General features: G+C 40.5%; 8 protein-coding genes and 4 non-coding genes across 13 annotated transcripts; 6 read left to right on the forward strand and 6 right to left on the reverse strand.

Moving 5' to 3' along the window:
• Nucleotides 1–5,840: 5,840 nt before the first annotated feature.
• On the reverse strand, nt 5,841–26,411 carry LOC119734391 (ER degradation-enhancing alpha-mannosidase-like protein 3). The gene is made up of 20 exons (XM_038207889.1): nt 26,188–26,411; nt 24,498–24,543; nt 24,249–24,349; nt 23,547–23,699; nt 23,080–23,233; nt 19,152–19,274; nt 18,459–18,564; nt 18,114–18,211; nt 17,403–17,528; nt 16,393–16,476; nt 16,068–16,151; nt 15,469–15,593; nt 14,577–14,760; nt 13,814–13,974; nt 12,498–12,624; nt 11,857–11,938; nt 11,384–11,493; nt 10,224–10,343; nt 9,112–9,340; nt 5,841–8,110 (listed from the first exon to the last, which is right to left on the reverse strand). Exons 1-20 carry the CDS (start codon nt 26,292–26,294, stop codon nt 6,396–6,398), a joined length of 4,035 nt encoding a protein of 1,344 aa, XP_038063817.1. The 5' UTR covers nt 26,295–26,411; the 3' UTR covers nt 5,841–6,395.
• Nucleotides 26,412–30,217: 3,806 nt separating this feature from the next.
• LOC119734368 lies at nt 30,218–42,333 on the forward strand. Of its 2 annotated transcripts, XM_038207859.1 has the most exons (8): nt 30,218–30,318; nt 33,129–33,315; nt 34,381–34,563; nt 35,249–35,361; nt 36,549–36,746; nt 36,954–37,068; nt 37,958–38,062; nt 39,240–42,333. In XM_038207859.1, exons 1-8 carry the CDS (start codon nt 30,286–30,288, stop codon nt 42,146–42,148), a joined length of 3,843 nt encoding a protein of 1,280 aa, XP_038063787.1. In that variant the 5' UTR covers nt 30,218–30,285; the 3' UTR covers nt 42,149–42,333. The 2 variants fall into 2 exon arrangements, with proteins under 2 accessions (XP_038063787.1, XP_038063788.1); XM_038207860.1 differs by lacking the exon at nt 37,958–38,062.
• A 4,864-nt stretch (nt 42,334–47,197) lies between these two features.
• On the forward strand, nt 47,198–57,392 carry LOC119734448 (histone-lysine N-methyltransferase SMYD3-like). The gene is made up of 12 exons (XM_038207952.1): nt 47,198–47,624; nt 47,988–48,048; nt 48,975–49,088; nt 50,237–50,318; nt 50,905–51,103; nt 51,954–52,056; nt 52,587–52,700; nt 53,498–53,579; nt 54,980–55,096; nt 55,509–55,689; nt 55,938–56,046; nt 56,762–57,392. The coding sequence occupies exons 1-12, from the start codon at nt 47,452–47,454 to the stop codon at nt 56,924–56,926; spliced, it is 1,500 nt and encodes a 499-aa protein (XP_038063880.1). The 5' UTR covers nt 47,198–47,451; the 3' UTR covers nt 56,927–57,392.
• Nucleotides 50,436–50,508, forward strand: Trnaa-ggc. Its single transcript has one exon. It is a non-coding gene; the product is annotated as a tRNA-Ala (tRNA).
• Nucleotides 57,393–58,637: 1,245 nt separating the features above from the next.
• Nucleotides 58,638–64,961, reverse strand: LOC119734188 (60S ribosomal protein L7a-like). The gene is made up of 7 exons (XM_038207542.1): nt 64,862–64,961; nt 63,146–63,269; nt 62,825–62,974; nt 62,154–62,374; nt 60,012–60,142; nt 59,388–59,457; nt 58,638–58,974 (listed from the first exon to the last, which is right to left on the reverse strand). The coding sequence occupies exons 1-7, from the start codon at nt 64,862–64,864 to the stop codon at nt 58,873–58,875; spliced, it is 801 nt and encodes a 266-aa protein (XP_038063470.1). The 5' UTR covers nt 64,865–64,961; the 3' UTR covers nt 58,638–58,872.
• On the reverse strand, nt 59,246–59,326 carry LOC119734639. Its single transcript, XR_005272086.1, has one exon. It is a non-coding gene; the product is annotated as a small nucleolar RNA SNORD36 (small nucleolar RNA).
• LOC119734643 lies at nt 60,935–61,020 on the reverse strand. Its single transcript, XR_005272090.1, has one exon. It is a non-coding gene; the product is annotated as a small nucleolar RNA SNORD36 (small nucleolar RNA).
• On the reverse strand, nt 63,616–63,703 carry LOC119734642. Its single transcript, XR_005272089.1, has one exon. It is a non-coding gene; the product is annotated as a small nucleolar RNA SNORD36 (small nucleolar RNA).
• A 102-nt stretch (nt 64,962–65,063) lies between the features above and the next one.
• On the forward strand, nt 65,064–69,254 carry LOC119734190 (mediator of RNA polymerase II transcription subunit 22-like). Its single transcript, XM_038207544.1, has 4 exons — nt 65,064–65,140; nt 67,085–67,228; nt 67,951–68,031; nt 69,032–69,254. The coding sequence occupies exons 2-4, from the start codon at nt 67,097–67,099 to the stop codon at nt 69,248–69,250; spliced, it is 432 nt and encodes a 143-aa protein (XP_038063472.1). The 5' UTR covers nt 65,064–65,140; nt 67,085–67,096; the 3' UTR covers nt 69,251–69,254.
• A 1,867-nt stretch (nt 69,255–71,121) lies between these two features.
• LOC119734189 (ATP-binding cassette sub-family F member 1-like) lies at nt 71,122–85,951 on the forward strand. The gene is made up of 24 exons (XM_038207543.1): nt 71,122–71,502; nt 71,997–72,161; nt 72,595–72,732; nt 73,763–73,831; nt 74,106–74,203; nt 74,652–74,771; nt 75,490–75,590; nt 75,873–75,958; nt 76,783–76,859; nt 77,584–77,646; nt 77,980–78,045; nt 78,242–78,324; nt 78,511–78,594; nt 79,087–79,175; nt 79,424–79,459; nt 79,744–79,805; nt 80,679–80,729; nt 81,105–81,279; nt 82,029–82,103; nt 82,791–82,861; nt 82,970–83,074; nt 83,343–83,504; nt 83,956–84,028; nt 84,533–85,951. The coding sequence occupies exons 1-24, from the start codon at nt 71,340–71,342 to the stop codon at nt 84,688–84,690; spliced, it is 2,370 nt and encodes a 789-aa protein (XP_038063471.1). The 5' UTR covers nt 71,122–71,339; the 3' UTR covers nt 84,691–85,951.
• A 1,064-nt stretch (nt 85,952–87,015) lies between these two features.
• LOC119734477 lies at nt 87,016–94,888 on the reverse strand. The gene is made up of 4 exons (XM_038208003.1): nt 92,880–94,888; nt 89,108–89,213; nt 88,057–88,608; nt 87,016–87,697 (listed from the first exon to the last, which is right to left on the reverse strand). The coding sequence occupies exons 1-4, from the start codon at nt 94,058–94,060 to the stop codon at nt 87,686–87,688; spliced, it is 1,851 nt and encodes a 616-aa protein (XP_038063931.1). The 5' UTR covers nt 94,061–94,888; the 3' UTR covers nt 87,016–87,685.
• A 1,461-nt stretch (nt 94,889–96,349) lies between these two features.
• On the forward strand, nt 96,350–115,287 carry LOC119734248 (DNA-directed RNA polymerase I subunit RPA12-like). Its single transcript, XM_038207623.1, has 5 exons — nt 96,350–96,433; nt 110,443–110,625; nt 112,935–113,038; nt 114,064–114,173; nt 114,813–115,287. Exons 2-5 carry the CDS (start codon nt 110,487–110,489, stop codon nt 114,835–114,837), a joined length of 378 nt encoding a protein of 125 aa, XP_038063551.1. The 5' UTR covers nt 96,350–96,433; nt 110,443–110,486; the 3' UTR covers nt 114,838–115,287.
• The last annotated feature ends 488 nt before the right edge of the window (nt 115,288–115,775 follow it).

Raw genomic sequence — 115,775 nt, forward strand, 5'->3', positions numbered from 1 at the left:
GACAGCAACAGTGACAATGAATTGGACAGCTTTGCTGAATATGATGACGAGCTTGAAACGATAGCTGAAGAATGGACTGAGAGGTTGTACAAATGTCATAAATTCTCAACAGGCAACAGAAGACACAAGCCGAGGAACAACAGGCCAAAGAGAGCAGCCAAGGAGAAGCAACTCAGGTCCAAGGACATCCTAAGAGGCAGTACCGGGCATCCTCTTATAATGGTCATCGTGAAGCAAGACATAAGCGCAAGGAAGGCAGCAAGGAAGGAACAACTAGCAGATGCCTTCGCAGCAAAGAAGGAAAACATTGAGAAGAAGCTGAAAGCATTGAAGCTAGAAAGGAGAGGACCACCGAAGAATTGTGTTGTTAATACCACAGCAACAGTTAATCTAGCGCAGCAGAAACAGCAGTCACAACCGGTAAAGTACGAACTTAGAGAGGGTGACATCTCCCAGTTTACGACTTCCGAGGACGAGGCACAGCTTCTGACAGTTCTGGCTCTGATACAACATCGGGACTTGCTTCCGGAGGACTACGACCTCTTGCTCCGTCTGGATGAGAACATCTCCAAGAAAACTTTTGGCTCCAACCGGTTGAGGAGCCTGCGAACCAAACTCTTGACCGACGAAGACGTGAAGGACATTATGAACTCGGACTTCGCAGGTGCAACCTGCGCCGTCTGCATGGAGTGTTACCATGCCGATGAGGTTGTCAAGTGGTTGCCATGTGAACATGTCTTCCATAGCAACTGCATCGACACATGGCTGAGTGAAGCAGGATCAATTTGTCCCCTTGATGGGCTAGAAGTCTGACGGTCTGCAATATTTAGGACAAACCTGGGAAGGGCAGGGGTTTTTCTCTGGGATTTCATTGAAGAGTTATTTTTCTGTCTGAAAAATATTCACAATGCCGTCACTGTGACATCCGTTGGCAGCTCAGTTTTAATTGCATGACATAATTATGAGCCTAACATATGAAATATTTCCCCTTCCACTGCATGCCAGGGAGGACATCGATCATTGACGTAAAACTATTTATTTACAATTTTCAGATTTGTAAGTATTTTTGTTGGGATTGCAGGACCACAAAGTCTGATGCAAATAACTCGTTAAAATAGCCTGGACTTGTTCAAGATTTGAACAATTTCATATAAAGTTATCTAAGTGACGCATGCTTTGCATTTTTGAATTCAATACAAATCAAACTTTGAGAAAACATGACAGATATAACACAAGTTGTTTTGAAAACAAGATAATTGGCAGTATAATACTTAAGCTGTGTGCAAGTCCCTGGATCCATGATTAAAATGAGCAACTTATTTGTGAACAGAACTAATACAACTTTTGTCTTTGCAAAATGATTGGTATTAACTGGTCGGAAATAAATGGTAAAAGTATTATTGATTTTGTTCCAGAAGTTGAAACTCGAGCTTCCAAATATTGACAAATGCGCAATTGACCACAATAATTGTTTTGGTTTGTTTGTTTGTTTGTTTTGTTTTGTTTTGTTTTTTTGTTTTTTTTTGGGGGGGGGGATTTTGAACGTTGATGTTTTAATGGGTTTTGAAGAATGTTATGCAGCGAGATACATGAGTGGTCCATCTCTTTCCAACACTATGCTCGACGGACAGTTGGGCCCAACTCATCAAGTCGTCATGAATATGAATGAATGAAGAAGATGTTTCTGATTTTCAAAATACTGCTGAAATCAAAATTTGGGATCTCAAAAGCCGATGGATGATAGGTGGTCAAACACATAACTTAACACAAATCCTCTCAAAAATATATTAATTAAGGTTTAAACAAACGTTTTGTGTACAGAAAACAAATTGCAGAATGCACAAGGTTAGAATTTGTTAGTTAATTTATTTTTATCTGATCCCATTTTCCACTTCAGTAATTCACAGACAGACATTTTTTCTTCAAATTCACAGTGTTTTAGATGACAAGACCAACAAAAAATAGTTCTGCTTCTGGTTTCCCTACCTACCCTATTCTGACAGCCCCTATCCTAACTTTTTGTTTAGAAAAATGAGAAAAAAAACCACTCAAAACCATCAATTACTACCTTGACTACTCGCAGACGCCTCCATATGATCGTACACAAAAAAATTGCCCCCCAAAAAATCCATACCTTCTTACCCTATTTTCAAATGTCATGTAATCGGAGCAGAACTATTTTTTGTTGGCCCAACACAAAACTGGTGTACCACATGCAGTATTACATTAAAAAAACAAAAATATGTTTTTCGAGACAAAAAAAATAAAAACATAGGCCTACATCACGTTGTTTAATTATGTGAGGTGGGTTCCATATTACCAAAATAGAACAGCTATATAAATAAAAGTTGATCACATTAATGTGAGTAAATTGAATGCATAATAGAGCATATATCTTGACAATATACATATAGCAGTTAAAAGAAAAACATCTTCAAATAATAAAAGCAACAGGACTAAAACAAGCATGAACTGCTAAAACGAGAACTGGCCAAAATACAAGGGATTCAAACAATATTCTCTTGAAATTATCACTCGAGTGTGATGCCCAACAAACAATTATGAAAAAACAGAGAAATCTCGAAACGCAATGAAGAAATTTGGAAATATACCGATTTTTGACAGCCACTGGCAATTTAAAAATTTGGTCTTGAAACAGAAGTTACTATTTGAGTAAATTTACTCATCTTTAAAAAATATCCTCACAATCACCAAGCTTCATCCTTAATGGTAATATACAACATTTGCTTTTGCTGTAAATTTCAGAAATGGTTGGATTTGGGGGTTACACGTAGTAAATTGTTACATTTGTGTTCATAGGTGCTGGAAAAAACACCCCAAAACAAATGCTGCTCTCGTAGTCTGGTTTCCTGACCCTACTTCAGACGAAACAACGCAATTCATAGACGTCGGGGAATCATCAGGTCAGGGAACCAGACTAGCTGGCTTGCACACGTTCATGGATGTGTAATTGATTGTAAACAAAAATAAAGACAAATAAATTTGGTAAATTGGGGGCAGTATTGGAAAAAGAAAAACAGTTATTTAGCCCCAACAATTGTCGGCCGACCATCATTGGAAATTGATACTCCACTTCCTTGATGATGACAGCACACCAGGTGCCAAGACTTTTTACAGGATGCCTGACTTAGAGTCTAGTAAGGCATTTCACAAATAATTTGGTTCTTTTGCTTTTTGAGGTTTGCAAATGTTGTATACCACCTGTAACCAATAATGCAATGCTACTCCAAGTGACCAAAATATGCATTGCGAATGCTGGAAGTTTCTGCCTGGCTAAAATTTTCGGAGCTGTTGACATATTACAACTTTTTTCAGTGAAAAATTTCTACACTATGAAAAGCTAGAAACATTAGAATGTACATGTACATATTAGCAGAATATATTACAAACGGAATTTTACCCACGTCCATGATTATGTAACTGCAAAATGGCAATTTTTTTTGTTTATATAATTTTACATATTTACAGAATGCTAAACCGAAATTTTTAAACGAAATTTAAAATTCAACCAAAAATCTGTAACGCTTGTTTTTAATAGATAAGACTATAGATAAAATAAGACTCTGTGATTTTAATTGAAACAAATTGGAAACTTAACGTTTTCTTTAAGTTACGTACACTTGGAAATTAAAAATTTCACCTGAAAAGAATATTAAAACAAAAAATAACTACATTTGTACTCAAAAAGGTAAATGTCACTAAATAAGACTTAAATATAACCTTTCACTCAAACTTAACCAGTTCGCGCTGGAATTACATGACCGGACCCAGGCGCGGGATTGTTTTTGATGAACCTCGATGCAAGACGGGTTCAGGCTGTCATCTAAGGATAGCATTCCCGCCATTTCCGGCCTGGCTCGCTGCGAGCGGATCAGGCAGATATTTCCAGCCTCGCTCATTGCATGTTTATCCAGTTGAGTCTCGATAGTCCGAAGTCTCATTGGTCAAAAGTCCCATTGGTCCGAAGTCCCATTGGTCCGATGAAACATAATACTGTGTAGTTTCACTTGTTCAGGTTGACTAACCCTAACCCTAACCCTTAGCCTAACCCTAATCCTATGAGGCGTCGGACCAATGGGACTTCGGACCAATGAGACTTCAGACCAATGGGACTTCGGACTATAGAGACGTCCCCGTTTATCCGTCACCCATTCTGAATACCGTAAAAATTCTGCAGGTCATCCGATAAGACCCTTACAGTAGTCGAGTAGGGAAGTCTGTCACAATTCATCCTCCAGTCCCAAGTCAAGTCACAAGCTATTCAAATGAACTTAGAGAAAGGCATTCCATAGTTACTGTTCATCCACTGGTTCTTGTGACTCGACTTGTGACGTATCTGAAACTAGACCACAACTCTGCTTTCAGTCAATTTTTTACACAATATATTACAGTGTGATATGTGCAATTACAGCATTTCAACAAAACATAATTTCCCTTCACTGTAAGAATAATACATGGAGTAAACGTGTGAATGTAAATAAATTATTCATACTTTTGACATTTCATGTGACATGCAGTTTACTTCAACACACCTGCGAATTCCTGCTTCACCTCCCCCACAAAAAGCAACCCCCTCCCCAGAAAGGCAACTTGAAAAACATTACATCTTGACGTATATGGCAATTACAATAATACCGGAGTCTTATATAGCGCACATATCTACCAACAATTAGGTACTCAAGGCGCTGGAGATTATTGTCTATTTTTAAAGACAGGCAAATGAAGTTGTGTCACATATACCAGCTAGAGAACATCAGTACTATGCATGATATTTTTTTAAATGACAAAAACCCAACAAAGTAGCTTTGCACTCCTGATTTAACCCTAACACAAACCCTACCCTACCTCCCCCCCCCAAAAAAAAATAATGTTTTGCTATTTTATTAATTGATCTGTTCGAACATAAACTGAGGAATATTCTCATTTTCTTATCATGCTTAAAAAAACAAGGATATATGTCACATTTGTTTTTTAAACTTGGTCCAAACATTTTATTCCAATCCCCACTCCCACCACCACACCCCCCCCCCAAAAAAAAAAAATCTGTACAGGTCTTGGTATGTCACATGAACCAATTTGTTCTAAAATGTACTCAACAGCTAGCAAAAAGTTTAAAATAAAACAAAAACAATCACGCAACATTTCGACTTAAATTTAAAAATGTACCCCAAAAAGAAAAGAATACTCTTTGTTGTATTGTACACATTACCCTTAATCATTGCACTGAAATGATGTCATTATTATTACCAAAAAAATGCAATAAATTAAATTTCCATCTGGCTACATTAAACATGGATAAGACTTCATTCCACAAAACTGCCGACACAGTCGGCAAATTCTGAAAATACCCAAAGATTAAAGTTACATTTCAAATATGATTAAAAGCTCAAAGTTGTTTAAAATACTGGTTGAGTGTCCAGGCACAATTCTGGACTGCTTGAGGAAAGCCCATACAACCATCCGTTCAGCAAACCATCTTCCTAGTAATGGAAGATCTGGGGTCTTTTTTTTTAATCAATCACTTTTAATATGCGGATCGCATATTAAAAGTGATTGATTAAAAAAAAAGACCCCAGATTTTCGGACTAAGGGGGGCATCTGCCCTGTGGGTACCCAACCACCAATTTTTCTAATAGATTTCCAAGTGTAAGTTTGGTAAACATCTTTAACCCTTAACCCCCTTGAGTGATTTACTAGGAACCTTCCTCACTCTTGCAAAATCAAACACCATATGGTAAACTCTACACCCAAACTGTTGGACTCTGATTATGGTGGTATGCCTGACCCCATGTAAAGCATAATAAGTTTACTAGTGCAGTCCTCACTCCAACAGATTCCAACAGATTCCAACAGATTCCAACAGATTCCAACAGATTCCAACAAACCCTGGTGTTGGAGTTTGACTGGATGGGGATTGTTAGGGTTCATGCATACATGAAACTTTGATCACTAAACGCCCATTCACTTGATCTTGCACACTTTTGTACCAAAGTGGCAAAGGTCTCAAAACTTTGGCACTTACTTTTTTCTTTCAGTTCAAAGGAAGACAATTTATTTTTAGGAGGTGGTGTTACAGTTAGGGTGAAAAGCGAAAGCTTAAAATGCACTTTTAATTGGATGGAGACTTCAGTCAAATTCTGATTTAACTTCAGTATCACTGTCCGATGATAATTGATTATAAATCCAAGTAAATTTTGGATACCGAGTTGGAAGGGCACTTTTTTTCTCATAAATTTCACGATACATTTATGCTCATTCGCTAAATGAAGATAATCTACATTCTTTTACACTTGTGTGAAATTTTTTTTTGGATCACCACACTTTTTCAAGGCAAAGACCTAAAACGAAGACATACTTGATTTTTTTTTAAGGCTTCATATTTTGTTCTGTTTGGAGTCGTCCGTCTGGGTGTCTGGTGAGGGGTTTGTCCGGGTGTCTGGCACTGTTTTTGTCTGGGTGGAACCATCAGGGGACGACTGAGAGCTGGCTGTTTGCTGATGAGCACGTTGCATCTGCGCATCATGCAGGTGTCGCGCCTGGTCCTGCAGCGCCTGGTTCTGTGCAGCCTGCTGCTGCAGCATGTCACGCTGCCGTTGTTGGCGCTCCCGCGCCTCCTGCAGTTGCCTCTGCACCTCCAGCTGGCGTGCATCAGGCTGGCCACCTGGCCCTTGTCTCTGTACTTGCACCTGCTCACCAGCCTGCATATGTGCACCTGCAGGTGCAGTCTGCCCCTGTGCACCTGCAGGTGCAGTCCTTGGTATACTACTCTCCTGAGAAACACCTGTAGCTTCCTGGACACCTGCCACTGCATTCCTTTGCACAGGTGCTCCTGGCTGAATATTCCTCTGCTGGTACTTTGGCATATCACTAGCACTGGTTTGCTCAATACTTTGTTGCCCTGATTTTTCCTGAGATGGGATTGGAGTCGGCTGCAGCACTCGTATATGCTGATCAGCTTCTTGGAATGTGCTACTAGTTCTTCCGGTTTCTTTGTTTTGGTTTGTGTTCAGTTCTTGTTGTTGAGTGGCTCCTACTAGTGGCTCGATACTATTTAATAGAGATTGTAGCTCCTCTGGAAGCTGATCTAGACTTAGCGGATTATCTCCATCAATCCCTTCATTGTCAGCATGAAGGGGGTTTAGTTTGTCCAGACCCAGCCGTATGCTCTCGAATTTCATGAACTCTTCTTGGATCTGCTTAAGCTGGTCCTGCAAGTCTTTGCTCGGTACTTGGGCTTCTTGTTCTCCAGTTGCTGGACCTGTGTAGGCGTCCATGCTGTGCTTCAGGGCGGCTTCGGCTCGCCGCTGTTGGTACAGCTGCCCGTTTTCAGTCCTCAGGTAGTCCCGCATCAGGCCGTCAAAATGATTTTGGAGCTCCTCTATCCCGAGAGTGGTGCGGATCTGTTGACTCTCTTCCTCGGACACTTTGGAGTCGCCAGCACCGTTAAGAGAAATCTTGCCTTCTTTGATCAAGGTGCGGATCAGAGTCTCAGCCTCGGCACCTTCAACGAAGAGTTTAGGTGGTTGTTCATGCTGCTGCTGCTGCTGAGGTTCAAGAATATTGTCAGCTGCGGACTTGGTTGCCTCTTGGTCCAATTCCTGCTGTGTGTGCGTGACAACCTGAGGGTAGTGGATGGTTGCCTGCATCTTTAAGGTACCGCTCTGCTGTTGCTGCCGTTGCTGTTGCTGCTGTTGCTGTTCCTGCTGTTGTTGAACTGACCGCTCGTGTGACTGATCCTGACACTGCTGCTGACCTTGCTGCTGCTGCTGCCGCTGCTGTTCCTGCTGCTGCTGCTGTTGCAGACACTCTTGATCCTGCTGCTGTTGCAGCTGCTCTTCCTTACTCTTTGCTACACAGCTCTCCTGCCCGATCTCCTCTCCCAACTCACTCTTCCAATCCTTGCTATACATGGCCTTGTTGATCTCTACAATCTGATCGTCCACCAGGACTTCAACGTGGACATTCACCGAGGGTTTTCCCTGGGCCGAGGCCGTGGGCAACCCAGTCTCTTTGGTGTCTGCTTTGGGTGGTGGAGTGGACAGATTGATGCCAGATGCTGCAAGGTTCTCCATGTACTTCTTTATGTCCTCTGTTTGGTAAAAATAAAAGGTTAAGCATAAATGAACCTTTCATTGCGTAGTAAAACAAAACAATGTACATTGTATAAACACTTTGTCTATTTGTACGGCGTTTGGTTGCACAGAGGTCAGCAGAGTTGTCATGGTAATCATGTTTTGATTTTAAAAATACTGTGAGTAGAAGATGACAATGACAATGACAGAGGAATACATTTGCCACAGTTCATTTGTGTAGCTTGCCACTGACTTGAGAATGGATTAGCGATGTGACTTGCGATTGACTTGTGATGAAGGGATTGTACTTATGTCAAGGAATACAAATCAAATCTCCCCTTTCTTGAAAATGCTCGTAGGAGGTTGAGACATGCCCTCTAAATATTCCCAGAGTTCATCTGCAGGTGTAAGAGTCTGCAGGGATGCCAAAAGGGCTCTGACCTTTATGCAGAGAAATTTGAGCTACACAAGAAAAGGATATGGCGCCAATGACCTGTCTGCAATTTAGTAACAGTTGGTATCCCCATTATATTACAACTCTGACGTTTATATATGAGGCGTTCTGGCAAAAATGAGACAGAACTGGGCAGAGGTTGAATGGAGGGTTTGCGGGTATTAGGCAAAAGAATATAATTCTCCTTGCAGTACTGTTTGTTGCACTTCAATTGGACATTCTGTTGACAACTTATGGCGGTTTCAATTTTGCATTTATTGCCGTGTCAAAAAAAGTAAAATACTGAGAAAAAGGGCTTTAAGGTTTCGAGTTTTGTATTCGTGAAAATGAAAGATGCCAATTGTTTTTTGTTAAAAACATTTATATTCCAGATATTTTATAGTATATTTTTAATATAATGTGTAGTAGACATATCAAAGATTACAAATATGAATAAATCTGAAAATCAAAAATATAGATCAACCCCATTCACTTTTTTTTTCATTTTTCTCCAGTACAGCCTGTGCCCATTTCCTCACATATGTCAACTTTCAAGAGTTTCCCCGAAATCCATTTTCAACGAACCTGCAGTTTTAGCCTTGTCCAGGAGCATAACTTGGACCTCCCCCTCGTTGCCCTCCACCATGTCCTTGATGAAGGCCCCCTCCTTGGAGAACAGGAACACCATGGGGATGGTTACGTCGGTGCTGCCGTCACCGGACATGGAGAACATGGCGGACTTCTCGCTGCTGGAATCGCCCACATTGTCCATGACAATGCCGCCAATAGCCCCGGCTTTCTCGATGACCTTTCCCTGCAAAGGAATTGTGGGATGGGAATTGAGAGTGAAGTCAAATCTGGACTTTTAAAGGTTGCGTGGATGTAAGGATGTACGCACTTGCTTACTGTGGCCAGTCTTGTGATTGTCGGAAAGTGCTATGTGTACCAGATGATGTGGTCACTTGTCCATTATGGCTCCTCATCTATTCTGGTTATGCATCTGTTGTAGCCATCTGTCACTTGTGACTATCCTTTGTGGCCACCTGTCTATTGGGACCACCGGTCTGTTTTTAACACCTGTCTTCTGCGGCCAATTGCTACTGTAATCATCTGTCTGTTGTGGACCCTGTCTACTATCACAACCTGTTGTGGTCACCTGTCCATCTTGGCCACCTGTCCATCTTGGCCACCTGTCTATCGTGGCCACCAATCTACTAAGGAATACCTGTCTACAATGATCACCTGTCGATTGTGACCACCAGTCTGTTTTGAACACCTGTCTACTGCAGCCAATTGCTACTGTAACAATCTGTCTACTGCGGATCCCGTCTACTGTGACAACCTGTCTATAATGGCCACCTGTGAGCTGTGGCCACCTGTTCATCTTGGCTACCAATCTACTCAGGAACACCGGTCTACTGTGATCACCTGTCGTTTGTGCCCACCAGTCTGTTTTGAACACCTGTCTATTTTGGCCAATTGCTACTGTAACCATCTGTCTATTGAGGCAACCTGTCCATTGGGGTCTTCCTTTTATTGAGGCCACCCTGTCCATTTTGGCCACCTATTGTGGTTGCATGTCTACTGTGGCCACCCTTCTATTGTGGCCACCTGCCTATTTGTGGCCGACATCCTATTGCTGTCATTTGTTTTCCTCAAAAATTAATCGGGGATGTTTTTTTATTTTCGGAGCTAACCTTATCGATAAACATGCAGTCTCCTCGCTGTAGGAGGGCAATCTTTCCCCGTAGTTCCTCCTTGTTCTTGGGCTCAACGCAAGCAGTGAGGGGATCCACCATCACCACAGCCCCTGGCACCTGTCAAAAAGGAGACCAAAAAATGAACATGCAGTACAAATCGGGGGAAAAAATGGTGAAAAAGGTTCTCCCAATGTTTACTGCTTACATTGCTCTGCAATTCATCACAAGTCCTCACGAGTTCCTCACATGTCAATCACAAGTCTTCCAGGGATGTAGCCGAGTCCATCACAAGTCCATTCACAAGTCCAGTCACAAATCCAGTCACAAATCCAGTCACAAGTCCAGTCACAAGTCCAGTCACAAGACCAGTCACAAGTCCATCACAAGTCCATCACAAGTCCAGTCACAGGTCCATCACAAGTCCAGTCACAAGTCCAGTCACAAATCCAGTCACAAGTCCAGTCACAGGTCCATCACAAGTCCAGTCACAAGTCCAGTCACAAGCCCATCACAAGTCCAGTCACAGGTCCATCACAAGTCCAGTCACAAGTCCAGTCACAAGTCCATCACAAGTCCAGTCACAGGTCCATCACAAGTCCAGTCACAAGTCCAGTCACAAGTCCATCACAAGTCCAGTCACAGGTCCATCACAAGTCCATCACAAGTCCAGTCACAAGCCCATCACAAGTCCAGTCACAGGTCCATCACAAGTCCAGTCACAAGACCAGTCACAAGTCCGTCACAAGTCCATCACAAGTCCAGTCACAGGTCCATCACAAGTCCAGTCACAAGTCCAGTCACAAGTCCATCACAAGTCCAGTCACAGGTCCATCACAAGTCCAGTCACAAGTCCAGTCACAAGTCCATCACAAGTCCAGTCACAGGTCCATCACAAGTCAGGTCACAAGTCCAGTCACAAGTCCAGTCACAAGTAAAGGTGGATCAACAGTAAGAAAGGAATGCCTTTATCAAAGCTCATTTTAATAGCTTGCGAGTTGAATTTGGACTTGAGGACTTGTGATGGACTTGAATACATCCCAGAAGTGCAGGATACAGTTGTTATTATTTATCCCCTGTTACTTGTGAATAGACTTGTAATGGAATCAACTACAACACTGGATGAAGGCAACCTTAACGCCAGCCTTGGCCCAACTTACCCCCTCGTGACCGGTCAGATCCAGACCAAACTGGGCAGGGCCGGCTGTGGCTGTCACGCCACTCAGGAACGTTGGGGAGAGAATCTGGACAACCCTGGGCTGGTACTCCACTGAGGAATGGACGAAAATGAAGGGTAAAAATCAAATCACGTATGGACTTTGTAGATGTTCAGTAGATGAAGAAACTGTGTGGCCTACTCACGAGTTTTACAGGTAAATTTGTCAGGTAAATTGAGGCGATTCACAATGCAGTGCACCACCAAGAGTTTACCATGGAGAGTTCATTTTTCCCAGTGCATTGTGGAAATTGGTCGACAACACAGACTCCGAACTTGACAAAGATGACGATGATTAGAACTAAAACTCAAGTCTGTTTGCAAAATAAGCATGAAGTTAGAGACATGATCTTCTACGTGTATGACTTGTAGATGGGGGCTACGTGTGTTCTTAAAATAAGTTTATAAGGGACTGACCTTCGGCCTGTTGCGTCTTGGACAACTCGATCATCTCTTGCATGAACAGCATGCCATCCTCAGCATCCTCCGTGGTAGCTGCCTACTCAACAAAGCAAAAGGTCAAAATGGATAAGAACAGATTCAGACATTCGAGGACATGCAAGAGAAACAAGCTGAACCAATTGACTTAGTAGTACATTTTAAAAAATTACACATTTTAACACTTTTAGGAACAGCAGCACTCAAAGTCAGCTCAGTGGGTGCAATGTTTTTAGAAAACCGTAAAAACCAATGCAAAATTTCTTTGTAAAACCAATGCAAAATTTCTTTGAAGGATGTCTACACACATTTTTGACGATAACTTTCTAAGCTGATCCTTACACTAAATTTGGCCCAAGAATCATGTCTGTCAATGAGGGACCACATCCAGCCTCATGTGATGGGAATTTACTGCAGCATCCCAAACTGAATCCGGCCCTGAATCGGGCCCTGAATCGAGGACCCAAAATCAAACATTCTGAGTGAAAAGAGCTGAGGGTGTGAGTGGGGCCCAATCTGAATCCGGTATTTTGCGACTATGGCTTCAGGTCTTCCCATTGGCGTGATACAGTGCATAGTCGTAGCCACAGACACGTTTGGGATATGGTCCCAGTTCTGACCTGGGCAGCTGAGTGCATGAGTTGGACGCGGCCGTCTTTCATGGTCATCAGGCTGATTCCCATCCGTTTCAGTAGCTTCATGTGCATCTCATTGCCGGGGACAAAGTGCGTTGCTCGCAGTCGAGATCTGAGACAAAAACAAACAAAAACAAACAAATTTGAAAACTTTCTCGAGCTGAAAGTTTCCCGAGCTGAAAGTTTCCCAAACTTTAGCATCACATCCGGAATTTGCCACTGTTAACCCTAAACGCCCCAACTCCATCAAAATTCATCCCCCATTTTGCTGGATTTTGGGGGACTTGGTCCAGGAGGCCTGGCGTGACTAAATATTGATGGAGTATGATGGACTTGGGCCTAATGGCCTGAAGCAGTGCTAGGGGTTATCTGATTGATTTTGCCTAGCTTCCTGTACTGCTATTGTAATAAAAGCCATGTGTAGCAAGTCCATGAATGACAACCAGTGCGTCAGTGGTGGATTTCATTCTCTCAAGTACAGATTTGTATTGGAAGCACAGTGATTGATGGATTGTGATGGACTTGGTCCAGTTCCTAACAAAGGACGCTAGGGAGTTAGGGTTAAGGAAATTTCTGCCTGTCACTCAAACGAAAGTCTCTTTTTGTGTTTACACCAGCTTGAAATAACAAAGTAACAACGACTTCTTAGTGGGAAGTCAATATTCAGAGTAATATGTAAAACCCTTTCAAAACCCTGCAGGTCAGTTTCAGGTGAAGGGATATGAACTGTTAAAGTAACTGTGTCACAGAGAGAGTCACTGCACACAAAAAACAACAGCACTGTGGAGAGCAGTGAAGTGTGACTGAATCTGCCTGCTTTCCTGGTGTGCAGGGATTTGAAGTATTCTGTACTCTACAGAAGATTACCTCAAAGGAATTTGAAGTGTGGGTGCCAACTCTACGGGCAAAAGTGGTTTTGCAAAACTTGAAGGATGGTGGAGAACAGAAGACAAAGAGAGTTAAAGCCCGAGTCCATCATTTGCAGCTATCCAAAAAAGTAACTGGCGTAATTATTGTTGAAAAACATACTGGTTGAAAGATAGTAAGGGGACTAAACTCCCTGTGAAATTATCCTTTCTGGCAAGCTCTCATTTTGAAGAAATCAACGAAAGAAGGCATTTCCAACGGTGCTTCTTAAAAAGCACCGTAGGAATATACAGCTGAAGCTGAGCTGAAACTTCATCAGGTTAGTTGTTCAGTATCCTTCATTAGATTTTGAACACTTTTGTTGCTTCAAACGAACAAAATGCACAAATTACAAATGATGGACTATATCTTTAAGCCAATGTTAATGACAGTACCTTCCTCTGCCGATGGTTGTCGGGCATTTGTCCTCTCTGGTTTTCAGCTGCAAGGCAGCTCGGACGGACTCCGCAAAACCCTGCCCGTCACTCATCATGTAGTTGTGGTTGGGGCAAGCTTGCATCTCAACGGTAGCCACTAGGGGAGAATCGTGCTCCTCCTGGAGGCATGAAGACAAAATACAAGGTGTTACAGGGCTCAAAGTCAACTACCAGGTTGCAGATTTGAACATTTGTGAGGCGTTCTGGTAAAATGAGACAGAACTGGGCCACAGGCCGTAGTGGAGAGAAATGCAAACTGAATGGGGGGATTTTTTTCGATTTTCACATTCATTGATATTTGTAACCATTTATATGCCTACTACACATATTTTGAAGACATAGTGTGACGATTGTGGAATAAAAAACCTTTTTTTTTTTAAAGGACAAACAATTGGCATCTTTCATTTTCACGAATACAAAACACGAACTTTAAGGCCTTTATCTCAGCATTTTACTTTGTTGACATGTCAATAAATGTGAACTTTAAAACAGCCATACCTTGTCAACGGAATGTCTGAATGAAGTGCAACGAACAGCATTTTATTCTCTTTCCTAATACCTGCAAACCCCAATTTTGATCTCTGCCCAGTTCTGTTTCATTTTGCAAAAACGCCTCACATTTGTGCCACAGTTATTAGTGTCGTTTACTTTTTATCCAGTAATTGAATTATGCACACCCTATCATTCAAAATAAGTCATGCTTAATGTTCTGAGCCCTTACCTCGTGGTCCGTGCTGTTAACGGAGGAATCGTTAGCGAGGTTCTTGACCCTGGATAGGGTCAGGGGAAGCAGATGGGCCTCCGTGGTGAAGACGTAATCGTCGATGGGTATCAGAAGGTCCTCAGGTTCGGCGAAGAGGAGGTAGAGGTACTTGAAAGTCTCGGCAAGGAAGAATGAGTCCATCCTGTGAACAAAAAGCAATAAAGGAAGAACACTGAGTCACAAATTAAGAAGAAAAACAAGTCAGTGTGTTGACATTCAATCTTATTTAACCTTATTTTCAAATTTCGTTTTGCAATTTTCTACTCTTCTTAAAATGTATGAAAACTATTTGACGTCCCTTTTTGGTTAATTTTTAGTTAATTTTAGGATATTTTGGTGCCTTTTTGTTTTTTATGCTAATGAGAATTTCCATATTCATGAGTAAAACTGTGACGTCATTCCGGGCAGAAACCTCAATGTTACAGCGGTTTCAGCACAAAAAGTTGCATGAATTTTGGTGATTCGTTGTGTCAGTACATGACAGTAAGCCAGTGAGCAAACTTTTCTCACAAATATTTTTCAACGAGCACATTTTGGGTTCACAGTTTGACCAGAAAACCCCTTAACTGAACAGTGTCTTCCTGTAATGACATCTTTATAGCAACAATGCGCTCAGTTGTATGGAAAAAGCATGGACAATTTTTAAAAGTTTAAATTAAAAGCACTTATCACTCAAATTAACCAAAAAGGGATGTCAAATAGTTTTCATACATTTTAAGAAGAGTAGAAAGTTGCACAAATCTCCTAAGAAAAATTCATTTCATTCTTTGCATTCAACGCTTAGCACATTATGTTTTCAGCTTAGGAGCCCCAGGAAATTGGCCTAATGTTCAGGGTGCTGGCATCCTACCTGTCTTCATGAGTTCCAGTGCGGACGTCTTTGATACCAGCAAAGCCACAGCCCACCCTGGCATGTAGCTGAAGACTTTCCACTATCTCCTTGCCTACTTCCAGGTAGTAAGGGTCACCGGTGGCCTGAAACATACAGACAGATGACAATTCATTAGCTTAAAAGGAATATACAACATTTGCTTCTGCTGTAATTTTCAGAAATGGGTGGATTTGGGGGTTGGTATTTAATAGTAAATATTGTTACAGTGACCTATTTAAAGTGTTCTTGGATGCTGGAAAAATGCTGTTTTGGTAGTCTGGTTCCCTGATCCTACTTCAGACGAAACAAAACAACTTATAGACGTCAGGGAATTGTCAGGTCTGGGACCAGACTAGCTGGCTTGCAACTGTTCACGGATGTGTAACTGATTGCAAACAAAATGGGGACAAACTAAATTTGGTGAATTAGGGGCAGAATTTGAAAAAAGTCAGTCTTTTTTTTGTATCAATTTCCAACGATGGTCGGCCCACCATCGTTGGAAATTGATAGAAAAATTCCACTTTTCTTGAAAACGACATAATTATCCATTATCTCATGAGAAAGATGACTACTCTTACTTTGTACAGAAAGTAGTTACTTTCGGCAAACTCAGGACGGAGAGGGTGTTGGCCCCAGTAGACATCAAAATCGGTGGTGAAAGCCTGCAAAAAGAACGAGATAAACCAAGAAAACGTCTAAAGATTTGCAATCGAGTGGGGAAAGTAATGAAAGCAAATGGTCCAGTACTCGAAAGATTTTATGAGATAGGGAGTTAAATTTTGGAAAATGAAGCAGTCAGCATACACTTATTTGAATTATTTATGTTTATATGATATGAGTCAAAGTTGAGAAAGTACAATTTGAAACCCTAAATCAGAATTTTCTTGTTAAAGTGTCTCATACCTCTGGAAGAAAGTTGTGTCTCTGCGTGACCTGGTACAGCATCTCGTGAGTCTCAATGGCGGGCTTGATGTCCCCAAATAATACCTATATGATAAAAAAATTACTATTATGATAACCACAAACATACACAGAAGTATGACATTTAATCCAATCGGTGTTAACGTGTGTCATTTTACTCATCACCAAGTATGAAACTGATGGCACATTACAACGTACTTGTATTTTACAGTAAAGAGCATAGATTAAACAAACTGTCGTAGACTTTTACATGGAATCTTTGCTACAGACCCAGTGCTCACTATTAAAGTGGATGCTTTTGAGCCTTAAAACAGAGATAAAACTGGCCTTTGGGGGGAAAAAAATCGGAAAATAGGCCGAACAAAAATCTGGGTCCGAAATCTGGGCTGCGCAGCATACACATACGTATGTACAATACACTTCATGCCCAATTTCCGGACGCCGCCTTCTGTTTTATTTTAGACCCAAACAAAATTTTCACAATGAGAAAAATGTTCAGTGTTTCAATAAAATTATAAAGCCTGAATTCCGGCTAGAGCAACAGACTCATCAACAAAGAAGTTCACTTCATACTTGAGAAAGTCAAGGAAAAACTCTGAAAGACAATCCTGAAAGACACCTTTCATGGCACTGTACATGTACGCGGAAAAAAAATCAAGCATTATCGTATTTTACTTCCAACACTACCAGTAAAATGCATCACTAATCACTTAAAGATTGTTAGAAAAATCAGAATTTTGGAAATAAATTTGAAACAGTTGGATTTTCAATTAAAATCAGAAAAGTTTCATCCCTGTTAAAAATGAAGACCAGTGAAGTGCTCTTGAATTTCATGCATGTTGTCAATTTATTTAACAACGAAATGCAAAGTGAGATAGGCTGGTTTACTGGTCCCTTCATTACATTCTAGAAATCAAAATGACACAAGGAAAATGTCTTACAGTGACGGCAAAGTCTGACATTTTGAGCACTGAGGTGAACGGAGTACATACCTGTAGTCCAGGCCAGAATGCCAGCAGAGAATCCATGAATGCCTTGGTCCTTGTGTTAGGTTTGTGCATGTGGACGTCAAGTAGCATGGGGCCATCGCTGATGTACTGCATTACGGCATCGTAGTGCTGCAAAGTATTACAAACAGAGGAGTCACAAAATAACATGGCACACTTCAACTTTTCTCCCAATTTCTTGTAGGAGTGTTGCCTTAATTCTTTCATCATGTTTTGATGGCCTCCAACATCATCAAGGTAAATACTGGTACCATTTACTATGAAAATCATCTGAACAATTTTAGGTTCTTGAATATAATCACGAATGTTCACATCTTCACAAAAAATTGGGCACTATATCGGGCTAAGGGTCCTAAAAGTAAAATCTCAAGAATGCTGTAGAACTGTGCCACATAAAAACATGTACATGCATAACAAAACAAATCTGCAGCGGAGAAAGTCCGGTTTGTTTTCTTATGAACAAATTATACTGTTCCTTCTTACGAATAACAGTGAAGATAAAAACTTTAAAAGAAAGCAAAAATCTAGAGCCTGCCTCTGGTCGACCTGAGATTTGCTTGCACCGCTGCTAGTGTTTATGGATTTTGCAGCCATATACCGTCACGGATGATCGACAAGCGCCTTGGCCAAATCTAGTTCTGGCACGGCGCAACCAAAACGCAGGTCGACCGGAGGCCACCTATAAGGCCCACTTACTGCTGAGAACTTGTTCAAGTAACTATCATCGCCAAGCAGGATGTAGCCCTTCAAGAGATATTCATAGTAGGAATCGATGCCTGCACCGACTCCACTATCTGCGAACAGAATTTTACAAAAACGACACTTACGATGACGTTACACAATTTTCAGTTCTGTAACTTCTTAAGTTCTAATTACAGCAAAATTATCTTCAAATATTTGAGCAGCTCAAAAGTTTCCACTGGATTTTAATTTAATAAAGAAAGTTCACTTTGAAACTTAAAATGGCTACTGAACAGCGCCCTCTATCGGTAATGTTACTGAAATTAACATTGGTGAAGAAAGACACAAGAGACAACTGACCTCTTCTGACCCAGTCACCGTTATGAATATTGATGACCGTGCCCACTAGGTTGCTATGGCGCTGACGCTTGGACCATAGAGTTCTCATCACGTGCTGGGCCTTTTCCTGTGGAGAAATTCACCAGAAAGTTCAGAGGTTTTGCCATACTTTTCAGATAGTGTTTTCAACTAGAAATAAAGGGATTCTTTCTATTGATACAGTGAAGTCATTCTAGAAATGTGGTTGGTTTAATAAATATATTCTAACAAAACTTCCAACAACTTAGTGCACTGCTGAAGATGTTTCTGTTTTTTTAAGTCTCTTAAAGTTTTGAAAAGTTGAACAAAGAAATTGACTGGAGCGGGATTTGAACCTGCGACCTCCGGATAACCGTTCCGGTGCTCTACCAACTGAGCTATCCATCCCCATGTCAGTGGTTCCCCAATTCGTCAATGTCTTTGTTCAAGGGACGCAAGTCAGAAGCCATAAGCCAGTATATGCCAGGATCACTCTCAAAGTCACAATGTAGACTTGGGAATTTTGTCAGATCATCTTTAAATGTGCTTCCTATAAGAGCCAGACTTTTCACAGATGGTAACCATTCCAAAACCCTAATCTCAAACGCTGTAACATCGGGGAATAAATACATATCCAAATGCCAAGATTAAATCCAAGTTTAGAGTGAATATTCTATCTCTTGTGGTCGGTCTTACCTCAAAGATAGAATCACCAGTCAGCCTACTGAGGGCAGCAAACTCCAGTATCATGGTGCCGGCGCAAGCCGTGCACGTGTCTTTCTCTTTACGACCTTTCCCTAGACCGTACTTCAAATTGACCTGCAAATAACAACAGGTGCAGACAATGTCACAGCGCCCTCATGTGACAACACTTGAAATGTGACAGGCATGAAGCCACTGACAATATTTCTATTCCACGTGGAGTCCAGTGTTTTAGCCAGGATTTAGGAAACTAGGAGTGCAAATCAAAAATATGTGAGTGCAACTTTCCATGGCCTCACACAATGCAAACAAAAGTGCAGGACGGTGTTTCTGAATAAAAACACATTATGGTATACATGGACAAGCATTACATTAACTGTGTGGACTTCTAAACAAAAAATGTCTACAAAAGCCAGTTTTCAGATACGTTGTGTGGACCTGCACACATCCACACAAGGTTTTCTCCTCTCTAACAAACAGGGTTAGTGGCATTTTTGGGTTAGGTTTATCCATTGCAAAATGAAGAGAAACATTCAAGGGAATCATAGAAAAAAAATTGGGTTGAAAGAGTTTTCACAGTTTGAGTAAAATGAGTTTTTTTAACAGGTTTTTCTTAACTACACAAAACAAAGAATGTCCACACTAGGTTTGTAATGTAAACATGTGTGTACATGTACATTGAAAACACGGTTGCGAACAGAGTGGCGTTATCATGATACTTTGACGATAATTTTAACTTAAGCCTATTTACATTATAAAAAGATTCTCACTTTGTAAAAAACGAACTTGCACACGCCTTGGATGCTCGACAAAAAAATTGGCCGAGTTTTTAAAAATCTTGCCGTGTAAATCACGGTTGCACGGCTCATCGGTAAAAACACAGCCCTGGACCAAATGTCACTCTGTTATGTCCACTGCAGTGTCTAATTTCTTGGAGCTGCTCAGCAAGCAAAAGCTGCTTAGTATTTTTTTTATGTACCATGGAAAAGTCAGCTGACCGTGTTAGCAGCCTCACAAATTTTGCCCTTGGAATAATCTACCACTAATGCTGGTACCCATGTCTACAGCTTGGTTGAGAGGGAAAATTGGGATAAAGTGGCTTGCCCAAGGACACCAAGCCAGAAAGACATAACTTAATATGTTTTCAGACATTTGCATGTAGGGCAGACAACAGACTAATAGTGTTTAATTTGAATAAATCCATATGTCTAGTCATAAAAAAACTGTTGTAATAAAAATTTATTACCATTGTTACCATTTAGATATATGTAATTTACAATTCTGGTGTATATGTTGAAAATGTGAATGGCTGTAGATTTTGTACATGCGTTGCTGATTGAATACATCTGTCGATAATTTAAATCATCACATGTTCAAGAATTGATATTCTAATTATATTAATATTCTATATATATTAATATTCTAGAATTAATATTCATATGAATGGCAGTACATCACATGTTCAAGAATATGAAGTTTACAAACCATTAAGTTTAACAACACCGACATGCATGACTAATATTGCAAAAATTGCACGAGTACAAAAATTGTACAGAATGGCAAATACATGTATTCTTGCCAAAGCATTAATTTTAACAACAATGACATGCATGACTAATAGTTTTTCTTTTTGTAATTTTACAGGTACAAAAATTGCACAAGTACAAAAATTGTACAAAATGACAAATTTTACATTCTTGCCAAACCATTAATTTTAACAACAATGACATGCATGACTAATATTTTTTCTCTTGTGACTTTACAAGTACAAAAATTGCACAAGTACAAAATTTGTACAAAATGACAAATACATGTACTCTTGCCAGGTTGTATATCCCCCCTCCCCTCCCCCTCCCCCCGAAACGAGATTGCGGTAAAATTCCCATTAAGAGCAGACAAAAGCCCTGTTGATTATACAAGTGAAAGAAATATTGCGTAAAACACCAAATGCATACTATATTATATTACATGTAGTTTGTTCATGCACATGTACATGTACTGTATTTGCAAGGTTAATATTGCCACTACCACAAGTTGTGGTTTGTTTTTTTATAAAAAGCATCGTAAAATGTAAGTGCCAATAAAATAATTTTCCAAATGCAATACAATTGAGATGCCAGGGTCGTGAGTATTTGGAAGAAATGGTTAAAATCTTCCATCAATAAGCCTACATGAATTTTTGTGAAAAAAATTGGTCTGGCAAAATGCGCATAGCATTTTTTTTTTATGGTAATTGAAAATATATTCACTACGTTTATGTTCTGTAATTTTTTTTTTTTTGGAAAATTGAAAGAAAAGGTCTGAAATAGGAAAGTGTCTTAATATAAAGCAAGAGGCAAACGCTTGTTTTATTGCTAGCAAACAAATCAGAGAATAAAAAGCCTAGAAATCTCTTTAAGGTATAGCGGGAAATTTTAGATATTTTTGTTTTTTTCAAGCTCAAAGTTTTAATAATGATTGTTTTCAAGAAAGACTTGGAGTAACAATGTGTATTGTTATGCACGTACATTGTACATGTGCAGTCTGTAAGAAACTTGTTGTTTCAAGCTTTTCATAGACAACGCTAAATTACCATGGTAACAATATATCATTATGGAATCTGTTGTTTCAAAACTGAACATGCACACATAAATGAAAGCAACCAACACAGGAGAAAAGCACACAGGTTCTCTACAATTCTTGAGTTAAGCATTTAAAAAAGCGTCTGTCCAGTCTTTGTAATTATAATTAGCATTTCCACTGCCCGCATGCAAATTTAGTAATTGTCTTTGTCCATCCTGGCATGCCAGCACTTTAATTTAGTTTTCGTTTCGAAATGCTACATTTTGCTTACACTATAATTAAAAGTTAGTATGATTTTTTTAATCAAGGAACAGAAACTGAAAGTTGAATGAGAGAATGGACACATCCGTTTGCGTACAAGAATAAAATAACAGACCTGACTTTATTTCCATTTCAAGGCAAAAAGTAAAATTACAGTAGGTATCCACTTCAGTACAATACAAAAAGTGCGAGTGCACAATAAGCAGTGGCCTGGTTCATGTCTCACTTCATACGCAAAATAGACGCGCATGCGCATCGATCCAGACAAATTGACGTGTTCCCAAAAGTTTCGCCAAGAGTGCATTTACTGACGACGACATTGCATTTGGTCATTTTTTTGTCAATGGGTAGTTGTATTTTATGGGAAACTTAGGGGGCTCTATTTTGGTCCATTTTCCGGGGACAGACCGACCGACCAACCGACCAACTGACCACCAACTGACGTGTAGAAGCTCCTCCCTGAGTTTAAAAACCTAACAAATAAATTAATCAGTGTTCGTGGAGTAAATAAAGAAAATGTTAGCAGAGATGGGAGAGGGGCACAAGAAACAAGGCTTATCGAGAGTGAGAAACACTGCCGCACACACATGCTGAAATTTGTATCCTTGTGGAGACATTTCTTTGTTCTCGTGTACTAAAGTTTTCGAGTGTGAAAGTACAGTTTCAAAATGCTCTTATTTTTACCAGAATTAATATCCTTTGCTGAAATTCGGGACTTAATATCCCTTTTCTAAAACTCTTCCATTTGCGACAGATCAACATACCTTGGAAATTCCTAGTTTTCGAGTAAAATCCACATATATATTTCGTGAAAACCTTGTGGAGACGTATTCATCTACAGAAATTGCCCTGTGGAGACGTATACAATCTTGTGTTCCCTATTGTGTGCATGTCTCCAGAGGACACGGTGTAACAGATCCCTAGGGAAGTGCAAACACAGTCCAGACTATTTTCTTATGATGTTAGTGTGATAAAAACACTGTAAAATTTCTTCTGTCCACCCACATGGTAAATGGTTGGAAAATATCAACGTCCGACCATCATTTCACGTTCTACGTTTCACAATACATAACAAGAATTCTTTCTGAAACACGCTTACCCTAGGATAAGGCATTCCTGTGGAAGTATTGAAAGCTGGAAGTAATCTGTAGCCGATGTCTCGTGCCATCTCCAACAGCTCGTCCCTGTACCACTGCATCCCTTTCCCCCTGGCTTGTAGGTCCGAGGCGACCACGTGACCACCAAGCAAACCCCTGCAGGAAAATACAAATACCTTAGGGCAATTCCATAAACTGGACGTATGTTGGAAAAGTGAATGTGATACATTTACTAATATGTGACATTTGAAGGAAATGTACAACAATTGCTATTACTGTAATTTTCAGTAATGGATGGATTTGGGGGGTTAGTATTTTATAGCAAATATTGTTACACTGACTTGTTTGAAGTTTGAAGGTTCGTAGATGCTGGAAAAACCAAGAAAAACAATCATGTTCTTATAATGCCTTTTAAGATGGGGGAAGGCTAGGGTTACACTATTCTCAAGTTCTTGCCATTGCAACTTACCCCAAGACCCTGATGTTGGTTTCAAAGACGGACACGTCGACGTCGTTGTCGAAGGAGACATCGCGGATGACGAGTTCCACCGCCTCCTCAAATTTCTCCTCCAGACCCAGGACAGCCAAGGTGTCTAAAGCATCGATGAGAGTCAGGGAAAACCTGGCCAAAAAAGAAAGAAATAAAATTTAACAAATAAATAAATAAGTAAATAAAATAATCATTCAGATAAGGCCAAAAAAAAAAATAAGTCGGTCTCTGGTCAGCGCGCGCGTTGATTTTAATCATGCGTGTCGATCTTTTTTTTTCTCCAAAATGTTCCGCGGTAGCTCCAACAGCGCCCTCTATTTCCGCACCTCCTCAATTTTTTTTACCAAAGAGCACCAAGGAATGGGAAATTGCACCAAGGCAAATGATCGAAAGCACCAAGGCAAATTATGGAGGACACCTTGTCTGTACAATCCAAGCTTGAAGAAAAAAAAAAAAAAAAAAAAAAGCCGCGTGGCCGCGTCAATTCCGGAACTTTGGTCTGACCAGAGACCGAATATTTTTTTTTTGGCCTAACTTAGAACAAAAGCTTCTTAGATTAAAATTCTAAGACAGTGTTTTGTTTAAGAAAAGGGATTTTTTTGAGAGCATTTCTTCAACTACATTGTAAGACAGACATTTCTAAGTCTAGTTAAGGTTTATTTTTTAAAGCTTTTCACTTACCCTCCGAGAGCATCGTCAACATCCCCCCTGCTAGGCTCCACCCCCCGTACCCTCCCCCTGCAGCTCAAAGGCATCAGCTCATCTGCTGGGTAGGCATATGTCTGTAAGAATTCAAAGGGACCGGTGTAAAAATACCTATATTTTGTTTAATTTCTGTTGTTTTCTTTCAACATTACAATTTTCTTTCATATATAATGCTTTTCAAAATACATCTACTTTCTTCTTTTGTAGTTTTTCAATGACACTCACCATGTATGAGCTAAATGCATGGTTGAACATCTCAAGTACTTCTTCCCTGAAAAAAAAACCAGTGAAAAAAGTAGTTAAGAGTTTTACATTATACTTTCATTGATATAACATGGACACAGATCAGTACTGTACTTCCAGACTCGGACCATGAGTGCAGAAACACATGCAAAACAAATTCAGGCCAATTTTACTCACCCTTTAGCTGACAAAATTCTCCAAAATATTCTTTAGGCAAAGACAAGGCCCTCAGTATTTTATCCGCCAGTTTGAGGTCTCAATTCAATATTTTAAAGGCGACTTTTCTTTAACATTTTGCACCTGAGAGTGAAGCCAAGCGATTTCTATTTGAAGCCTAAGACTAGACAGTAGTCTGGTGGCAAGACTATGGAAATGTGTAGAAATAGAGACTGAGTACCAGATGTTTCTTTTGTCATAGTTGATTAATGCAGTACTAAAGGGTGTTGGACTGGTTGTTTCATGTGCCAGTCTATTTTCTTGTATTGAATGTTTTAACTATCTTAAGTTTTGGGACTCTCGTACTCAGTATTGAAATTCTGATTCGTAACTCTTGAGGTTTGTTTTTTAAGGGAAGTAGCCTCAAGTCCAAAATTGCAATAGGCCTAAGTCTGATAGTGATACCCATTTCCTGAATAAAAAGTCAAAATAACAATGCAAGCACGGAACCAGACAACGGTTCCTCACGGTAACAAAATTTAAGTCCCAAAAACATTCACACCAAAATTCTGGCTATGCCCACCGTGCCCAATGCAAAGACTAGGAAACCTCACATTATCATATATCAATAAATGTCATGGTTATACATGTAGGGATTAAAGGGACACTACGTGCTAGAAAGTGCCCAACTGGGCTACAAAATGCATTTTAATTTAAGTGAAATGATATTGATTGGAAAGAGCATTTAAAAATACAACTGGGAATTTAGGAAAATCGAAGAAACTCTAAACCACACAAGACTATTTGTACAGTATTTTTCAATTTGTAATGGCATTCATGAGAAACAAAAAATGAAGAAATCAGCGGATCCGAGGAAAAGTTGCATGCCTGGCTGTACAATATAAACATTCGCACTTAACCAACACTGACCAAAACTGGCCGGTTTTGTGTCATTCTTGGGAGGGCGGATTTCGGGGGTCAAAATTGTGACTCTCAAAAATCGAGCTGTTTGGGTGCTAGTCGCACTGTCTTGTCGCACATATTTCACCAGTAGACCTACATCGCATGCTGCAGACATGCAGGAAATAACGTGTATTGTTGCTGTGCGTATTTGTACATGTAGTATTATAGGCCTAAGACATGGCCCGAGTAACTGGGGTGTGGTCTGGTGATGGTAATTAGTACTACATGTTTATAGTAGTAGAGCACAAGTTGATGTTACTAGCGTTTCAAATAATTAACTATCCAACCTGACCATTTGGTTGCCAACAAAAACATCGGATTTTACATTCAAATAAGTCAAAACAACCACAGAATTACATAATAATAATGTCAGGATGTTATGCCCCTTTCAACAAGCACTTGAATTCAACAGTAAATGATGTCCTTTGACGTACTAAAACTGAGACCCTGCCTATAGAATTCCACAAAGCAAGGTCATTTTGTCAAATGACTGTACATACAAAACAACATTGCATTAGATCATTGATAAGAAGTTCGGTAGGCCAAGGCTTACTTGAGTGCTGATTTATTGACGGTAGTTTTCCCGGCTGTGAAGACAAAATCTGAGAACAGAGGAAGCATCCATAGGAGTTGACATTGTAAGGCTTTCCCTGGCCCCATCTTGGCCCCCTCCCCGTCTTCGAAATGACGACGAAATGTGGAAAATCTGGCTCGGAGTTTAAGTCATCGTGACACGTCGACGCGACTGCGATTGGAATCGACCGTGGCCGTATCCACCGTATCCGTCCCGTACGATGAATGATACCGGCGAACGAATGAGGGCGCAATATAAGATTAATGGTCACGCGGAAATGTCCAATCGGGGTGGGGTGGCTAGTGATGTAGTGAGGGGGTGGTCATTAGACTGGTCAATGGAGGATTTTGTTGACCTAATGTTAGAAATAGTGGATTCAATCATCTAATTTGTTTCAAAATCTCAATGGAAAGCAAACTGCATTGCTAATAATGGAGACTATGGATATGGGAGAAAAATAAGTAAACTCAAAATTAAAAACACTACCGGTACACATAGTTATTAATAAGATCCGACAATTTTGCACATGTACTTAGTTTTGGCCGAATAAATAATAGGGCTGAGTCAATTCGAATAATTGAATATTCGAATATTCGACCTTCCAATCGATCGAATATTCGAATATTCGGTTATTTGGCCATTCCAAATTCCCTCCAAAGCAAAAATATGCCATACATGTACATGTAGTCAACGTACGTGAGCATGCCATGCATGATTTCTTCACAGGTAAGTCAGGTATTTGACAACAATCAGTTGTTCTTCAGTCATCAGTAATTTAAAGATTAACAATAACCAGAGAAGCTAGAGTGAAGGATTCCTTGTTTGCATGGGGGACGTATTAAGCCGTGAACCCCAAACACGGCGGGTGGCGTCAGCTATTGTGACTCTCCGACCCTTAACTCGCAAACAGGAACCGAGTATATCCATTACTGGAAGCTTCTTGAAGTCTACAAAACGGTGTACTTCCTAGTCACAGTATTGAGGGGAAAAAATCACTTTTATAATAATAACTCGCACTTTTGTCACCAAGAATTGAGGAAATGATTTTATATCATTTTAAATAAACTTATTCTCAACAACCAAAAACTCAAAGAAAAAAACCTATGATATTTAATGTCTTTATTCAATGAAATATGGGTCTTTGAATTGTAAATGCATATTTAAGTTTATGCAAATAATGGGCGTGGGCGCGGCATACACACGCCCCAGCTTGACACGTGCAAAGCAGTATTTCCTTGTTTGCCCACAGGGGATGTATTATAAGCTGTGTACCCAAAACACGAAGGGAGACATTTCAGCAAAAAAAAATTAAAAATCGCCAGCCGAGCTCCGGCGGGCGCATTGTTGGCGGGCTAATTAGGGCACAGGTGCGCTGACCCGGTTCTTTTGTCTGGCTAAGTGCGTGCTCTGGAGATAACTTTCTAACAAATAGGCCACTAAAAGGTTTGGATATTCCAACTTGCAACATTTTGATACATTTTGTCTAGCTGTGGTTTTCTATGCTGGGAATCAGGGGTACGGTGCGGTGAGTTGACCGCAAAGTCTGTCTGGCGAAATAAATGAGAGCTCTTTTGAGTTTGAAATCCTCTCTGTTGTCTGCACTTTTTCTTGCGTTTTGCTCAACTTGGAGGACATAAGCCAGAGGTTCCCGCTATTATTACTGAAAGTATAATTGCTGAACTAGTTTTTGAAGTGTTTATGTATGTTTTATTTGTGCAAATATTGGGTGCAATTAGCAGACTAACCCAGCGAACAAAGCTGACTGACAGCGAACGAAAATGTGTTCGATAAAAGGGTGCTCTGATCAGTTGAGAGAACTAGATTATTTTGCACATGTACATGTATATAATTACGGAGGCATTGAGGCGAACATCTAACAGCCATAATAAATTTACCCCTAAAATTAAACAAGAAATTCTTTTAGAAAAATCCTAGAGTCCGTAACGTAAATGAACCAAGGTTTTCAAAACGTTTTAATGTAATGTTGGGGTTCATGACAAGTTTTCTACAACACCGCCACGTGCTGTGAGCAGCATACTGCGTGCAAGGCGATTCCCTATAACCACGTGCATTCGACACGATTGAACAGGCGATGGAAAACTTTGGGGGAATTGGCTTCGCTGTATCAGTGTAATGTACCGCTTCTTGTGCGACCCTGTGCGAGCAGTACGTCCTCAAAATAAGTACATGAAAACGGAAAATACAAAGGCCCACACAGAAAAAAGAAATCAAGTTCTTTGCATGAGATTGCAGAGGTCTTCTACATCGATGTTGGCATGCCATTTTCGCGATGTCAATAGCCGATCCAGTAAGCCCCTCCCACTGCGCACGTGGGCAAATTAACACGTGCTCCTCTCCAATGCCACGCTGCATTTTCCTATGCTGCACACATGTACATGTAACACCAACGCGCGGGGAAACTTGCCAGGATCACATCGGGGAAAAACAGCGGCGGTTTTCTTTTGAAAGTAGGGATTGTAAGTAGGACAACAACAAACAAAAATACGGACAACGGAAACGTTACTACTCATGCTAGAAGTTTGATATGAAAAGGTGTCAGGAAGTGTTTTGTGAAGACATGAAAGACAAAATGTCTTGTTTATCTTGTCGGAAGCATCAGCGATTGGTGTTGCAGTCCGGCACTAAAAAAATGGGTTGGCTTTACTGCAAGCACTCCCAAAGCAGAAGTAATATATGTATGGCATTATTACTTGGCATATATACAAGCTACTTTTATGGGTTTTTTTGGCAGCAACTTGAAACTTAACTTTGAGAATACACTTTTATTGTTAAAAAAAAAAGTTTTTTCCACCTTTTTATTTCATTGCACATCACCACCGAATATTCTTATTCGAAAATAAATATTCGAATATTCGTTTATCGATCGAATAACCGAATATCCGAATATTCGGCACAGCCCTAATAAATAACCTTATAACTATTATATTGCACCTGTATACCGCCAAATGTTACTTTCGTTTCTCCCAAAGTTAATGCAGATTTTGGGAAATCAGGAATGAATTAGTAGACATTTAAATTTTATAAACCCACTCACTGTTTTGTGTTGCCTTTCCATCCAACATTCTTGACAACGCAATTGAATTTTTAACTTGGAAAAAGTTCTTTCCCAGGTGCTCTGCAACAAATTCGAAAAACTATTTTTCTCTAAATAATGTTTCAAGTTTTATGTTTTATTCCAACCTCTCCCCCTTTTTTCGGGGGGGGGGGGGAGGAGGTAGGAGCTGGGGGTAGTGGTGGGGGGGGGGGGGGCGTCTGCAAACCTCTAGGGATAAAAAGGTCAATATTTCGGGCAGAAACGGATATCCGCTTAACCGTAGACTGGTTCCCGGACACCGGTCCGCGCATTATCAATATACTGATCGTTGGGCGGGAACCAGCCTTCCAAGCAAAAAGGATTATTGTCTGCCAGCCAATAATTCGAAATTGTAAAGTAATAAATAATTCAATACCTAAACATGAGCTGATTTCCTTAGATCAATGTCTCAGAATTAAGTGAATAATTTGTGCTGTATTGCTAGAAAAATAGAAATTTAGAAAAGGATGAAACCCCTAAATAGCATCTTTAATGATACTCTAAATAATTACGTGTAATAATAAACTAGTATTAGACAGACGCGCTGAACATCGGAACTTGCAAAAGTTGAGAGACCCCCCCCCCCCCGCGTGCACGTGCGCTACCCCGCAACCACCCCCCCCCCCGAAAAAAAATGTGATTCGTCATCTTTTCAAACGTTTTGTAGTCTCTCCATGGTTCCAGAGGGAAATTTTGAATTTAATATGTATATATCCATCCGTTAAGAATAATCGATAAAAAAGGAAACATGCTGCATACCGCGAATTATTGATTACAATACATACTTGACGTCCTAAAGAATAACAATGTATGACGTCACACATTGCGCAGCCTCTGAAATGCCACGGTCAAGGTCAACGAACTCTTATTTCCTCCATCATCAATAGTCTGGTTCCATCACATCTGTCTCGTTGCGCACGCAAAACCCGCTTAAGACGTTCGGTAATGCCACCGAAAGGGCAAAGGTCACATAAACATGAGAAATGGCCGACGGAACGGTGGAAGTCATTTACAAGGTGGGTGTGTTTTATTTCGTTTCATATGTTGTTCTAAAAAGATATGAATTAAGAGAAATCACATTATTTGTCAATCGGAATCTTGGTTATTTATTGTAGTGTGCCAGTTTTGCGATGAGGTAGTATTTGACGATGTTCGAAGCGCTTCTCGATCTCTCATCAAGTGCAATTGCATCTTGCATAATTTGCATTGCAAGTGCATTGCAATAATCAACGAAGTGGCTATCGTTACGGCAGCCGTTGTTTAGCGCCCTCTACGATACTTTTTTGATACGCACGCAGGTACCGTAATTTTCGGAATATAAGCCGCGGCTTATACGTTGAATTTGCCCATGAAAATGTTTACTGCGGCTTATACACAGGGCGGCTTATACAACGAGACTTGAAGAATAAAAATGAGATTTACATGTGTATTTAATGTACTGGTACAAGAAGAGATGTGTTGCTGAAATAACTATCAATTAAGAAAGTCATTATTAACCGAAAGCACGTCCCACAAAAAGATACCGAGCGGTAAAAAGTACGGCTGGTGAAAGCTGTCCCTTGGACATCGACAACCGGCCGTGATGCTGCCCATGCTGCATGCATATGCTGCATGGATTCCCCATGGACCACACCATTTGTGGTAATAAAGGGGTGCACTTTCTTGGGAACAATAATTACCAATAATTATTTCCCCAGTTTCAAAAAAGGAAAAAGACAACTAATACTTTTTATGGAGTTTGAAATATATATGTATTTGATAATCAGTTGTTCAACGTCACAATATAATTTTTTTTCTTGAAATGTATTCAAGAAACGATGTAAAACTCAAAACAGGGGTGAAACCACCCCTACAAAATTAATGGATTCGTCCATAAAAATCTCGGCATCGCGTTGACTGTTTTCAAAGAAAGTTACGATCCAAACTTGAAGTTTGGACGTTACTACTCGTTAGTAATCACAACAATTTGATAAGTTTTGCTGTAAAAACGGACTTGTTTATCCTTTAGGACAAAACAACTCAGCGTCTGTTGCCACAAAGCAGGATTTGTAGCGCTCCAGTCAGACAACACATGGTGGGTTGCATACTCTCTCAAGTGCTGGGGGAAAATAATGTCATTCGCCGGCACAGGCTCACTGACGAGCCAGCCGGCAGCAATTCCCGTTTTTTATTTCTCATCATCAATTTCCATATTTGTTTGTAAGAGTAATCGACTGTAAATGATTTGACAAAACATTTGTGGCCCTTTTTATAGCTTTCGTAGTGCAAATGGAACTGGTTCAGAGCATTTTGACTAGAATTTGGAGGCCTTACAAAATTGAACCGCTGCGGTTGGTGCGGCTTATACGCCGATGCGGCTTATACGCCGACTTCAAATTTTAATTTGCAGATTTTTGCGTGCTGCGCGCTTATACGCCGCGCGGCTTATATTCCGAAAATTACGGTATATAATTATTTGTTTTCCCACGTTTTAGCGAGCAGTGCGACAGCTCAGTCGATAGAGGGTAGGATTTTGCACCGCGAGGTTGCGGGTTAGCATCTCAGTTTTGCACTCGAATTTTTTTCCTTTTCTAACCTGAGGCTTTGGAGGATTTTTTTTTAAAAGGGAAATAAAGTCCGAATTTCATAACGTTCAAATTCACTTTTTTCCTTCTAATTTATATTTTCTTCTCATGTTTTTATAAAAGTTGCAGTACTACCGTAACGATCATGACGATAGAAAATGGGAAATGCGTTACGGCTGCCGTTACGATAGCCACTGCGAATAATCAAATGCATATGCAGTAAAACTAATGGCCGTATATGACACACTTAGGAAATATGTTGTGAACTTATTACTTATCATGTCATTCTGTTATTTCGCCCACTATTCACTGCAAACTACAGAGTATATTTAATCTTATTTGTCCTTGCTCCATCATTTGTCCATGTGAGTTTATGATGGGCAATACGTTTGCTGTAGAACTTGACGTCATGCGGGGCAGTCTCCTACATGCATGACATGTAGTAAAAGAGTAGTAGTTAGTTGTTTATTATTAATCAATAATTTTAATCTTATTTGTCCTTGCTCCGTGAATTTATGATGGGCAATACGGACATCACGCGGGGTCGTCTCCTGTACTGTAGCTACCATTCCAAACAATGTCTGTTTTACAGTTTTCACCATGCAAAACATATCTATGAGAGATTTAGGTGAACATTTTCCAGTTAAGATTTCTCAGACATTAAGAATAAATAAGACTGGGCTTCGTAGCTGACTGTATTCATCACTCGGAATGAAACGGATGCCGTTATTTTTTATTTTCCAACGCGTAAAAAAAATGGTGAAAAAGTGGGCCCCGTGTTTGTGTGAAACGGTCGTTACGAGTAACGCGTGACCTTGGTGGTGTATGACGTAACCACTTCTACGGTGTATTCCATGCAAAAGTGGATATGCATCATTCTGTTACCGACCTCATAAACGAAAAGAAGTTTGGAAAGCGTTACATACCTGGACATCACTTGACACCCTGTGCACAAACCCTATGAGTATGAGACTGGTCTGAAAAATGTCTGGAATTCTTCCCAGAAGTTTTTCAAATAATAAAAGTGGAGGAAGTGTTTCAAAAAGTGAAAGTGGCAATAAAAGGTAGCAGTAGGCTACTAGGCCTACCTTTTATTTCCACTTTCATTTCCACTTTAATTTTTTGATTACTTCTGTTCGTTTACGAATTACAAATTAACGTGAGATCAGTAACGAAATGACGCATGTCCACCTTTTGCATGGATTTGCCCTGATTATGGCCACGATCAACGATAATGTAATTTTTATTTTGCTTTGCAAAAGGGGTGGCTAAAAAAAGCCATCACTTCCGAAAAGAAGAAGAAGAGTTTTCTCAATCGTCAGAGCAGCACGCCGTGGAAGAAGTATTACTTTGTGCTGCTGCGTAAGCATGATGAAGAAGAGGAGGAGGAATGCCCATTTGTTTGGACCTACGAGAAGGAACCAACAACAGAGACAGAAACGCCCAAGGGTAAGAGAAAATAGAAGAAGGATAAATTCTACACTTCATGTCGGAAATGGAATGCGTGACATGAGGACTGTCATCATAAAGACAAATTTACACTGATTTAGAGTTAAGCAAACGCCCTTTCATCATTTGACAGCCCTCAGAATCTCAGAATCTCAGAATCTCAGAATCTCAGAAAGTTGACTGGATATCGCCGCTAGGCATCATCATCCAGTTTGACTTCACGCCTTCACGCCGGTGCCGTGCAAGCGTGCAAGCCCTATATTGACTTAAAGGGAACATGCGATGGATTTTTGTTAGGAACACATTTTATGCAACTTTCTTATCCTCTTAAATGTATGAAAACTATTTGACATCACTTTTTGTTTAATTTCTTTGAAAAGTGCATTTCTTTAAACATTTAAAGTTTTCCATACTTTTCTCGACAAATGGGGGCGCTGTTGCTGTGACGTCATTTCAGGAAGACATTGTTCAGTGTAGGGCTTTTCTGTTCAAACTTGTAAAGCCAAAAATGTGTTCATTGAAAACTTTTGTGAGTAAATTTTCCTCATTTGCTTACTGACATGTGCCGACACAACAACAAATCACCAAAGAGAAGAACATTTACGACAGCAAATTATCCAAAATTCTGGCAACTTTTGGTGCTCAAACATTGTATCATTGAGGTTTCTACCCGGAAAGACATCACACTTTTGCTCATGAATCTGGAAATGTTTGCATTAGCATTAAAACAAAAAAAGGTACCGTACCAAACTACCCTCGAGAATGGCAAAATGAAAATTAAAAATAAGGTTAAATAGGACACAAAGGTGCATTTTCAAGGACTTCACTGAAAGAAATGGCATTACATGGGCCTTTAAGTAGTATTTTTTCCCAATCTTTTATTAACACATGTATTTAGATGCTATGAAGCATTGTTTCAGTAATGTGGAATCTATTAAACTCAGATGCATTTTCCCCAATATTAAAACTCTTTTTTCAAGAGAGAACTTGCTGTCAAACCTCCACTTGCTAAAGAGAAACGTAAAGTTGGGAGGTCATCAGTGTTTTATCTTCATTTTTCTGCAGCCTTGTTGAAGCTTTGGCCCCACTACCGCGTGGACAAGAAGCATGATGAGTCCGGCAAACACTATATCTTTGAGGTCCGCACTCCGCTAGAAAACCTGCGGCTGATGTCGGAGTCGGAGACCAACATGGACCTCTGGGTCTTCTACCTGCAAATTCAGACCAAACTTAGGCACGACTTTCCAGGTGGGTTCGAATCAATCCCTAGCAGAAAGTTTATAAGATTTCCATTCCCTTCCTGTTTCTGTGTTTTTTCCCCTGAAATCTCATTTCAAGGTTTTCCTCCCACCATTGAAACGAAACAGTTTTTCATTGTCTCCTCTTTAGTTTCAGTCTTTGTGTGCTCAGAAAGAATTAAACCTAACCTTTCCAAATCCTCCAAAATCCTCTTTGCAAAATGGAGGATTTTGCAGGATTGAGGCTATATGTCAAAAAGATGTGGCTGATTTTGGAGGATGCACTATGTCAAGGTCTTAGGCTGGACCTGCTCAGCCGTGCATAAATTAAGGCCTAAATTATATTTGAAATCCTCCGCACTGCTCCAGGATGTCACTGGCTCTGCCTCAACATACTGGCAGTGATTGCTGGAGGATTTTGCAGGATTGAGGCAGTGGTCACCCCTCCGAGGACCACATTCAAGAAATAACGGATGATTTTGGAGGATTGAAGCTATAAACAATTTTTACATGGAAGCAGTCGGGGGATTTTGCAGGATTGAGGTTACATCCTAGCAAAAATGCTAGGGAGTTAGGGTTAATGTTAGTAACACAAAGCAGCATAGATGATACCCTCTTCCCCAGCCCATCCCCACGCCCTTCTCAATCTCCATCAGACGTCAACTTTTTATAACTATTGTATGTTTCTGTCAAAGGTTACTGTTTTGAGGTGACCCCAGACGAGTCGCATCCAATGAGCAGAATAGGAGCCAAGGGGTCCAAGTGTCTGCTACACATCTCCAAGTGGGGCCTAACCTTAGCTCTCAAGGTAAGACAACGACTGGAGCATAACCTTGAGAAGACTCTTGTTCCACGTGGGAGACACTGTAGCTCATTAGAGATCAAATTTATCCCGTGTTATGCTTGCCTGAAAGGTAATATACAACATTTTCTTTTGCGGTAATTTTCAGAAATGAATGGATTTGGGGGTAACATTGCATAGCAAATATTGTTACACTGACCTGTTTAAAGTTCTGTGTTCATATAGATACTGACAAGAAAAAAATGCGGTTCTTGTAGTCTTGTTCCCTGACCCTACTTCAGACTAAACAGAGAAACGTATAGATGTAGGGGAATTGTCAGGTCAGGGAACCGGACTAGCCGGCTTGCACCCGTTCACGGATTGTGTATTTGCAAACAAAATGTGGACTAGCTATTTGTGGGCAGTATAAAAAAAATTGAACGAACAATCCAATTATTCACTTACAGTCAAGTAACGTATTTTATAAAATAATGTGGTACTTTTGTTTTTTGACGTTTGCAAATGTTGTATATTACCTTTAATTCTAACTTTCCACGATCCTTCAAAATCTACGGGGACGTTTTGGGCGATTTTGCAGGATTGAGGGAGACAGAGTCAAGCCTGTATTAACTACTTGTGGGACATGATTTGACAAATGTTGAACGCTTCCTTGTAAACATGCCTACGGAGTTTTGGTCACAAAATGAGAATTAATTGGCAAAATGTTTTTTTCTTTCCTTGGGGGATTCAATGAAGTGGGTGCTCTACATTTGTGCACCATTTTATAAAAAATGTCAAGTAAATAATTTTGCCAGAATCCACCAATATTATGGAGCCCTGTTTTTTTGTCATATGATGTTAGAGTCCCAAAAATCTTATTTAAAATTGTTGGGGAGTGTGGCCTAGTGGTTAGAATTCATGACTCTTGATCAGAGGGTCAGGGGTTCAAATCCAGCTGCTGGCCATATGTGTGTCCTTGGGCAAGCCACTTTATCCCACTTGCCTCTCTCCACCCAGGAGTATAAATGGGTACTGGCATTAGCTGGGGAGTAACCTGCGATGGACTAGCATCCCATCCAGGGGGGGAATAGAAATATTCTCAGTCATTTCATGCTACTGAAACCAGAGATAAACGTCGGCCTGGTGGGCCATATTGGGTCGTTACAGAATATACTTTACTACCATCTTTGTGTTCTATTCCTTTGTGTCCACAGCGCACCAGGTCTCTCCTTGCTCAGTGGCCCCTGAAGAGCATCCGCATCTTTGAGAGCTCGGAGACGGGGGCGTTCTCCTTCGAGGCGGGCCGTAGCGCTCCCATGGGGGAGGCCCGGTACCTCTTTGGTACCAACCCTGGGGAGGACGGGCGCATGTACGACCTGTTGGATGAGTTTACCACCGAGATGCAGAAACAGGTATAGATATGGGAAAATTCTAAAAGCAGCAGTAGGATATCCAATCAAATTCAGTCGCAACAAACAAATTGGTTTTGAGGGAGCGACTTTAATCTAAACCTTCCTTTTCCCTTCGGGTTGTTCCATTTTTGGAACACTTGCTTGACCCTTGATGTTAGTTTGATTTTTACAAAAAAAATATCTTGCTCTTTTTCTGTCTCTTTTCAGAGGAACGACGGGTCGACTGACCCCAACCAGCCAGCCACAGAGGAAGAAGTGATCAAGGAATATGAGAAGCTGAGATTGGCCACGTTTGGCCTGCTTAGCCAAAGATCATCATCAGGTCAGTACGATAGCTTGGCCCAGTCTGTGCTTCAATGTGCTTCAGTGTTTTTAAGTTTTCAAATTGAGCAAAGAGTTGTCAAAATGTGGGGTCGTTTGGGATGGACGCTCCTACGTGCACCCCTAACAATTAACCTCTCCCCCCCCCCCAAAAAAATCTTCTTTTCTCACCATTTTACACTTTGAAACTTAACAATATGTATAAAATGATAGCTATTGCTATTAGTAAACTCAAGATATTCTCAAAAATGATAAGTTTGATGAGAAAGTTAATTGGTAGAACCCTGTATTTGTCACAGCTGTTAGGAAACCACATGTGATGTTACGTTCACATCAATCAATAATATTGTGGTGTTCTTCTAAAATGGTAAATCCCGAAGCAGAATAACTCAAAAAAAATGTGTGTTGTTCGTGTTCTTGGGATTTTGGGTTCTGGGCAAGAGTTTTGCACTGGTGCACATTTTTCACACACATGCACACTTTTGCACAACTACCGCCATCTTACCAATCATCTTTTTGTCATCACACAGAAAACACCTTTAAAACAACCTCGCATTTCACTTGACCGCAGTGTGCCCAAATAAATAATCGCTGCTTCAAAAACATGATCCCTGCTGTGTTTGTGCTGTTTGCATGTAAAGAACGGCGCCCTCTATAGACCCTAGATGGAGTCCAATTGCCTTACCAAGATATTCAAAAGGGTGCAGACTGCTTAGCAAAAAAACAAATCAGAATTTCTAAGCAAAGCTTTCCAAGCAGTAAGCACTTATCAAACCTCACTCAGAACAGCTTCATTTAACCTTTTGCTGTGGTCATTAACACATACTGACTGTCTTCCCTTTTCCCCCGTGCTTTTGCCCCCCTCTCTGACACCTTTTTTACTGAATCAGTTCGGAGTGCAGGCACCCCCTCAGCCAGCGTGGCTGTCCCCGTTCCCGTACCCCACAGCCGAGGGCCAGCAGTGGGTTACGATCACCTACATAGAGGACAAGAAGGTTTGTGTCAAAAGTCTCAAATGCCTTTCAAAATGTCAACGTACTGTAACATTACAACCCATAATATTAACTGCACATCGGTCGTTTTATAAATTTGGGGTCCACTTGTTTCCCAGTCCCTGTTACATCTGACAGCTATGATTTTATAATTCTTATGCATTCTTAAAGCAGTCGTCCTCCAAGAGTGATTATGAATATCAAACTACCTACCCAACAAACAATAAATCATATGAAGTCATTCTTAATGATACTTAAATGGCAAATTACAAAGTACCAAGGTAACAGGGACACACAAATGTCACACTTTTGACCCTACATTTATAAATGACCCATATATCTTGAAACTTTACTAACAAACTACCACTTGTGAAAAAAAAAACTAAAGCAAAGACTTGACTGTTACAAAATACCCTGCTAAGTTTGAAATGACGAACACTTGATAACATTTAAATTTTTGTCCGAAGATAAGGCAAAAGCTGACTTGCGTATAACTTGCTTTGCCGCCTAGTAGAGGGTGTGAAAGCATTAAACTTCAGAGCAGGGGTTTGAAACTTGTGGCTATCATTGCTTGCACAGGTTTACTAACTTAGTGTGTTTTCTGTCAGTCGTCACACACAGACTATAGACGCGTTAATGCTTTCATAATCCTATACATGCCATACATGGGCTGTGTTGTTCGGTGTTCAGTTTTCCGGGGTCTAAAGCTGAACTGTACAAGGCACTGAAAGAGATAAAGACAGATTTTATTGTACTTATTCATGCCTTGCCACTCTCTGTATTATAATCTTATTTTTATGCAAATGATATGTTAAATCCTAACTAGGATTCTTATATATATATATCTATTATCCAAAAAAATAATCAGGGTATGGAAATTACCTGCCAATTTATTTCTCGCAGCAGTCAAATAAGTGCTATTATAATTGTGTACATCTTTGCCATGAAATATGTGTTGTGTCTTCGTGGACAAAAATACCAAATTGTGTTGAGTAGAGAAACTGACGTAATTGTTGCCGATTCGGAATATAATAATCAAACTGATGTAATTTTAATTAACAATATCCTTCCAGTAAGGGTCAAGTGAATGCATTTCAGGGCAAAGACCTTTCAAGTACACTTTGAATTTTTTTTTTTAAATCGCAGTAAATGTTTTGCTATAATTTCTATTCCTCCCCAGAAATTGCACGGCAACGTTCAGAGAGGCTTCCTGGTGCCACACCTACTCGGACGCAAGGCATCCCAATCCATGCCAATGCCAGCCACCCATCAGTCTCCCCGATGTCATCTGGGCCCCCTCTTCCTCCACGGCAGGAGGGCCTGAGGACCCCTTCGTCCAGCTTCAAGCGTTCCTACTCGGAGCGCGGACATAGCCTGGAGAAGTATGGCCGGAGCCTTGAGGGGCAGCACAGCTATCCGCTTTCCCCGGGGCACGATCCTTACACCGTCATGAACTCCTCCAACCCCCTCGGCAGGGGGTCCGGAGGTCGTAGGTCATTCACCGAGAGCGACATGCAACAGATGGCAAGGGCCAGCGAGAGTTTCGGACCCATCTTGGCAGCCGACAAGTTCCGACGCATGCTGAGTATTAGCTCCAACACAGGCATGTCTGAGTACGAGGCAATGGCGCTTCGGCTGGGCCACAACCCTTACCAAAACTCGGGCGTGTCGTTGCTGCCCAATAGCTATGAGAACACGCCTCTCATCAGCCCAAGCCCTGGGGATGTAGTGTTCCCGGGATTCCCCAACATGGGATTTGTCAGCTCTCCACGGAGTCTCGAGTCAGGGCCTCCGTTCCCCCCAAGAAAGTACCAGCCTCCTCACAGGACCTCAGGGGTTGCGGACGTTCACTCCAGTGTGCCTGGTCAAAATCAGCAGATCAGGCATACTTACTTCCAGCACAGGATTAATGGACCTGCCCAAAGCCCCGCTTCGAACTACATGTCCCCTCGCGGGAAAGCAATCCCAAAGAAGAGGTCTCCTTCAGATCTGCCCAGCTACTCCACCATCAAAGGGGGCACGCTTGGTCCACACCAGTACCAGGATGTCTTTCTTTTCAACACTCCTCACGGAACCCTTCGCCGATCAATGTCACTGGACCACTTGTTCAGAAATAGGACCCCTTCGGTAAGCAGCTCAATATCCTCAGCTCTCTCGGTAGGATCACCCTTAATAGGGTCCCTCGACCTGGCCGCACACTACGCCAAGTCGTCCAGAATACCCAGCTGGATGGGTTCTCGCCAGCTGCCCTCCCCACCCCCTCTTGGTTCCCCGGAGTTCAATGCCTACTGCGGGTCCCCCCGCTCAGCCTTTCCACCGTTTGCAGATTTCAATACCTTCAGCGCCCATGCTGCTTATAACGAGATCAAAGGAAACCGGAATTCTTTCAACAACAACAACCAGAGGCAGTCGGTGGCATCTGCAAGCGAAGCACAAGCCCAGATGCAGGATACTTCGTTGGATGAAGAAGGCTACCTGGAGCCAGTTTTAAAGATGAAGAGATCCCGCTCAGAAGCTGACATTCTGAACATTGACCATTCAGAGGCCGTCGAGACTGGAAGGAAGAAACCCCAACACCGATCCCGCAGCAAATCAAAGGGATTCTTTGCAACCTTGAGAAAGCGGACTAACTCAAATCCAAATATCTCCAAGGAAGGAGCAATACCCGTGTCTTCCACCAGTGGAAGCACAGTAGAGGAAAAACCCTCTCAATCAGTCGCTTCCTTGATCAAACGTTCTCAGTCAAATCCAGATCTTCTTGATGAGAAGCCTATCTTCCCATCTCCTCAGTACAAGCAGAAGAATTTTAACGCGGCTGCAGTCAAACCTGCCAGCCACGTCACCAACGCTGCCCCTGTCAACCGACGGAGAAAGTTTGACTTCCCTCTCAAGATCTTCCGTCAGAACAGCAAATCCGCTGACAAGGAAGAAGCCTATGGAAACAGCATGGAAGGCAGCATTGATGAAAGTAAATCTGAGCGGAGGAACAGTAAGTCCTCTCTATCAGAAGCCAGGCCTGTTGAGAAAGCAGGCATCTCACCAGGAGTGAAAGGAATCGTTGCCTCCGATAAGGCAATATCATTTCGGAAAGCTGGCCCCTCGGGACCACTCCAGGGAAAGTCCCCCAGCCCGAAGACAAAGCCTGCCGTGGCAGCCAAGCCGGGTGTAAGTTCCCCAACAACCCCTGTGAATGCTGCTCTACCAAGAATGCAATCTCTGAGTCCTGCTGAATCTCCTGCTTTTACTCCAGCTGTTTTACCAGCTGAGAAAGCCGCCCGGGATAGACTCTTAGAGGTGGCCAACAGACCCCTCCCAAGTCCACCCCACAGTAGTGCCCAGGCACCCACAAACACCGCCAATCGAGCCCAGGTCAAGCGATTCTTTCCCGGCATGAACCAACACCGAAGCTCCTCGGAAAATGAAGAGATCCAATCTGCCGTGAAAACAAATCGGGCGAAGAAAACTCCTCCCCCACCCCCACCCCGCGATCCAAACATATCCCTGGACAGGGTTTCACTGAGATCCTCTCGTACCAACTCCAACGCCTCCGAGTTTGAGAGTACCGCTACAACAAGACGCTACTCCTCAGAAACCAGCAAATCCCCTTGCTCTTCCGCACCAGAGAGGAGAATCTCTGTCAACAGTACCTCACACAGATCTTCACGTCCAGACTCAAATGGTTCCCAGTATGAGAATACCAACTTCGGGTCCCTGCCATCTGAGATCGGTACCCCACCAGGAAGCTTTTCTGCTAGGAATTCAGGCATCTCATTGGACGGAGTGAGACTTGGAAAATCCCCCTCGTTTTCGGAGGCAGACAGACGAGACTCTTTTGCCAGTAGTTCTCACCGGTCCTCGCGCCCAAACTCCAATGCATCACAGTACGAGAACACTGATGTTGGATCCCCTATACAGATTGATGGCTGCGGAAGCCTCCCAAGTAGAAATTCAGGAATTTTACCAGATGGTGACAGAGTACGAAAATCTTCCTCGTTTTCGGAGGTAGACAGAAGATCGGTGGGGAGCACTTCTCTGCGTTCCTCACGGACCAACTCCAACGGTTCGCAATACGAGAACACAGAATTTTGATCGGTTCTTCAACACGGTGTACGTAAAACAACCCAATCTTATTCAGAGGCGTTCCAATTGTGGTACATGTACAAACATTTCCCATTATTTCTTGTGATAAGATCTTGGGCTGTGGCATTTAGACTTTTGTAAATACAACCTCAACTAAGCACACATCTTGTATTAACCCTAACTCCCATGAGTGATTTACTAGCAGAGTTGTAACGAGTCACTGATTTTTGTGACTCGAGTCGAGTCGAGTCATTTTAAAGAAGTGACTCGAGTCGAGTCATTTTAAAGAAGTGACTCGAGTCGAGTCGAGCCATTAGGTCAAAAGGTCGAGTCGAACCATGAGGTGGGAGTCTGTGACACGTTGTATATTTATACATGACTGCTATTCGCAAGGTGAAGTGAGCATAAAGTTTGCACCGTAAGTCATTGCAAATACTTTTCGCAAAGTTTTGCTTTTATTTTTGGGACTCGAGTCTTATTAGCCTTCGCTCGAGTCGAGTCGAGTCTTCTGATGAGGGACTCGAGTTGAGTCGAGTCAATTGCTTGCAGTGACTCGAGTCGAGTCATTTACCCTTAGGGACTCGAGTCGAGTCGAGTCACCAAAAAATGTGACTCGAGTCGGACTCAAGTCGAGTCATTGACTCGAGTCATTACAACTCTGTTTACTAGGAACCTTCCTATTCCTGCAAATTCCAACACCACTATGGGAAACTCTACACCCAAACTGTTGGACTCTGATTATGGTGGTACATGTATGTCTGACCCTATGTAAAACATGATCAGTTTGCTAGTGCAGTACTCACTCCAACAGATTCCAACAAACCCTGGTGTTGGATTTTGACTGGATGGGGATAGTTAGGGTTATTGCTACAATATGTTTGGTGTACCCAGTGGTAACATATCATGCTATCCTACTTAATATTTCAAGGAATATTCAAGAAACTTGCAAAGTTCTCCTTTTTTTCCTCCAAGAGTGTTGTCATCAAACAGGGTTTACATATTTATTTATTTTTGTATTATTTCTTTTTTGTGACGTTTCCCCCAAAAAATATCTTTTGAAGCTAAGTATATGTTTTGCATTGTTGGTAGTCAAGGGATTCTGCATCTGTTGACTTTAAATATTTGAATGTATCACGGTACTTAAACTGGTTTATAAAGATGTGGAATTCCAAGAGCTGTTAAGGAAATGTCCAGTGTTATGAAACACCTGTTTTTTTAATAAATCTGAAAATGTATTTTGCAAATCTTATACGTCCATCATCCAGTAATGGCCAAGGAGATTACAGACTAGGAGTTTTGGATCATTTCTCTGAATCATTAGTTAGATATCATGGTCAATTCCGACGATTCACAATGCAGAGTGCGCCACCAAGAGTTCATTTTTCCCAGTGCATTGTGGGAGACGGTTGGCAAATTCGCAGCGTGGGACATTTGAAATGGTTTGTTTTTCTGGTCAGTAGTTTCGTAAGCGTATGATTCGAGTATCAGTTTGCCTTTTTCTTCTTTTTATCAATATGGTGTTGTTTGTAAGACGGCAGAACGCTATGCCCCAATCCATAGCAAACTAGCTCAAGTTGTCTACTGACACTCATTCAAATGGGCCATGTTTTGTCGACCGTGAACTTGAAAAATGGACTCTCCATGGCAAACTCTTGGTAGCGCACTGTGAATCGCCTGAATTAGCTCCGTTTTGTACAAAACGCTTTCTTTCATAACACTGGAATTGCTCTTAAGTACTAGTTTTATAAGATGTGAATGATTGCATTGAGAAGGCAGCAATAAGATAAGGATTTACGGTAGCACCATGTGACAAATCTCTTTTATGAGTTGATGAGGTTCTGAAAAGGACAGGGGGGGGGCCAAAACGTTTTGAAACAGTACGCTCTGCTCGTCGTCGGGAAACTGAAGGGATCCCCACGGTGGTGGGAGGTTGTGTACTGTGGAATCAGTGAAGCGAGTGAAGGATGCGACAGTTGAGCAGGGGTTGCTGGCTGATCAGTGAGACGTGTCAGTGTGGTGTCCATGCGGAAGCTGGGGATGCCTGAAGATTAGTGTGACTCTTATCATAGAGATGCTTTCTAAAGCCCTTTTCACACTACATCCTCTCAACCCAGGTTGAACTCAACCTGGGCAAACCCAGTGCCTCCCTGGGTTGAGTTTTTTTATTTTTCAACCCTGCGTTCAACCCCGCATCGTTTCACACTTGTTTCATGCAAATCAAGCTTATCATGCTCAGTTACTACTGTTTTGAACCCTGGCAAGAATTTCAACCCGGGTTGCAAATCTCAACCCTGGTCTGGAGCAGGGTTGAGTTCAACCCGGGGCGAAATCAATCTCGGGGTTGACGCAGGGTTGACGCAGGGTTGACGCAGGGTTGAAATTCTTCAAGTGTGAAACGATGCATGTTTTCAACCCTGCTTCAACCCTGCGTCAACTTGAACCCCGAGATTTGTCTAGTGTGAAAAAGGCTTAAGCTGACATCACGTAAAGCTCCTTTGCAAGCTGCCATTTGGTCTGGGGTTGGGAGGGGTGGATATTGCAGTAAGGTGGCCTGCCTATGGACAATCACTTAATTGCTGACAATGCAGGGATTGGTCAAAATGTTAGCGAAGGATTGTACAAATAAATATGTATTAACATCCTGCACCAGCGAATGGACTTTTAGTGAAGGAATTTGACAATTGAAATAGTCATCAATTTTATATTTTTCAATGTATTGTCCTCTAAACTTTAAGACTGTTTTAAAGATACATTGCCCTTGCTGATTTGGCAAAAAAAATGTTTCTGCAAATCTTGCCTATTTAATTTACATATCTTAACAGAAGAACTGCCTTGAAATGCTTATTTTTGATTATACTCCAATTATTCAATGAACCTTTTTTGATTAGTGTAATATGTAACAAAATACCACAGGTTTAAAAAAAAAAGGCTGCTGCTTTATTTTTAATCTGATTTTAAAGAAATGAACTTGAGCTTTACATACTAATAAACTTAAATGAGCTGGAATTTTGTCATAAGAGCAGCGAAGGAAATGTGTGCATAAGTAGTGAAAAAGGGTATATAAATCAAATGACATAAAGTACTCAGAACCAAAATCAATGGAATTGTTTTTATCAAAACAAAACAAGATATTGCATATAGATTTTCTGCTGGGAACTATGACTTGTCTTGTGGTAAAAAGTATTGTAAGAATTTGTATGTATAAACTGTAAAGTGATATAAAGCTTTTCCGATAATTTCAAATTTTCTTTCATTCATTTCAGTATTAACAGGGTTTAAATATCTCGCCCATTTTTGTTCGCCTTCTACTAAACAAAAGTGTACTAAGTTTCATACTAATTATTTTTCAAAAGTACTTACTGTTTTCGTACTGCTATAAAACATTTCTTCGCCGAAAAGATCATAAAAAATAATATCTTCAAACATGCTTTGATTACATGCTGAAATGTACAAACATAGTTACAGTTATCTGAGAAAAAGTGAAAGAATAAGTTGATATCTTGAAATAATGTAAGACATTTGTGTTTGTGCTTCATTAATTGAAATTATGAAATTTCTTGTCATTATTCCAAAATTGAAAGATTGGTTGGACGGTTGCCACATGAATGTATAACATTTATGGAATGTAAACTATTCAAAGAATCTGTTGATAACCATTTATTAAAACTAATTATTTGGCTTCCATAAATAGCAAAAATATAATTGTGAAAATTGTAAATGCAATAATAACCATAATTTTTGCTGTGGTCGATCTATACAATGCAGTGCAATTAGTGCAGTTTACGTGTAATGTACTTTCATAAACATTAGTATCTAGGTTAACAGGTGTTGCCATTTTCATTTTTTTATGTGTACAAAATCAATGATCTTTTATTTTCGTATATTTTTGTAATTTCACTGTTATATGTGTACACAATGTATTAACCTCAGTAAACCATGTTTTAAGAAATATTTTACTAATCTACATTTTTTTTATCGGAAGTTGTCAAGTTGATTTTAATCTGAAATTTTTTTTCTGACAATTACCACGATGCACTTATTTTGTGAAAATTCTAGGCACTAAGTTACTAACATTAGCCACTACCAAATGACGGTTCACTAAATGAATTACTGACTGAAATCTATTTGTGGAAAACGTTTTGCAAATCCTGTTTATAAAGCTAAACAATTGTCTCTGAAAAAAATCACTGCATGACTATGAAACTGCTATTGAAGTCTATTTGTGGAAAACGTTTTGCGAATCCTGTTTATAAAGCGAAACAATAGTCTCTGAAAAAAATCACTGCATGACTATGAAACTGCTATTAACCCTAGTGGTAAGTTAAGTTGTTTGCATTTTTCTTGCATCGGTTTTTCATGTTAGGCCTTACACCTTACAGAACTAATAAAATTGCTCTACTAAGCTTAAAATGTAGGCATTGGGAAAATGTGTGTTACTTTCATTTTGTGTTGTGTGTTGTTAAGTGCTTCATATCAATAAAAGACATTATTTCAAAGTAAATGTGAAAAATACTTTCCGCCCTCCCCCCCCCCCCCGACACACCCGCCCAAGCACGTTTGTTAAATCAAAGGTTTTTATTTGTTCCTCTTTTTCCCCTTTGTTTGTACTCTTAACTTTTTCGTAACAACTCTCATTGGTTTTGTCATACACGTTTTCCAACCGAGGAGTCCTCGATTTGGTGCCTGTCCTCAATTCATTGATGGTGTTGCACTTGTGTGTCCTCGATTTACACCATGACTACGCGCCACACACTTTTCAAATCATGATTTCGAATTCGTTGAGTGTTCCTCTTCAAGTTTTGCGACACACCCTAGCCCCCAAAATGCCTCTAAATCGGGGGGGGGGGGGTGTCAGAGAGAGGGAAACCTTGTTTTGACCTGGCTTAGTCCACAGAAGGTTCACACTACGCCATAATACCTGCATCGCGTGGACCTATTTCATACTAAGTGTATATGCACTAGAGTTACGCCACTGATAATTAGCCGCTTACGCGCTCTTAGCACGATCGTACGAAGACGGCCACGTGGCCGTGGGTGGAGGGCGCTGTTCAATTTGAACCAAATTTGTTCAAGTCGTATCACTGTCTATTTTCTACCTTGGTATTAAAGTCTTCGCAATTTCAGTATTCAGTCGCATAATGAAAACAAAATTTTGGTAAAATGAAATAAGACGTGGTGTATCAGTTTCAAATAATATCAAACGGTGAAAATAAATGAGGTGGTCAAAATGAGAAAATACGAAATCACCACCGGCGGGGCGACCTTAACAAGTTTAATATTGCGCAATAATAGCGGACGACAACTGAATAAAAATGGCAGAAGTTAGTGAAAAAGTCGAACTTTTCTCGGATGAAAAACGAGGAAGGGGCGTCCGGGCCACCACTTTTATCGAGCCAGAAACAGTACTGTTGGTTGAGAACCCGTATATATTAACTTTAGAGGAAGACTACCGGCGAAACAGGTGTAATTATTGCTGCAAAGAACGGTAATTAAGCAAAAGCATGGCGAGTTTTGTTTTCGTGTGTAAAGACAAAGTGCAATGAATTACTACTTTTATATCGATATAAAATCATGATCAATGGTGATGGTCATTAATGGGTTCAACATGATTAATATTACAATAATCTCATTCTCAGCCCTTTTCTACGGTGATTTGTATTTATACATGATATAATGAACAACGACCAACCACACTTGAATTTCGTGGTTTATAAACAATGAAACTCAAGGAGGTGTGAAATTCTGTCTTCCGTGGTCATGGTGTTTGACCAAATTGACTGAACATGCTGAACAGGTACAGCTTCATGTTGTGTGTCATCTTATTTCTCCATTTCTTTTTTTTTAGTAGAGAAAAACTGCGAGCATGCGGTGGCTGCAACTTTGTGTATTACTGCGATAGACAATGTCAGGTGAGAAAGATGGACTGTTCATCATTTACGTTGTGTTTGGCTTGTCATTTGTTATGCATTCCGCATAACCCCTCAAATTCAAGGAATGTCTTGAACGGGACCTCCTGAACCACCCCACGGCTTTACAGTGTCGGGATCTTCATCCCATTTATTGTTCAAAAAGACTTTTTATTAATTTAAGTGTTTACTCTTAAGGCCAAGTACCAAAATGGAAAGAAATCCATGTATAGCTGGACATCACTTGACACCCTGTGCACAAACACTATGAGACTGGTCTGAAAAATGCCAAGTGTTTTCTTGGTAAATGCTTCAATATTTTCCCTGATAAATTTGACTTTGGAAAGAATTTTGCAACCTGATGCCACTTTTTTCTTCATTATGTCATGTCAATTAAGGTCAAAAACTGAGAAACATTTCCAATTCTGTCAGGAAAATGTTCTTGGCTCTCCATAGACTTTGTACAAAACTGCTGAAGTGGCAACAGGATGCAACGTTCTTAAGTTCCTTGAAACTTTCTGATGGCTGATAGGTCACTGCAGGAAAAAATTAGTGATGTCCATCACAGTTCATGTATGGAATTCTTTCCAAAAAACAAATCCAGTTTCTGGTTTTTCCCGCCCGCCTGTTTTTTTTTCATTTCATACATTTGTAATTTGCAAATTTTATCAATGTATTGTCTTTATATTTGCTTCCAACAAAATTGTAGCAATGTTATTTCGCATGTCGGTTCCTTTGGACACAATTCTGGAACAGCAAAAGAGTCGAGAAAATTAAAGAATCTATCCGCCATCTTGGAAAATCATCATCTTCGGGGGAAAAAGGGGGAGGGGCCTCCTTCATTTTTCAAAAAGCCCAGGCAAGAATCTATTTTCTTTTTACTAGGCCAAAACCAACATTATGCCATTTTTATTTCTTTTCGTTAAAAGGCTTCCAACTATTCCGACCATCAGTATGAGTGCAAATACTTGAAGAGTTCCGGCCCAGAGTGTGACATCTGGATACGCACTAGGACGCTTCTAATGGCCCTTCAAAAGCATCTGGTGAGTCCATTGGCTAGAAATGCAACAGATTGTGATTTGTGGGGACACCTTCAAAATTTTTATTGTCACGTGTACTATTCTGTCAAGCGAAGATTTGCAGATAATTATATAATATTGGATGGCTTTGAGGTGGATACAAGAATATATTGTCATAGCGAGTGCAATATATTCTTGTATCCACCGAAAACAAGCCATCCAATATTATTATTATTATTTATATCAGGCTGACTTGATCCGCAAGAAGCACAATTCAAGACACTGTCTTCATTACATCTTTTTCGTTTACATCAAACGTTTTGAAGCTGCCGCTGTAATTGTTGACAACAGTGCGCGTATACCTGGCCTTCTGCGCGCTGCAGGCGCGCAGCGTGTTCCGTGTTAGACGGTACGCGCGCGCTACGCTCTGTTGAGTGGTTGACAACTGTGACTTTCTATGCTCTTGATCAAGCGGGAACCAGCGAAAATGCCCGGGTGACTGCAACAATAATGTTATTGTAGTCAACCGGGTTCTTTATTATTGTAGTCATCTGGGTACTTTTTATGAAAGCACACAGTACGCTGATTTCTTTTTACCGCTGGAAGCCTGATATAAATAATAATGCATTATGCAATTAGCGACAATACCAGGCATGAGATTTGTCAGCCTTTAATTAGCTGTGAAATAGCAGCGCAACAAATCATCATGTCTAGCTCCGTTAGTCCGTTAGTTGGTAACAACGTTGACTTTGTTTGCTGTTCCTACATATTTTGACCGATTTCTATCAAACTTTGTCAAAAGTATTTAGTCCACCCCACCATGTCACATGACCAAACTGGGGTCAAAGGTCATCATGGGGTCACTGGGGTCAAAAAAGATATTTCATTTTTTACTCGTAACATTATTCCTTCCAGAAATTACATGGCGCAAACACTTGACCCCTGCATTGCATGAACACGAATTCGTTGGCCTGCAGCTTCCGAGATATTTCCGATCACGCTAGTTTCTGAAATCAGACCTTTTGAATCTGAGAGAAAGATACAATAGAAAGAAATGCAACTTGCAACTGTCAGAACTTTCATCCATTTTCAGACCTTCTTGTAAATGGACAAACCCATCCCTATATTTTATTCCTTTTTGGTTTTTAATTGACTTATCGTCCTTTTTACAGAAAATGCAGAAGAAACGGTCAAGAAATGTTCCTACCCACAATGCACAGGGTTTTCCACTCACTCCAGAGGTGCTGTATATGAGTAAGTTAAATTCCTTCGGATGATTCTCTTTGAGCTGTAACCAAAGTGGTCTATTTGATTTGAATTTTGTATAAATATTAAATACAGACATGATGACATGGGAAACTGACAACATAGGGCTGGATAGCTCAGTTGGTAGAGCACCGGAACGGCAATCCGGAGGTCGCAGGTTCAAACCCGGCTCCAGTCAATTTCTTTGTTCAAATTTAAAACCATTGTAATGCGCCTAGTCAGTTTCCCTGCGTGGTTTCATGTTTTATGAAAATTTGAAATGAAAAGCCGTATCCTCTCTGAGCGATCCCCGTTTGCTAGTTCCCAGGTTTGCAGCATTGCTAATGTTGCTAGCATCGTGACTTTAGGCGTGATCCCTGGCTACATGGCAAATACGGGTTTATGACTTTTGACTAGCGCCCCTTGAACAAAGACATTGACAAGATGGGGAACCCCCAACATATGGTGGATAGCTAATTTTGTAGCATGCAAGCCAGTCACCCAATGGTCTAATGTTCAAATCCAGCTTCTGTCATTTTCTTTGCTTATTTGGTTATTGGACAATTTTTTTCTTATTTTTACAAATTTACCTCAGAGAAGTACGCCCCTCCATCCGATGAGATACCATCTCCCATGCCAGACATGGACAGATTGTGGGAGTTTGTCAAAGCCAAGGATCTTCCCATCACAAAAGATCTCTTCAAAAAATTCCAAGGGATTCTAAATGCAAATATGTTTTCCGTCGAAGACAGCCATGCCAGATGTAAAATAATCGGGGAGGGATTGTACACAAGGTATGCAACGGTCATAAACAGAAATAAGTTCCACTTTGTTTGTGGGTAGTTGTTAAAATTGTTTATTTTCTTAGTCTACTTTGCAAAGGAAAATTGTGCCTTGAAGTTTGGTTCTCGTGGAAAAGTTGGTTCGATACTTTTGGTTGCAGTCATTTAAATATATTCAAACTCTGCTGAAAATGGAGGATCCAATACCATTTATTTTCTGTGAGTTGTAGTGGAGTCCATTACAAGTCCTCACAAAGTCCTCACAAGGCCATTACAAGGTGCTCACAAGGCCATCACAAGTCCTCACCAAGCCATCACAAGTCCATCACAAGTCCTCACAAGTCCATCACAAGTCCTCACACAGCCATCACAAGTCCTAACAAGGCCGCCACAAGTCCTAACAAGGTCACCACAAGTCCATCACAAGTCCTCACAAGCCACCACAAATCCATCTCAAGGCCTCACAAATCCAACACAAGTCCTCACAAATCCAAACCAAGTCCTCACAAGTACGTCACAAGTCATCACAAGTCATCGCAAATCCATCACAAGTCCTCACACGGCCATCACAAGTCCTAACAAGGCCGCCACAAGTCCTCACAAGGTCACCACAAGTCCTAACAAGGTCACCACAAGGCTGTCACAAGTCCCCGCCAAGCCATCACAAGTCCTCACAAGGCCATAACAATTCCTCACAAGTCGGACATTTGAATTGAATGTTGACCACACTTGGGATGGAATTGATTACAACACGTCCATGACTTTCCACTTCCCTCCACACACAACAAGAAACAGCAGGCAGGAGCTCAGGTGTATCAGAGCTTGGTCTCAAACCTCTTTGCTCTTATTTTCTCCTTTATAGAGTGGCGATGTTCAACCACAACTGTCATCCCAACTGCGTCTTCATATCCAATGGGCGGGAGATCAGTGTCACCAGCATCCGGCCAATCAGCCCTGGGGAGGAGGTTGAGTAGATCTTGGCCAAGTCACAATTCAAGGATTTCAAAAAAAAATTCACGCCTCGCCGTTGTGGTGTTACATCACACACTTTGATCCAGTGATAATAACTTGAATATTTGACATCAGATTTTATTGAGGCTGAGAGAGAAATGATTTTTCACACTCCATGCTACTGAGGCCAAGTTCGCGCAAGGACCATTAGTCGACTAGTGGTTGATTGTGACGTACCTTACGCCTGCGCACTAATAGCAAAGTGCGAACGTCTCTAGTCGAACGCTGGTCAAAATGTCATTGCAAAACGTCTGGATCCTGGCTCCCTGCTGTACGTTATGAATGCGCGCGGCTATGGTTACCAGCGAAGCAACCAACCCCAGTAGGTTGGTTCCAAATAGTCGACTAGCGTAGTTAACCATCGTCGACTAGACAGAGTTCGGGCAAGCGTTAGTCGACCAATGGTTAACTATAGTCCTTGCGCGAACTTGCCCATATATTGCAGGAAGCGTTCAGGATATTTTCATTTTATCTCCTGATACAGTGCACGATCAGCTATCTGAAGGTCATGGCGCCGACCGAGGCTCGTCAGAGAAAACTGAAGAAGTGGTACGATTTTGACTGCGACTGCAAGCGCTGCGTACAAGACATAGAGGAGGTAATGCTACGATGATCTGAAATTTGAGAATCATTTTGAATAAATAACACCAGATGTGGTAACGCTAATGTTGAATTTTTCATTCTTATTTGTTGGAAACTAGTTTATCAATTTCCATTGATTGCTTTGAGTTGTAGACTAAAATCTAGCCTCCCAAGATGATCCATTGATAATTTTATTTTCAATAAAATAAGTTGTCAGTCATTTTGAGGGTAAAATGGTTTATGTGCCTACCTTCAACTGGCTGGTTGGACTAATAACAATTGTGACCCTCTTGCACGATCAATTTTTTTGTGAAACTTTCACTTTTTAATGTATATTTGGAAAGCTTTGCCTGCTTTAAATTGACACCGAACTCAACGCATTCTCACTTTTTTTCTACACAAAGCTGTGTTTTTCATGGTCAACTGTTAACCCCATTTCGATGTAAAAAGTCTCCAAAGTTGGCCTACTGAAATTTGCTATTTCTAAAACTCTCATACATTTCTATAGTTTCAGAACAGAAGATTATTTATAGGAGAATGCTGAAATATTACATTAGAATACTACAATAGTACTAAAATTCATTTCTGACTGACATCGTGACGGATTCTTTTTAGATTTTTAATTGTAAATGATTTATTTTCTCCATACTTGTTCATTGTAAAACTTGCAATGAAAGTAGTCGACTATTTTGTCAAAGCTAACTTCTGGTAATTTGTCTTGCAACATGGCATAATGTGCTAGTATTCCCTAATATTAACGGTTTTCTTTTCTTACACATTTGTTTTTCCTCCATTGTCTTACCTCTGTAACAGGATAGGTTAATGTACGCTATAAAATGCCCGCAGATGAACTGTAGGGGGTCTGTGTTGCCATGGAAACCTTCAAATATTCTGAGTATGACCCTTTGGTCAAACAAATATTCGGCCGAAACTTTCTTACCTTTTTGTTGAATCTAAAAATGTACACGTATTTGAAACGTAGTTATTGAGGAGATTTTTCAGATCTGAAATGAGATATGAATTTCTCATCTGGAATTTTGGAAAGGAATTATTTATTTTGTGAGACTGGGGATGTGGCAAACCATTCTAATGCTGAATATTGTCTTGTTTTGGTTATCCATGTTTTCAGTCTTCGCAAGAGGTATTTCAAAGATGTGCGTAAAGTTTTTATCCCCTTTTGTTTGTACATTTGGATTTTGGGAAAATCAAACACTAAGCAGTAACAAAATGTTAGATTCTTTTGAATAAGGGCATCAAGCCCCATGTACATTGACAGTCGCTGGGCTGTACAGTAATAGCATATCCAAAAAAGTCGCGCAGCACGATATAGTTTTGCCTGGAGCATTTTCAAAATCTAGGACATGATCAATATGCTTTCTTTTAGTACAAGAGTCATTCAAATCACTCATGTACATTTCAAGTTACAGAATTTTGAACACAAACACCATTTTAAAATTCTGTCCACGGATCACCAAAAAAGGTAAGTGTTCTTTCAGGCTTCAGCAAAACAAAAACAATTCACATGCATCCCTAGTTCTATGAGAATTGTTTTCGTTTTGCTGAAAGAACACTTAGTTTTTGTGTGATCCGTGGATAGAACTTTAAGACGGTGTTTGTGTTAAAAATTCCGTAACTTGAAAAGTACATGATTGATTTGAACGATTCTTGTACTAAAAGAAAGCTTAATGACTGGGCTGTCATATCCTAGATTTTGAAAGTGCTGCAGGCAAAACTTCATTCAAAAATTGATCCTGCCATTTGGGTTTTTTTTTACTCGCCCTGTACAGTTGTGTAAAATATTGTTAATTTATATCCCAATAATTTATGTCTACAGAGCTGCTCTGTGGATCACAATTGTATGATTCTGTTTCAACACTGGTGTGTCTCTTGAGTCTTGTTTTTCTAATCAGAGATTAAATAACGCAATTTGTTACTGAAAAAGAACTCTTAGTTAGGCTTCAGTTGGCAAGATAACTGACTGAGTTTGTCAGTTGTAAATTGTACCTGGGTCTTCAAGTTACTTGAAATGTCAACTAGGATTCAATTTTTGTGTGTGTGTAGGCTTCTTGTGTATATATGAGCTTTTACAAGCGCCCTCAAGAGATTTTCATAATACCATTTCCTGTATTGTCTATGTTCAATCATTTTGGTTTTTTCTTCATCAGAATAATGACATAACTTTCACTTCCAATAAGATTCAACATGAATTATTCCTATTTCACTTAAATGATTCTCTAAAGATACTTTGCTATTATTTTGCGTTTGTCTATGACCTTCTTTTTTCTCTGTCCCCAGATGGTCGCTATCTAGCCTGTGATGCATGTCATTTTGACATCAACGAAACTGAGGTTCCAGATAACATCAGGCAGACCGAGATGGAAGTGGAGGGATTCTTGTCCAGGAAAAAAAATTATATCCTTGTTAAACGTCGTCATGAATAATAATAATGATGTGGTACTTAAATAGTGCTTCATACAAAGGTCTCGAAGCACTTCACAATACCACCCCTGTTCATCAGGCCTTGAGATCAGCTCATGTGCAGTGTGGTCTCCACCTTCACAGGTACCATTTATACTCCTGGGTGGAGAGAGGCAGTTGTTGTAAAGTGTCTTGCCCAAGAACACAAGCACCATTTTCCCCTGTTAGGTGTATTTTGGCCATTTGAGTTTCTCCTGTTACTGTTTGGTTTCTCCTGTTACTGTTTATACCAGTCTCAACTGGGTGTGAAAAACTTGGTTTTATTTTGGTGATCTCAAACAAGTCAATTATCTTCCACGCCAAACTTTTTTCTTTGAAATTACTTCCTTAACTGATTCCCCGTCACATGATTACCAGGGCCAGCTCCTCGAGGAATGCGGACCCGTTCTGGCACGTCTTGATGCCGTCTACCAGCCATACCACTGGCGGGTTTACCAAGTTGTTAAGAAGGCCTTCAAGGTTGCCCTGAAACTGGATCAAGCTGAGACTGCTCTGCTGTATGGAATTAGATGTCAGGTCGCTTTGAGGTAAGACCTCCCTTTCCGTGCCAAGATGTAGAACAAAGATCTACTTTAATAGTTGTTTCCCACGTTCTGTATCTCTTTGGAACTCCTTGCCTAGTGCGTTTTTCCCTCCATTCTATGATCTAGCCTGTTTTAAGAGGAATATCAGTTCTATCTATTGACTCCCTTGCTGCAGTTTTTTTTTATTTAGCATCTAGGCCTTTTGTTTGGCAGTGGCCCAATTTTAATTTCTGTAATGTTTTGATTGTCAGAAATCACCTGGAGGTGTGCGTCACTTTACTCGGTACGAACCTCTGGGAAGTTGGCCAGCTACAGGCCCAACTGGGGATGAACTTGGAGGCTGTTCGCACCCTCCGAGAGGTCGGTACAATGTGAATTAAATGATGTAAACTATCTCCATCAAATGTTATCATCATTCAGTCTAATTGTACATATGTGATTGACACGGTTGTTTGCAAACATGCGCAGACCTTCCCACTTGGGGAAAGTCCCAAACTGTTCCCAGTGGTAGCTGTGGTTCCAAATTGGGCAGTGCCCTTCAATTGGGCAGTGCTCACCTTGGGATATTTCAAGCGTGCAATGTGAGAGACTCCCTTAGAAACGTAAGCAGGACCCCTTCCAAATGTAGCCATAACCCCTCCCACTTTTAGGATGCGTACATATCTCACAGTGCTTGTGACTGCATTTGACGCAGTGGCGTAAGCTGGGTGTGTGGAGTTGCTGATTGCAATGCGCGGGATGGATATTTTAAAAGCAGAATTGGGACTGTGGAAATGAGTAACGGGAAGAACATATTATCTTGCAATGCAATATTTTCTAATGATTGCTCATTTTACACGATTGCCATTTATCAAGAGCCCCCTTGCGACAAATGTTGGAGAGCGCCATTTTTGAACAATCTCCCTTTGGCGAATGTCATTGAATTCAATGAATTGTAATTGTAAGACCCATGGTGGCATTTTTGCCCCATTTATAGCATCCCAGAATTCCTTGCTGTCCTAAGTTGCAATCAATATTATAGCTGAATGACTGTTCTGTGTTAATGACTGTTCTGTGTTGTCAATCCTTTGCGCAGGCCCTGCCAATCATGGAGATTGCTTACAGTGGCCAACACGCAGTCAACGTACAAGCTCAGGCACTGCTAGCCACGCTAACATCAACGGTGAAAGACGCTCTGGCAACACCAGATAACAGTCACAAAGGAGTTTATACGCAGGGTTCAAATGTAGAGGAGGAATAGAACTACAGCAATTTGTCTTCAAGTACCAAATCAGTAGTACTTGGGGGTAAAATGTGAAGAGGAATAAGACAATTCAGTTACAATGTATGTATCATTTTGATTGTAACTATATACGTTTTTTAAGAATATCTCAGGACAATTGTGGCCAAAAAAAAAGGTTTTTTTTTAAATTTTATTAACTGGGAAATAAAATCTAATATTCCAAGAAAAAAAAATTCAAGAATGTACTTACATGCAACTCAGATTTATAAATGCAGATAATTTTTATCACAAAGTATATATTGGATTCAGGAACATGTATGTGAAAACTATATTTTAATGTTTTTTGTCCGTACTCTCTTTGAGTATTTATTACTATTAAATATATAATATACAAGCAGGGTAATTTTCTTTAAATTTTTCTTTTCTTGTGGATGTTAAAAGGCCAAGTAGTATTTCAAATATATTTCATTTAAAATTTTTACGACGTAAGAATTCGTTCTTATGGGTGGTTATTTTTCCCCAGCATACCTTTTCTCTTGGTATGAAAGGATATAGTAGTCATATTTCCAACCTGTTTAAGAGCCTCAAAATTGATGCTTTCCTTCTCTGAAGCCATTTTGTGTAAAACTTTCTAAGATGCCGAAAAAAGTATTAAAGTTTTAACGTGCTGTATTTTGAAGAGCTCATTTAACTGCCCAGAGAGGAACAAGACAATTCAATTTCAATGTGTGTATAATTTTGATTGTAACTACATGTATATCTTTTTTTAAAAGAATATTTCAGGAAATTGTGGCGAAAAAATTTGTTTTTGTTTTTTAACTGAGAAATGAAATCTAATATTCCAAGCAAAATATGAAGATTGCACATGTAGGCCTTCAGCCTGGGGGTTTGGTCGGTATCAAATGAGGGGAATAATGCTCATTGTGATTTTTGGCAAGGTATGCACCCCTGTAGTTGGAAAATATGTGATAGCAATGCAGCGGTGGCAGCTTTTTAGGTAAAAATGGTGGCCAAAACATGCTTGTTACCACATATATTTAATCAGGTTCAAGCATATTGGCGGCCATTTTGAAAACATTTTTTTTTAAAGTGATAACACTAAAGATACTGCCACCACTCACACCACAAAGCTATAACACATTTTCCAATTCTAGATGTGTATACCTTGCCAAAATCGCTATGAACATTGCTCTTTTCAATCATTTGATACCGGTGGCCCAATTATTGGACCGAAGCCGATAGCCTAATGCATCTCAGATTTATAAGTGCAGATAATTTTTATCTTAAAGTATATCTTGGATTCAGGTACATGTATATGAAAACTATATTTCAATGTTTTTTATCCGTACTCTTTTGGAGGACTTTACCATTAAATATATATATAATATACAGGCAGGGTAATTTTCTTCTAATTTTTTCTTTTCTTTGGGTGTTAAAATAGCCAAGTAGTATTTCAAATATATTTCATTTAAAATCTTTACGTAAAGAATTCGTTCTTATGGATGGTCATTTTTCCCCCAACATCTCTTGGTGTGAAGGGATATTATTAGTGGTATTTCTAACATTTTAAAAGCCTCACAATTGATGCTTTCCTTCTGAAAAGCCGTTTCGTGTAAAAGTTTCTTTTTAAGATGCCGAAAAAAGTATAAAATTCTAACATGCTGTATTTTTAAGAGCACAATTAACTGCCAACTTGACACAAAAATAAAGAACACTTGGAAATCCATACTTTGTTTCTTCTCACAAGTTTATGTGTTTATTTTGTCTCTCAAATACTTTTTTCTTTACAAGTAATGCAGAGGACCCCAAGCACTCAGAATTTGTCTCACGTTTTGATGCTTATTTTTGTGTTTGAGACCTGAACATGGTCAGGTGACTAAATATTTCCTCGAAAATAAGGGAGTCAACGATTCCGAGAGCGTGAAAAAAACATTGGTTCAGTTTAAAGAGGTTGGGTGTTGAGTTTATGAACGGCTGGCGATTTCCTTGGCCTTGATCTTCTCCAGCTTGCGGATTCTGTCCTGACTCTTGCTGCCCAGCTGGCCACCGCCCCAGTGACGACGGATCTAGAGCGGAAAAAAAAAAAAATATCACCAAATGAGCAATAGCCAAATTATTGACCCATTGCAAATAACTAGCGCCCAAAATTTGTTTTCTTTCCTACTGGAGTCTCAAAAATACACTACAGCCAGAAAACCAAGGTCACATACTTCTTCAAGGAACACTATTAGCCCAGTGTAAAGTAATACCGGCTTGTCTCGACCTTCCTAAATCCCAACAAATCATTCAAAAGCTTACAAAATCATTCTACTTACAAAAGAGTATGTCTTCTTTATTCCTGCTCAGATTTAAAAAGCTCGATTGTGATACATTCAACACGGAATGCTTCAGGTGAAGAAATTCAAAACATCACTGCAGGAAATCTAAAACCCGAAATTTCAACCCCCATAAAAAAAACACAAAAACAACTACAACATACCTCCTCGTATCTATCATTGTAGTTGGTCTTCACGGCCTCCACAATCTTTGCAAGGGAGCCCTTGTCCTCACTGTGAAGGTAGCAAATTTAAAAGAAATTAATACCGTCAGCTCTAGTTTAGTCTCTTTTACCTCTTAACTTTGGTACAAAGGCTTGGGCCTGCAAAACATCTGGCCCAATTCCATGGCGTAGCTAAGCACGCAATTTTCTGCTAACAGAGCCTTTGCTTATTTCTTGGAAACAGTAAGCATAACAAAAGACACGCTTACCCCAGAGGGAAAAGTTGCTTAAATTAGTGACCTAACTATAGAAATCTCCACGCACGCGCAACCGTTTGAATAGCACATCCACGCCATGAAATAGTACTTAAGTTTAGCACAATATTCTGCTACAGTAAGCACAACTTTTCTGCTAACTGTAAGGCCATAAAAGTGGCCCCTGCTCTTGTTATAATGGTGTGAATTTAGAGCACGCGCATGAGTTTCAACAATGCCAAATTTTTCTCATTCCAAGCAGTTTTTAGCTCGAGATTCATGATGATCAATTTATTTTCCTTAAGGCTTAACTGTCAATGACCTTTTTCTATTTTGGGGAGGGGGAGGGGGTTGGGAAAGGGGGCCTTACCTGTTGACCTGACTGAAGGCCAAGCACGTTGCCGTCTTGCGGTGGACGACAGCGCCCAGACGAGCCTTCCCCTTGACGATGCAGTACGGCACCTCCATCTTGCGGCACAGTGCAGGGAGGAACAAGACAATCTGTACCGATATCAATGAGTACCGGGAAAAAGAGGGTTAAAAAGGAAAAGCATTCTATGGATTCCACGCTGGAATCGCTGATGGTGCTGTGTGGACAACTCATGAGAACCCATGATGGGCATGTCGCATGCGCTCACTGATTCGCGTGTGCATAGCTTGTGGCACAGTGCTCACAACCGCACCTCCACTGACAGGGCCTCAATTCCAGTAAGCCTACTTGGGCCTTAAGCCTGAGGTCACGTAAGACCTCGCCCCAATTTCATGGCTCTGCTAACCACAGAATTCCATGCTTAAGATCGCCATTTTGTGCGAATCGTGCTAGCAGAAAAATTCTGCGCTAACCCTGCAGAATCCTTAGTTACAGGATGTATGCATACGCAGATGCCAAAATTCCTCGCTAACCTGCAAAATACCCTTACCGTTAGCAGGGAATATTCTGCTTCAGTAAGCAGGGATTTTTCGCTAACGGTAAGCAGAGACATGAAATTGGGCCCAGGGTCTAATTCGCAGACATGCTGCACAGAAAATATCGCTTACCAAATTTCCGTGCTCACCAAAAAAACAGCTGGGAACCAGCCACAAGCAATAGACATTGTGTGACATTTTAGCTGGTAACCCATTTCTGCTTAGCAAATATTTTCAATGCTTAGAAAATTTCTGTACTTAGCGCCTCCATGAAATTCGGGCGATTCACAATGCAGTGCGCCACCAAGAGTTTGCTACAGAGAGTTCATTTCTCCCAGAGCGTTGTGGGAGATGGTCGACAAATTCATAGCGCGGGACAACTTTATTCCTGCTCAGATTTAAAAAGCTCCGTTTAATCCACACAGAGAGCCCTGGGAGCTCTTCAGGTGAAGAAATTCACAACATCACTGCAGGAACAAAGCTAAGGTCAATATAGATGAGATCTGCTCAGGGGAATATATTTATTTGCTACTAAATGCAAACTCAGTGTATCTACAAAACGCACTTGCAGACTTTTTGTACTTTCTGTACATAGCTATATGATTCAAGCAAATCTTATCAAATTTATAAGCAAGTTATTTGAAGGGAACCTTACCGAGTCGACCAGAATCTAAGACTCTGCTATGACCCTCCTAGTCTGTAAAACCCTTTCAAGTCAACCTTACTAGGAATCACAGTTTTATTGGTGGACCTTTACGGAACCTTGATCAGTTTAGAAGTGATGTACAAACAAAACAGAAATTTGAATAAAACAGTAGAATTGTTCCTGGTACCTTAAAGAGGTTGTGGAATGCTCGAAGACATTTCCGTCATTTTTCGGGTATATGTAGCCTAAGGTGTGATGAAATAAAAACGACTATTGTGTCTGTCATGAAATGAGTACAAAAGGCACTTTTGAGAGCTGTTTTTCAGGTCCTGTTTAGACCCGAACGTGCAATTTGTGTAAAAGTTGTCGTTGGGGGCAGCAAACAAAACATAGTAAATCGTGACGTAATAAACAAGACTCCTGCAGCGTAGTATAAACGAGTCCTGTTTATTACATCACGATTTACTATGTTTTGTTTGCTGCCCCCAATGACGACTTTTACGCAAATTGCACATTCGGGTTGAAACAGGACCTGAAAAACAGCTCTCAAAAGTACCTTTTGTACTCATTTCATGACAGACACAATAGTCGTTTTTATTTCATCACACCTTAGGCTACATATACCCGAAAAATGACGGAAATGTCTTCGAGCATTCCACAACCTCTTTAACTGAATACTGGGAAATCAGGCACCATGTAAGGTAACAGAACAGACGCAGAAATGATGCCGAACAAGGTATCGGGTCCTAGCAACTTTAACATACATGTAGTTTTCACTGGCCCTAATGTAACACAATAATGCTTATCGATGGACCTAAAGGGCCAGCATTCTGTCCTCCGACTGACTGACTCATTAACAGACTGACCGACATGAGTCACTGCTTAAAAACAAATGTCCAAAATTGAGACTTTCAGGTCCAGCAATCCTACTCGTAGATTTTCAGATTTCTTTGTCCATACCTCAATGGGATCGACGTCGTGTGCGATCATGACCAGCTGTGCCTTCTTGGACTCCACCAGTGAGGTCACTGTGTTGACCCCTGACCTGACGATGTTTGGCCGGCGGGTGGGGACATCCTCCTTGCCCTTGGCCCGCTGCTCGGCCCGGGCACGCAGGCGTTGCTTCTTCTCTTGCTTGGTCTCGGGCCGGTACTTGTTCATCAGGCGGAACAGCTGGGTAGCTGCCAAGAAATAATTGTCAACATACTTTTTAGAGAAAATCAAGAAATGTAGGTGATTTCCAACTATCTGTCAAGCGACTGTTTTTTTTTGCAAATTAAGAGTTCTAAACACGAAATCGTGTTTCGTGATCAAAAAGGTTGTGCATGGTGCTTCCGTTTTTTTCCAAAAGTGTAATATCCACTGAGCTGAAACTTCAACAAAGTAAGTTTCGACATTTTTTCTTTTGGATTTTGAGTGGTGTTGTTATTGGAAACCAACAAAATGCATGAAATGTAAATGACGGTTCATGCCTTTAAGAGCTTATCACTACCAAATTTGAGTGCTCAGAAGGTATGTAAGCTGAAGACCAGTCCTAAGCAATATGCACCGCATGACATTTGCTAAGTAACTCTTTCAGTGCCAAGTTATAAATTCTGTGCTTAGTTGCCCTGTGAAATTTCCCTGCTTACCTGTCTGGCGGTCCAGGGTCTGGGTGAACTGGTTGATGGTTGGCGGCACCTTGAGACGCTTGTAGAGGATGGCACGCTGACGCTGGAGGCGGACGTACTTGGGCCACTTAACGAAGCGGGACAAGTCACGCTTGGGCTGAACGTCTTGGCCTAGATAAAGGAGCCCACATCAAAACAAGTTAACCTTTTACACTAACACGATTGACACATTACGTTGTTGGTAAACATATGAAAACCACACGGCTGAACACATTACCTTGGCAAACATGAATATCTGATTCTTCAATGGAAGCTAAACTGAAGCCTTGCTGCGCTACTTACCAATGCCAAAGTTCTTGGGGCGTTTCTCGAAGAGGGGGTTGACAACCTTCTTGGGGGCTGCCTGGCGGGCGGCGTAAGGGGCCGGAGCCACCTTCTTTCCCCGTGGTGCTTTCTTGGTTTTGGGCTGCGAATGGAAGAGACAGTAATTGATTAGGAAATAATCAGGGGAAAAAATGGATCCAAACATTATTGTTGGTGCCCAGGAGGGGTGGGGAAGGGGGGGGGGGACACCTAATTTGGTTAATATGATACATGCAATGTTAACAAATGGTTCTTTTCTGTAAAGATTTAAAAAAATTCTTTTGAATTTCATGATTTTTTGGACAAACAATTTCATAGCAGTTCTTCAACTTTCCATTGTGCTTGTAGAGATGGCATAGGTTGGGCATGGTTGGGTAAATTAGAATTAAGGTTTTGCCATGAACCTACGCCACTCACTACAGTAATATTTTGGATTGTTATAGTGTATTCCTGCTCAGATTTAAAAAGCTCGATTATGTAAATCCACAAAGAGTCTTAATGTCTCTTCAGGTGAAGAAATTCAAAGCATCATTGCAGGAAAATCAGGGAATGGGGGGGGGGGGGTAGGGGGAGAGAAGGGAATTTCTGAAAAGTTGCATGGAAACACTAAACCAGCAACTATGCCAATGTTGAGCGCAACTTGGCTTTGCGCGCAAGTCTCAAATTTGCGTGCGTACATTTGAAACTTAAATAAAATGTAAAAATTTATCACAAAAGTGAACAATTCTTGTGAAGGCTAAAGTACAATTTGTATCGTGAAGATCATCATGCGTCCCCAAAAATATCCGAGAGTTGGATATCAAATATATGATTTATGAGCACGCAAACATACATTGACGTATCCGGATCCTCGAGTCACTGATAAGGCCATTCAACATTGATTTTTAGGTTTTCATCACCGCCCGCCTCGATTTTCACTCCCGGCCCGATTTTTATTATGTTTATCTGACGTTGTCCCCTTAATTCACTTTGAAAGAGAAGACGTGGAATTTATAAAATACAAATTCCCCTCCCAACCGATCTTTGTCAATCTTGAGAAGTTGAGTGATGAAAACCTAAAAATCAATGTTGAACGGCGCAGGTGAACGCTTGCAGCACGCGCGCATTGTCCAATGCAAATTGAATGCGAGTACGCCGAAATAGGACGTCATTTTAGGAGGTCTCACGTCTGTCACGATACTTTGCGTCGTGAAAATTTGCGTGGCCCAGCTAAATGGGCAGTCCGTTTGTCAAGTTTTTATTCTTTGAAATTTGCACAACATTGTCAAGCTGTGAGTGTGATCACGTACGTCACGTGCCTTTGCGCAAATTTCAATGCGCTCACGCAAAATGCGAAATTTGCACTCAAAAACAACACACCAAGTATTGAAGTAAGTTGCATGTGTGTTGAATCAATAACAAAAGTTTAATCCCCCAATAAATCACTACTAAATACTTAGTTTAGGCTATTTTTGTGTCCGTATGACCCAGTGCATGTGAAGTTAAATGGGGTTTTGTGTCTGTAAACCTTTGAAATCATCATCGTCACGTTTGTAATGTTTTATCATAACATTTCGAAAATAATTGACCAACTAATGAAGAGATTTAAAAAGTTAAAATACTCCTTAATAAATAGTGAGAAACTGCCATTCTAAATAAGACCGATGTAAGAGATATAAAAGGATTGTTTCGACAACCACAGTATCGACACAGTACCATTTTGGCTGCCACACGAAAAAGAGACCGACGTAATCTCGCGTGGATTTACGAGACTTGGAGAACCGCCGTGTTCCTTGACTCTAATGTATTATGGGGAAGGCTCCATCCAAAACTAGAGGTACCAGACTTTCTCATATTTTCCGCACGGCCGAGTGCAGAGTGTGCATTATTTTGTTGGTGTTTGACAATTGACGTCTATTTTTTTTTTTACATAAATAGAAACATAATGACCTTAAATTTATATTACTGATAGAAATAGAGAGTACGCTAACTACGGTAGGTGCACAGTTGAGAAGGTCATTATTTCCAAGGTGAATTGTCTCTGTTTTAATTTTGCAAGTTGCCTTCGAACTCGAAGTTCTGTGAAAACTCTAAATTTGAGGTTGATCACTTGGTACCGTTGGGGGCGCTGCTGATGCCGCTTATCCTTTTCGCAGTGGCTATTGTTACGGCAGCCGTAACGCATTTCCCATTTTCTATCGTTACGGTAGACTGCAACTTTTATAAAAACATGACAAGAAAATATAAAATTAGAAGGAAAAAAGTGAATTTGAACGTTATGAAATTCGGACTTTATTTCCCTTTTAAAAAAAATCCTCCAAAGCCTCAGGTTAGAAAAGGAAAAAAATTCGAGTGCAAAACTGAGATTCGAACCCGCAACCTCGCGGTGCAAAATCCTACCTTCTATCGATTGAGCTGTCGCACTGCTCACTAAAACGTGTGGAAACAAATAACTATGTACCTGCGTGCGTATCAAAAAAGTATCGTAGAGGGCGCTAAACAACGACTGCCGTAACGATAGCCACTTCGTATCCTTTTTTATTTTAATTAATAACATAAAAGTAATAGCATCATTACCAAAGTTAATCATAGTTTTAAATTCACTACATGGGAAAGAATGTATGTTAGACCTATATCCATGTTTTTTCAGATGCCACTTAATTAGCGGTTGTGACAAAGTTTATGGAGAGTTATTCAGACATGTCAGACCATCAGACAAAGTCAATACAATTTTTGAAGTAGGCCTAGCCTACAGTGTATTTTTCTTTTATTGAGTTTTAAACATAAACAAAATTCGAAATGTTTCTCAGGGCGATCGTGTAGTGGTAGTGAAGGGCCCCTGTTTTGTTTTGATAAAATTAGAGTCAAAAATGTTTTTTATGGCTCAAAAATCACCTTTATATTATAGTCAAAAACAGACTTCTCAATTCTAATGACACCCGTTTTGCAATTTTGAACAGTTTCTTGGGGTAGAACTCACGATTTTCCTGCACCGTTTGTGCCTTGCGATTTAGCGCACCGTGCGTGCTCACGGTACATCGCGCGGTGATCGCCATCTTTATTTTCAGGTTGCCTGTTGTCGCCGCGCTGTCATCGTCATTAAAACAATCAAACCCTGCCCACTATCTATGACATACCTGTTTATTGAGAATGTCGCCAACTAGTTTGGTAAAGTGGATTTTGTTTCCTTATAGGAACCAGGCCCTACACTTCACGATCGCCTCTCTCAGTCCCAGATTCATGTCATATCAACATTTTTGCTATGACTGACCTTTATTGAGATGATATATAAAGAAAAAAGGGGCGTCGGGTTGCACAACTTTCTTTCCACAAAAACGAACTGGGACTTCACTTCAGTGGTACTCCCGATCATTCTGTTGTGTGCTGCAAATCGATGGATTTTGACCTTACCAGACCCCAATTTCATGGCTCTGCTAACCACAGAATTCCGCGCTTACCATCACCATTTTGTGCTAGCCACGCTTTTCTGTGCTCTCCCTGCAAGCACAGAATTTTTAGTTACGGGATGTATGCATGTGCAGAAGCCGAAATTCCTTGCTAACGCGTGAAATACGCTTACCATAAGCACATAATTTTCTGCTATAGTAAGCAGGAATTTTATCTTTGACTGCGAGCAGAGCCAAGAAATTGGGCCCAGACTTTTCACAGTGCAGAGAGAGATCGGATCCCAGTTCCTGTGATTAACTTTAAAGCTTAGTCCTAAATTATAGAATGTTGGATTTGAAAGTCAAATTCCAAGTTTCAAGATGTAACGTTTAGTTTTAAATTATTGACAATTGTTGGAAGTTCAGGTATATGTTCTTCCAATAGAGCCTCTTTTTTACGAAGTTATGTAAGCAAGCAAACTTTTGCCTTGGTTATCAGTCTGCACATTGGATTTTTAAAACCAACTAATAGCTGTTTCATTATACTTTACAGACAGGAATCACCATGTCCCAGCTGGGACCCCAGCGAGTTCTGCCGCAGGGCAAAGACAACCTACTCAAGTCATACTTGCGACATCTTCATCGAGATGTGCAGTCTATTCAGGATAACTTCACAGAAATACTGAAGCTGGCAAAGGTAGTCAAGATTAACATCGTTTTTTTTTTATTTTTTAACCTAACTCCGTAGACATTTTTACTAGGATGCAGCCTCAATCCTGCAAAATCCTCCAACTGCCTCCATGTTAAATTTGCATACAGCCTCAATCCTCCAAAATCATCCGTTATTTCTTGAATGTGGTCCTTGGAGGGGTGCCCACTGCCTCAATCCTGCAAAATCCTCCAGCAATCACTGTCGACATGTTGAGGCAGAGCCAGTGAAATCCTGGAGCAGTGCGGAGGATTTCAAGAACACTCTAGGCCTAAATTTATGCACGGTTGAGCATAAACAACACAAGGTCCGGCCCAAGACCTTGATATGTACAGTGCATCCTCCTAAATCAGACACACTTTTTTTTTGCAAACCTCCATTTTGCAAAGAGGATTTTGGAGGATTGGGGAAGGTTAGAATTAAGTGACTATTAAATTTAGAAGATAAAAATATGAACAATATTTAGGTGACTGATTTGGGGGGGGGGGGATAATTTGCATGTAGTGGTAGAAATTGTTCAAACAGTGCTGTATTCTCTAATTCATTCCCCGGTTTTGAAGGGATGGTCTTTAAAAAATGTCTTGTTCTTTGAAAATTTCACCCTAAGGGAAAGATTAAATGATGCTTCAAATGAAAGACTAATGGCCTTATATCGCTTGCAATAATCTGTTGTACTGATTGAGACGTCTTGGTATCGAACCCCACCCTAGGTGGAGGAGGAGACACAAGTGGCGAGACAGACCCAGGGGGAACAAGAGCAAAATGAGATGCATGTCCGAGCAGCAAACATTGTAAGTATTAGGATATTCTAAAATCAGATATGGCCAAAATCCACACTGGAACCTTGAGTGCAATTTTTTTTTTTTAAATGCAAAACTAAATCCGGTCAAATTTACTCACTCTGTAGCCAACCAAATTCTCCAAAATGTTCATGAGTCAAAGGTCCTCAGTATTTTACCAGCCAGTTTTGAGGTCTCAATTCAAGTTTTAAAGGAAACGTTTCTTTAACAAAATCCATTTTTCAAACAAATTTCATTGGGTTGCCTATTAAAATAAAAAAAAAAAAATTACCGAAGCAAAAACAGGTTACTGCAGTGTTGCTGGAAATTCATACAATATGTATTGCTTGTGCCTGCTTTTCGGCTGACTATGACTCAGCATATTGTTTTTGCTGAACAGTATTTTTCTGCAAATAAAGCATCCTCTCAAACTTGGGTGCAGGGCTCACAGTCATTGTGCTTAGTTAAGTTGTTTTCATTCTTCATCATTTAGACTCCTTTAATTCCCTTTCAATGGAATTAGAAACTTGTTGACCACAGAGCATTTCAAATGCATATAAGATCATTAGCTTTTCTTGCGCATTGTTCCTTTCCGATAATGACGCTACTCAAAATCCAGAGATGAATTTTCAAAACCTAACCTGTTCATGTTTCAACTCAGTGGATATTACACTTTTCGAGAAAATAGTCACAAAAAATTCACAACTGTTTGATCACAAAACATGATTTTGTCAATAGCACTCTTTATTTCCAAAAATCAGTCAATTGACTGATCGTTGGCAATCACCTACATTTCTTGATTTCTCCTAAATGACAGCAAGCCAGAGGGAACAATTTCATGAGGGGTTTAGGTACTTGTGTTTTTTATCCAAGTATGCTTTTTAATAATGATTCAGTAAATTACTTTTGGGATAAGTGCAGATGATCGTTATATGCCTTTAAGTGTTTTTTTATGCAAATAGCATTTTTTTTCACTCGCTTTTTGAACTTTTTTGGTCTGTCTTGCAACCAGGTCCGTGCTGGTGAGTCGCTGATGAAACTTGTCTCGGACATCAAGGAGTTCCTCATCCTGAACGACTTTCCGTCGGCCAACGCTGCCATCGGCCAGAGGACCCAGTTCCTGCGCAACATCCAAGCAGAAGTGGACAGCAAGATCATGCAGCTGAAGGACGAGCTTTCCTTGAATCTCTATGAACTGGAGGAAGAGTACTACTCGTCCAGATACAAATGAAAAACTGATTCCAAAATGGACTGCATTCAGAAACTTTAGAGGGAGCTTTGGCCTAATAACGAGAGCCAATAAATGACACATCTCGTGCTCGCACTGTTTCCCCGTACGTAAACGATGGACTGCATTCAGAAACTCTAGAGGGAGCTTTGGCCTAATAACGAGAGCCAGTTAATGACACATCTCGTGCTCGCACTGTTTCCCTGTACGTAAACGATGGACTGCATTCAGAAACTCTAGAGGGAGCTTTGGCCTAATAACGAGAGCCAGTTAATGACACATCTCGTGCTCGCACTGTTTCCCTGTACGTAAACGATGGACTGCATTCAGAAACTCTAGAGGGCGCTTTGGCCTAATAACGAGAGCCAGTAAATGACACATCTCGTGCTCGCACTGTTTCCCCGCACGTAAACGATGGACTGCATTCAGAAACTCTAGAGGGAGCTTTGGCCTAATAACGAGAGCCAATAAATGAAGCATCTCGTGCTCGCACTGTTTCCCTGCACGTAAACATTGCAAAGTCATGCAAAATGTTTGAGATATTGCATTTCTGCGTCAAAGAAAAGCAACTGAATGTGCGTACATGACATACATTGACAAAATGTCTTTAACTGTAATGCATTTCAAATGCCATATGAGGGTATTATATCTGTCAAACTTTGGCTTAGCACTTGAACCATACACATTGAAAACTGTCGAGAATTGGAGAGGGTTTGTTATTTCTACTCTGACCTGATAAGGTCCAAAGTGCCAATTTTGCAGGTCTTTCAAAGGACCGATAATTTTTCAAAATTGAACAAAAAATTGACTTGATGGAGCAGGGTTTGAACCTGTGACCTCCGGATAACCGTTCCGGTGCTCTACCAACTGAGCTATCCAGCCCTATATTGGCGGTTCCCCGATTTGTCAACGCCTTTGTCCAGGGGGGCACAGAGTTGTTAGTTTTCTGCTTCCAAATTCCTTTTTCTTTTCTTTTTCATGGGAAATTAATTTTTTATTTTTTTTTAGCCTGTAGGCTCCTCGTCTGTGCCAAGGAAGAGGTAGATTGGAATCTGATATTTAAGAAATGATGTATTAAGAAACTCAGCGTAATGAAAAAATTGTGGTTCTAAATCATCTACAAGTTGGCATTCTGAAACCAGATTCTGTGCAGACATTGGGCTTTTTGATGGGCTGTGGGATTTCAAATCATTGGAAATGAAAATTTGTGGCCGAGAGAAATAGCTTGAATCATGGAGAAGTAGACGGGCATGAACAAAACGGAGCCTTGGATTCAAACCAAAGGTCTGAAGTTTTTTTTTTCAATTTTCAAATTCAAATTATCCCAACTGGGCTTTGTTAATGTCTTTTGTACTGAATTAAATTTAAGTGTCGTTTCTGTGTCAAATAAGACAATAAAATATACAGAGAGTTGACCTACGACCTATTTGTGCTGAAAAGGTTATTTCTCAGTGCCAGGATTATTATTTTTATTTTTTTTTATTTAGTTTGACTTCACGCCGGTGCCATGCAAGCGTAAACACGTTTTTTTGTCGGGGCTTTGTCCATTATTACATCAATTACGGAAAACTTTCCCCGCATTGATAAAATAAAATGGACTTTTCTGGCGTAGTTCTAGCTTGAGAGTGCTCAGCTTATCAGCAAGGAAAATTGCGTCAATGGCTTTTGTCTTGGTTTTGGTTCTGGGGCGAAGGAGCTTTTCAACTTTTATTTTTTACGCCTAAAGGTGTCCTCATTTAGTTTTTTACATTATAGATTATTTTGAATACATGTAAACTTCAAAATTAGTGAAAGTCTGCCTTATATCAAAGTGACTGATCTTTAAGTTTTCAAAGACTGACGAGAGGGCGCTATACTTTTGGAGAAATTTTGTGTCGCAAATAAAGAGGGCGCAATACATGTCGCACATGTGTATGATGACGATTGAGTGGGTAATTTCGTTCGCCGGTGAAATCTGTCTAAATTATTGATTGCAAAATCATATTGTTTACGAAGTTATTTGAAAACGGTTATTTAATTAGTATTAACCTGTCTGATAACTAAGTATCAGAGAACCCATTCGCCACGTTTCATCGCTTAGAAGTCCACGAAAATGCCGAAAAAGAAGGGTAGAGGAGGCAAGCAGAACGTGGAGGAAGAGTGGTACGACAATGCGGAGGAGGCGGTCAAAGAACGGGAGAAAATGAAGAATAACGCGGTAGCAGATGGAAGCAGTGACGAGGCAGACAAGGCTGTCACCGGCAAAAATAAGAAGGGTACGGCTCCATTTTGATGATCATTGTACAATAAATGTCTTAGCTTATTAAAGCATATCTATTCAAATATATGTTGGGAGTGAATAATCATATTTTTGGTAAGTTTTGTCTAGGTCTACCTCCAATGGTTTTGTGTAGTTTAATGCCCATCTTTTGTTTAAACTAGTCCGCAGTCTGATAGATTTTATCATTATAAATATGACTCAATTTTTTTTGGTTAATTTGACCCGTTGACTCATTTTTGGGGTTATTTTAAACTGTATCTTTTGGTTAAAAACTCTTTTTTAAGTTGTCAAACAAAATAAAAATAAACAAACTAAATAAATATGTACAAAAATATAAATTCAAATCAAAGGCTTTAAACAAAGAATTAAGCCACCCCCCCTAAAAAATTCTGAAAAAAGGGAATTCCCCCAGATGTAATAATAACACACAAAAAATTGTTTCAATGTTTTGTTTGTTATTTGTTAACGCTCTTCTTCTAACATCTCCAGATAAAAAGAAAGACAAGAAGAAGAAGAAAGACAAGGGTTGGATGCGAGGGGAGGACAATGAAGATGATGAAGATAAGAAATTGGAGGAGAAGATGAAAGATCTGGCCATTGAGGATGAAGAAGAAGAAGACTTTGCTCCAGTCAACTCAAAGCCCGCTAAAGCCGGTACTAAGTCAACAGCTGTGGTTTTTTTTTAAATTCCTTTCTTATTAATTTTAGTTGAGAGTACTGGATTTCAAAAACATACTTAAGTGTATCTGCAGGTTTTAGCATCATGAAGAGAATTATTACGCCCCAATATGGCATCGTCCCAACTATAGTTGGGACGATTCTTGGACTGTCCCAACAATAGTTGGGACCATTGCAGATTTTAGAAGTGGAAAATCAGAACATTGGCATATTAAGAAAAAGGAAAGTTAATACTGAGGGTGACAGGGTTTTTTAGGGTACGACTAGGAGGGTTGTTGCAAAAAAAAACCACCAGAATTAATTTTTTTTCTAGTGAATTAGAACAAAATGTTCAACATCTTTTTTGTTCGGATCCATTGATCTCAATTATTTGTAATTCACTTTTTTTTCACATTGTGATTCTTCTCAGGCGGCTTTGCTGCTCTGGGTGCTCTAGAGGATGAGCTTGAAGATAGCGAGGAAGAAACCTTGGAAGAAGAGCGACCCAAGAAGACGAAAGGGGGCAGCAAGGGCAAGAAGGAGAAAGAATCAAGGAACAAGTCAAAGGGTAAGTGAAGGTTTATTGGTGCCAATACAAGGAAGGAATTACTTTTTTTTTGGTTCCAATTTTTTTTTTTTCAGTGTTAGGCTTTTTAAAGTTAATGAAAATACATATGTATTTATATTTCCTGATGCCTGCATAATTATTTCCTTCAATTAACCCTCTTATGCAATCATACATTCTGTGCAAAGTTGTCCTTGCAGTCAAAATCAATCAAGTGACTGTTTTCAACAGTTAAGAGCTCCCAGCCTACATAAAGCAGGATTGACTGGCTGTGACCATGGAGCTACAAAAAAGGCTCCATGCTTTGACTGTTTCTGCAACTTGATAAAGCTATGCTTTGACTGTAGGTGATTGCTACGCCAACTGTGCCTACCACTTGCCTGTTTTTGTCTGTTGGCTGAATTTGACTAGTCACAATGCTTGCTTGAATTATGATCTGACTGTTGGTGACTAGCCTGTGTAAAAGGCATGACAGAGGAAGAGGATTGATTTTTGGACTGTCTGTGAATGTTCAGATAGCAGGAGGGTTAAATAAGTATATGAAAGATAGACCAGTATTCACTATCAAAGTGGGTACATAAGATCTGTCAAAACTGGTCATTGGCACAGCAACTGGATCACGCCGCCACATGGCCACCACTCACTACGGAGTATGTGTTTTTTTCTGAGCATTCTTGTGTTGTTTCGTTAGGAAATTGGAAAAGATTTTACAGGTGTGAATTTTATTTGTATGATTACAGTCCGCAGCGAAACAATTGATCATCGTGGCCAATTTTCTGAACGATTTTACTTCGCTTTGAATACACTTGCTATACCAATGGCTGGACCAGTTTTCGCGTGTGTGGCCTAATACATCACTAGGATAAGTCCAGTGACCTCGCTTGCTATTACGTAACACTTCGATAGTGAATTGTACTAGTGAATGCTGTGAAATATAAATCACTTGTTGTAGTTCATGGTAGCATTTTATATCTCAGGTTTTCTTTGCATTCAGATTGACTATATAAATTCAATTTTTTGTCGTAACACACAGGTGACACAAAAGATAAAGATGAAATCGTTGATCGAGCAGAAGAAGAAGAAGAAAAGGAAGAAGAACAAAGTAAGCCTCAACTGTTAGGTTTTCAAAGTGAAAGAAATTTAAATGCCATGTGCAAAACGCTGTAAGAGGTATGTGCCGCAGTTAAAACTACTTACTGATTTTGAAAATCAGGAGTTTTGTTAAATGTTGAATTTTTGAGACAATTTGTTGGAATGTTCTTAAGTTGGGGGGGGGGGGGGTGTTGTATCGGGAACTTTTATCCCAGATGTTACCAGGATGCATTTTCCAGGTTCCGTTCTTAATGTTCCATATTTGTGTTTTTTTTCCCCGGCAGATCAGAAAAAAGAGCCGGGCTCAGAGAAACCAGAGCCAGAACCGACGGAAAAAGTGAAGAAAATGAGCAACAAAGAGAAGAAGAAACTCAAGAAACATGTGAGTATCGAATTAAACTAAAAACAGTACTAATGTGTTAAGATATAAAACCTTTAGATGTAATATTGAGTTTTGCCCTTCACCGACATAAAGTTCTCATTCGGCAAATTGCAGCTACGCGATGTCAGACACTGAACCAATGAATTGTAGCAACCACGGCACGTGTGCGTCGTGTCAACGCTTGCGCACACCCATTCACGGCTTCGCCGAATTAAAAACTAACTACTAACAGAAATGACCTTCTTTTATTGTTTTCTTCAAAATGACAGCATGCCAGAAAAAAAAGGTTTCACAGGGAGTTAAGTGCCATTACTATCTTTAAACCAAGTATGCTTTTCAACAATAATTTCGTCAGTTACATTTTGGATAGCAGCAAATGATATACCTTTAAGTATCACGTTAAAATCTAAACAATGTTAATGGTATTTATTGTATTTGGTTACCACAGCAAGAATTCTTAGCCTCTATGAAGCTAGCCAGCGTTGGAGATGATCTGTCCCAGTTCTCACTATCGCAACAAGAGAAGACAACCAAGGGTGCTTTACTAGAAAATGCCACAGACATCAAGGTAGGCATTGAAGTCTTTCTAGACTTTAAAGTGAGAGAGAAATATAGTCGATAGTTGATATTAGCTCCCCGAGGTATTGGACAGACTTCGCCTCGGGAACTAGTCTGTCTACTTCCAACACCAAAGGGAATTAATGTCAACTATCCACCCCAACTAAGCCATGCTTTGTTTGTTTTACTATGCCTCATACCTATTCATAACAATGTCATGAAGTTACGCATAATTTTTTTTCGGCAGATGTTGTTTTGCGTGTGCCGCATCTTTTCATGTAGGTGCTGCATGCTGCTAGGGTGATGTTCGCACATGCACACTACGCCCGCGTGCTAGCTCCATGATTGCTTCGTAAAGAACATACATAGAAGACTAGCGCACTGATAACCAGTGCGATAGTCTACTTCGCATGCGTGTTTAACCTGTGCGTGAAACCTCATGTGCGCGCTTGGTAAACAGCAAAATTAGCGGCTGACATGTGATGGTGAATGGACCAGTGAGAACTCGGCTCTCGATCATGAATATGTATGAGGTATAGTAGTGTTCGATACTGTACCATTCAGGATTGGGCCATAAGCCCTGCCCACTTTTGGTTTGTGACTGAATTTGACTGGGCTTCTGTAGTCACCTGACCAAAAGTCCTTATCTGATTGGTCAGTTGTTGGCTGGCTGGTTGATGAATCCCGGTAGATAATGTTTTGAAATTGCATAATTCTTGAATGCACAGATCGAGAAGTTTTCCATTTCGGCGGCTGGTAAAAGCCTGTTTGACAACGCGACGCTGGCCATCGCACAGGGGCGACGATACGGTCTTGTTGGTCCCAATGGGTAAGATGTGCTAATATTTGGTACTTACTCTTCCTATAGGTCAGTTCATCTGTCGATCAGTTTAATCTCCCTCCTTGTCTTCTGACAGCATTTCACCGTTGAGAACATTTTCATCATTGTAATTAAAACCTCTCGGAGAGCACTGAATATAAAAATCGCAAATCTCCTAGAGACGCTTAATTTCATCCAACAAGGTGTGGGAGGATTGTTTAATTTTTTTTTAAGCCCTGGAGACATTCGTGTTGATTTTTATTTGGTTTGGTCTGGTTCCCTCTTCAACAGCATGGGTAAGACCACATTATTGAACCACATTGCCACCAGGGCTCTGGCCATTCCACCCAATATCGACGTTCTGCTGTGTGAACAAGGTAAGGAAGGACCCTAGGATTTCCTTGACATTCTTTGTCTTGAACCACTCAGCAACTGAACTTGCATGGACCAGTCATCAGGTTTAAATCTAATATCGAGTACCGAAGTGTACCGTGTATTCTGGTTGACGTGCATAGTTTCAGCCAGAACAAAGACTGCTGACGTCAGACTTCAGTACTCTGTAGCTTCAAGGGACTGTCACACTTTGATTTTTAAAAATTTTTTAGGGGGAGGCAGCTTTGAATCCAGTTGCAGTTGATTTTTTGGGTTGGACCAGGCATGAGATTTTTCAGACTTTTGTCTGAAATCAGACTTTTTGAATCTAAAAGAGAAAGACTTTATTAATAAGGCCAAAAAAAGGTCTCTATTTCTGGTATGCACGCGCGTCGCTGTAGCCATACGCGTCGGCAAATTAAAAAGGTTTTTTTTCAATGTAAGATGATTTCTCCAAATGCCAAACTCACTGGTTTGACTGGAATCCTGCTGCTGCACAATTTTAATGTGTTTTTAGATGGGGTTACGATCGAGTATAAGCTTTATGTGGTCTCTCTAGGCTCCCATACATTTTGCGCTAAAGTTAGCCGGGCACCATTTGCAGTCATCAGCCGACATTTGAAGAAAATACAAGTACAAAAAAAAAAATCACGTCGCTGCACCACTTTTGGGGCAAGCTCCATATCAGAAACCGAAGACTTTTTTTTTTGCCTAAAGAAAGATATGCATTTTTCAGACATTTCATCAATTTTCAGCCTTTTTTTTGTAATTGACAATCTCATTCCTATTGGACGGATTAATGATTTTCCTTTGTTTTTGCTTTTGTCAGAGGTCAAAGCCGATGAGACGCCAGCCTTTGAGGCTGTCCTGAATTCCGACAAGAAACGGTTGGCTCTCTTGAAAGAGGTAGGGGAAAGTTTGCTGTTGTTGTGACATCTTTAGCCCTAGGCATCCTGATACGGTATATTATCCCCTTGGGTGCTGTGGTCCAGTGGTTACGGTGTTTGACTCGTGTGCCGTGCTACATGGGTTCAAATCCTGACGGGGAACATGGTGCTTGTGCGCTTGGGCAAGGCACTTTACCACGATTGCCTCTCTCCACCCAGGTGTAGTAAATGGGTACCTGGTAGGAAGAAATTCCTTCAAGGCTTGAGCGCCATAATGGCAGCTGTGCTAAAGCCAGGGGAATATTGGAGTGCCAGGAGTGTCACTTAGTGATGGACATGAGCACTATGGGCTCCGTGCGCCAACAAAAGAGGGCGCCCTTTTACCTAGAAACGACGTCCCATGGGTGGGACACGTACATTTCGCTGGTTGACGCGTGTGTGTGACGCACGTACACCAGGGGATTTGTACTATGTACACGCAGTGGCTGCATTTTCGCGGAAAAATATTGCAGTCAGGCAAGATGGCGTCGCTCGGGCACCCCCAACTGTACTTTCTTTGCCGATGAGGGGGTACTTGATCGGAGCAGATACAAGAAGCCAATGTAATTAATTATTATTTTGCTGCAATGTTTAGAAATGACATTTAATCGTATAAAGCAAGACGAGTCTTTCATAAATTTGTGTATGATGCAGTGTTGTAGAACAATGAGGTTTTGTACTCCTTTTAATTATCTTTTTCACAGGAGAAAGAGTTGCTGGCGGAAAGTGAAAGAGGAGATGACTCACACAGTGAAAGACTCAAACAGGTAAAAACGAAAAACTGATTTTTTTTTTTTAACAAATGAGGTTTCTTTCACTATTCGTTCATTCGTTTGTATGGACACCATCGTCGTTTAAACTGGGAGGTCCGAGGACAGCCAGTTGATAGTAGCGTCATCAAGGGTCATTAAGCCTCTTCATATATTAACTATTGATGCTATGTTATATTTTGCTAAGTGTTTAGTTCGTATATATTTGTACATTTCATACCTCAAAATACCAGAGCGCAAATAGTGATAGTGTCTATTTGATGGAAGTGCCGCCACAGCATTGACTGTCAACTTTGTTTGTAATTTGTTGTTGTTGTTGTTTTTCTCCAGGTTTATGAGGAGATGTCTGCAATCGGCGCTGACTCGGCAGAACCACGAGCAAGAAGAATATTGGCGGTGAGTTGATGCAAATTGTCTGACATTGAAAGACAAATTATTTGAAATAAAACAATTTGTTGGGAATGAGTTGCTTATTGATTCTCTCGAAGACAAAAATGTGTGAGCAGATGCTTTTTTAAACTGAATTGGACTTGAATTAAGCTATAACAAAAATTTAACTGAGTCTTTTTTTATGGATTTGTTGTACTTTCAGGGTTTGCAGTTCACACCAGAAATGCAAAAGAAAGCGACCCAGGACTTCTCTGGAGGGTGGAGGATGCGTGTGTCATTAGCAAGGTACTGTTGAATATTCACCAAATGTTTCATATTTATATAAAATAAATATTGTAGCGGACACCTTTGGAAGCCTTTTTCTTTTCTCTTGTCCATGAGCTGCTGCTGGCGCTCTGCCGGCATAGTTGGTTCACATGTTTAATACCAATGCTTTTCTATAAACATAAAATTTGTTGTTGTTGACAACAGAGCTCTGTTTATGGAACCCACGTTACTGATGCTTGATGAGCCTACTAACCATCTGGACCTGAACGCTGTTATCTGGCTGAACAGGTAAGTCTCCTTCGTCAAAATCAGTAAATAATTGAGACCCTACACCACTCACACCCTACAAAACCCAACAGAATGTTGGGGGCAGGAATTATTATTATTAATGTTTTTTTTTAACTTTCAGAGATCAACTTATTTTTCAGTTGCATAAGACTTGACCCGACATGTACAAATTTAAAAAGTTAAGACGTCCTGAAATTGCGATCCTAACAAGATCTTCATTTGTCTCTACAAGAAGAACTTGTTAAAATTGCAACATCTGGCCGCCTTAACTTTTCAGAATAAGATGAATTTGGGACATATATTCATTTTCACACATTTTTCGCAACCAAAACAACTTTGTCATCAATATGAGCAATCACCTTTGTTTGGATTTTCTTCTTAATCCCTTTAATTTTCTTAATCACTTTAATCTCTCTTAATCCCTGTAATCTTCCTAATCCATTTATTGTTGTTAATCCCTTAAATCTCATCTTCTTAATCCTCTTAATCCAGCTATTTGCAAGGATGGAAGAAGACACTACTCATCGTCTCCCACGACCAGCAGTTCTTAGATGATGTTTGTACAGACGTCATCCATTTAGGTGAAACTTTTTTTTTTCATTTTTGTAACAGCTTGAAAACTATTGGATTAAACATTTTAATGCACACTACATTTACACTTGAAAGTTACATGCCATTTCATTATCAGTCGATTACAGAATGGTTTTATTTAACATATGTGATTTTCCACTCAAAGATTTGTTCTAGACAGCAATGGTCATGAAGTTGTGGTTATTTTGTTAATTTTTATGTAAAATATGACTTAAGTATCCTTTCTGTTTTCACACAGATGCACGGAAGTTACAGTATTACAAGGGAAATTACAGTAAGTCGTTATTTTGTGATTTCTTTTGGTGTTATTATTTTTAAATTTTTAATATTTTTTATTAATTTCTGCTCACAGTTGAACTGTTATTTGTTGATGTCACACATTAACAAAATTCTCTAAAATGTTTTATGGCATTTCTGTCCTAAAAACATTGCAAAAGTTTGATTCCAAAAATGTTTTTTCTTTTTGGTCAAAAGTTTGGCTTTGTCGATTACCTGACATTGCATTGCTTCTGTAATTGACAATGTACCATTGACTTTTGTTATTGACCAATCATACAGATGCATTTAAGAAGATGTTCAAACAGAAGAGGAAAGAGCAGCTCAAGGAGTACGAGAAACAGGTTGGTATTGTGTGGGAGGAGTTGGGGTACCAGACATTAAAAAAATAATGCTTGTACTTTGTAAAATCTTAAAGATGTATTTCCTGTGTTATTTTCAAGTTTCATCCTGAAAAATAGATTCCTTTTCTAAATTGCTATTTTTCTTGAAATACAAAAGCTATTCAGTTTTGAATGAGACATCGAATGCCAAAAATCGGCCCATGTTTAGTTATTGTTTTATTTATTACTTTAATTACCCTAACCTTCCCAAATCCTCAAAAATCCTCTTTGCAAAATGGAGGATTTTGCAGGATTGAGGCTGTATTGCAAAACTGTGTTGCTGATTTTGGAGGATGCACTGTGTCAAGGTCTTAGGCCGTACCTTGCGTTGTTCATGCTCAGCCGTGCATAAATTTAGGCCTAGATTATACTTGAAATCCTCCGCACTGCTCCAGGAAGTCACTTGCTCTGCCTCAACATGTTGACAGTGATTACTGGAGGATTTTGCAGGATTGAGGCAGTGGTCACCCCTCCAAGGACCACATTCAAGAAATAACGGATGATTTTGGAGGATTGAGGCTGTATGCAATTTTTACATGAATGCAGTTGGAGGATTTTGCAGGATTGAGGTTGCATCCTAGCAAAAAGGCCTAGGGAGTTAGGGTTACAATCTTGAATTATTGGCTGCCAGGGAAATGCTCCCCACATGATTATATCACTTCGCATTTGGGCTTGAAACCCTTTGAAAGTTAAAATACAGATTGGGCATTTTTGGTTTCTGGCTACTGCAAAGTGCAAGATTTGAGAGAATTCATGAAGTTACTTGGAAAAACATAAAAGGATGACGTGATAACTATACTTTTGTTTCTCTGGTTTTGTTTTTTTCTGCAACAGGAAAAGAAAATCAAAGAGTTAAAAGGGAGAGGAAAATCAACCAAGGATGCTGTAAGTCAAATTTTTGATTGGGCCAAGAGGGCGCGAGTATTTATTTTTCAAAATTGGGATGGGGATTAAGTGTATAGCATTGTGCGCTATTTCAACATTGTAATATTAAAACTAAAACTTACCTGTTTCTGATGGCTTGCAAGAGAGATATACAACGCTTTGATTTATTTCCTGAAAATTTCAGACAGAAGGGTATCTTCACTCTTCCGATGAAAAAAAAAAAAACCGTGGAAAAGCTGCCATCTTGGGGGAAAAAGTGCCCATCTCCATCATTAAAAGAGAAATAATTTTGGTTTTACTCAGCCTTATTAAATTCCTTTGTGGGACAGCTCTTAAGTTTTATTTTCCCCTCCCCCCCCCCCAATGTTTTGACAGGAAAAGGAAACAAAGACGCAACAAGGAAGGAAACAAGGGAAGAACAAGAACAAAGGCGACCCCACGGGGGAGGAAGTAGAGGTCCTTGAACTCCTGGCTAAACCCAGGGAATACGTGGTCAAGTTTACATTCCCGCAACCCCCCAAACTCAACCCACCAATCCTGGGGCTCTATGGTGAGTTCACATTTTTGGAAAGAAAAAAGAGGCAGATTTTTTAGCACAAATATGTGTTCAGCACAGAATCAAGATTTCCTTAGCAACAGCAGGTTACCAGCCAAAACTGTCATGCAATGTGCGTTGCTAATGACTGGTTCCCAGCCGGTTCACGAAGTAATGTGTTAAGCAATATGTTTGGCGTTCTGGCAAAATAAGACAGAAGTGGGAAGAGATCGACATAAGGGTTTGCAGGTATTAGGAAAGAGAACAAAATTCTCCTTGCGATACTGTTTGTTGAAGCTCAATCGGACATTCCGTTGACAAGTTATGGCTGTTTAAAGTTTGCATTTATCGCCATTTCAAAAAAGTAAAATACTGAGAAAAAGGCCTTTCAACTTTGAGTTTTGTAGTTGCAAAAACCAAACATACCATTTGTTGCGTTTTTTTAGTGCTTCTATTCCACGATTTGTATACTATTTCTTTAAAATTTCTGTACATGTAGTAGACATATCAGAGGTTACCAATATCAGTAAATCGGAAAATCGGAAAAAAATCTCCCTATTCAGTTTTTGGCATTTTTCTCCATTACAGCCCGTGCCCATTTCCATCTCATTTTGCCAGAGCGCCTCACATATGTCAACTAAACTGCTCTTTACAATTGGGCCAAGCTGTTTTAAAAACTCAATTTATGAAATATGAAATTCCAATTTTTAGTTTAACCACCACTGAGCTTATCACACCTATCGGTTATTTATTTGTTTTCCCAGCTGTGGATTTTGGATATCCAGATCAAGAGTTGCTGTTCAAGAACCTGGAGTTTGGCATAGATATGGAATCAAGAAGTAAGTCATTTCTTGTGGTATGTTTACTCTGAGATTTTATTTTAGCTTATACAGAGTTGGTTTGGTTTGTTTTTGTCTATGTGCATTTCTACATTGGTTTTATTTTTGTTTCGTTTTAGAGCACTTATGATGTATTTTTTTTTTTTTTTTTTTTTTACAAGGCATATCTGGGCCTTAACAGCTAGAAACATTATTGATTAATAGAGACTGCTGATGGCTTGTCGCCCAGATAGCGATTCACCTCCCTCCTGAAGATAGCCAGATTCCTGTTAGTGGGTATGTGGGCAGGAAGAGAGTTCCATATTCGGGCCGTAGATGGTCAAAAGGACCTTTGATGGCCGACTCAGTTTGATCGTGGTACCTCCACTGCCAGGTTGTGTGGTCGAACAGACTGCCGAAGCCTTGGAACAGGAATATACCTGTTTTGCATCAGCTGGCACAGGAGTTCCGAGGTTCCGAGGTTCCGAGGTTCTGAGGTTCTGAGGTTCCGAGGTTCCGAGGCTCCGAGATTCTGAGGTTCCGAGGCTCCGAGGTTCTGAGGTTCCGAGGTTCTGAGGTTCTGAGGTTTGGAGGTTCTGAGGTTCCGAGGTTCTGAGGTTCCGAGGTTCTGCCAACATTTATTTTGAAACTTAATAGCTTGGAATATGAGTTACCTATACCTGTTGCTTTTTTTTTTTTTCCTCTCAGTTGCCATTGTCGGACCAAACGGCGTTGGGAAGAGCACACTACTGAAATTACTTAAGGGAGACCTACAACCGGTGAGTGAAGAAAATGCTATCCTTTCAGACTAAAATATGTCTGGCTGCTTGCTAGCTTTGTGTCTTGACCTACTGAGGTATAACTGTTTTGTTTGAAACTTGTTGCAGTTATCTGGTGAAATGAGAAAGAACCACCGACTGCGTATCGGCTTTTACAGTCAGCATTCAGCCGACCAGCTGGACTTGGACGAGACATCAGTGGAATACTTACAGGTAAGAGTAAGTTTTGGCGAGGACCGTGAGTCGACTGGTGGTTGATTTGTGACGTAACCTACGCCTGGGCACTGGTAGCAACGTGCGAACGTATCTAGTCACACAACAGTCACAATGTCACCGTGAAACTTCCTGGTCCTAAAAAACGTTAACAACTTTGTGAATGATTGTGGAGCCAGTGAGTAGTGAAGATGTAAAATGTAGACAACGCCAGTGTTTCAGAAATTGTCCAGTCTTAACATTCGTGTTTTTTTTTTCTCTACTGTAGCGAGTGTACAACTTGGGCTACCAGGAGGCTCGCAAGACCCTTGGTCAGTTTGGACTGATCAGCCACGCTCACACCATCAAGATCAAGGACTTGTCGGGCGGTCAGAAATCCAGGGTGGCCTTTGCCGACATGTGCAAGCGACAGCCCGACGTCATTATATTGGTGAGCTTTGGTGAACATGTCCCTTTATTACTCAGATAAAATAAAATGACGTAGTAAGTGTTTATGGTTACATCATATAGCAGGAATTTAGGTTATGTTTGAAGAATGGCGAGTCTAAACAGAACAGGAACACACAATTCTTTAATAAAAAGAAGAGATTAATTGGAAATGCATAGTATAACCTTAAACCCTTTTTATTTCCTCTGCCATGTAAAGCTCCTAGTCCTATTTATCATTACTCAAATCAAATCTGACTGGACATATTTTTGCCATTTGTTGTTATCATGTTGTCTGTCTTATTTTCATCACGATTGAGTCTGATTTCATGAAGTCTTTCTTGTAATAAAACCAAGTATTCCTTAAAAACGCACTTGAGACACTGTAGCCCGGAAGCCCGAATAAACCTAACGAGGATGTAGAAATGATACATGTGTTTGTTCTCCTCCTCCAGGATGAGCCTACCAACAACCTAGACATAGAATCCATCGATGCCCTGGCCGATGCCATCAACGTCTACAAAGGAGGTACCCTTGGCAGAAAAATATCCCTTACCAAATTTCCTTAGCTCGTAGCCTGTTTACACAGAGCAAGTGCTGGGCGTAGACAATTTTTATATTAACATCTCCATGCACTTGTGCCGTTCTGAAACTATTCACTAACTCTTGAACAAAATTGGATAGATCTTTTTGCCAAGCTGAAATCAGTTGATGACCAATCACAAGAAATATTTCCTGTGATCAGTTACTTTCTATGTTTCTTTGGTCCATCAAGTCAGCTTAAAAAAAAGAAAAAAAACATAGTTTCAAATTTTTGGACCATATTTCCGACAACAGTCATGTCTCCTGACGAGTAGTCTTTGTACTGCCCCAAACTACCCTGCCTTCTACTCCTATCACTGCCCGAAACCGCCCCGTACTTTATGGTTTGGTGAATTCATTGGGAAATAAATACAATGTAATACAATGTAATACAAAATATTTTTACATGCAGGTAAAAGCTGATTGTCATTTGACTTTTTGTTGTTGCAGGAGTCGTTCTGGTCAGTCACGACGCCCGCCTGATCACGGAGACCGACTGCCAACTCTGGGTGGTGGAAGAGAAATCCATCAACGAGATCGACGGGAACTTTGACGATTACAAGCACGAGTTGCTAGTGGAGCTCGGAGAGCTAGAAAAAGATGCCTAGATTTGTAAGTCGGGTCAGCGACGCCTCTCCGCCACCCCCCTGGTTTTCACTTCTTGTGTCCAGTTCAATCCCATCTGCATCAGTGTTAGGAACGGAAGAACTTGGCACAAAGAACTCGGTGAGCTTGAGAAAAAACGACGACGCCCAGATTGTAAGTTGGGTTTATAGCCATGCCCATCCCCATCCCCCTGGCTTTCACTTCAGATGCTCCGAGTTTGAGTTCCATGTGCATCAATAATAAGATAGGAATTATTTTCTTTTTTCCTGATTTTTGAATCTTTGTCTTTCACTTCTGAAAATGAAAATGTCTTCCTCATTTGACCTTTTTGTGAATGTTCAAGGATCTGGAAGGGGAAGAGGGGTGTCTTGCACATATCTGAAGGAGACAAATTTATTTTTCTGTCAAACTAGATGGTAAATGGATGGCCCTCTTTGGCGTTTTCAACCGATTTTGCTTTTTGGTTGGTTATTTTGTCACAAACTTCTAGAAAACAAAGTCAGTCACAAAGTCAGCAGGAAGCCATCTGTACATTTTCGAAAGATACTCGTGGTGAAAATATTTCTTAAAAACCTTTATTTCCAATTTAAAAAAAGGGGTGATCGTGCCAGGGTGTAGAAGGTGGTAATTTCTGGGGGTTTTAGCCAAAAATTTCATTTACAGGAAATATATTTCATTTTTGGAACAGAATGTAGGGAGACTTTCCATTTCATTTATTGACATGTTTTGCTAAAGAACTATTGCTTCATAGACGTTGAAATTAAAACTTGGCTTGGGATGATCAAGAAGATATTGATTTTTTTTTAATAAAAAGCTCTTGCAAAACTGATTATTAAAAACCATATCAATCAAAACTGATTTTAATAAGTCAACTTTCCTAAATCAAGCTTCATATTTATATGGACATTCTGTTGGGATGTTAACAAATTTAACTTAAAAAAATCTTTTAGAAAGATTGTCTACCATCTTAACCTTGGATAATGAATAAAACTGCTGCAATATTTCGAGTAAATATGGATCTGGGGTAAGAATCATGTCAAAGTTCAGGGTTAAGAGTGCAGAACGTTACTGCAAAGGAAAAACTCTTTAAACATGTAAAAAAATAAAAATAAAAAGGAAACTATTTGACCCAAGATATTTCTTGAACTTGTAAGTGTTTTTGAATAATGACATTCAAAATGTAGACTTTGTACAAATGGTAGTCATTTTATTCTCTGGTTCAGCATCATACAAATAAAAAGAACAAAAGATTTATGCAAGGCATTAGTGCATCTCACTTTTAAAGTGTTTTTTTTTATTGTGAAAAGTCATATTTTGAACAACAAATCAGTTTACAAAAGCATTTCACCGACACAGAACAACACACACAAGTTTTCAATACAGTAGTTTGGCATATTCACCACAAAGACTGGCACTTGGCACTTTCTTTCCATACATGTATTCAAAGTGTATAAAAGCCTATAGAACAGTTGCCTTCACCGGACATCTTTGAGGTGAGTTTTGTTATGTTACTTCATTTAAGGGAATATACAACATTTGCAAACATCGAAAAATAAAACTACCTAGTTTTTATGAAATACCTTACTAGGATGTTGGTAAATGACAGTCTAAAGCATCCTGTAAAATTATGGCACCTGGTGTGAAGTCATTTTCAAGAAAATGGTATTTTCGTAAAAATTTCCAACGGTGGTCGGCCGACCACCGTTGGAAAAACCTAACTATTTTTCAACTACTGCTCCAAATTAACCATTTTTCATTCAGTCCAAATTTTGTTTGCTATTGGTTACATGTTCATGAACGGGTGCAGGCCGGCTAGACTGGTTCCATTACCTTACAAGTTTCCGGCATCTGTAAATTGATCCATTTTATATTTAGTGGAGTCGGGGAACCAGACTACTTGAACATTTTTGTTTTTCTTGGTTTTTCCAGCATTTTCGAACACAAACCTTCCAACATGTCAGTGTAACAATATTTGATCTATTATACTAACCCCTCAAATAGTTCATTTCTGAAAATTACAACAAAAGCCAATCTTGTATATTCCCTTTAACAGTGCATGCCTAAGAGGTCTACTCATGCGTATCCCTGTTGAACAAAAACACACACCTCAAACATGGCTGCAGCACAACCACTCTATTGATCAAACTGATAAGTCTTCAGCCAGCCTTTTCCTAGTCAGACTGAGCTTCGTCAAATTTCATTTTGGCAAGTTGCATTGTAAGTTAATAATTTTTGAATAGAAAGGTGGCTGACCTTATACCGAATATTCAAATATTCGATCATCACTCAAATACTCAAATAGCTTTTGAATTTGAATTTTGAAATTTGAATTTCCTCTTTTTTTGGGATTTCCCAGTTGCATGCCTGGTTTAACTGCATAATTTTCCTTTTGTTTGCCGTCCAAGTGGGGAAGGGTTTAACACACCCCCACCCACCCCCGGCCTGTCATCTGCCACTGGATCATGTTCTTTTGGATTTGAGCAAGGAAAGTAGAGTACTTGTACATGCATTCTAATGTCTTCATGGAAATGTGATACCTTGTGCCGTCTTGGATTTAATAATGCAGAGGTGACAAACTATCTGCTTTGCAAAACAAAATAATATTCATATGCAAACACACAAAAGCTTACAGCAGCATAAATGACTTCTCAATATTCAGAGAAATTGCATTGTTTGAATAATTCACACAAAAACACCTTACAGTTTCATAGACATATGAAGACTTTTAGAGTGCAGATCTCTGTCAAGGCTGTAACAGAATCTAACCATTTTAAAAAAGCATGTGAATGGAGAGACGTAAACGTTTAATACTTGTGTTAAAAAAAACCCAGTTAAATAATGCTGCTTTGTTCAGAAACAATGCTGTTTTCACAATTGTTTGAATACGAATTTGTTGCCTTCTTTCCTGGTGTGCATGATAAATGTATCAAACTATAATAATTCATGTCCATCGTCAAAATGGCAAGAACTGTTGCACAGTGGCAAAACTTGTAGACATCAAAACCAAGTCTGTAAAAGAAATCAGAAAATGTGTAAATTTAGTACTCTTAAGAAAGAGATATAATAATGAAAGTTCTCTTTTTTATGTTGTTTACTCAATAGTTTCCCGACTTAATTATTTAATTGGAGCATGCATACGACTAAAAAAGAAAAAAGGTTTTCCAAAAGACACTATAAACTCCTGTGTTAGCTTCTTACACAATAACTTCAATTATTATTTTTAAATAAATGAGCTTCAAGAGGAAAAAGGTCATGACTTAACGTTAATAATCAATTGTTCATTTCAATTTTCCAATGAGCAGCAGCAATCATTCTGTGCTCTTTTTCAATCAAATTTGCAAAAGATGAAAGTAGGGCCCGAGACTCACCACTTCACAGACTGCCAGAGGCCTGTTGGCATCGGCCACCATTTCAACCGATGTCTTCTCCTTGATCTCCGGCACCACCGATTTCTCCTTGAGAGTCACGCGGTAAGACGCGGCCTTGCTCACCCCAACCTCCTCTGTGGTGTCTCTGGGTCTCCTGACCTGCTTGGCAGACCTGGTGTCGAAGGGGGAGCAAGTGGGCGCCTCTATGGTGATGTAGTGGGTTTCGGTGGCAGAAGTGGGATTCTCCATGGAGTACATGGAAGCCGACTTCCGGATTTTCTGTCGATCCTGCTGCTGCCGATGCTGCTGCTTGCAGGGCCGTGACGTCGACCTCAGAGTTTGATTGGTAGGGGTTGGAGATGTGCTCACTCCTCTCCCCATCATTTGGACTTGCATGTTTGCATTTGAAGATGATGTCGATGATGATGTGGATGAAGTTGTTGGGGGTTTCTCAGGATGTGAAGTCTGGTGCAGTTGGGTGCCGGTGCTGATTTCAGTGTGCGAGGTGCATGTCGGCCAGCGAGGCAGTTCGAAATTGAAGTCTTTAGGAGACTGCAACAAAAACGGATATTTTCACTGAATAAGTAAATGTTACACAGCTGCTAAGCTGAAAATATTGCCTATGGAATTAGGTCCTAAGCAAAAGTGGACCGTGAACCAGTCACATCGATTTTCTTAATATGACAGTGGGCTGGTAACTATTGTTTATATAACCAAGGTTAACATGAAATGCATTTACACAATTATTTTCTTGAAATAGTGACATAACCCTGCTAAATCCAACAATGTCCGACAGCTTAGGTGATTTCTGTTGGATATTTATTTGCAAAGAGGAGTAACCAAAGGACCTGGTGTTGAAGCTGTTGGATTCTGTTTGATTCAGGAGGGCACCAAAAAAAATCCAACTCGAAGACGGGGAGGGTCAAGGCTAATTACAGAGTGGTATGTAAACAAATTGAAATCACCCAGCTTATATAATGAGTTGGACAAATCAACAGACAGACAGATTGACCGGCAGAAAGACGGACAGACAGGCCAACAAACATCCCACCTTGGCTGCCAAACTGAGGCAGTGAGCGGCGTGCATGAGTTGTGAGTAGAAGTCCCGATGAGGGGCAGGGTTACGAGAAATTCCAGTCGAATAGCCGGCCGGGGTTCTGGCAAAACAATCAAAACAAAACGGCTACATAATATTGACACTGCACGATGGTACAACAGCTGAAATTGTATTCAACGAGACAGTACTCGTATTAGGAAGTTAGACTTCAAAATTAATTGATTTGGTAAACTAAAAAAGTAAATGATGCAATGCTAGTTTGCGCTATGGGTATCGAAGAAAACAAAACAACATTTTACTTAAACTACATTTGTATTTAAATTGAGAGAAGAAAACACTTTAATTAAGAAACACAGCAACGAATACTGCACGGCAATCGGGAAGAAAGTACTATAATAGACCGCTTTTTTTATTGATGTCTAAATACGGTGGACATCTGCTTTTCTGAATTTCTGCTACATGAAAAGCAGAATTTATCTTTTAATAAAATCTGCTTTCTGCTTTAGTGTTTTTTTTTCTACCTGGGAAAAGCAGATTTTACTTTTCCTGCTTTGCTGGCGGACGAAAAGTGGACATCTTTTTGTCCGCCTAAGTAAAATCTGCTTACCCCCCCCCCCCCCCCCCCCATGTATAGCTGAAAAGATAAAGTAGAAACAGTTGTCAAAACAAAGCAACGGCCACTGTTCGGTCACCTGAGCAAAATGTGAGAGAAAAGCAGATGTCCACATTTCGTCCGCCAGCATAGAAAGAAATGTAAAATCTGCTTTTCTGGTAGCACAAAAGCGAAAACCAGAAAGGTAGATTTGATTAAAACGTGAAATTCTGCTTTTCTTGTAGCAGAAACGCAGAAAACTGGAGCCTTTGAAAAACGTCCAATCTGCTTTTCTGTTATTCTGACAGCAGAAAAGCAGTTGTCTACTTTTTGTCCTCCATAGTCTAAACTTTCAGTTTGCGCGGTTCCTTCTCAGAACCACACAACTCATCATCATTCTCGGGACACGAATTGAAGGAAATAGTTGTTACGTCACGTTAGTCTGAGTGCCAATTTTTAGCGGGGACATTTCAATAGAAAAAGGTTAAAGTGACAAGCGTGCCAACTTTGAGGGTAAGCGCGAAAAAGGAAGATGGTAAAAATAGACAAGTGTTCACGGAAAGTGCTCACAACAAGAGAGTGGAGAATAAAACCAAGAAATTAGTGCAGAAGACATCGCCATGCTTAGTTCAGATTTCACGGACGCACGTCAAAATGTCTTGAACGTTTTCTCTCATATAACAAGTAGTTTAATACAGAAAATGCTTGGGATTTAGCAGTGCTCGTAGGGAAAGTGTTTCCCCCCCCCCCCCTAAAGTCACCCGATTAGGAAATCGCTTGGAAATCTTGGAAGTTTATAATTATTTAAGTCAATCGTTCTCGTTGTGTCGCGCTCATTTTCATCAGATTTCCCGTCGGACTTAATTGTTCTTTTTTTGTGATTAGAAAAGGAATGACTACAACATCAAGACAGGGGTTTAGCAGCAGAGGAAACAAGCGTTTAGCTTCAATCGTTAATTGCGTTAAATCATAATTATTAGTTTTTAATCGAGATTTCATGAATTAGGATTAATCGTGAGTTACAGTAATGACCGGTTCGTTTTTCATGAAATATCCAAATCACTTGTTATAAAGCACACAATTTTTTCGTTATGGCTAGTATTACTGTTATGGTTATGGTTTTGAAAACGAATTCAAGAACGAGGTTGGCAATTACCATCCGTCATCGTGACGTCATCTATCGACTTATTCGACTATTGTGATTTCAAGTCCATGAATCGGATATCTCAATGAGCGAAAATAGTTTGTGTATAGGTGTCCACTGGTGAGCGATTTGTGGGAGAAAATCTTCAGCGGTGCGTCAGTGTAGTGGGAAAGATACAAATCAAGTGTGTGCCAAAACCCCGCCTCCTGTGCCACGTGATGCAGACGCACGGCCCTTATTGGCCCACCAGCTGTGCGTGCTTTGGCCAATCACCGGCCAGTGCTTTCGCCATTTAGGAGAATCAAAAATGGCGGTCAAGCAGGAGGCGCATGAATATTACCCGTCGGTCCACTGACGGAAGGGTCTGAGGCCTCGTATGCATGAAACTGAACAAAGCATGACGCAAGAAAAAAAAGGAAAATATTAGATAATTATGAAAAACCAAAACAGCAATGATATCCATCACATTAACTTAAAACAAAGAGCTGTATGCAATTTTAACCCGTTTAACCGTACGGTCGAATACATTTTTTTTTAGGGGGAGGGATTAATGAAGCATTATGGTCTACATGCATCGTTTTCTCTCGAAATGATTATTCAAAAGTTAAGAACAGAACAGTCTGCGGCCAAATCTTGGCTCTTTTGGGCGCAATTGAATTTCAAAATGACTCGACTTCATTTTCCACAAGTAGGCCTACGCTGTTAGACGTGTTAGTATTAGACGCGCTGGTTTATTTATAAACATTTGCATTAACGATCGATTGACAAAAGCAGAACTGCAGATCTTAAGTCCAGTTTAGAAGTCGAAGGTGGCAAGGCAAATGAGCGCATTGAAGTTGATATTGATTTTTGAATTTCATGGAGGCGTTCATCTTTATGATTCAGTTGTGCATGCTTGGTGACAGTTTTTAAACATAACTAGGATTATACAGGGTGAGTGAAAAAACCGAAACCCGAATGTCGGGACCATTGTTTTAGTGAAGTTCTGCATGTAGCACTTTCAAAATCTAGGATATGAAAGCCCAATTCATAAGCTTTCTTTTAGTACAAGAATCATTCAAATCACTCATATCATTTTCAAGTTACGAAATTTTAAACACAACCAACGTTTTAAAGTTCTGTCCAAGGATCACAAAAAGGTAAGTGTTCTTTCAGCACAACGAAAACAAATCACATAGGGATGTGTGTGGATTGTTTTCGTTTTGATGAAAGAACGCACACATGGATTTTGAAAGTGCTACATGCAGACCTTCACTAAGACAATATAGTCCCGACATTTGGGTTTCGTTGGTTTTTTTACCCACCCTGTATAATTTAAATATAATTTTGACGTCATTATATAAATTTGACATTGGAATTGGAAGAGAATGGTACACTCGACAATAGTATGTTGGGTTTAGAAGAATGAAGGAATGCGGTCCAATTGGGCACCGGTCACGCCACGTTAATATGACTTCTCTCAATATAGGGAAGATTTTTTTACCACTAGCTTCAATTTTCTATTATTACATTTATGAGCTTTCCAATGAGACATCGCACGAAAAAAAATCGGCCTGCGACAAAATAATCAATTAATTAATTTCAACTTTTGAATTAAGAGCGGGATGCTCCTGACTATAGTGTGCGCAATTTCTGAACCGGAGCGCGCCATTTAAAACCACTTTAAGGCCTGCAAAAACTAACGAGCACATTTCTTTGTTTCATGACATTATATTCCTTTAAATTTTGTTCGGAAACAAAATCGAAATTTTGAAAAAGTACGTATATACCAACTTTAAGGAAAAGACCCTCTTGTTCGAGTCATGGCCAAAAAAGCGTTCGCGCAATTGGATTATGCCCGCCAGGCTGATTTCTGCTTTGAAAAACCATAAAATATATCGTATAAATGCACTATGAATGGGGAAAATGCTATCCGTGCAAAATTGAGCCTATTGACTTTTTGGACTGAAGTATATAATTTAGCATAGCATTATTCTTAGATGGAACAAAAGCAAAGCCATTAGCTTGAAGAGCATTAAGATCCTTCTTACCCAAGAGATCTGTCCAGTGAGTACCCGCTCGGGAGCAGCTCGTTGGAGGGATTCAGACCGGGAGGTGTCAGGGAGGACCTGGTCTTGGTGAGTTGTCGTAGAGGCTGCTGACTTGGAAAGAACGGCAAGTGCGGCTTGGGAGGAGTAGCAGGGCGGGTGGGTGCGGGGAGGCTCCCGGGCGGTTTGGAGGTGTAGACGGTCAGCGTCTGATCGTTCATGGCCACGTTCCACTGCCCCTGGGGCTGAGCTCCTTGTGTTTGCCTGCCGTTGGTTCCAGTCCGCTGTTGGGAGCCGTACCCGAGACCTGTCTCGGTCTGAGGGTGTGTCCACTCCATGCTGCTGGGGTACTGCAAGGCTCGGGCTTTCCGGTGATGCGTCGGTTCGGACAGCAGATTGTACCGGGGAGAGTTCACCGAGATATCACTGTAGGAAAGGATGGGCTGAGTGGTGGAGCTGGGCTTCTCTGAGACCCGTGGCCTACGCAGCGTTTGTCCAGCCATGACTTGTCCGATCCGTGGTTCTTGAGAGTTGCTTCTCGTGTTGGAGGTACATGTACCCACCTCAACTCCGGCTTCTGCTGTAGCATCACCGGCGTAGTAGATCGTCCGGGACCGGCCTCCTAATGCGGACTGTGTGAGCTTCTGCAAAGGCCCTCCGCAGGTGTGAAACCGCCGGTACTGCTCGCTGTACTTCTTGTAGTTGCCGAAGTGTTTAAACTCGTACTCCACATTATTAGCTGTGTGTTGGTGGGTGTGGCCATACTTATTGCGGTAGTTTAAGAATCGCCGAGAGGAGGCACTGGCACCGTCCGATTTGGAGCCGGTCCGGCCGGCTTTTGGCGGTTGTTTCCCGGCAGCCGTTCGCCGGTATTGCACGCTAGTATCCGGCACCCAACCGCATAGGTCGTCCTTGAACTTGGTCAGGTTCTGGGACAGGCTCTGTGGGTCAGCTGCCGCTTGTTCGGCTTCGTCTGCGTCTTCGAATTCAAACAACGTCCTCTGCATTCGATGGTCCAGTTTAAGGGAGGAGCACACCGCCCCATTTTCCTCCTCCTCTTTAGGCGTGTCGCTGTCTGTCTCATCTGCGTCTTCGTTGGCGGGGGAAGCTTCATCTTCAGTCCCTCCACCATTTTCATCTGAGCAGGACGGCGAGGCTACCTCCTCTTGCACCGCATCCATCATGATTTCAGGTCTGTTATGTACACGGCACTTTAGACCACACGCTCTCCGTATCTTACTGAACCATCATGAGCATGATAGTTTATTCATTTTGCTGATCCATTACCGTTCACAAATCTGAACTTAAACAGCAGGAAAAACATTTTATTGCCAGTCGGCGAGACTCGACACCTGCTCTGCAGTGTTCAGTAACACAGTGCATATGTAGCTCACCGATCACGTGAAGGATCATTAACGAATGACAATAAACGCCGAGTTCTCCTGATGAATTAACAATAGACCCATAATCATAAAGTGTTCAGAACATCCTCCTTAAAATGTCAACTAATTAGCGTCCAGATTCTGAGTAATAATTCGACTTGAATACATACCAGTAGAATGCACGACGAGTGTCATAACATGTGAACTATCGCACCCCTGTTGTTCCTCTGAAACCTCCGATAACCATCCAGTCAACAATAATGGGTCCCAACGCAATTCAATCGTCTCGTCAAAATATAACTGCTGCTTATTTGGCCCCAGGAAGCGTTCAAGCGTGGCTTGTATTTTGTGTCGACCCACAACAACGCTGGTAACTTTATCAGCCGATTATGGGCTTATATGCTTGCAATAACAGTGCACACGGAAACGACAAAAAAAAAATGTCCGTGGAAAATGTATCATGCTGCATTTCACTGTTGTTTCATTCACTCTGTGTATACGTGCTTTAACACTCCACTCGAAATAAGCGTGTGGCGCTAAAAATGCAAGGCCTTGGATCGGTCCTGTCCTGTGTATCGGTGTGGCATGCCAATGGAAGGGTTCAAAAGTTGCCCCGTACCCCATGGCAACGGGAACGCCAGAAAAATCGATTCGCCCGGTCCCATTCTTTGTTACTATATAACCTGGGGGAGGTATATACGGTATCAATGCAATAATATTGAATACCTTCCAACTTTCTATTGTCCTCCGCAGAATACAGTAATAGCGTTCTGTGTCCAAAGTGACCCTTGCAAGGACGGGTGAATTGTTATTTTTTTAATCAAGTTTATAAATTTGTTTCCCAAGTTAATGTTTATACCCGACGCTTCGCCGTGTGTAATGTTAAACTCCAGAAGCCACGGTTTCCGAAATGCCACCTTGAAATTGACATAACGTGGAATAAATCCAGAGATCATATCGACGTTTGATTTTATTCGTGCAGAACAGGCTTTTTTTAACGATTTTTTTGGTGTCGGAAATCTACTCCCGAACAGCCTGATGAGCGAGACTGCGGCAATGTCAAGTCTACCGGCTGCTTGACAACAAAGGCCCTCACCGTATTTGCACAAACAGACACATGAAAGGCAATAATGGACGGTAACAAGTTGTTGGCCACGTAACCCTCGACCTGTGGTCGACTACAGTACACAGTCAGACGGGCTTACTGGTTATCATAATACCGGATATTTATCATGAATTATGGCGCGAACGCAGGGACATTAAAGGGGCCCGCGAGACAAGGTTTCTCTCTCCCAAGTTAGTATTTTGAGGGGGGAGGGGAGGGATTTTATTAGATGCATGCTTTTTCTAGTTCTTGCACTATATGCTGCCAGCGTTATCCGTATCACTATCAGGCGGCCATCCGAGAACAGTAAGTTTCACATAAAGGAACTATTTTGTTGGATACATCGTACGTAAAGGCCTATGCATGGAGGTCTATTCCTGGGGTCTGTTCCCCAATACCCCTATGTCAATACCGATGTTCCCTGAAATCCTTAGGATTAGGGTTAAGGATTTCGGGGAACATCGGTATTGGGGAACATAGGTATGCACCCCTATTCCTACCTCCGTGGTATTTTATGCAATACGTGTAATTGGAAACTTTCAAATGGACAAAATATGTTATGAGTGTTTAGGGCAATACTTTGTATTCTCTGAAGGTACACATTTAAAAGCTTAATTCAGCCGCCTTATTGGTGTCTCGTGCTCGTTGCTCTTTGGCTCATTTCGAATTAAACTGAGGTACTTTTCGAGGTTATATTAGTTTGAAGCACCTGCAAATTCCGTGTTTCTTGGTTTGTGAAAGTGTACTGTGAGTCAACGATTCATGAGTACTTGAAGAAGTAAATTATCTTTTTCTTAAATTTCCTTTTCTCTACCCTTTTTTGTGTAACCCTCACCTTTTTAATAAGTGGCCCTGTCCTGTGATTGGCGACGAGAATCATGAAAAAAAAATTAACACTGAAAAATTATTTTCCTGACTAACTCTAGCCAACAGAGGGCGCGGTTCCAGGTTCCAATGGGACTAGTCTGGCGCCTTCGCTTCAGACGTTGTAACGTAACAAAGTTCATTCGTGAGTGTAGGAGCCCTACATTTGCTCATTTTCCGATTCACGTGTGGGAAAAGTTCCTGCATCATGCATGTTCATGTACCAGGCTGATCTTGGCACGAAAGTCGGGCCGGATTTTCGGCTGGCCGGATTTTCGGCTAGGCACTATTTATACGGCGGCGCGACGCCGTGAAGACTACCACTACGGTGGCCCTAAACAGTCATTGCAAATAAACCTTAGGAGAAAACGAATTATAAAGGAAGTTCAACTTCTTTGGTTGATTATAACTGAAACTGTTGTTTATTCGACTCTAAAGTAAATCGTAATGAAAACCGTGGCAATTTATTTTCAGAATTGGGAATGTTAATGTTATAAGTTTTAACGTTACTGAATTAAGGTTCTGCCTTATAGCCGGCCGATGAGAGGGCGCTATATCCGCCAGACTGCCCCTTAAGTAGTGGTGCGTTGCGGGAAGGACCGGGTCCCAGGCATGAGAATCCTGTTTAATCAGGAATTCCTATTTGTTTTTTGCCAAAATGTACCGGGGGTGCCTCATTTCACATTTTTCTTTCCTTTTTTTTCATGAAGATTAATGCTCATACGGCCCGGCCGCGATTTTCTTTTCCCAAACTACATGGTTGTTTAGCGCCCTCTACGATACTTTTATGACACGTACGTACGCAGGTATTATTAAATGTAAAATGATTCTGTACTTTCCTAAATGCCAGAAATTTCCGGGTTAAGGGACATTCAAAGTGTATTCTATTCGCGCCCCGAATAAATCGGTATTGAAACAGGGTCAGCCCAATTAAATTCATCCGACGATTGATAATTAACGTACAAAATAGCCGTTTTACAACGAAAATACGGATATCCCATTTTGAAATGATTTTGTACCATCCTAAATGCTCGAAATGTCCCGTTCCAATTGCATACACGGGTTGAGGGACATCCAAAGTGTATTCTATTCGCGCCCCGAATAAATCGGTATTGAAACAGAGTCAGCCCAATTAAATTAATCAGACCATTGATAATTACAATACAAAAGACCGGTTTTTGCAAAGAAAATACGGATATCCCATTTTGAAATGATTTTGTACCATCCTAAATGTCCGAAATGTCCCGTTCCAATTGCATACACGGGTTGAGGGACATCCAAAGTGTATTCTATTTGCGCCCCGAATAAATCCGTATTGAAACAGAGTCAGCCCAATTAAATTAATCCGACGATTGATAATTAACGTACAAAATAGCCGTTTTACAACGAAAATACGGATATCCCATTTTGAAATGATTTTGTACCATCCTAAATATCCGAAATGTCCCGTTCCAATTGCATACACGGGTTAAGGGATATCCAAAGTGTATTGTATTCGCGCCCCGAATAAATCGATATTGAAACAGAGTCAGCCCAATTAAATTAATCAGACAATTGATAATTACGATACACAAGACCGGTTTTTGCAAAGAAAATACGGATATCCCATTTGAAATGATTTTGTACCATCCTAAATGTCCGAAATGTCCCGTTCCAATTGCATACACGGGTTAAGGGACATCCAAAGTGTTTCTATTCGCGCCCCGAATAAATCCGTATTGAAACAGAGTAAGCCCAATTAAATTAATCAGACAATTGATAATTACGATACAAAAGACCGGTTTTTGCAAAGAAAATACGGATATCCCATTTTGAAATGATTTTGTACCATCCTTAATGTCCGAAATGTCCCGTTCCAATTGCATACACGGGTTGAGGGACATCCAAAGTGTATTCTATTCGCGCCCCGAATAAATCGGTATTGAAACAGAGTCAGCCCAATTAAATTAATCAGACAATTGATAATTACAATACAAAAGACCGGTTTTTGCAAAGAAAATACGGATATCCCATTTTGAAATGATTTTGTACCATCCTAAATGTCCGAAATGTCCCGTTCCAATTGCATACACGGGTTGAGGGACATCCAAAGTGTATTCTATTTGCGCCCCGAATAAATCCGTATTGAAACAGAGTCAGCACAATTAAATTAATCCGACGATAGATAATTAACGTACAAAATAGCCGTTTTACAACGAAAATACGGATATCCCATTTTGAAATGATTTTGTACCATCCTAAATGTCCGAAATGTCCCGTTCCAATTGCATACACGGGTTGAGGGATATCCAAAGTGTATTCTATTCGCGCCCCGAATAAATCGGTATTGAAACAGAGTCAGCCCAATTAAATTAATCAGACAATTGATAATTACGATACAAAAGACCGGTTTTTGCAAAGAAAATACGGATATCCCATTTTGAAATGATTTTGTACCATCCTAAATGTCCGAAATGTCCCGTTCCAATTGCATACACGGGTTAAGGGACATCCAAAGTGTATTCTATTCGCGCCCCGAATAAATCGGTATTGAAACAGAGTCAGCCCAATTAAATTAATCAGACAATTGATAATTACAATACAAAAGACCGGTTTTTGCAAAGAAAATACGGATATCCCATTTTGAAATGATTTTGTACCATCCTAAATGTCCGAAATGTCCCGTTCCAATTGCATACACGGGTTGAGGGACATCCAAAGTGTATTCTATTCGCGCCCCGAATAAATCGGTACTGAAATAGTGTCAGCCCAATTAAATTAATCAGACGATTGTTGATTACCATGCAAAACAACGGTTTTCCCAACAAAATACGGATATCCCATTTTAAAATGATTTTGTACCATCCTAAATGTCCGAAATGTCCCGTTCCAATTGCATACACGGGCTAAGGGACATCCAAAGTGTATTCTATTCGCGCCCCGAATAAATCGGTATTGAAACAGAGTCAGCCCAATTAAATTAATCCGACGATTGATAATTAACGTACAAAATAGCCGTTTTACAACGAAAATACGGATATCCCATTTTGAAATGATTTTGTACCATCCTAAATGTCCGAAATGTCCCGTTCCAATTGCATACACGGGTTAAGGGACATCCAAAGTGTATTCTATTCGCGCCCCGAATAAATCGGTATTGAAACAGAGTCAGCCCAATTAAATTAATCAGACAATTGATAATTACAATACAAAAGACCGGTTTTTGCAAAGAAAATACGGATATCCCATTTTGAAATGATTTTGTACCATCCTAAATGTCCGAAATGTCCCGTTCCAATTGCATACACGGGTTGAGGGACATCCAAAGTGTATTCTGTTTGCGCCCCGAATAAATCCGTATTGAAACAGAGTCAGCACAATTAAATTAATCCGACGATAGATAATTAACGTACAAAATAGCCGTTTTACAACGAAAATACGGATATCCCATTTTGAAATGATTTTGTACCATCCTAAATGTCCGAAATGTCCCGTTCAAATTGCATACACGGGTTGAGGGATATCCAAAGTGTATTCTATTCGCGCCCCGAATAAATCGGTATTGAAACAGAGTCAGCCCAATTAAATTAATCAGACAATTGATAATTACGATACAAAAGACCGGTTTTTGCAAAGAAAATACGGATATCCCATTTTGAAATGATTTTGTACCATCCTAAATGTCCGAAATGTCCCGTTCCAATTGCATACACGGGTTAAGGGACATCCAAAGTGTATTCTATTCGCGCCCCGAATAAATCGGTATTGAAACAGAGTCAGCCCAATTAAATTAATCAGACAATTGATAATTACAATACAAAAGACCGGTTTTTGCAAAGAAAATACGGATATCCCATTTTGAAATGATTTTGTACCATCCTAAATGTCCGAAATGTCCCGTTCCAATTGCATACACGGGTTAAGGGACATCCAAAGTGTATTCTATTCGCGCCCCGAATAAATCGGTATTGAAACAGAGTCAGCCCAATTAAATTAATCAGACAATTGATAATTACCGTACAAAAGACCGGTTTTTGCAAAGAAAATACGGATATCCCATTTTGAAATGATTTTGTACCATCCTAAATGTCCGAAATGTCCCGTTCCAATTGCATACACGGGTTAAGGGACATCCAAAGTGTATTCTATTCGCGCCCCGAATAAATCCGTATTGAAACAGAGTCAGCCCAATTAAATTCATCCGACGATTGATAATTAACGTACAAAATAGCCGTTTTACAACGAAAATACGGATATCCCATTTTGAAATGATTTTGTACCATCCTAAACGTCCGAAATGTCCCGTTCCAATTGCATACACGGGTTGAGGGACATCCAAAGTGTATTCTATTCGCGCCCCGAATAAATCGGTACTGAAATAGTGTCAGCCCAATTAAATTAATCAGACGATTGATGATTACCATGCAAAAGACCGGTTTTCCCAACAAAATACGGACATCCCATTTTAAAATGATTTTGTACCATCCTAAATGTCCGAAATGTCCCGTTCCAATTGCATACACGGGCTAAGGGACATCCAAAGTGTATTCTATTCGCGCCCCGAATAAATCGGTATTGAAACAGAGTCAGCCCAATTAAATTCAACCGACGATTGATAATTAACGTACAAAATAGCCGTTTTACAAAGAAAATACGGATATCCCATTTTGAAATGATTTTGTACCATCCTAAATGTCCGAAATGTCCCGTTCCAATTGCATACACGGGTTAAGGTACATCCAAAGTGTATTCTATTCGCGCCCCGAATAAATCCGTATTGAAAAAGTGACAGCCCAATTAAATTAATCAGACGATTGATGATTACCATGCAAAACAACGGTTTTCCCAACAAAATACGGACATCCCATTTTGAAATGATTTTGTACCATCCTAAATGCTCGAAATGTCCCGTTCCAATTGCATACACGGGTTGAGGGACATCCAAAGTGTATTCTGTTTGCGCCCCGAATAAATCGGTATTGAAACAGAGTCAGCCCAATTAAATTAATCCGACAATTGATAATTAACGTACAAAATAGCCGTTTTACAACGAAAATACGGATATCCCATTTTGAAATGATTTTGTACCATCCTAAATGTCCGAAATGTCCCGTTCCAATTGCATACACGGGTTAAGGGACATCCAAAGTGTATTCTATTCGCGCCCCGAATAAATCGGTATTGAAACAGAGTCAGCCCAATTAAATTAATCAGACAATTGATAATTACAATACAAAAGACCGGTTTTTGCAAAGAAAATACGGATATCCCATTTTGAAATGATTTTGTACCATCCTAAATGTCCGAAATGTCCCGTTCCAATTGCATACACGGGTTGAGGGACATCCAAAGTGTATTCTATTTGCGCCCCGAATAAATCCGTATTGAAACAGAGTCAGCACAATTAAATTAATCCGACGATTGATAATTACCGTACAAAATAGCCGTTTTACAACGAAAATACGGATATCCCATTTTGAAATGATTTTGTACCATCCTAAATGCTCGAAATGTCCCGTTCCAATTGCATACACGGGTTGAGGGACATCCAAAGTGTATTCTGTTTGCGCCCCGAATAAATCGGTATTGAAACAGAGTCAGCCCAATTAAATTAATCCGACAATTGATAATTAACGTACAAAATAGCCGTTTTACAACGAAAATACGGATATCCCATTTTGAAGTGATTTTGTACCATCCTAAATGTCCGAAATGTCCCGTTCCAATTGCATACACGGGTTGAGGGACATCCAAAGTGTATTCTGTTCGCGCCCCGAATGAATCGGTATTGAAACAGAGTCAGCCCAATTAAATTAATCCGACGATTGGTAATTACGAAACAAAACAGCCGTTTTTCAAAGAAAATACGGATCTCCCATTTTGAAATGATTTTGTACCATCCTAAATGTCCAAAATGTCCCGTTCCAATTGCATACACGGGTTAAGGGACTCTCAAAGTGTATTCTATTCGCGCCCCGAATAAATCGGGATAGAAATAGTGTCAGCCCAATTAAATTAATCCGACAATTGATAATTAACGTACAAAATAGCTGTTTTACAACGAAAATACGGATATCCCATTTTGAAGTGATTTTGTACCATCCTAAATGTCCGAAATGTCCCGTTCCAATTGCATACACGGGTTGAGGGACATCCAAAGTGTATTCTATTCGTGCCCCAAATAAATCCGTATTGAAATAGTGACAGCCCAATTAAATTAATCAGACGATTGATGATTACCATGCAAAACAACGGCTTTCCCAACAAAATAAGGACATCCCATTTTGAAATGATTTTGTACCATCCTAAATGCTCGAAATGTCCCGTTCCAATTGCATACACGGGTTGAGGGACATCCAAAGTGTATTCTGTTTGCGCCCCGAATAAATCGGTATTGAAACAGAGTCAGCCCAATTAAATTAATCCGACAATTGATAATTAACGTACAAAATAGCCGTTTTACAACGAAAATACGGATATCCCATTTTGAAGTGATTTTGTACCATCCTAAATGTCCGAAATGTCCCGTTCCAATTGCATACACGGGTTGAGGGACATCCAAAGTGTATTCTGTTCGCGCCCCGAATGAATCGGTATTGAAACAGAGTCAGCCCAATTAAATTAATCCGACGATTGGTAATTACGAAACAAAACAGCCATTTTTCAAAGAAAATACGGATCTCCCATTTTGAAATGATTTTGTACCATCCTAAATGTCCAAAATGTCCCGTTCCAATTGCATACACGGGTTAAGGGACTCTCAAAGTGTATTCTATTCGCGCCCCGAATAAATCGGGATTGAAATAGTGTCAGCCCAATTAAATTAATCCGACAATTGATAATTAACGTACAAAATAGCTGTTTTACAACGAAAATACGGATATCCCATTTTGAAGTGATTTTGTACCATCCTAAATGTCCGAAATGTCCCGTTCCAATTGCATACACGGGTTGAGGGACATCCAAAGTGTATTCTATTCGTGCCCCAAATAAATCGGTATTGAAACAGAGTCAGCCCAATTAAATTAATCAGACAATTGATAATTACGATACAAAAGACCGGTTTTTGCAAAGAAAATACGGATATCCCATTTTGAAATGATTTTGTACCATCCTAAATGTCCAAAATGTCCCGTTCCAATTACATACACGGGTTAAGGTACATCCAAAGTGTATTCTATTCGCGCCCCGAATAAATCGGTATTGAAACAGAGTCAGCCCAATTAAATTAATCCGACGATTGATAATTAACGTACAAAATAGCCGTTTTACAAAGAAAATACGGATATCCCATTTTAAAATGATTTTGCCTACAAAGGGATAATCGAATAAATCGGTATTGAAACAGTGTCAGCCCAATTAAATTAACCCGACAATTGATATAAATTAACATATAAAACACCGGTTTTCCAAAGAAAATACGGATATCCCATTTTAAAATGATTTGCCTTCAAAGGGATAATCGAAAAATATTTCATATAAAGCGCCCCGAGAAAATCTGTTGATTGAAAAACCCAGCCCAATTTTTTTCGAATGCAGTTGGAGGAATTGGGCAGCCTTGTATAAGGACACACTGCAGACCTCACACCGGGAAACACTGTTCTATCAATCAACATGCAGATAAGATAATTGACCTCACAAATAAGTCCCCAGCGGCCAGCCTGGCCACTGCCTGCCAGCCACATGGTCGTAAAATTAATGGTCCCCATGTGGATGGCCTGCTCGAGCTGAGGCGTATGTATCAGCCCATAGATCAGCCACCAGCCAATCCAAATACAAGTAGTCTGGTTTCGCTATATGGTATGGAGCGATTGTGTGCTGAAATATAGGTGGACAGTTTGTTTTTTGGGAACACAATACATACGGAGTATTAGGCTGCGTCCGAATCAGCTGTCTAGAGCTAGGTCTACGTCTGCGTCCATTGAAAATACGCGGGGACGCGCTGACAATAGACGTAGCCGTAGCTCTGGAAGCCCGTTTCGGACACGGCCTTAGTTTTTCCTTCCTATGGTATACCACACTAATCCACAAACTGTCCCTGATTATGTTTTAATAAATCATGCTGAACAAGGCAAGGGCAAATTCACCAAAATGTTCCCTACTGTTCAGACATATTTCAGCACGATAATTTTATCTGCACGCTCATCAAAGTGTCAGGTTTATTTTGGAGTGAGGAATGGCATTCATAATTATATTACAAGATAAGCGCCGGGGGGGGGGGGGGTGATTTTATCTATACTCATCAAAGTGTCGGGTTTATTTGGTATGGTGTGATGAATGCCATTTCACATACAAGATAATGAAAAGCGTATACATGTATGTTTCTGTAATGTAAGTGATTTTAGTTTCCATATTGAGCAACATGCAATTTTTAAAGTTGACATATTATTGTAATACGAAATCTAATTTACACCGCTATTGGTATTTACCCACATGAGTGAATTTGTCCATGTCCATGATTTGACCACACTGTAATGAAGTCAAACCCTATTTCTATCGACTATGTGCAACCTCTTCAACTATAGTCGTGTTCCCTAACGTGGCGCACTTCGAAGCTTACCCAACTTTCCTCGTGTAGTGTTGCCAAACCTCTTTGTTGACAAACCTCAAATTCATGCAGTAAAATACTAGTACTTTGACCTTATTAATGCTTGCTATTTAACCTCTTCAAACTATTTCGATTTCATAAAATTTAATCCGAAATTTAAAAACGGTGGCGTCCGGAAATTGGGCACAAATTCGCGGAGTGTTCCCTAACGTGGCGCACTTAAATAAATCTCGGAAAATTCCAAATTAACATTTAAGAATTTCTGTTAACTTGATAAATTCTGATAAATCATTATTATCTCTACTTACACACCCAGCCAGATGTTCGTCAGAAAATTATTTTCTTATTTTTCGGGGCATTTTCAAAGTGTTCACTTTGCACTTGAAAATAAAATCGGAAAATCACGCCAAAATAATTTTTTCTTCTAACTTTGTAACGGGTGAATAAAATCACGATTTATGAACGGGAGTGTTTAGAACTTGATGCAATGTCACTTTCTGTGAATTTTCAGTTAAAACTTGCTCTAGCTAGGCGCTACAGGCGAAAAATCAAAGTGCGCCACGTTGGGGGCCGCGCCACGTTAGGGTACATCAACAATATTAACAGTGCAGGGGATGCATTTTGTTGTTCTGATAAACAAGATGGGAAATTGGACTAGGGTATATAATTATATTTCGACTGACTTCTGATGCAGCTTATAAAAAATCAAATGGTTGAGGCCGATTGATGAATGACGGAACTTTCACGTTAATCATTACATTTGGTATCTTTCATTTACTATCCGCTCCGTGCACAAGTAGTACCCATTAACGGCCAGAAAAGGAGAGTTTGGGGTGATCTAGACTGGTTCCTGATCCATCCACTGCGTATTTCGAATGTCTCCAAAGTTGTTGGAGGCGGAGATTAGTCTCAGAGACCCTTGCAAGTTGAATTCGAATGTATTCGCGCGCCGACGACGCCTGACACTCTTGCGAAGACACGGTTGTTATAGCTTTTGCACACTCAGGAAGTCGTGCGTACTTTGCGCCCGAACCAGTACAGTACAGTACGCGCACGCTGTGTCCCCCGTCCACGGAGCTATCAAAAGAGGTAAAAACGTGCCCTCTTTTGGTCGCGCACGGAGCCCATACTGGTGCTTCTTTGATTAATAAATTCAAGGTCATCCAACCCTTACATATTTTAAAAACAATGGATAGCAAAAACGGTAAAAGTAAAAGGGTGACAGAAAGAGGAATTTTTTGTCATTAACAAATTCATTCCAATGAAATCTAAAGCCGGAAATCCGTATTTCTGATGAAAAAATGTTTGTTTTGCCCGAATTTTAACCTCGGTATGAAATTAATTGGGCTCGGAGACTGTTTCAATACCAATTTATTCGGGCGCTTAAAAAATAAATTTTGAAAGTCATTTTACCCTCCTATCCATTCAGATCTGAATTCTTTTGTAATTAACGATTGAACAAAATCGTTTGAAAATACGGCTTTCCGTTTCAATCAATGTCAATGGATGGCAAAAAGCCTGATCTCCGTCTTATAATTAAATTGATTGGGCGGTGCTTTTTAACGAACAGATTTTCTCAGTGCGCTTATAAAATCTTTGTTGATCATCTCTTGGAAGGATTGTTAAAAAAAAAATAGAATTTCTGTCATTAACGATGGAACAAATTCATTCCAAAGCCGGAAATCGGTATTTCTGATGAAAAATGGTGCTGTTGTTTTTTGTCTGAATTTTGGCCTAGGTATAAAATTAATTGGGCTGAAACTAAGTCATCAGCAATTAATTCGGGGCGCTTAATAGACTTTGGAAGTCACTTTACCGATGTATCGAATTAGATCTGGAAATTTATGACATTTACGATAGAACAAAATCGTTTGAATAAACGGTTTCCGTCTTACTTTTATCCCAATGGTGGGCTGCGTCCGCCTTATATTGATCACGGGGACACAGGGCTCAACGGTCGGCCGGCGCACAGCGGTCCGCGCCTGCTAGCACCGGACGGGCTGTGACTGTGACAATTGGCCGCCGTACTCGGTAAAAAATCCGTATTTTCGTTGTAAAACGGCTGTTTTGTACGTTAATTATCAATCGTTGGATTAATTTAATTGGGCTGACTCTGTTTCAATACCGATTTATTCGGGGCGCGAATAGAATACACTTCGAGAGTCCCTGAACCCTTGTATGCAATTGGAACGGGACATTTCGGACATTTAGGATGGTACAAAATCATTTCCAAATGGGATATCCGTATTTTCTTTGCTAAAACCGGTCTTTTGTATCGTAATGATCAATCGTCGGATTAATTTAATTGGGCTGGCTCTGTTTCCATACCGATTTATTCGGGGCGCGAATAGAATACACTTTGAGAGTCCCTACACCCGTGTATGCAAGTGGAACGGGACATTTCGGACATTTAGGATGGTACAAAATCATTTCAAAATGGGATATCCGTATTTTCGTTGGAAAACGGCTGTTTTGTACGTAATAATTATCAATCGTTGGATTAATTTAATTGGGCTGACTCTGTTTCAATGCCGATTTATTCGGGGCGCGAATAGAATACACTTTGAGAGTCCCTTAACCCGTGTATGCAAGTGGAACGGGACATTTCGGACATTTAGGATGGTACAAAATCATTTCAAAATGGGATATCCGTTTTTTCTTTGCAAAAACCGGTCTTTTGTATCGTAATGATCAATCGTCGGATTAATTGAATTGGGCTGACTCTGTTTCAATACCGATTTATTCGGGGCGCGAATAGAATACACTTTGAGAGTCCCTGAACCCGTGTATGCAATTGGATCGGGACATTTCGGACATTTAGGATGGTACAAAATCATTTCAAAATGGGATATCCGTATTTTCGTTGTAAAACGGCTGTTTTGTACGTTAATTATCAATCGTTGGATTAATTTAATTGGGCTGACTCTGTTTCAATACCGACTTATTCGGGGCGCGAATAGAATACACTTCGAGAGTCCCTGAACCCGTGTATGCAATTGGATCGGGACATTTCGGACATTTAGGATGGTACAAAATCATTTCCAAATGGGATATCCGTATTTTCTTTGCTAAAACCGGTCTTTTGTATCGTAATGATCAATCGTCGGATTAATTTAATTGGGCTGGCTCTGTTTCCATACCGATTTATTCGGGGCGCGAATAGAATACACTTTGAGAGTCCCTGAACCCGTGTATGCAAGTGGAACGGGACATTTCGGACATTTAGGATGGTACAAAATCATTTCAAAATGGGATATCCGTATTTTCGTTGGAAAACGGCTGTTTTGTACGTAATAATTATCAATCGTTGGATTAATTTAATTGGGCTGACTCTGTTTCAATGCCGATTTATTCGGGGCGCGAATAGAATACACTTTGAGAGTCCCTTAACCCGTGTATGCAAGTGGAACGGGACATTTCGGACATTTAGGATGGTACAAAATCATTTCAAAATGGGATATCCGTTTTTTCTTTGCAAAAACCGGTCTTTTGTATCGTAATGATCAATCGTCGGATTAATTTAATTGGGCTGACTCTGTTTCAATACCGATTTATTCGGGGCGCGAATAGAATACACTTTGAGAGTCCCTGAACCCGTGTATGCAATTGGATCGGGACATTTCGGACATTTAGGATGGTACAAAATCATTTCAAAATGGGATATCCGTATTTTCGTTGTAAAACGGCTGTTTTGTACGTTAATTATCAATCGTTGGATTAATTTAATTGGGCTGACTCTGTTTCAATACCGACTTATTCGGGGCGCGAATAGAATACACTTCGAGAGTCCCTGAACCCGTGTATGCAATTGGATCGGGACATTTCGGACATTTAGGATGGTACAAAATCATTTCCAAATGGGATATCCGTATTTTCTTTGCAAAAACCGGTCTTTTGTATCGTAATGATCAATCGTCGGATTAATTTAATTGGGCTGACTCTGTTTCCATACCGATTTATTCGGGGCGCGAATAGAATACACTTTGAGAGTCCCTGAACCCGTGTATGCAAGTGGAACGGGACATTTCGGACATTTAGGATGGTACAAAATCATTTCAAAATGGGATATCCGTATTTTCGTTGGAAAACGGCTGTTTTGTACGTAATAATTATCAATCGTTGGATTAATTGAATTGGGCTGACTCTGTTTCAATACCGATTTATTCGGGGCGCGAATAGAATACACTTTGAGAGTCCCTGAACCCATGTATGCAATTGGATCGGGACATTTCGGACATTTAGGATGGTACAAAATCATTTCAAAATGGGATATCCGTATTTTCGTTGTAAAACGGCTGTTTTGTACGTTAATTATCAATCGTTGGATTAATTGAATTGGGCTGACTCTGTTTCAATACCGATTTATTCGGGGCGCGAATAGAATACACTTCGAGAGTCCCTGAACCCGTGTATGCAATTGGATCGGGACATTTCGGACATTCAGGATGGTACAAAATCATTTCCAAATGGGATATCCGTATTTTCTTTGCAAAAACCGGTCTTTTGTATCGTAATGATCAATCGTCGGATTAATTGAATTGGGCTGACTCTGTTTCAATACCGATTTATTCGGGGCGCGAATAGAATACACTTCGAGAGTCCCTACACCCGGGTATGCAATTGGATCGGAACATTTCGGACATTTAGGATGGTACAAAATCATTTCCAAATGGGATATCCGTATTTTCGTTGGAAAACGGCTGTTTTGTGCGTAATAATTATCAATCGTTGGATTAATTGAATTGGGCTGACTCTGTTTCAATACCGATTTATTCGGGGCGCGAATAGAATACACTTTGAGAGTCCCTGAACCCTTGTATGCAATTGGAACTGGACATTTCGGACATTTAGGATGGTACAAAATCATTTCAAAATGGGATATCCGTATTTTCTTTGCAAAAACCGGTCTTTTGTATCGTAATGATCAATCGTCGGATTATTTTAATTGGGCTGACTCTGTTTCAATACCGATTTATTCGGGGCGCCAAAAGAATACACTTTGGATGTCCTCCAACCCGTGTATGCAATTGGAACGGGACATTTCGGACATTTAGGATGGTACAAAATCATGTCAAAATGGGATATCCGTATTTTCTTTACCTGCTTACGTACGTGTCATAAAAGTATCGTAGAGGGCGCTAAACAACCCTGTAGTTTGGGAAAAGAAAATTGCGGCCGGGCCGTTTGAGCATTAATTTTTATGAAAAAAAGAAAGAAAAATGTGAAATGAGGCATCCCCTGGACATTTTGGCAAAAAACAAAAAGGAATTCCTGTTTAAACAGGATTCTCATGCCTGAGACCCGGTCTTTCCCGCAACGCACCACTACTTGAGTGGCAGTCTGGCGGATATAGCGCCCTCTCATCGGCTATAAGGCAGAACCTTTATTCAGTAACTTTAAAATTTATAACATTAACATTCCCAATTCTGAAAATAAATTGCCACAGTTTTCATTACGATTTGCTTTAGAGTCGAATAAACAACAGTTTCAGTTATTTAAGGTAATTCACCGTGATAAGAAGTTGAACTTCCTTTATAATTCGTTTTCTCCTAAGGTTTATTTGCAATGGCTGTTTAGGGCCACCGTAGTGGTAATCTTCACGGCGGCGCGCCGCCGTAAAAATAGTGCCTACCCGAAAATCCGGCCAGCCGAAAATCCGGCCCAATTTTCGTGCCAAGATCAGCCTGGTGTTCATGTTTGGGCATAAATCATTGTTTTAAAATACTCATGAAATGTCGGACAAATCTAGCCACGATGTCTTTACTTCTCCGAGGGAATTTTGCCCTCAGTGCGGTTCTGTTCTACCCTTTCCTCATCTGGGAACATTGCTCATGAAGTGCAGTTTGTGCCCGTATGAAGTGGACTCGAGAAGTGAGTCATGCGCGTCACGTCTGCCGAATCGAATGTACGGTCGGTCGGCAGCCGTGACGCAATGATGATGTCACGCCCCAACTATCGCATTGGTCCCAACTATAGTTGGGCCTGTCCCAACTATAGTTGGGCCTGTCCCAACTGTAGTTCCACAGTTGGGCTGGCCCAACTATAGTTGGGCCTGTCCCAACTGTAAGTTCCACTGTTGGGCTGGCCCATCTATAGTTTGGCCACTCCGATCTTTTTATTTTGCGGTGTCCCAACTATAGTTTACATTGATGTACAACTATAAAACGTTCCCTACAGCTCTGATACATGTCTGACTTTACTGGGGACCACTGAAATTAGTTATTGATGGGGCGAATCTATAGTTGGGCCACCCCAATCTTTTTATTTTGCGGTCCCAACTATAGTGTAAATTGTTGTACGATTATAAAACATTCCCTACAACTCTAATACACATCTGACTTTACTTGGGACCAATGAAATTATCTATGGGTGGGGACCATCTGTAGTTGGGCCACCGCAATATTTTTATTTGGCGGTCCCAACTATAGTTTACATTGATGTACGACGACTATAAAACATTCCCTACAGCTCTGTTACATACTGACCGACTTTACTTGGGACCTTTGACATTAGCTATGGGTGGGTCCCATCTATAGTTGGCCGGCCATGGCAATCTTTGAATTTTGCAAAATGTTGCTGGACAATCAACCCAGCAGCTGGACAACTCATCCAACTAGGCAGTACCACGTGACCGGCCAGCCTTGCGGCATGCATGCACGACGAATACACGGTGCCAGCGCCGCGGAACATTTAATCCAACAAGATCTATCAAGCATGAAGCATCCGGCGCAACTCCAGTCCTAACTATAGTTGGGCCGACCCAACTGCCGCACTATAGTTGGGACAGTCCCAACTATAGTTGGGACCGATGCGATAGTTGGGGCGTGACAATGATATTCGTGTTAGAACCCCGTTCCACAACACAAGAGAACGAAAAGACACTTTTTATTAGGGGCACCATTTCAGAATACCCCGCCACTCGATCTATCCACCTCGTAGCCGGCTACGACGGTCACGGTTGGTTGACCTCAATAAACAACATAATCTCAGCGCTTCTTTTTCTTGTAAAGTTGTATGCGTCATGCTCCATTTGGGGTAACATATGGGACGGCGTTAACTGACCGTTGTATCGTGTAGTCTACATACACGTCGACACGAAACTGAGCATGCGCAAAAGAGCCTTCGATGCTAAATCTGGTTTCCTGCTATAATGCATGCTCTTAATATATATGGCGGGAACACAGTCTAAATAATAAGTACCAGGGACGCAGTCCGCATCACAATGTACTTTCTTTCCATTGGTTACCAGTGTCTTTATTATCCGTCGCGCGGCATGAATCATCGCACACACGTGTCATTCTGTCTTCATCATGCTTCTCTCGTAGATTTGTATCTCATCTTCTGGGTTTTTTCAAAGTAATTTCATTCTTAGATTATCAATTATTTTGATTAGGCTACTCCTTCCTTTCCTTACGATGCCATGTCTAAGAAGAAGAAATTAGATGTCATTGATTTCTTGACAGACTTACACCATAAGGACAGTGTCATTTCAACGTATTTAACGGCCAGGAATCCCCTGCTGAGTAACGTGGCAAACTTCGCCAAGTCGAAAACGCTGTCTGTCTCTGACAAACTTTCTCTATTGGTTGCGAAATTTTCATTTGAAGAAGTGCAAAGGGTGAGAGATTGCGTTGTAGAAAGTAGACTGGAAGACCCAGTGCTATTGTCGGAGGGCCTGTCTGCCGATCTCGATTTGTGTTCAGCACTACTGAATATTTTGCGTCCCATCCCAGCTCAACAAGATAGTTCGAGGCCTACCTCCAGCAGCTCTTGTTCAACCTCCAGTCCCTCTTCGACCAACGTATCCAACTCCAATTCTGACAACATTTCGACACTTTTCGCTCCACCTGTATTGTACTGTATTAATTGCGACAAGCACCTAACAAGACACCATCTTATCACAAGAGTGAAGTTCTTTACGTTAGGTGGCTTACAGTGGGCGAAAAAAGTAACTCTGAGGTGCCGTTCGTGCAAGATTGTTTACAACTGGAACGAGTACGGCAGCGACTCAACTTATTGGCAGCTTTACGAAGGGGAACGACGGCCAGCCATTGAGGCTAATGATTCTGTATTCTTCAGTAGGGAGCCTAAAAGAAAAAAACAAACAAACAAACTGCGCAGCACAGACTGTTTAATTTTTTGGCTGACTACTTCCTTTCCTCATTCCTAAATTTCTGCAGCTGCTCTACATGGCATTGTCTACTATTCCCATCTGAAGCTCAACACACGCAAGAAGGCTAAAGGTCATACAGAGGTCACCATTGAGAAAGACCTTGGACCATTGGTGAGTACTAGCTGTGGAATAAGCCATTTGCGAGTTAAATTTTAATACAATCTGGAACGCTGACTTAATCCAATGCTTTGTACATTGCAACTTTGCATTCTCCCTACCAAAGAGACTGTTACTATATCAAGTGATTCGGGGCAAGCCTTATGCTAGCAACCCCCAGCTCCGGCATGGTCTGGTGTTTTTGTGCCATTCTCACCCATTGTGAACAGTGTATTCGTGCTGAGCGTCTCTTACGTAACTATGCAAGAGCTTGCCCCGAATCATGTGATTAGCAACAGTGTCTTTGGTCTGGAGAATTTAAAGTTAAAATGTGCCAAGCATTCTGAGCAAGTCAGTGTACCAGATGTTTTTCGAATATAAATCCCAAAAGGTATAGGTTACTCGCAAATGGCTTATTAGGGCTGGGTCCAAATTTCATGGCTGTGGCTAGTTGTGGTAACACTGTTGTCTGTGGGAAGTGGCTGCAGCGGCTTCCATAGGAGCACGTGTAGTTTTAAGCCGTAGCCTAGTAATTAAGCTGTGGACTTATTCAGGGTTCAAGGGTGAATTGTGGAATTGTATGTTGGTTTTTGCATGTACGTTTTAGTTCCTCAAGTAAGTTCCTTGAACCTTCCTTACTGAACATGTCTTCACGCATCAGTCATGGTTCATGTCTCAAAAAACCTCATCTCATTTCATCTCAAGTCAAGTAAAGAACTTTCAACTTGAACTTTGACGTAGGCATTCCTTTACCATTGTTGATACCCTGTTTACTTATGACCTTCATTACAATTTGATTTGCGATTGACTTTTGATGATAACTTTGATTCACTTGACTGTGAACGTACTTTGGATAATTCCGTGTGATATATCTCCACATTGAGTAATCAGTGGTCAATAATATAAAAAATACCTGTTCTCAAAGTTTTAACTTAATTGCTAATAATGGGTAAATACAACATGTTACTTCTAGTGCAACAGCGCAAAGTCTGCCGAGAGAGATTGCCACATTCCAACTCATTATTATCAAATATTTGCAGATTGATAGGGCGTGCGCAAAGTGCGGACACGATGGTCTCCATTTCCACACCCGACAGACGAGATCAGCTGATGAGGGACAGACAGTCTTCTATTTCTGCCCGTCCTGCAAGTAAGTCTTTGCACAGTCAGGAACTACAGACTGGTTTTCTAGTACAGCAATTCAGACTGAAGTCATAGTTTCTGTTATCCTACGTTATCATAAATGCATATGGGATCATTGGCATTTATCCTAGAAGTAAACTACCACATTGTCATCAATATTACTTGGATTAAAGATCGTACTGGGTACTAAACACCTTGTGAAATTATTCCTTCCGGCTTGCATTTAGAAGAATACAAGAAACGTAGGTGGTTTCCAACGATTGGTCACAAAATTGATTTTTTTTGGAAATAAGGAGTGCTGTTGACAAAATCATGTTTTGTGACCAAAAGGTTGTGCATGCTTTTTCACTGTTTTCTCAAAAAGTGAATATACTCTGAACTGAAACCTAATTAAAAAAACACCTGAAACTGGTTAGGTTTTGAACATTCTTCTTTGGATTTTGAATGGTGTTATTATTGGAAACGAACAAAATACATGAACAGATTTGGGGGGTTGTATTTTATAGCAGATACTGTTTCACTGACATGTTTCAAGTTTTGAGTTCGTTTAAAGTTTCGGGGGAAAACCAAGATCCTTGAAAATATGCAAGGAAGTTTGGAGGATTTGAATACTGAAGTCTAATATGCTTAATTTACCCCCTTACAGACATCAAGAGATTGAGTACTCATGAGATGCTCTGCAAACATCTTCTCAGGGAGGAGTTGTCTTAAGCCATCAGTGGAGGACTGAGCTCTCTTTTGACCCAGGAGGATTTCAGTCGACTGTTGCCATACTGACTTATGTTTATGGGACGCTGCCGTAAACCAGCTGCCAGTGAGCGGTATTGTCGTTTCTAATAGGAGGAGAAATTTGTAAATAGTATGGAAGAAAAACAGAGTTGGGCCATGTGACCCATTTGCATGCTTTATCCACGAGGAGTCTCGATGGAGAACAATGGTCAAATTCATGCTGCTGAAGTCGCATCAGTCAGAAAACTTCGCTCGGAGGTCAACCCGGCCTGGCACAACCATGGGTACCGGTCCACGCGCTGATCAGAATGCCCATGTGAACTCAGTGTTCCCTGACCCTACGCATATTGAAATCCAACTTTAATAAACGGCATAACTCTCCTTGGGGAAAGGGGTGGAGGGAGGGGGTTGGGGGGGAGAGGGGAGTTTGGGGAAGGGGAGTTGGGCGGGACATCATGTGACGATTGGAGGAGCTATTCAAAGCAGATGATAATTGGACATCTTCAGACAGTGGGTGGCGCTCTTTGTTGCAGCTAGTGAACAAAGTTGTGAAACACCTTATTTTTGTTATTTTGCAAGGGGGAGGGCACCCTGTACCCCTCCCCCAAATATCCCACTGCCAACAGAAATTTGATTTACTCAAGCCATGCAGTAGATTTTGATATGTGTTTTTAAGCAATGAGCATGCTCAAGTCGAAGTATATCATTAAAAAGTTATGTCGGTTTATTTATCCTAAATTTGTTTTCATCCCGATTTGTTTTTGTTTTGTGAAGATGTGCTGCAGAGGTTGAACAGCAGTGCGAAAAAACAAAATTTATGTTTTTGCACATTGATATTTGCAATTTAAGTAATTCGGGAAAGGAATCGTAACCTGCCATC

Source organism: Patiria miniata, unplaced genomic scaffold (genome assembly GCF_015706575.1).
Source record: "Patiria miniata isolate m_02_andy unplaced genomic scaffold, ASM1570657v1 HiC_scaffold_27, whole genome shotgun sequence".
NCBI classification, from domain to species: Eukaryota; Metazoa; Echinodermata; class Asteroidea; order Valvatida; family Asterinidae; genus Patiria; species Patiria miniata.

Coding starts and splice junctions, on each gene's coding strand:
- LOC119734248 (XM_038207623.1), top strand. CDS start 110,487: ATGTCGGACAAATCTAGCCACGATGTCTTTACTTCTCCGAGGGAATTT. Junction 110,626..112,934: donor GTATGAAGTGGACTCGAGAA/GTGAGTCATGCG, acceptor AAATTTCTGCAG/CTGCTCTACATGGCATTGTC. Junction 114,174..114,812: donor TATTTCTGCCCGTCCTGCAA/GTAAGTCTTTGC, acceptor ACCCCCTTACAG/ACATCAAGAGATTGAGTACT.
- LOC119734188 (XM_038207542.1), bottom strand. Junction 62,975..63,145: donor CCCCAAGAACTTTGGCATTG/GTAAGTAGCGCA, acceptor TCCTTTATCTAG/GCCAAGACGTTCAGCCCAAG. Junction 62,375..62,824: donor GACCCTGGACCGCCAGACAG/GTAAGCAGGGAA, acceptor ATTTCTTGGCAG/CTACCCAGCTGTTCCGCCTG.
- LOC119734189 (XM_038207543.1), top strand. CDS start 71,340: ATGCCGAAAAAGAAGGGTAGAGGAGGCAAGCAGAACGTGGAGGAAGAG. Junction 75,959..76,782: donor CGTTCTGCTGTGTGAACAAG/GTAAGGAAGGAC, acceptor TGCTTTTGTCAG/AGGTCAAAGCCGATGAGACG. Junction 78,325..78,510: donor ATGCGTGTGTCATTAGCAAG/GTACTGTTGAAT, acceptor TGTTGACAACAG/AGCTCTGTTTATGGAACCCA.
- LOC119734190 (XM_038207544.1), top strand. CDS start 67,097: ATGTCCCAGCTGGGACCCCAGCGAGTTCTGCCGCAGGGCAAAGACAAC. Junction 67,229..67,950: donor AAATACTGAAGCTGGCAAAG/GTAGTCAAGATT, acceptor ACCCCACCCTAG/GTGGAGGAGGAGACACAAGT. Junction 68,032..69,031: donor ATGTCCGAGCAGCAAACATT/GTAAGTATTAGG, acceptor TCTTGCAACCAG/GTCCGTGCTGGTGAGTCGCT.
- LOC119734477 (XM_038208003.1), bottom strand. CDS start 94,060: ATGATGGATGCGGTGCAAGAGGAGGTAGCCTCGCCGTCCTGCTCAGAT. Junction 89,214..92,879: donor TCACTGGACAGATCTCTTGG/GTAAGAAGGATC, acceptor TTGTTTTGCCAG/AACCCCGGCCGGCTATTCGA. Junction 88,609..89,107: donor GCCTCAGTTTGGCAGCCAAG/GTGGGATGTTTG, acceptor TTTTTGTTGCAG/TCTCCTAAAGACTTCAATTT.
- LOC119734368 (XM_038207859.1), top strand. CDS start 30,286: ATGGCCGACGGAACGGTGGAAGTCATTTACAAG. Junction 34,564..35,248: donor ACTTAGGCACGACTTTCCAG/GTGGGTTCGAAT, acceptor TTTCTGTCAAAG/GTTACTGTTTTGAGGTGACC. Junction 38,063..39,239: donor CCTACATAGAGGACAAGAAG/GTTTGTGTCAAA, acceptor ATTCCTCCCCAG/AAATTGCACGGCAACGTTCA.
- LOC119734448 (XM_038207952.1), top strand. CDS start 47,452: ATGGCAGAAGTTAGTGAAAAAGTCGAACTTTTCTCGGATGAAAAACGA. Junction 48,049..48,974: donor ACTGCGATAGACAATGTCAG/GTGAGAAAGATG, acceptor TTTCGTTAAAAG/GCTTCCAACTATTCCGACCA. Junction 49,089..50,236: donor TGGCCCTTCAAAAGCATCTG/GTGAGTCCATTG, acceptor TCCTTTTTACAG/AAAATGCAGAAGAAACGGTC.
- LOC119734391 (XM_038207889.1), bottom strand. CDS start 26,294: ATGGGGCCAGGGAAAGCCTTACAATGTCAACTCCTATGGATGCTTCCT. Junction 18,212..18,458: donor CGGTGACTGGGTCAGAAGAG/GTCAGTTGTCTC, acceptor TTCTGTTCGCAG/ATAGTGGAGTCGGTGCAGGC. Junction 8,111..9,111: donor GGACAAGGCTAAAACTGCAG/GTTCGTTGAAAA, acceptor TTTACCAAACAG/AGGACATAAAGAAGTACATG.